At 34.8% G+C, this 121,896-nt stretch overlaps 2 protein-coding genes and 1 long non-coding RNA gene across 4 annotated transcripts; 1 reads left to right on the top strand and 2 right to left on the bottom strand.

Annotated features, from left to right (window-relative positions):
* The first annotated feature begins 1,171 nt into the window (after positions 1–1,171).
* LOX (lysyl oxidase) lies at positions 1,172–15,872 on the top strand. 2 transcript variants are annotated; one of them, XM_074360544.1, is made up of 7 exons: positions 1,172–2,183; positions 2,535–2,643; positions 3,739–3,876; positions 5,101–5,257; positions 8,557–8,652; positions 9,006–9,121; positions 12,267–15,872. In XM_074360544.1, exons 1-7 carry the CDS (start codon positions 1,547–1,549, stop codon positions 12,271–12,273), a joined length of 1,260 nt encoding a protein of 419 aa, XP_074216645.1. In that variant the 5' UTR covers positions 1,172–1,546; the 3' UTR covers positions 12,274–15,872. The 2 variants fall into 2 exon arrangements, with proteins under 2 accessions (XP_074216645.1, XP_074216646.1); XM_074360545.1 differs by lacking the exon at positions 12,267–15,872 and having other exon boundaries at positions 9,006–9,125.
* Positions 15,873–15,973: 101 nt separating this feature from the next.
* Positions 15,974–20,745, bottom strand: LOC123613237 (uncharacterized). Its single transcript, XR_006720592.2, has 3 exons — positions 20,077–20,745; positions 18,916–18,963; positions 15,974–16,495 (listed from the first exon to the last, which is right to left on the bottom strand). It is a non-coding gene; the product is annotated as an uncharacterized LOC123613237 (long non-coding RNA).
* A 10,304-nt stretch (positions 20,746–31,049) lies between these two features.
* On the bottom strand, positions 31,050–87,155 carry SRFBP1 (serum response factor binding protein 1). The gene is made up of 8 exons (XM_010971529.3): positions 86,980–87,155; positions 77,260–77,348; positions 76,094–76,166; positions 54,330–54,401; positions 43,239–43,320; positions 41,772–42,480; positions 40,522–40,550; positions 31,050–37,458 (listed from the first exon to the last, which is right to left on the bottom strand). Exons 1-8 carry the CDS (start codon positions 87,013–87,015, stop codon positions 37,274–37,276), a joined length of 1,275 nt encoding a protein of 424 aa, XP_010969831.1. The 5' UTR covers positions 87,016–87,155; the 3' UTR covers positions 31,050–37,273.
* Positions 87,156–121,896: the final 34,741 nt, after the last annotated feature.

Raw genomic sequence — 121,896 nt, 5'->3', positions numbered from 1 at the left:
AGAGCAACACTGATGAGTGAATATCAAAGTATATCTAGACAATAGCCCAATGATGAGACCAATAAAAAGGTTAATCAAACCTGGTTTTGAGTCATACTTTTAGATCAAGCTGTTAATTTTTTTTCTTTGAAATGTTTCCAGCACTGCCCAAACCCTGAATGGTATGTGATAACTGGCCCATTAAGTATCTCTTTCCAGTCAGCATTACCTGCCTCCTATCCACAGCCTTCTCTTCTGGCCACTCCCACTCCTTTCTCTTTACCAAAATCTGAAACCCAAGGCTTTTTCTTCAGCAACCTCTTTGTTTAGATTGGAAGATCAATCAAACACCATAGGATTCTTTACTGACTTTCCAACATTTAACAAATGGTGACCTAATTTTTTTTAAATCCGGTCAAACCTCTTTATTAATGCATAAAGAGAAAAAAGTCAGATGAAACGCTTACTTGAAGCTGCCTTCTTAGTGCTCTCTTACGCAGACTTGCTCTAGCCCCCTTTACTGAAACCTCCTGATAGACACTGTGGAAATGAAAGATAGGTCTCCACTTCTATCCAAAGTACAAATCAGGCCGGCATTTTGAAGAGAGACAGGTTTATTCATCACTTCAGCATTAGCTGGCTTTGTTTCCTGTAATATTTCACTTTTGGTTATTAAAATATTCATTGTAGGAAATAAATTTGTAACCCATTTCTCATATTACCTACACACAGAAAAAACAAAATTTGATATCCTGGGTCTTACTTGCTGAGGGCGCTTCCCATAAAAGCGAGGAGTGTGCATTGGGAAATTTGTGTGGTTAACTCCTTACAGATAAACGTTAGTCACAATCCTCACTCTGCCCCCCCATCCCCCCGCCCCGACTCTCGCCCCCAGCACCCTCCCCACCTCCCGACTTTCCGCCTCTCCAGGGCTGGTGACCTAATAGCATTTTTCTTCATGCATATTTTGGCGTCGCCCCATGGCCTGGCTGCCTTAGCCTGTCTGAGTCTTTTGAAATTCCTGCATGTTCGCCCCAGATTAAGCAGAGTGTGTCTCAGGATGTGTGTTCCGTTTTGTTCTTTCCCCTTAACGCTCCCTGTGCAACGTGTCTGGGGGGAGGAGGGCAAGACGGGGAGGGGAGGGAGGGGCAGAGGCGAGGAGCTGTCCGCCTTGCACGTTTCCAATCACATTACGTGAACAAATAGCGGAGGGGCGGCCGGGCCAGAACGGCTTGTGTAACTTTGCAAATGTGCCAGAAAGTTTAAAATCTCTCCTCCTTCCTTCACTCCAGACACTGCCCGTTCGCCGGGGCCGCCGCGCCGCTCCCCATCGCCTCCCAGAAAGACTGAGAAAGAGGAGAGAGGCGAGTGCCACGTCCCAGCAGCCGCCTTTACTGGAGAGGGTCTGCAGCCTACCCTTGGCACTGCTTGGTGGGGACTGAGATACCACGCGCTCAGCCTGACTCCCTGGTTGAAGATTTCTCCCTCCTTCACGTGATTTGAACCCGGTTTCTCTTTTCTGCGAGCTACGTCCTTCTGGAGTGGGGACAATCCGGCAAAGGGAGCGATGCGCTTCGCCTGGACCGCACTTCTACTCGGGCCGCTGCAGCTCTGCGCACTCGTGCGCGGCGCCCCGCCGGCCGCCGGCCAGCAGCAGCCCCCTCGTGAGCCGCCGGCACCTCCGGGCGCCTGGCGCCAGAGGATCCAATGGGAGAACAACGGGCAGGTGTTCAGCCTGCTGAGCTTGGGCTCTCAGTACCAGCCGCAGCGCCGACGGGACCCGGGCGCCACCGCCCCGGGCGCCGCCAATGCTACTGCCCCGCAGCTGCGCACGCCAATCCTGCTGCTCCGCAACAACCGCACGGCGGCAGCGCGGGCGCGGACGGCTGGCTCATCTGGAGCCGCCGCCGGCCGCCCGAGGCCCGCTGCCCGCCACTGGTTCCAAGCTGGCTATTCGACGTCTGGGGCCCGCGACGCTGAGGCCTCGCGCGCCGGTAACCAGACGGCGCCGGGAGAGCTCCCAACGCTCAGTAACCTGAGACAGCCCAGCCGCGTGGACGTGGATGGCATGGTGGGCGACGACCCGTACAACCCCTACAAGTACACCGACGACAACCCCTATTACAACTACTACGACACGTACGAAAGGCCCCGTCCTGGGAGCAGGTACCGTCCCGGATACGGCACTGGCTACTTCCAGTATGGTAAGCACCCCCCAAGTCACCGGAAACAACCGCACACCCCTTCCCCAATCCTGTGGCTCCCCGACGTGGCTGCCTGGGCGCGGCAGGCCTTAGTCCATGCACATCCCATCCCTCCCCCTGCGCCTGCAGAGGCAGCCCAGGAATCTGGTGCAAACCGCGTGCCTGACCCCTCCTGCTTCTTTTCCTCATTACTCTTCAGCCCTAGGCGTCCCCATTCTCCTGCTGCCCGCAGCCCAACACTGCAGTCTGGTTGGGTAAAGGCTGAGGGGTGAGGAACATGGAGGGACCCAGAGCCAGGGTGGAGGCCGCTGAGTTGTCTCACTGTTATGCCCATCTCCTGCTGACATTTAGGTCTCCCAGACCTGGTGCCTGATCCCTACTATATCCAGGCGTCCACGTATGTGCAAAAGATGGCCATGTACAACCTGAGATGCGCTGCGGAGGAAAACTGCTTGGCCAGGTACCAGCTGGGATCGCCTCGGCCCAGCTCCCCTGTCTTGGTTCCGGGGGGAGGGGTTGTGGGGGCTGCTTGAGTGCCTGATTCTGACCACTCTTGTTCTGTGCAGACAAATGTTGCAAAGTGGGACAAGAGCTGGGAAGTGGGACGTGATCTGGGCATGCTGACCTAGATGGAGGGTTAAAATTTTGAAGATTTCTGTGGCTTCTGGCTTTGAAACTGGGGCACAAGTCAGGGAAATGAAGCAAATCCCTTCTCCTGGAAAGTGGAGGTCACCTATTCTTTTTCCAGGATCCTTAAACTCTGGAGCCAACTGTTTCCAATAATGTTCTATTAAATTACTGTACAATAATATGGAAAAAATATTGTAATGGAAGGACTTAATACCCTCTTAAAAGACTGGGGCCCATTTTGCCAGTGTGGCACCCAACAAGGTTTTCTTTTTTTGTTTGAAGCCACCATTAGTTGTTTTGGTATTACTTCAGCCAGAATAAGAGCATGAGCAAGAGTTTTGTTTTTGCATTATTCCTAAAATAAAATCTTAGCAATTTAGGGAATGGAATTCTCTGAGTTTGCTGCTGGGAAACCAGCAGAGGGAGCAAAAGATGTTTTGATAGGACACATAAAAATTTTATTTAATGTAAAATAAGGTCATCAATAGGATTTGAATATATATTCACTCAAAATATATTAGAAACAAAAAAGAGTAATGCTTATTTACTTTGTAAATTTCTTCCACTTTGACCCCCTTATAACTGTCTAAAAGAAGAAATCCAAGCTCATCATTTTCATTCTTGAGTCTTGCATCACTCATACCATTGTACTCCCTATATTACAGTAATGCCATTGTTTTAAAGATAGTTACTAAATTATTTCTCTAATCTGGGTATACTTGTTTGGAGTTACTTCCCCACTTTACATGCTAGTTAATTCTTTAAGAAAAAAAAACTTAGGCAAAATGCCCTGGTCCCCTGGCACTGAAAGCCTAGTTGGGGGAAGGGAGTAGCCGCCATTATAAAATGGAAATGTTTTGCCTGTAGTTTTGTCTTTAGTTAACATTCTGTGAAAATAATAATGTTTCTTTTTTCAAAATCACAGCTCAGCATACAGGGCAGATGTCAGAGATTATGATCACAGGGTACTGCTAAGATTTCCCCAAAGAGTGAAAAACCAAGGGACATCAGATTTCTTACCAAGCCGACCAAGATATTCCTGGGAATGGCACAGCTGTCACCAGTAAGTGGATGGCCCTCTTGGGTACTTTGAAGTGGCTTTTTCATTTCACATGTGATTCTTGATATGACAGATTCTAACACAAAGGGAGAAAACTGCAGTTATTTACCTTTAGAATTTTCAATGTAATTTGACATAATCAAGGAAATCTGTCTTTAAGATAACACATCAACTACTGTGTCCTGTTATCTTTTACACTAGGAACTCTAAACCCAGTTTATTAATACTGTTGATAAGATACAGCAATTGGCTTCACTACAATTTTATTCCAAAATACTATGGGTAAGATTTCTAAACAAGCCGATTACTGTCAAGATTATCTATAGTTAGTTAGCACCTAATAAATACCACACATTATGAAAAGGATTCAGATACCATTCTCAAAGAAAGATGTAGATGAGAAGGATCTACCTCTATCTTTTAAAAGGACTGTACCAAGCCCAAGGTAGTTGCTTGTTTTGTCCTAAATTTAAATATTTTCACATAAGGTAATTCTATAGTTTGACTTGGTAACTTGCCTCTGTGTTTATTGCCAGGAGATCCTGTTGTGTGCCCTTAAACTTTCTGAGCCCTTTTGTGTGCCCTTAAACTTTCTGCAGTTTTAGCCATTTCTCCTTGTTCTTTCCTTATGTCAGATGAATAGCTCAGCACCTTCACATTAGTGAAATGAGAAAAGTAGATGTGAGCACCTAATTTCCTGATAAAATAGAATTATTTTATTTCTAATAAAAGTTTATACTAGTTAAATAATAGTGGTGGATAAAACATGCCTTTATTTCTCCTTTGCATAGAAGTAAAGGATTTTAAATATGTGAGAACACAAGTTTTAAAAATTTCCCAGAAACCTCCCAAGAGTCATGTACTCTTCTTTTTTGGAATGAAACATCAGTAGTTGCAGCCAAAGGAGATATACTAGAGGACATATGGCAAGTTTCACTTAAACAAAGATAATTTATTGTCTCTCTCTTCAAGAGACAAAGATAAAACAGGGTATAATAGAAAGCAAAATACTCAAAAAATCTTTTTTTCTTAGTCGCAAAGTTAAAGCTCTACAATATTGAAAGATTTTTGTCCTGGGGAAAAAAGATATCTGGCATGAATCTGGGTCTAAGAAGATCAACCAGAGCTCAATTTTGATGTGAAAACAAATGTGGGAAGCCATCTAGAATCCTCATTGCTTTCTCTGTATGTTACTGACCACTGCTTCTGTGTTGTGTGGGACATTAGACATTACCACAGCATGGATGAATTCAGCCACTATGACCTGCTTGATGCCAGCACCCAGAGGAGAGTGGCTGAAGGCCACAAAGCAAGTTTCTGTCTTGAGGACACCTCCTGTGACTACGGCTACCACAGGAGATTTGCATGTACTGCACACACACAGGTAGGACGGCGGCCTGAAATCAGGAACCCGCAGGCTTCAGAGAAAACCGGCTTCTATCGTCTTTCCTCCTGCCTGTCTTTTTTAAAAACTATTTTATTTACGAGGTCATCTAGTTTAGGTGGTAAATTATTGGGAAAAGGAAAGTGATGGCTTGATGATCCAAATTACTTTGAAAGTATTTCATCATCACAGAAAGTCAATGTGCATACTTGTTATGTTCCACAATGAAAAGCAGTAGTTTATTATCTGAAAAAAATCTGAATGGTTTCCAGTACCTGCACTCATTCTGTATTCTTTACCTCGATTGCTAAGTAGCTGTAGAAAAGGTATCTATTTTGTGCAAAACTACTCCTGCCTCCACCTATTAAGCTAAAAATAGAATAGTGATTGGGATTAGCAAAAGGACAAAGTTTTTTAAAAAGCACTTCAAAAAATGTCTCTTTTAATCATGCAAAGAAGAGTAGAAGGACACAGTTTCTTTCTCTACGCATACATATTTTATTTAAACCTACAGTATAATTGATGTCAGATGTCCTTTGGATGGATTTTTTAAAATAGTGCTGAACTAAGCAGTTCCTGTGTCTTATAATGGGAAAATGTGTGTCAGTTAAAAGCTGTGCCAGTATTTCCATAAGGAACCCTAATTTGTAAAAGGACATTATAATTTTACTCCAGTGGAAATCTTGGCAAGGAGTAGTGAATGTACATAACTCAGGGTACAAAGGGATCAGCAGTTGGCATCTTGTGAAGCAAATTCCAGGGCTGTGGCAGGAAGCTTTCTGGTGATCTAAATGTTACTGTTGCTTCTTTCTCTGAGCTTAGAACATCATAGCAATTTGAAGGGGAAGAGATTCAATTCCTCTTGCCCTGGGACAGCACGTGTTCCTTAAGCAAAAGAAGATGTAATGCACCATTACACGTATGTGTGTATAAAGATTCCCTTTTCACTCAGGGATCCCCAAATCCCTCAGTACCCACCTGGGACCTGGAGTTTATTCTTTTCATTTAGAAAAAGAGGCACTCTGGGCAGATCACTGCTAAAATATTTGAATTTAATATTATAAGTGTTTATAGCATGTGAGTCCTCCAATTCCTAGAGGGTGACCCCACTTCACTTTATATGGTAGCTTTCTTGTTAATTATCCTCCATTTTTATCCCACTTAACCCTTATTGACTAGGTCATACACTACAAGTTATTTATGTAGTTGTGATTTTCACTAGATCTGTGTTTCTTTGAAGATGGGCTTCATTTAAAGGAAAAAAAAAAAACTTACAGAGCCCCAGTGTTGACTTAGATTAACTGTATTATATTCTTTAAATGTATCCAAATATAAAACTAGATGTAACTTCCTTATATTTATACTTTCATGTAAGTTCTTACATAATAAATTTACATATTAAATATACACAAAACTAGAAACAGTTACATCATCCTCATTAATTTATGTAGTAAAGTTACGTTTTGCTAAAACCAAAGAGTTAATTTACACAGCGTTGGCTAAGGTTCTACATTTTTTAAGTTTTTAAAGTTTGAATACGTCAAATGCCTTTCTGCTTACTGCCTTGAAAAGCTCTTGTTTGCTAGTTCAAATAATCAATGCTTATAATTAAATTCTGCAATCTGAATAAGGTAGAGGTCTAATTTCAGAATTCTTTAAAGCTCTTTTGTTCATCTGAAGGTAAGATAAGCTTTGTAGCATTATTTAAACCAGTCTTAGACAGATACCTAATCCAATGAATCCTTTACAGTGCTATGAAGGTGGCAGAGGTAATAGCAGTAGCAACAATAATAACAGCACACACTTATTATTATTTAATAATAATAGATAACACTTACTATGTGCCAGAATTAGAATTATGTGCTGGAGATCAGAAACGGAAAATTCTTCATAATATATTTACTACTCAACATATGGTTAATGACTGATCACAAGTTGTATGGACCAAAATGAGAATATGGTTCTTACTGCTGTGGCACAGGTACTTTTTGAGTTTGGCCCATCTGTAATACTGTGTGCTGTGTGAGAGCACACTTCTCTCTCCTTCCCAAATCAAGCCACAGGCAAACCAGCACTGGTAGAACATGCTTTAGATGATTCTGCTATCTCTCTGGTGACCAAGGTGATCTTAAGCACTGAAGCAATTTGGGGCACTGAAATTAAATGGCAGTATTGAGTTTAAATGATTCTAGCCTGTTCTTTTTTATTTACTTTGATTACTATTAGTAATGAAAATACAACAGTTAAAACTTCTCATGAAGAACTAATGGAACCAAGAGTATACCTACAGACTCCAATTTGAGCAAATTTCTCCAGACTAACTTTCTGGAGACTAAGGACCATACTTTAGTGGTGTTTTTCTCCTCCCAGCCTGTAGAAGGTACTCATTTACTTACTGAAGTGAATATCTTAGCAGGTAGAGTGATGTGGCATTCATTCATTGAAGCATACGTTTATCCCTTTAATACAACAAAATATTTCAGTGACAGTATGAGGAAGACTATGGTGTGGCAGTTAAGAACAGGGACCCTGGACCCCAAATGCCTAAACCCAAAACCAGCTCAGCCCCTTACTAGCTGTATACTCTTGGGTGAGTTATTTGACCTTATAGTGCCAAAGTGTGCTCATTTGTAAAATGGGGATAATAATAGCTCCTGTCTCATATAGTTGTGAGAACTGAATTTATATATGTAACATGTTTAAAGTTGATTCTGGAACATACTACATACTTCATAAATGTTAGCTATTCAAAAATGCAATATAGACTCCCTCCTTAAGGAGCTTACAATCTCTAGTTAGATATATTCTTAAATAGTATGATTTTACTATAGAGCAGAGAAGGATAAATACCATAAAATCTATACACAAACTGAGTATCATGGGCATTCAGAGCATGGGAAGATAATTTCCAAGAAGAGAAATTGGGGAGAGTTGCACTGAGAAAAGGACATTTGAGCCAAGCTGATTATTACATGGCCTTTATTCCTGAACCGGTATTATTCAAGAATTTTGGTGGAGGCCTGTTTTGTCACTTAAGATTGTATTTATCACTAGTGATTTATGACACTTTTAAGAAGTGAGATGTACTACTACTTATATTAGTCCTGTATTTTTTTTAGCTGGAGGTGCTATAAGGCTGAGTAATATATACTTCTCAAAGGAGATGCAATATAAGTATAGTTTTATGTCAAACTCTTGTAAGTACTAACTTAAAATTTAATTTGTAAATAATAAGCATATTCTTTAGCATACTCTAACCATATACCATCTTTTTAATTTTTGAATTTTATGTGTTTTAGGGGTTGAGTCCTGGCTGCTATGATACCTATAATGCAGACATAGACTGCCAATGGATTGATATTACAGATGTAAAACCTGGAAACTACATTTTAAAGGTAGAGACCTTTGAATATATACCTATAATTTATTTCAACTGCAATTCAATGGGCCCCTTCTCTGGAGTCAAATGGTAATTAATCATGGTCCTGCAAGCAATTATACATCTTCCAGATGTATAACTTTTTTTCCTAAATCAACCTAGAAATATAAAACAAATTAGCTGAAAGAACTTCAGGGGAAAATGTATACAGCCTCCTTTGATAATTTCTCCAGAGGTGAACTTACACACTCTCCCTGCTTGATTTAGTTGAAGCACTGCCTCCGTTCTAGCCCTGTGGAAATAGGAAAAAATTAACCAGTAAACACTGCTGATGAAATCGGAAACACAGATGATGTTTTTGTTGCCTAGGTCAGTGTGAATCCCAGCTACCTGGTGCCTGAGTCGGACTATTCCAACAATGTTGTCCGCTGTGAAATTCGCTACACAGGACATCATGCATATGCCTCGGGCTGCACAATTTCACCGTGAGTCCTATTTGCATAGCTAAGTAATTCTCTCCACAACGTGTTTTAGTTCATTAATCAGCATCATACACATTTGTTTTTACTACTCCTGCAGCCTCCCTGTAAAACAGGCCAAAGGTAGAAAATGGTAGAGTCTGAACTGTTATATAATTTGAGCTGATCTTTTTTTTGATAATGCTAGAGAATGGGGGAGGTGTACTCAGGTTTTTATCACCCTAAAACTTGGTTTTTAAGACAAGGCATACACACAGAACACACTGTTTACCCACCAAAGCCTGTGTGGTGGCCAAATCTGTGAAATATGCAACATGCACTGTGGGTGACCTTGTGGGAGCCCAGAGAGTTGGGTTTCCTGCCTCTTCCCCATAGTCCATGAAGGAGCCCTGAAGAATTTCCTAGATTTCTTCAAAGTACAGTTTGAAAATCATTACCTTAAAGTGTGCAACTGATGAGGTCAGATCACTTGTTCTGTAGAAATCAAGATTTCACATATCTGAGTTCTACCACCACAAGTACTAGGGAAATACCTGCAAAAGGAGGGGTATGTGGAGGTGGCTTCATAATTTTCCTAGTCCTAAAATTCGTCTTTGAATGAAATAGTAGAAGGAATCTCAGCACATAAATATTACAGGGTTGATGCTTTGATGAGGATAATTAAAGAAAGTTGGGTAGTTCTGCCTGCTTGTCTCTGTCCCACCCGGATCCCTTAAACACTGCCTGCTCTAGGGCTGCTGGGTTATAGATTCTAACTACGTATGCCACCTGTGAGTGATACTGTCCTAACGATGGGAATGCCACTAGAGTGATAGTGGACACACATCAGCTTTGTTGTGATGTGGGAGAGGCACGCATGCCTCCAGATCATGCAGAAGGGTTTCGTGTACACTAGAAACCTAAAATTAATAGAAACTTCTCCCTGATCCACAAACCAGGACAATGGTTGCTGCATATGAACTTGTAGTTTGCGGGCTTCCCCCAGGCGATATAAACTTACCTGCTTGTGCATGTTGTTTTGCCCACTACTGGAGCTGCCAGCCAGGGGAAAGGTGGAACTTACAGCAGCCCATCCTCCATGCACAGAGCCACGTGGCCTGGGCTGCATTCACCTTGGAGGGGAGCCTTTCCTTACTTCGTAGAGAAGCAAAGCCTGTGCTTTTCGAGTGTCATGACAGCATTAGAGACAGTAGTCTATGATAGCCAAGGTGTGGCACTGAAAGGTTATCAAACATATTCTTCTGAACATGCCTGCAATCCAGAAAACTTGACTGAGTTTATGGCTGATCACAGTAAAACTGAAAATCCCCAGAAGAGCAGTGTAACTTAAGCTAAAATAATTTAAAATACATGGAATAATTAATTTTTCTTAATTTTCATAATTCCTTAATTTATTCATTCATTCTTTGTTCATTTATTTGTTGGCACTCTGTTTTTTGATACAATATGAAAATTCCATGGAGAGGGTATAGTAAAATGCAGTTGAAACAGGAGGACCTCTGCTAAGATAAGCTAGGTGACTCCCAGGTATAACTCCTGCCTCCTATGAGGAAAAGGTCTGGAGAGGTGATTCTATCACTGCATAGAATGTGTCTTGCTTTTCATCAGTAGAATCCATTGAATTGGATATTGCCAGATATGTAGAACAAATAAAAATTGTTATTTTTGTTCCAGTATAGAGTCTCATTTTTTTTAACCAGTTATTACTGACTATAAAAATTCAAGAATGGTTGATATAAAATTTTAATGAGAAATACTGATCAGATGAAAATATGAGAAAGTGAAAGGACCCATAGTTAGTGTTTGTAATAAAATAACAAGCTCACACTTACCTATGAGTGAAAATAATGGGGAGTACAGAAACCTTGACTTATTTAAGAAAGAAACCTTCATCTTTCCAGAGAGTGGTGCCAGCTTCTTATATTTTCACTTTCACTTCCGGCCTCCCTTGCTAGGGATCAGACTTCAAAGGAAGGAGAGATTTCCTCTGGCTGTGATCCAGGAGTGGCTTTAGGACAGCATTTAAGCCTCGAGGGCTGAGGAGGACTGCACTGGGGAGAGTTAAGGAAGGGCTCGTTGGGAGGAGTCAACACACCAGCAACTGCATGGCAAGAAGAAATTGCAGGGCATGTTTCAAAAAGCAAGTCTTCTAGTCTGGCTAAGGCGTAATTTTCATGGAGTTAAGATATGGGCAAAAAGGATGGAAAAGTTATGACCAGATCAAAGAGAACATTGAAGAGCAAGATAAAAAGTTGGAACTTCATCCTGGAGGCCATGGGGAGTCTGTGAAGTTTCTTGAGTAGGGAGTGTATCGTGCCTAAAGCCATGTGGTCAGTCCGTGGCTCTGTAAGCAGCAGGGTGTGTGTGCTTCCCTTGGTAACATTACTGTACTTTTTTTTTTTTTAACTCCTAAAGACAGAGCATCTTTAGTTTACTGACTGTTTTTCATGCTAATCAAGTATCTGATAGCATTCTATTGGTGTGTAAAAACCACCCAGTAAGAAAGTGTGCCTTTGATGTATTCTCTCTCCCTCATTTTCCTCATTGTAAACAAAACATATGAACCAGGTGACTCTGTGGCTCAGTTCAGTTCTAAGATACCATGATTAAGTTTTCTTCTCACAGAAATTAACATTTGGAAACTGATGGTTTATGATTTAGAAATAAGTGATTCTCATTTGATGGGGATCTATAATCACAATATTAATACACTCTTTGATTTATTGGCTTTGACCCAGTCTGCCTATTGATGCAACATTCTACATCCAAAATCATGCTGGGAAAGGACTAGAGCAGGATGGTGCAGAGGCCGTGAACCTGCTACTCGGCAGACATGCCACACTTGCTCCATGGAGTGAACTCAGCTGAACGAGGCCACTGCTCCTGCAGATCCTGCTTTACTTTGGATTATTTCAGAGGGTGTTACTTTTAACTCTAAACATCAAGTCTGTAGGTATCAGGCATACACTTTCTGCAACTGACATAGTGACTTTCTTCAAATCAGTATGAAAATAATGTATTAATAGATAATTTCACAAAGGTGACTATTGCTACATATTTTTTAAAAGGCTGACTTTAAAGTTGTCTGCTGTACTCACTCATGGTATTATCTAAGGTTAATAACTTATCTCATTTTGTTTTCTTAATCTAGGTATTAGAAAGCAAGCCAAAATTCCCAATGGATAAATCAGTGCCTGGTGTTCTGAAGTGGGAAAAATAAATTAACTTCAGTAGGATTTATGTATTTTTAAAGAGAGAACAGAAAACAACAAAGGAATTTTTGTTTGGACTATTTTATAACAAAGTGCATAACTGGATTTTGAACATTTAAATCGGCATTATTTGGGAAATTTTTAATATTTTTATTCACATTACTTTGTGTATTAACACAGTGTTTCAATTCTGTAACTGCGCACTTGGCTCTTTCAAAAAAAATTCAAATTTCTTATGCTCCTTTGAAGTTATAGTGCAAAAGGGAAAAATACTTCAATGAATGAATCAAAATTACTCTAAACGGAGAATTTTCTAAAGTTCTGAAACTTCAGTGAACCATAATAGTAACTGGCTTATATATGTCCTATCATAGATTACTTCAGAAATGAGGCTCCTACTGTTTAAATAGACATGGACGCATTTGGTGCTGAGGAAGGAACAAACATGTTACCATTGGTGTCAAGAAGTATTACTATATAGCAGAGAAACTGCAATATATGTATTCAGATACTTACATCCCTATATAAAATTTATGTTTACATTTTAAAATCAGTAGATAAACTCTTTCTTTCTGTCAAGTGTACAATTTCATCCTGACTTAAGTCAGCTTTTGTTTTGGGATGAATTAAGTAACTGAGCTGCCCAACTCTTGTCTGACGTTTGGTGATGCTCCCCTCTACTCTTTAATTTTCCTATGGGCAGAGACCTTGTAAACGGCATTCTTAAAATTATTATTCTAGGGACTGCTATACGTAGGACAACTGTGTCAATGGGAAAGTCATTCTGATGATAGATGTGATACATCCAGAGATAATATGCATTTAAGTATATTAAACTGTTAGCCGAAAAAATTTCCTTGCTGACATAAAAATCATACAAACAAGTCCCCCAAACCACAACTGTCTCTAAAATACTTAGAAAAGTTAATGAAAAATATCTTTAGGATCTTCAACTTTTTCACAATTTTTAAATGTTCAGCTTTAAAATGAAGTAGTCTAAAACTTTTTAAATTATCTAGAATAGATGACATAATATATATGGATATGGGAACACTATCCTAGGTCATCTAGGAATCAGTCATACATGGTTTTTTCGTGTGTGTCTGAAATGTAATACAAATTAGCAAAGCACATAGCATTACATACTTGAGGTGTTGGTGAATAAGGGAAAAAAAAACTTTCTGTAAAATCAAGGACTGTGTTGCATAATGAGACAGCTGTGATTTTATTTTAAACTGTGAAACCATGTGCCACAACAGAATTTGGAGAATTTCTCTTTTTCCTAGATTTGAAAGGTACAGAAAGAAATCAAGTTACACTTTTAAGTTAGTGATGCTTAAGAAGTTTTCCTCCATTAACTAGTATTAAAATCTCAAGCAAGGTACTTCCAGTGCCAGGACACATTAGATAGAATTGGAAAGTGAGTTGGCATCCCTGTATTATATATCATAGAATTGTAAAGTCAACACCAACAACTAGTAATCATTCTGCACTCACTAGTGCCTAGCACGGGAAGAGGGGCTAGAGATGGACAGTCATCATGGGCAGATACAGCTGGCCAGATGATCCTCATCTACCAGGGCACACACTTACCAAAAGACAATACAGACAGCTTGATAGAAACCCAGAACTTTGACTGAGCTAGTATCTGAGCTATGGAATAGCTTCTCTGATGTACCTCTTTGCCTTAAATTGCTTTTAGTTTTAAGATTGTAGAATGATCCTCTTAAACTGTAATCTTTTCTAATAGAGATATTTTAATATACTTGCTTTTTTAAAAAACAAAACTACTGTCAGTATTAATACTGAGCCAGACTGGCATCTACAGATTTAAGATTATCATTTCATTAAGAGTCCTACCCCTGTACTAAAAACTTGCCAATATCATGGCCTTTGGATACATATGAGAAGATATATTTACTATCATTCCATGGGTCTTCCATCTGTCTGTCCATCTATCATCATTTGAGGGCCTAATATATGCCAGACACTCACATACTAGGCACTGGGATATGAAAAAGACTGTCCCTAACCTCAGTAAGTATTCAAAACATCATTACCACCCATTAGGTTCACCTCATTTCATTCTTCATGTAATAATTACATGTCTAAAAAATATCTATTTTAAGCACTCTTGATTTTCATGATCATATTTTATTAAAAATAAGTTAAAAATGAAGTTATATGCATGTATGTGTTATTAATAATTAAAACTATATTTCCAGTTCCTGAAATGTCTGCCTTTTAAATATAACACATACTGTTTGGCTGATTTTGGAAAAAATTAGTTTCAATTAAGAGGCTAAAGATTCTCACTTATTCTTTATATAAATATTCCTGCCCCACCCTCCAATCACCCAGACACTCTCAAGTAACTTAACAAGTATTGATTTAACACTCAATATTTTTGAACCTCAAGGGATCTCTTCTCTGAATAACCACCAAGACTCACAGATAATGATTAGCTGGTAAAATTTATCCATTAATAAAGTAAAAACATAATCCAGTCTTATCAAACTCTAAATAAAAAATCTCTTAAATAAGAAGTACAAATGATACAAAGAATGTTGAGTACTGAAGAGACTGGTTTTTAAACAAATAGACTGTGAAAAAATGGGCTCAATGGGAAGATAACTTAGTGAGCCTTCCACATGCCATATTAGTTCTTCATTATTCAGACCACAGTCTGTACTAAGATGTCTTGACCTTTGAGGTCAGGATGCAGTCTCCCAAAAGTACCATAACATACACATCCATAACTTGCCTTTTTTCAGGAAATCTTTATATTTTTACATAATAATTTTATTCACAACTGCTACCATCCAATTAGTCACTAGGCATTATTTTTAATAATGAACAACAAATTTTTCTTCTCTTTGAAACCTCATAGGAAATAATCACACTCATAAACATTCCCAATATTCAGATTCTAGAGGAAATGCAGTTCACGAAAATTATCATAGCACTAAGAATCTATCTTACCAAATGGTGTTAAAATATTGAATTTCTGGCCAGAAGAGATTTTGTTTTGAAAATAAGTTGTTTTGATACTAACAGTATAATAATTGATAAGTAAAAATTACCTTTTTCTATATTTTTTGTTTAGAATTCATATTCACAATCAATGTATTCAATCAATAGCTATATTCATTCCCAGCTACCAAAAGCCCTGGGCCACTTTTGAACACTTAAAGCATTTCATTTATCCTTCTAGCCAAAATGGTGCTGAACTATTTCAACTTGAATGTAAAATGTGTTAAGTCTTAGCTCATAGGATATATACATTTAATATATAACTGCTTGCTATGAACTAAGTAACATGTGATTTGGTATTGTAATGTTTTTAATGAAGTGTTAGTTTCTCCCAAATTTTTTCAGGAATTCTAGTTGTAAAACATTTTTAACTTTTTTGAAGAGCTCTTATTTTAAATGCCCAGACACTGGCTTTATATTCTTCTTTATACTCTCACATTCTTTTTATTATATGCCTATAGTATGATTGCAAGATTATGTAAAAATGCCTTGAATAAATGATTTCAAGTGTCTATAGTGGTCATTTGTTGTTACATATAAATAAATGATATGAATTTCATTTTAGGTTAAAATCTTACAGCCATGTGTATGGTTGGTGGTTTTGCTTAATTGCCTTTTGTATTAACAAATTGTTTAGCAAATGCACATGACTTGAAACTTGTCTATGATGGATAAAAATCTAGCTGATGTTTTAAAAAGAAACCATTATACATGAATGGATCCTAACCTTTTGTCATCATTACCAACTACTTCCAAGAATGCAGAGCAGGCATTGTGAGAATAACCACTCTCAGTTTTGATTAGCATTTATAAGAAATATACATGAGCATATATATATCCAGGGGACACAACTCAAACTACAAATTAAATGAAGAGAAACATTGCTATCATAGTAATTCTTATTTAAACATGTGCCAGATTAACCTGCAAGCTGGTAACCTGAAAGGACAAATAGGCCCCAAACTGTGGGCAAGTGTTTTGGGGGGACAATTTGAAAGAGTATAACCCACAAAGACAATTCACCTTTAGGAGCTCTTGCAGGTAAAACAGATGTAGGCTTGTGGCTGGCAGTTTGCAGATGTGAGCTGTAGAGTATCAGTGATACTTGGAACCACCAATTTCCTGCTTTTCTCACCTGTTCAAGGCAAAATATGCTTTTGTTATTGGTGTAAAAGATGATTTCCTTCATCTCATCAGTGTTCAGTGTTATAGGTACTGCTCATTATTATTACCTCATTAACCAAAGACAGAGGAAGGCAGGTCTTTCCTTCTGCTAGAAAGCTTGACTGCCTTAAGTTACTCAGTTATTAATATTTCTAATTCTTGCCACAGATATTAGTAGGGAATTAACACAGAGGTTGAATAAATCACTTAAAGCATATATTAAGGAATTCTAACTTCACAACATACTCTACTCAAAGAGCCCCATACTAAAATACATATGGAAAATGTTATCTCTATGGTGGAGATTCACAATACACATTACCACCTTAAAGATTCAGAGAAGCCCTGCAGTAAAGAAACCACTTTATCCTTGTTAATCAGTGCTTCTCAAATTTGTTTTGCCGCAGAAGTCTTTTTTTAAAATAGCACTTGTTATCCTGTTAAACTTTTTTTTTTCTTGGAAAACTCCTAGATATGACATATTAAGTAATTCTCAATTCATAAACATGAGATCATTTACAAATTAATTATGATCGTGATAGCATTTGAGCTGTAGGACACAGAGATACCTGAAACCCACCAATTTACTGCCTGCTTTGCTCCCTTACTAAAAACTGTGTGGTTAAATAGGATTCTTTCAAAGGAAATGATTATTTCACTTTCTAAACCATGTTGTCTTTCAGAAGGAGATATAGATCTTTTCTGTTTGTCTGATAACTTGAAAGCTTTATATAGTGCTTATTAAAAATCTCTCTTCTCCTAGATATTAGTTGTTTTATAACATTAAGGATGAACCAGTCATTTTCTTCCTGGTTCATTCATTTTGTATAACTGAAATTATTATGTTACATAATAGCATAAATTAAGTAAATTTCAAGTAAATCTTAGTTACTTCTCAGATTGGGCAGGGAAAAACAAGATTTAAAATGAACGACTTGGAAGAATATATGTATGTATTTACAATGTGCTGCCAATAATTTGGCATTTAACTATTGATAAGGCACCAACTTTGGAGACAGAAAAAATAGCCACAAACCAAAAGGTTAGCCATCAACACAAGTCCAAGAATATGCCTTTGCCACTTTTAGAAATATAATATTTTATTTTACATACCAAGTCAAATCAGAGTTCATGACACAACTATATATAACTGGGACTAAGGACAAATGTAATGACAGAACCTGGTTAAGAGATGACTTCTTTTAAAAATGAACCAATAATGTTGGATGTTTATTCACATATCTTTACTGAATTAATGCATACATTTGGACTCTGAAAAATTTGGAGCCAATGTTGCCAACCAGTCATTGGAAAACTAATGAATTATACCATTGTCATATAGCAAACCACTAGAATAAACAATTTTCAATTACTACAATGACTTTTTTTTAGAGAAGATGGTTTTAGGAAAAAAAAATTTCTATAACACTTTCTAGTTGGGTTGCTGTTGGGGCATGGATACATAAACAATCTGGTGGTTGTGATCCCTTCAATTTTGTTTTAGGGCTGTCTGGTTTCTGGTAACAGAAATATATCTTAAGCTTGCTTAGTTCAAAGGGGAATTTATAGGCTTTTGTAGCCAAACAGAGGGAGAGCAAAAAGAGGGTTTGCCACCAGAGCAGATGGAACCAGGAAATCAAATACTATCAAGATCACATTCTTGCTGCCTTTTCTCTGTTTGATTGTTAACTTCATTTTCTTGGTTTAGTTTCTCCAAAAGGATGGAAATCTTGTCTGCAGATCTGGGTAGCCATCAACACAGCTTGTTGATCAGAAAGAAAATGGCATTAGCCTGTAACTCAACTGTGAAAAATCTAAGGGAAGGCATTTCATAGGCTTAGCCTAGGTCATGTGCCAATGCCAATTCCAGTCATTGTAGATACTACAACAGGTCCAGCTGAGTCAAGTGCTCTTCCTTATTAAATCACCAAAGTAAAGGAGATAAAGTCAAGTAAGAGAATGGCTGCTCCCATCCAAATCATGGGACTACATTCTGGCTTCATTAATGGATGTGAGGGGAAGTTGGGGGCATGGACAATGATAACTCCAGAGGAAGGGAGTGAGTTAGGATGGATATTGTCAATGAGAAGATTACTGGGAGCCAGAAAGCAAATTTATGTCCAGCAAAAAGATTAATAAAATCAACATACATGGGATCCAACTCATAACCTTTCTTTCCAAACTGTTCACCCACCTTGTTTTTTATTAAGTGAACCCCATATTCTCAGTATCTAAGGGCTCGCTATTCTCCCAGAAAGAAGTCATGCCACCTTGCTCTCCCTTTGAAGATTATTCACCTCCCCTATTGGTAAGTCTAAATGGCATGCTCACTCTCACCCTGCCTTCTGTTTCATGAAGCCTTGACTAGGGCATTTCAGGAGGGAAGCTCACCTTTACAAGAGTGAGAAGATCCTAGTTCTTTCTTATTCAACCAGTCACCTTGGAGTTGCAAAGGAAAAAAAAAAAAAGTAAATCCAAAGAAAAAAGAATACGAAAAAGAACCATTCTTTTAAGGCTTTGTTCCTCTACTTGCTACCCATAATACTATCCCTCTACCCTGTTATCCTGTTGTCTTTGACCAGCAGTGAGAAACTCCCTCAGGAAGGGGGATCTTAGAGAGAGGGCACTGCATCCTTTATTTCTATTAGCTACATTATACTTCTAACACATTTACAGTTCCTATAGAGTGGATACAATTCAGTCTGAGGGGAAGAAGGGAGAGAAAACCTCAGAGAAAAGCACAGCAAAATACTAGTGTTCTGGGAGAACTGCAGCCATAATGAGAGGCCTGGGTGAGAGTAACAAGCAGTCAGTTATACCCATCTCCCAATATTATCTTAGTATTCTCACCATTCATTGTAATCCACAGAGTGGAAAAATGGTTGATTCTGGGGTGAGGCAGGAGTGGTACACAGGTATGGCAACTCATCCCAGAGGTTTTTGAACCTGAGTCCAAGAGCATCAGTAACTGTATTAAATTTGCTTTGCAGATCTGAGATCTAAGTGGATGAGGTCAGAGGAATGGGATGGAAAACACATACATGGTGCAACTTCTTTACTAATTTAGGCAAACAGCTCTCTGGAAAGTGACAAAGCCAAGATATTCTCCAAGGCCCAGGCTGACCAGAGATGCCTCTTAGTCCACAGGGAGTTATTCTCTTTCAGAGTCTGAGAAGGCTTATCAGGAGCTAGGCACACAGAGCTTTATTTCCTGCCCCCTTCTCCCCAGTTTTCTGAAAGAAATACTTCTGAGTATTAGAGACATGGAAAAAAATGACATATTCTCGTTTTCTCTGGCCTCATGTACAGGATTTCACAATTTAGCAACAGGGGGTCCTCTAAGATTCTTTCTCTCTCAGTGATCAACAAGAGGCCAATATGAGGGCTTTAAACCTCAAACACTGGTCTCATTTGAATTTGCTTAGAAAAAAATCTAAAAGTTACACTTTGAGCTATCAGAATATAGTTCCCTTTTTATCATTTTTTCTCCATCTTGCTATTATGTGTGAAAAAACATTTTCACATACTTTTTTTTTTTAACAGACTACTTACTGTCTCATAGAATTTTCCACATTGTAGAGTTTGCAGATTGTATCCTGGTGGTGCCATTTAATTCATTCTTCTGTTCCTTGTATTTCCTATGGAAAGTCAGACCTAGAGGCTTGACCAGATGTAGGTTAGGTTTGATTTGGGGGAGCAAGAAGACTTGCTAGATGATGGTGTCCTTCATAACTGCGTCATATGAGGAAGCCCAGGATGTCTCTACTGTCTACTTTTTTGTGATGTTAAGAATGATCAGTGGGTTCAGTGTTGTCAGACTGATCCATCTGCTATAAAAGATTTTCACCTACATACTTCACTAGCCATTAATGATCACTGCTAGATCCATTATCACATTTTCAAAATCAGTGATTTTTTTTAAAGAACTGTGAGTATTCCATAACAGTGTATATACTTTTACATTTGAACTGAACTATTTGTTTTTTCCATTAATGTGTTTTATTAAATTAAGTAACATTTAACATGATAACTGATCTTATTTTTTTTTCCTTTTAGTAATTTGAGATAGTTTTGGAACCTTACAAAAGACATTCAAGGTACTGTGCTCTTTCACAAGAAAAGACAAAACGTTGTTTTTGGAGCTGTTTTTGTCATGTGCCTGTATATTTTTCTCCCATTATTGTCAAATGTAATTTTAACCTTACACAAATGATCTGTTGATTTGAAATATCATGGGAAAACTTTGACCTAGAACATTTTCAAAGAGGTTAGTTACTGGAAATACAAGAAAGCTAAGGACATTTGGCAAGGTGGGTTATATTACATGCTTCAAAACTCTACACAAGTACATAGTTTTCTCCTTAGATTTTTCAGTTTTCAATTTGGTCTCTCAATTTCCTGTAAACTAAATTTCAAAAACCCTAAGTGACGTTCAAGGCCTTCCTTTATCTGGCCCTAACCCCCTCCTTTATCAGTTTCATACTGACCACTGCTGTGCAGTCTCTCCTCTGACCAAACTAGACAACTGACTACCCCCTGTGGCTTCTTGTCTCCTCAGGGGTAAAGTACCGCCCTGGGAACACACAGGGACTTTACTTTTCTATCTCTTAAGGTATTTTTTTCTTTTTTATGCATTCACATCTATGAACCCTCTCTTTCTAGACTTGTAGTGGACACTACTCTTTCTTGTGTAATGCCTTGCCTTCCTACTATTTAAAAGAAATTATTACCTTGATTCTTTTTGGGAGAATACTCCCCACATATGGCATTGTTAATCATTGTATCCAATAGCAAGCAGGAGATAGTGCCAGGCCCCAAGCTAGATGAATTAAAGAACACCCTCCCCCTAAAATTTTAAATATTAGTAGTGATTAAAAAATTGATAATGGTTAGAAACAATTAACTCAGATGAATTTCTCCAGAACTAATAGCTAATATTTACTGAGTTCTCTAGTCATCAAACCATAAGAAAAGAGAACAAAAAGAAGAAAGAGAAAAAAAAAAGTCCTACAGAAGATTGCTTTGGCAGTTTGGGGGTCTCTTACAGTTCCATATAAATTTTGGAATTGTTTGTTCTAGTTCTGTGAAAAATGTCGTGAGTATTTTGACAGGGAATGTTTATATGAGTTAAAAAATTCTGGTTTTTGAAGTGAAAAAAAAGGAAAATGAATGAAGGGCCATGAATGGCAAGGTATCCTTTTTTGTGGGTGAGTTGTATTCCATTACATATATATGCTGCATCTTCTTTATTCATCTATTGATGTGCATTTAGGATGTTTCCATATCTTGGCAATTATAAATAATGTTGCTGTTAATAGCAGGGTGTATGTATCTTTTTGAATTAATTCTTATTTTGTGGTTGGCTTTATTCCTTTGATAACTATGTAAGTTTAAAAAGCTAAAGCTCTAAACCTTCTTAGAAACAATGAACAGTACATATATGTAAATTTAAAAAATATGTGCGTATATTTTATATATGTATTTACATGCAATATATTGTACATGTGCAGTCAAACTGTAACAGTTCTACCTAATAAAACCGAAAAATGAAAAAATTAAATAAAATAAGGCAGTGGAAGAACCAATTTTAATTTTATTTCTTCCTTTCCAGTTAGCTATATCTATCATTTTATTTCTAACTTCACTGGCCTCAACTTTCAGAACAATGTTAAGTGAAAATATAATAACAATAATAAAGACAACCATCCTGGTTATGTTTCTAATTTCCAATATTTCTCCATTTAATGCAATACTGGTTATTAAAGATACCCATTTTCACAATGAGAAGTTATCCTTCTATTCCTACATTTTTAACTGTTTTGTTTAGAAATGGGTAGATTAATGAATCTCTTGGTCTTTTATGGGATAAAAAAAATTGTTTTAATTGATCTTACTGGACTGATATATTTAGTCAAATTCGGTTCCTAAAATTTAATTAACCATGGTAATGCTGGACAACATTAAAAAATACAGAGAATTTAGCTTGCAGTATTATTTGACATTTTCCCATTCACGTTTATAAATGATTCAGCTCCTCCCACTCCCCATTATATAATCTTGTTAGGTTTAGCATCAAGATTATCCAAGCTTCAGAAAAATATGGCAGCATGATGTAGTTGTTGACAACACAGGCTATCTAAGCTCACATGCTAGCCTCACCACTTATGGCTGTGTGACCTTCAACAAGTCCCCTGATCAACAAATATTAGGGTGACAGAATAGAATGTAAATTCCATCAATCGTCATAAGGTGGAAATGGTATAAATAACAAACATTGAGAAAGGAAGGAAAAGAAAAGAAAAATTTGCTACTTCTTCATATTTTTATAGCTGAGTCAAAAGCAGATAAATATATCCATCTGCTCATTCCTAGCATATATTAATTTAATCATCACTCAGAATATACTGTCCAAGGCAAGGGTCAACAAATACGGACCACTGACTAAATCAAACACACCTCCTGTTTTTGTAGATAAAGTTTACTAAAATACAGGCACACCCATTTGCTCACATATTATCTATGGCTGATTTTTATGCTATAACACGAGTCAGGTAGCCACCGGAGATCTCATGGGTTGCAAAGCCTAGAGTACTTACTGTCTCACTTGTTAAACAAAGTGTTTGCAGACTCAGGCTCTAAAGCAATAGACTATTAAGTGTGTGTGTGTGTGCAATTATAGTGATAAGGATAGCCTTTATTAAAAAATGCAAATATTTAATATTTATAAAAGTATCATGGACACACCTAAGTTGCCTAGAAAGAATGACAATGTGACTGACAGCTGACTTCTCAATAGAAACAAAATCAGGAAACAATAAAATATTTTCATAGAAATGGAAGAAAATAATATTAACCAAGATTAGTTACACTACTAGAATGTCGTTTAAGAATGAGACTAAAATAAAGACATCATTCTAACAGACAAAAACTAAGAGGGCTTACCACTAACAGATCTTCACTGCACAATGCTGAAAAATATGTACTTAGGAAAGTAGGAAAATGATACCAGAAAGAAGGCTGGAGACAAAGAAAATGAATGAAAAAAGAAATTGGTAAACATGTGAGTAAATCTATATAAATACTAACTGTATAAAGCAGTAATGATAATGTCTAATTTGGAGATAAAAGTAAAAGGCAGAACTAAAATATCTAACACAAATGCATGCAAGATAAAAAAGTGACCAAAGAGTTAGGAAGCTTATGTATTGTTTGGTAGGCTGGTAAGAGTTACTGAGGTTAACTTAAGTTCCAAACTTGTAAAGGTAATTCTAACAATCAAGAGATTACATTGTTTAGCTCTGCAAATAAAATATACCTAATGGATGAAATGATTATTTTTTAACAAAATTTTAAATTAAGTTCAGGTGAAAATCTAAACAGATAAATTAACACAAGAAAAAAAAAGAGAAAGTTGTCAAAATGCACCAGGCAGGCAGAAATTTTTTTTTTCAGGATTATTCCACTAAATCTTTAAAGAGCAAAAGAGGAACACTTTGTAATTTTCATAAATGCTTAAAAAGCATGTGATAAAACTCAACATCCATCCTTGATTTGTAAAAAACACACCTTGGTAAGAGGAATAGATCATAACTTCATAAAATGTATCTATTTAAATCTAAAAGTCAACTTCATGCTTAGGTGGAAGCACTAGAAGCATCCTCACTAATGTCAGGAGCAGACAAGGGTGTCTGCTTTCAGTATTACCATTTTATGTTGTACTGAAGGTACTAGCCATTCTACTCAGGTAGGAGAAACAGAGTTACAAAAATTAGAAGCAAGTAAAATGACCATTATCTTAAGAAGATAGAATTCTGAACCACTGCTACCACCCAGGTCCAAGCCACCTTCTCTCTTACCTGGATTATTCTAATGGCCTCCAAACTGGCAGCTGCAGGTATTTCAACTATATGAGTCATTGATATACGGAAAAAACTTGTATATATCCATGAATATTTATTCAAAATAATATTTATTCAAATATTTATCAAATATGTATTTTAAAAACAAATATTTAACTGAGTATCTACTATGTACTTCTGTGAATGTCACAGAAGAAAAATCAAATAAAGAGGGAGGAATAACCAGTTGATGTATTCTAAGGGAAATCAGAGATGTCTCCCTAATAAGCTGACATTTGAACAGAGACCTGCAAAAGTGAGAGAGGGAGGCCTGCAGATATCGAAGTGGAGAATATAAATTCAAGCACTAAAGTAAGAAAATTCTACACATTGATAATATAATTACCGTGCTTACCAATCTTTAAAAATTTCATAGGGCCTGCAGATCTCTCCTTTATCACAGGTGGTGCCTATGATTAAAAAAAAAAGTTCAGAACTAGTTCACACCTATTTCAGACATAAGCTAAACTGGTTGTTGTTGGTGTATGTGAAGACTATGAACTTCTGTCCATAACAGAGCTAAGCTAAACACTGAATAGTCATACCATGTTTAGTTTAAAAACAAACACAAATAACCCTCCTCCATTCATTGACCCTCTAAGTTTTGGCTGTCTTTACTGAAAAACATCCTTTTAATTATATCCTGAAAACAGCATGGAGAATGACTCCCTTTCAAAACAACTTTTTCCCTGAAGAGAAACACATGTTCCAAGTACAAACAACATTCCAGTATCCAACTTAAGGCTACATAATTTCTGCACAATGATGTCATACTTAGGCTACTGAACTTGCTCCTGTTCGTATCATTTCTTCTACAATTCTATAATGTAGGCCCACTCATGGAAGCAGACTTGCCAAGAAAATTCTGAAAAAAAAAAAAATAAAGACTGAGGAGTAAATCAGGCTACTGGGTGTCTAAATAAAATACAAAGCTATTCTAATTTAAAATATTACATTTTATCAGAGAAACAGATAAGCAGAAAAAAGAGCAAGTCCTAGGAACGTTGCTGTGATTACATGGTGACATTTCAAATCAACAGAGAAAGGATGACCCAACTACTCAAAAAAGCATTAGAACAATATTCATTTTGGAAAAACTAGTTTAGATCCCAACCACACATCATATATGTATTAGAATAATCCTTAGCTGCAGTAACAGATAAACACCCTAAATCTCAATGACTTAACCAAATACTTAGTTATCTCTTGCTCATGTGAAGTTCAATAGGTGGCTGGATAGGGTTGGGGGGATCTGTTCCGTGCAACCATGCAGAGACCCTGGCTGATAGAAACTTCACCATCTTCAAAATCTGTCTTGGAAAGTTGCCCAGGATGTCAACATCTAGCTGGAAAACAAGGAAATAAATGTGAAAGATTGCTTGGAAAGTTTTTTGGGGCAGGGAAAACCATGTAATCACTTTTACCCATATTCTCTTGTTGAGCATGTGCCAACTTCAAGGAGGCTCGGAAGTGTAATTTAGCCAGGTACTCAAGAAAAAGAAGGCAGATTAAGTGAACACTTAGCCAGTTTCCAACACAGTACATCCTTCTGGTTACCAGGAATCCTACCACACAGAGCACACTCCCTCCTTCCCCAAGTGAGACAATCCAAAATTCCATCCAGTTACTGCAACCAGCTCAAAGTCCAAGATCTCTGAATGATGTATGGTTCTTTCCATCAGTTCTAGATATGGCCACTTAAGTTCCAGTGACATTTGCACTAAGAACACAAGTTATGGAAATCTCTCTACTGCCAACAGGCCCAACTTACCATGGTAAAACATGGACAGGAGATTTGTAATAAAAATTGCCATCTGGTAAAGGGAAGATGGGAGACACACAGAAGGCCCTAGTCTACAGTCGCTACGATACCCTTCTGGCAGGCATTTTGAGGTCCCTCTTATCTAGCAATGGGACATTTTCTTGATTTCAATTTTGCTATCTGGAAGGAACTACTTATTCAATGTTCTTCATAGCTGTGGATTTACCCTTTTGGAGGTTTTTTTTGGTCCATTATTGCATTTTAAAAAATGATGAAGATTGTGCCTTTCTTGGGGGCCTTTACAGTTTTGCAACCCATCTCTTCCTTGAGCAAGTTTGGGAGCCCCAAAATATTTTTAATGATAGAACATTCAGAGGCTGCTGAAGGCTTGCAATTTCTTTGGCATTACAGGTAAGCAGAATAGGTTTTTTTTTTTTTTTTCCAGAATAGGTTTTTGATGCTAATAGCATCCCCCTAAGTTCCTTCCTAAATATAATTCTCAAGCTTGCCTTATTTTTTTCCCCTTCTTTGCCAACATGGCTTAAAGCTATCATGTTTAGGAGGAAATGCCACATCTTTCTTTACTCAAGTCTGTGCTGGAGCTAGAAGTCTTAGTGAATATTAATCTCTTATTATTTGGGTCTAGTATCCTGGCTTTTCTGTGCTTTTACTTTTTGGTCTTTTCTTTTTACAAACTAACAAATTATTGCTACATCCCATTTCTTTTTTTCTATCACCTTAGTAAATGCAGACAGTAACAATCAACACTCACTACCAGCATTCCTTTCTCCAGCCTCTTTCCTTAGAGCTGAGGTCATTAAACACGTGGTCCACCTGTAATTGTAAATGACTGTTTAAAAAATTGTTTTGTCACTGCATGTATAAATCTCATTTTCTGGATAGCCCTGGATATTAATTTCCATCTTGACTGTCTGTTGGACCAATGCCAAGTGTTTTGGATTTTTGTTACAGTAGCATCCTTCTTCTAGCAATAATTTCTGCATCAGAATAATGACACCTGTACTGTTCAAAAAAATCCCAAAGTCTCTTTGGTTTAACATAGATATTTGTCTGATTGTAAGTTAAGTCCAATTGGCTTAAATGGAGAGAAGGTGGGTGGATAACTGATTTTTAGTTATTTAGGTTCCCCACGCTGATGGTCATTCCTTCATCTTAAAAAAAGGGCCTTCTAATGTCTCCCTGGGAATTGACATCCAGGTAAGGGACAAAAGAAGGTAGAGGATAAAAGGGGATATCATGGCTCAAATTTGGAAATGGTTTACATGATTTTCATTAATATTTACTATGCAATTCTTAAGTAACATGACCCCAACCTAATTTCAAGAGATGCTAAGAAATGTAGATTTATTGTATACTAGTTGGCATGAGAAAGCAGTTTGCCAATCTCCTTCAGAATACACATGGGTAAATTCCAGAGAGATTAAAGCCTATAGGTAAACATAAACCTATAAAAGTACTACAGGAAAATATAGTAGATTTAGGGATGTCAAGAACTCTAAAGGGTGAGAGTTCCATGGGCCTATACTGGGCACTCAGGAAAAATAAGGGGGACCAAAAAAAGGTAAGATAAAACTTCCCTAGATGGTGCAGGCCTGAAAGAGGAGAGGCTACTGCTACAGGAAGGACACGGATACCAACCAGGATCCTTCCTTCCTATTGAGAAAAAAGCCTTAAGCCACGGTAAGGTCATCAAACACACTGTTAATCAGGGTACAGATAAAAACTCACTGTGGCTTGGGAAGGGCAATAGGAAAGAAAAACCAAAAACCTCTGTATCCTTGGGAAGGGTCAAGAATCTATCCGGTACCCAGACTACCAGATACATCTCCTAACTTGGGAAGGAGTGAGAAGCTACCAAACAAGATTCAGCATGGACACAACGAAGAGTTTAGCTGCTACAAGGAAGAAGGGCAAAATCTCTGAGAAAGTCATAATCCCAAGATCTAGCCATGGTCTTTAACTATGAAAACCACAGAAAAAGTTTTAAAGTATGAAAACCACAGAAAAAATTTTAAACATCAAGAGCTCAAATAATTCATTCCATGAGTCCTTTTTTGAAGAATCTACTAAAAAATGAACTTCATCCAAACAAAAGATGACTGGAAAAACTTTTGCAATTCAGCTTTAATATATGTAATTGCAAGTCTAAGACTAAAACTAAAGTGGGGATAAGGGTAGATGAATATGTTGTATAATAATGCTCTGTGTTATGTGATGTATGGTTGAATGAAGTAAAAATAATGCAACTAAAAATGGGAAGAGAATGCAAGTGGAAGGAGGAAAGAAGAATAAACTCTCTAGCTGTGGTCTAGGCAAGAGTTAAAGTTAAGGAATGTCATTAAAAATGGACAATACAGATGGTGAATTAAAAAATAAGGGACTAAAGGCATTAAAAAGGGTATAAGCACAAAGATAACCACTAGAACAGAAATACTAACCTTCTTAAATATTATATTTAGGAATTTCTTTTTTGAAAAAAAGGAACATAGTAAACACATTTTGAAGAGAAACACAGTAAATCTAACAAACATAGTAATTACAGCATAAGATAATCTGACAGAATTGAAAGGAATCATCGTCATCATATCACCAAATATTAAAGGGTTTAATTCACTGATTAAACGGAAAGATTTTCAACTTGGCTTACAAAGACCCAAATAAATGCTCTTTTCAAAGAGATACATCTATTTGAAAATGAATGATGAATGATTCAGAAAGGTTGAGGGGATGGGTATATATAGCTCAGTGGTAGAGCATATGCTTAGCATGCATGAGGTCCTGGGCTCAATCCCCAGTACTTCCTTAACAACAACAACAACAAACCAAAGAAAAAAAAAAAAAAGAAGAAAAGAAAAGAAACAACTCAAAGACCTATCAAAAAAGGGATGGGGAATTAAACTACAGAACATGTATACAATGGAATAGGGAAAAATATATTATAAAATTAAAAAAAAAACAAAACTAGTAAGGCTAAAACTGAAGGGATAGTCAAAGGTATTCCAGGCAAATGGAAACACAAAGCAGGAACAGCAAAACTGGTACCAGATAGAGTGAGACTTTCTATGATCCCCAATCTATATGCTAAAATGGAAATAAAAAGAGAAACCAGTACATCTGACTATAAGTGGCAAACAACATGAAAGAAACGTAAACAACATAAAGAAAATCAAAAGACAACTGACAAAAAGCTAAAAAGTATTTGCAATACGTATAACAGATAAAGGGCTAATATCCTTAAAATGTAAATAAATCTAAAAAATTAGGGGAAAATGATGAAAACCAATTCCTCATCAATGGAAAAACGGGGAAGACAATAGAAACAAAATCCACAAAAATTGATTTTAAAAAGTCCTTAAAATTTTTTTAAAGTATCCACTATGCCCATAATAAGAGAAATATATAGTAAAACTACACTGAGGTAACATTTCTCACCTACTGGCAAAATTCAAAATATAAAACACTGTATTCTATTGCAGAGGTGGTGGGGAAACAGACCTCTCTCATATGCTGCTAGTGGAAATACAAATTGGTATAACTCTCATGGAAGAAAACCTGGCAATTTTTAACAAAAACACATGTGCATTTACCATGTGACATAACATTGTTACCTCTAGGAACTTACCCCAAAGATGTATCTCCACCAAACTGAAAATACACACGTTGGCTTTTGTTTGTAACATTATTCATAACTGCAAAATATGAAACTAACCTATATGCCTATATGACTGGCTGAATACACTGACAGAGCTACCCGATGAGATGCTATGCCTTTACTTATCTATTTATTTATTTACTTTAGTAGCTTAACAACACAGATTTACTATCTTATAGTTCTGCAGGTTAGAAGTCCCAACCAGTTCTCACTGGGCTGAAATAAGGATGTTGGCAGGGCTGTGTTCTGCTCTGGAGGCTCTATAGGAGGATCCTCTTCATGGTTCATTCAGGTTGCTTCTTGAAGTGGTAAGCCTGAGATCCTCGTTTTCTCACTGAATGTAAACTGAAGGTTTCTGGAGGCCACTTGCATTCCTTGGCTCATGGTCCCTTTATCTTCAAAGCTGGCAACAATGGGGCGCAGCCCCTCTCACACTGCTTTTTTTTTTTAATTGAAGAATAGTCAACTTACAATATTATACCAGTTTCAGGTATACAAGATAGTTACTTGATATTTTTATGGATTATACTCTATATAAAGTTATTATAAAATATTGGCTATATTCCCTGTGCTGTACATTACATCCTTGTAACTTTTTTTATACCTAGTAGTTTGTACCTCTTGATCCCCTTCACCTATTTTGCCCCTCCCCACAACCCTCTTCCCTCTGGTAACCATGAGTTTGTTCTCTGTATGTGTGTCTGTTTCTGTTTTGTTATATTCATTTGTTTTATTTTAAACAAGGAAGATCTCTATGGACAGTTTTGCAGTGATTTCCAGGATATATTTTTAAATTAAAATGAAGTTCACAAAAGCATTCAGGAAATGCCAATTTTTATGTAAGTAAGGAGAGGAAATAAGAAAATATACATATGTTTGTTAATCTGTGCAAATAGAAACACAGGAAGAACATAACAGGGATTAATGAGCCTGATTACATACAGGATATGGGTGGAATTGGATGGAAAGGAAAGAACACCTGGAAGGGAGGATTTCCCACTTCTCTGAGTATACTGTTTTTTGCAGCTCTAACTTATGGAACAATGTTAATGTTTCATGTAATGAAAAAAAATTTTAAATTACCAAGCATGAAGGAAAAATACCCTTAAAATAAAACACCATAAGAAACACATGAACAAAAATGCATTTCAGATGAATACTATGTGGAAGGAAAGAGAGGGGAAAAAAAGTATTAACCCAGGTAACTTTTTATTATTATTAAAAAAATTGAGATACAATTCACATACAATATTCACCCTTATAAAGTACACAATTCAGTGGACTTCTGTATATTCACAAAGTTGTGCAACCAACACTACCATCCAATTCCAGAACACAACTCAATCCAAAAAGAAATGTCACACCCATTAGCAGTCACTCACTATTCCTCCCTCTTCCAGTCCCTACCAGTCACTAATCTACTTCTGCTCTCTATGGATTTACCTATTCTAGACGTTCCATATACATGGAATCCTATTCTGCATTGGCTTCTTTCTTAGCACGATGTTTTCAAAGTTCATCCATGTCACAATATTTCATTCCTTTTAATGGCTGAATAGTATTCCACAGCATGTACACACCACTTTTGTTTACCAGGTCATCAGTTGATGGATATTTGGGTTCTTTCCTCTTTTTAGCTATTATGAACATTCATATTTAAGTATTTTTTAAAATAAGTTTTCAATTCTCTTTGGGTATAAACAGCTGTGACTGCAAATAGGGGTCATGAAACTCCCATTATGCCTATGTTGGTACACTTGATGGTTTCCTACACATTTTTGAGCGTCTGTTAATTTTTCATTGTTTTGTTTCTCTGTTCCTCTAACTGGATAATCTCAATTGACCAATCATTATGTTCACTCAGTCTTTCTTCTGCCAGATAAAATGTGCTGTTGAACCTTCTGTTGAATTTTTTGTTTCAGTAATGTACTTCTCAATTCTTAAACTTTTTGTTTCTTCTTTAATTTGTCTTATTACTGATATTCTCTATTTGGTGAGACACCTCAGATTTTTATCTTATTAAGATATGGTTTCCTTTGGTTCTTTGACTACATTTAAAATAGCTTATTTAATGTCTTTGTCAAAACAATCCAGAGTCTGGGCCTTCTTGGGACAGTTTCTATTGACAGCTTTTTTCCCCATGTATGGGCTATACTTTATTTTGGTGGATGTCTTATAATATTCTGTTGAAAACTGGGTATTTTAAATAATACAATGTCACAACTCCAGAAATCAATTATTCCCTTCTCCCTAGGGCTTCCTGTTGCTATTTTTTGCTGCTGTTTGTTTAGTGACCTTTTTGAACTATTTTTGTGAACTCTGCATTCTTTGCTGTATATGGCACTGAAGTCTCTGCTTCATTAGCTCAGTTTTACACTAATAACTGCATAAGGATTTCCTTAATGCCTAGAGTCAATACTTCTCTAAGTTTGCTGAGTCTAAATGTGTGTTGGTCAGGAAGTTGACAATTCCACCTTACCCTTCACTTCCTGCTTATGCAACTCTCCACAAATTCAGCCAGAAGTGAGGGTTTAGGGCCTTCTCAGCTTTTACCTGAACATGCACACAGCCCCATCATGCATGTAACTTCCTTAATTCCAGGAAACAATTCAAAAGTTATCAAAGTCCTTAGGATACTGAATTTTCCAGGGTTCCTTTTAAGCCATTTGATTAACTTATTTTTCCCAACTGTTACTCCCTGCTTCAGGTAGCTGTAATGTTAAACAATTGCCTCTAAGATCATTTCAAAAACTGATCTCAGGAAAAAGGCTTTTCACATTGCGTAAGCTCTTGTCAAGTTAGATAAAGACAGAATTGCCAGTGCGGTCTTCCAGTGAACTACCAAAATGGTCAAATAATAATTCTCAGGGAATGTGTCTTTGAATAAGCTCCACCCCTGTTCTGGCCCCAACAGTGGCTGCCAGACTGCTGGTTTTCATCATGATTGTGGGCTGTTGATTTTCAAGACACCATAGATCTGGGGTGATAAGATCTGAGTGGGTGATAAGAATAGGGTAAATTAAAGTGTCATAAAGATAACTTCTTATCAAGATTCAAGCATTTAAAATAAATAATACTCCTTGGATTGCTGTAAGCTTGTGGTTAATTCCATAGTTCTGAAAATGCTGATTCTGACAATATGGATAGTTTTCTTACTGCTTTTAATGAAGAAAAATAATTTTTCCATCTCCTTACTCAGCCATTTTTGCTGATATTATCCCAGGTAACTTTCAAACTTGGTTTTGAGATAATACGCTCTTAGGCTAAAGAAAAAAGAACTCTAAATATACATTAAAGTTTGGTTAGTAGGCTTCTGTTTTGCAGAGGTATTCAGTTAACAATTCTGAAGAAAACATCTATGTATTCTGGGGTTGAGAAAACAAGTAAATATATTATGGAAAATGAGAAACCATCTTCCTTACTATTACAGAAAGAACTTACATGCCAAAAGGACACAGGAGACAGCTTGAGGGAGCTCCCATTAATCAAATTAAGGATAATTTGAGCATCAAAATAAATAATGAACTTTTATTTCTCACCATTACGGAATAACAGGCACCAGATCTGCTCTTCTATACTAAACAAAATACTGGACAAAATATATGAAACAAGGTTTCAGACAAGGGACAAAAAGCAGTATAGGATACTAACACCTGAGAGGAAGAACACAAATGAATTGCATGCTACATGTTCACCAGTGCACTGTTTGAAGAGTTTCCAATATAGTGCAGGTGGGAGAAATTCCAAAATAGCCCAACTACCTTACTGAAAAGACATTTCAGAGTTCAGAGAGGTTAATCTGACTAGAATTTGTGAGGCAAGATACCGGAGAGGAAGGAAATCCGCAAAAGAAGATAAAGTGCTCTGGAGATCTACATATCGGTCAATGGTATTAGGCTGACCTGAGAAATGTGTATAAAGAGTCTAACAAAGTCATAAGGGAAGAGTCACCAGGAAGGAGTTGGCAGAGCCATCCTAGGAGCCTGTACAGCTCTAGGTATAGTCTGTGTTCTCACCAGACACAAAAGAAAAATCTTCCAACAGACAAAGCATTAGGCAAACTTCTTAGAAAGGTAATGCCTCAGTAGTGGCACTAAATGAGCCCCAGACCAAGGTTTCTCAGCCTGAGGACTGCTGAAATTCTGGGCTTAATAATTCTTTATTCTATATATTGTAGAATATTTAGCAGCATCTCTGGCCTATATCCACTAGATGCAGCACCCTTCTCCCCAGCTGTGACACCCAAAATATCTCTAGACGTTGCCCAATGTACCCTGTGGGAAAAAACTGTCCCAGGTTGAGAATCACTCCAGATAAGATCATTAAAATAGCTAATAATACTCCATATGTTACAGGAAGTAGAGAAAAACATGGACATGCTACAAAGACAAATGGACTATCACAGCAAAATCAATAACAGTGTATTGTAGGATTATTTGTAGAAGCAAAACGTATGTAAACAATAATACAAAGGCTCAGGGGAAGAAAACTGAAGCATACTGTATTAAGGTACATGAACCACAAGTAAAGTGGTATGAAAACTACTTGAGGTTAGGCTGTGATAAGTCAAAGATGTATATTATAAACCTTATAAGGCAATAACAAATAAAGTAATAAAAAATACCCAATTAATAAAAAATAAACAGAAAAATAGAATAAAGGAGGTACCCATGAGATAATGTGGAAATATATTTAAAAACTCAATAAAGAGGAGAGAATGGAAACTTCCTTATTCTAAAATGTCATCTAATAAATGTAGAAACAAGATGAAATTAAAAAAAAACCTATCAGTTACTATAGCAATAATTGTTTCAGGTAAGAATCATGAATTAATGTTAAAACTAGTGCATGAAAGTTTCAGGACACAATTACACACAGTATCAAAGATACCACTTGAAACAAGTAAGCCAAGTTAATATTACCAGTAATGGGCCATATCAATATCATTACCTACTTCCTGATATGATATACTAGGACAAATACAACATCCCTTCTGTAACATTACTGCCAGAAGTGCATAACTTGAATTTAATAGTGGGAATATTAGACAAAACCAAATAAAGAAACAATGTAAAATAAATTGATTTGTACTTCTGAAAAATGTCACTGTCACAAAATCCTAAGACTGAGAAACTGTTCCCAACCAAAGAAACATGACAGGTGAATTTAAGGTGACAAATGGATATAAGGCATGATGCTTCATCTTCTGTGGCTTTAAAAAGGCACTGGGGCAACTGGCAAAAATTGAGTATTTGGTAACTGGATTGTGGTAATACAAGAGACTAGAGAATGACTGCATTTTTAAAGAAAGAATATAAAGGTGGGAGAGAAGAAGAAAGAAATGAGAAAAGCGGGAGAGGAAGAGAGCAGATGAAGGGGGAGAGAAGGAGAGACTGAATGAGGGAGAATGAGAAAAAGAAGGAAGAGAAAGGGGAAAAGGAAGAGAAGAAGGAATAGAGGAGGAGAGGGAAGATGAGACCCAAGGATAATGTAAATGCAGTAAAACATTAGTATCTGGGGAATTTGGGTGAAGGATATTGTGCAGTAAAGAACTTGGTCTTGCCCAAAGAGAGAAACTGCCTTTGCCTTCAGCTTCATGGAGGCACTCTTCTGACAGGAGTGTCTCTGTTTAGGGCAGGAGGTGGCTGCACTAAAAAAGGCCAACCATGTCATTTAGGATGGGGGCTTCAGGTCATATGGTATCAGTCCATTTCCAACAATCATGTGGGCAATCAACTGATCGTGCCTACACACAGATGCCACAATAAAATTCTGGACACCAAAACCTGAGCAAGCTTCTAAGAATGACAATACTTTGTGCATACTGATGCCAGGACGGCAATGCAATCTGAGGACAACAGAAACTTTGCATTCAGAATGCTCAGACTTTGCCCTTATGCATCTCTTCCTTTGGCTGATTAAAATTTATAACCTTTCTCTGTAATAAACTAAAACTGGGAATATTTATAATAGGCTTCAGTGAGTTCTGGGGGGTTTTTCAAGCAAATTTTTGAACCTGAGGGTATGTGGGGAACCCTCCCCCCACAACCTCCGAACCTGCAGTTGGTGTCAGAAGTAAGAGCAGAGTCTTGTGTGGGCTCTTTCCTCTAACTTTGTAGCTGACACCTAACTCCTTGAAGTTGGGTTAAGAAGTCTTGGGCAGACTTGGCAGTCTGGAGGACAGTGTTCTCAACCTTGCAGTTTGGCTAAACCTGGGTAGGGACAAAGACATTATTTTTTAGCTTTTCCTGGAATATTTTTCATAATTAAAATTTCAACTGAAATCATTTTCAATTTGACATACTTGGAATTACATAAAATAAAAATTTAAAGGAAAAATTTTGCATTCAATACAACAAAAATTATTTTCTCTCTGCAAAACCTCTTGGAATCTATTGCTCTAGTTATCTAAATTCCTAAGCTGTGGAAAAAGATAAAAATGACTTTTCAGAGTTTCTGAATTCCTGCTAACCAGAATGCTTTTCCTGCCATTAACAGTATCAATGCACAGAAAACCTAGAATTTAGTTAGCATTACCTAGTTAACTAAGAAACTTTAATTTCTCCCAGAGTAGCAAAAAGTAAAACATTTGAAGGAATTTAAAAAATCCTGTTTTAAAATAACAGTACTATGAAGAATAAGGTAGTCCCTTCCTCAGTAAGTCATCTCATAACCTCTGCTCAACTATAAGGGGAAATGCTCTTTCAATCATATTTCCTTCAGAATTAGTTCTTATAAATTTCAACTATGATTCCTCAAAAAATGTTTCTATAAGAACAAATGGCCAAATAACTAACTACATGTTGTGTTACTACACTGGAATGTGAATGTTGCCCAAATAACTGAAACTTAATTCAGAAATCTAAAAATTTCCTGGGAAACTATTTTAGAACAGTCAAAAAGCACAAAATCACAAATAATTAAAACTATAGTAAAAATTAATATCTACTTGTATAATTTATTATCTGTATACATAATAAAAGTTACTATCTTAGTTTTGCTAACAAGAATAACTTTTAGCAAAAATGATCTATTTTAAATAGCTACAATTTTTTCATATTGTTCTATTATTTTAAATATACCTCAACATTTATTTTCAGGGTAAAGAAACAAAGAGCTAAACCAGTGAAACACATCATGATAAAACACAAATAAGAAAATCTGAAATAGCTATTATCTCAAAATTCTTTTACAGACGGAACAGTCTGGACATATTAAAAATTAATTTAAGTATGTACTTGATTTGTGACAGTTTAAATATAACCTGAATATACTTAGAAAAGAAAAATAAAGACAAAACCAAATTTATTTCTGTAAGCTGTTCAAAGAGACTTATTCCAATACAAATTTAAACAATGGGCTGGCTTAAAAAAGAAAAACAATTTTTATATAAAAAAGTTCACACAAAGGTACTAATCAATCATCAAAGGTAATTTTCTTCCCCTGAAACACAGCAATTTTAGATTGCTGTTCTTTTCGCCTCCGGCTTGCTTCCCATGAAGGATGAAGAGGCAGTTGTGATTTCTGTTTTGTATTTTCAAATCCTCTTTGTGTACTCTTATTAAATTGATTCTTGAACTGAGGTTCAATTTGCTGAAAACCTGGAGAAAGTAAAATTAATGAAAACTAAGTTTTTACCTAAATAGCATACAAGAGAAATACATTTTATCTTATCAAATCAGTATCCAAGGAAGAAATTTAGTTTTACTTAAATGGAATACCTCACAATATAAAATCTAAGTCCAATAGGGAACAGTTTGAGGTTGAAATACACTTATAAGCAGTAAATTTGGGGGTACATGCTTTCAAATCTTATAAATAATGTTTATTGAGTGCCTCCTAGTATATGCTGTACTGTCTTATTTACACTGATATTAAGAAAGGAAACATAGTCCAGACAACATGTAAGGAAAAAAAAAAAAGAGGGGGCATCTTGTATTTCTAAAGAAATATGATTCATTAGCTTATGATACCTGTGTGCAGAGCAATGTAGCCAGAAAACTCACGTTTTAACTAAAATATTGAATCCAACAATGCTGATGGGCGAGATTTTTAAAGGGCTGTTAATTGATTCCACTCCCTTCGGTTATTAAATAGAAAGTTGTGATTATAAGGTAAATTGCCGTATCTACTCATATTTAAGACCAACTTTTTTTTAACCATAGTTATCCACCAGATACGAGGGTGGCAAGTTGTATTCTATTCATTACAACCTCTTATATTACGAGAAACTCTTATATTATTTTGAACAAAGTACTAGGAGACATACTGGAGACAAAAGATTGAATCGATGCATATTTATAGAATTAGAAAGAAAAAGAGAGGCAAAAATTTTAATAAAGATTAATTAATCAGTCCTAGTGGTGTGTCATTTCTCCACTGTAAGTTAATCATCATTATCAGAAGTCTTTTAAGGATACTAAAAAGCAAATGTCCAATGTTATACAATCAAGTAAACAGTTTGGAATAACACTTCCAAAACAATCCTGTACACAGATTCAAAATGTTTCATATCTAGTACAAATCACATGTGCTCTAGAAATCTTATAATACAGAGTGGCTTTTGTGATTAAGAGTGAAGAATATAAATGTTAAATGAAACTGTTTCATGTATAGTGAGATTCAAATAAGGTAATATTTCTAAACTGATACGTATTTTACATAATTATGTAAAGTATATTTGCATGTGCAAATGAATGGATAAGTTAAATATTATAAATATATAAGCTAAGTAAAAACAAAAACTCGTTTCACTTGGGTTTCCTCACTGGGAAATTGTGGGAGTGTCTTAAGTTTACAATTGTCCTATGTTTGTAAATATAAGGCTATATATTTGCCAAAGCTAGTATTTTAATACAGTCATTAAAATAACATAAAAATTTGGCATGGGCTGTGTAGTTCAGCAGTAGGTAGTAAGGAAATGGATATCTGAGGTTGAAAAGGGAGCACCCTATGTGTTAAAGAAAAGGTAAAACTGCTGCCAGTGGAAACTTTGGAAGTAGGTTACAGGCTCAGGGAGTCGCAGCACCAGGGCAGATGGCTGTAAAGAATAAAAAGATTAGTGTACTGATGGCTCTTTGGCAATGTATTACAAAAAGAGTGCTCAGGAAAGAACTGGCCAGCTCACAGGCAGAAATGAAAGAGAAGAGAGGGTCCAGATATTTGGGAACTTAAGTTTTAGAAAAGCCTTTGGACTCCAAACAGTAAGTGATAAGACTGAGAAAGATTTTAAGCCCATACAAATTTAGCCCTGGAGTAGAGATAAAAGTATGGCCTTCTCAACAAAACCTGAAAGTCTCAATGCAACAGACACCGAATGATGGGGGGAGATGGGGGGGTGGGCAAGTGAAAAAAACCCCAAAACAACAACAACAAAAACAAACCACAAACATAAATAAGGCAAGACTGAAAACTAGCTCTAGGAAAGAATTTTTGGTGTGGTGACTAGCTCACTGATGGACTGATTAGAAACAAAGAAGTCAGAAATCCAGTATGTTTTTGAGGGCATTGTATTGTGAAAAGAAGCACAAGCTTGGGCCAGAAAAAAATCTGACTTAAGACTTAAAAATCATCTTCAGGATCAGTATTTTTACTAATCATGTGGGGCAATTCCCAGATTATACTAAATGTCCACTTCATGTGTGTCATGGAACAAAGACCCTCCCAAGAACACAGACAGAGACTATGGAGGACAGAGGATAGGAAAGTTCCTCACAGATCCTTCATAATTTTTGCTCAGGTAAGAGATGTGTTGCACACTTCCCATGTTTCCCTGCACAGATTCAGAGTCTTTATTGTAGTTACCTGGTCCCTGCTCTGCTGCTAAATATTTGGTCTGAGTTGGGGGCAGGCAGTTTGTCGTTTTAGTGCACAGGTCACAAAATTTTGAGCACTCACGTCCATAAGATTTGACGGAAAATACTGCATTACCCCTCAGTGATTCTCAGCTTTTAACTGGATATAGTGACTGGATGGGACTTTGGGTTGACCTCCACAGGAAGGAAGTATACTCTATGTGTGGAGGAAAAGTGAAATTAGCATCTGGTGATCAAAAGGATGGTCAGTGACGGACAGTTATGTCTTCAAGAAATTCCACTTCCTTCTTCCACCCAGCCACGTAGTTAGACCGCATTTCTTAGCTCCCTTGTGGCTAGATGGGGTCATGTAACTGAATTCTAACTAATGAAATGTGAGCAGAACTGATTCCTGACACTTTTAGGCCTGGCCCATGAAAACCTCGTATTCTCCATGTACTCTATTCCCTTCTGTTAGCCGAAAGGAGAATACTAGGGAATAGATAAAGAAGGAGCCAAAAGATGGAAGGAGTCTGATCCTTGAATGACTATGAGAAACACAGTCCCTCTGCTGATTTATAGCAGACTATAATGTGAGAAATAAATTTTTATTATTTTAAATCAGTGGGAGTTTAGGATTACGTACAGAAGTCAGCCTAGCCAAATATATTAAACTTGATTTGTTAAGAATTAATCTGAAAATACTTTAGTTTTACTCTTAACCTTGCAAGTAACATATTTGCGCTCTATTTCCCTTTCTGTGGATAGTTAATTCATTCAGGCTATTAAGCAACAATAATTTTTCATCTTGCCACTTTGGTAAAGCATTGCTCAAATGCATATGGAAATCAGGCAGCCATTAATACATACCTGGAGTTTTGCTTTTTGGAACCTGTTCTCTGTAATTTGTAAAAGATGAAAAACACGATTAGGACATTTAAAAGATAAACAACTCATCTGACTTTAAGAAGATAACATAATAAAAATGTTGATAAAACTCATTCAAAAAAACTACCATACTCCTTTATCCGCCCAGACACCAACAAAAAAAATAAAGAAAACCCTGAGTTTTAGCGACATCAAAAGTTTGTTAGACCCCAATATTACCAAAGAAACATGTAGCAATTTTCCTCTGACCACCCTCAAAGAGACTTGTGGCTATAAAATATCCTATCTTGGTTACCTTGTACTCTTGAGGTCTATCCAGACAAAGAATTTCAGCGGGAATGAGTCACATGTAACAAAAATTATGATTTACACTTGTGGGAGAGGGCAGGGATAGTGGTGCATAATTCTCAGGTGAGGAAAAAATGTAGCTTTCTGAGGTAGAGCTGGGAGATATAGCGAATAATTTAGTAATTTTCAAGGCTTCAAAAATGGTTTGTGTGTATTTTCCATACCCTTACTTCTTTGGAAAATTTCAAAATCACATTTTCCTATTTTTAAAAATTATTCCTGACCCATAAATAATAGAAAAACAGTTTACTGAAGAAAATTGCTAACCATGATTTTTATTCTAAAATGTAAAGATATCCCCTACCAGATTAGAATTACAAATGAAATTAAACTTATTGATTTATAACAAAACAGCTGTGAAAAGTGGTGGTTAACAGCAGGGATGACGACAACATCACTAAACATAAAGCAGTCTGGAGGAACTCGGTGTTAGGGCAAGTAGCCTTATATACTGAAACAGGAATACATAATAAAATAATTGAGGTTTACAATAATGCCCTGGGTCATCAAGAGAAAAACAAAAATCCCACCATATTCTTTTCAGAAAGCTCTGTTTAAAAAGAGATATTATGTGAGACATTTTCAAAAGTTTTCATTAAACTGAACTCAAAGTTTCAAAACTCTGACATTGAAGGAAGAAACTTAAATTAGCTAGACAAATTATTTCGCTCTATCATCTCATTTTCTGATGAGGTCGGAAAAATGTAGCATTATCATACGTGTATTTGTACCTTGGAGAAGGCCAAGTCCAAACACAAGATGTATTGTATAAACCAGAATTATGTATGAGAGACAGTATCTCAAGTCCAGGGATGTGTAGATATTTCATATCTTTCAAAAAATTAAGAACTAATAATTATTTCAGGATGAAAACATATTCTTACCTTCCAGAGCTTTTAGATCCAGATAAAGAATGGAAAAACACTGACTCAAACTTCCTTGCTTCTGTATGTGGCTTGTTTTTGTCATTTCTTATATCCTGATGGGTTTTAAGTACATCTTCTTCAGGTAAATATTTTGGGGGGACTCTTTGTTCCTTAACTGAAAAATGACAACTACTTTCCTTCTTCCGTGTCCGTTTGACCTTCCCAATGAAGAAGTCATCACCACTATCACTATCCTCAGACATGGAAGATTGTCTATAAAACCTTTCTTCTGTGCTATCATCAAAATACTCCTTCTCTTCTTCATGTAATTCTTCTCCATCACTGTTACTACTAAGTGAGCTATTGGACTCTTTCTTTTTTTTTATTTGACTTAATGTTTTTATTTTGGGGTCAGCAGGTATCTTCTGGGGTTCAGAGGGAACTGCAGAATCCTTTTCAGAAGGCTTTGATGGAGAATTTGGAATGTCCACTGCTTTGGGTCCATGTTCCATCTTGGCTATTTTTCCTTTTGAATTATTTATTGGTTTCTTTGCCAATATTTTGGCTTCTTTCTCTTCTTGCTCACTGATAATAGTTCCTTCATGCTGTAACTTACTGGCATCATTTGAACACAAAGTGTCCTTGGAATGATTTTCTTCTGAAGCATTCTTTGATGACTTAACTTCAACAACATTTTGTCTTGCATCTTTAAAGGCTTTGACAGCAGCTACAAGAGAAACAGCACATGACTTGCTTCAGCATTGAAACAAATAATATAAAACACCACTATTTCAATACAGTATTTTTTAAATTATTTGGCAACACTTAAGAGAATAACTGGAATTTATATTAACTTAATATAATGGGTATGAATTCACAAACAAATCTACTGACTTTTTAAAAACCAAACTTACAAAAAATGCTCAGAGGTATCCATTTTAAATTTCTAAAATTAAAAGAAAATTCATCCCCTCACATACTGGTATTGTGAAGACCAGTAAAAACCTCATTGAATATAAATGAATAAAATGGCAACTTTAATTTTTGTAGTAATAATGTATTAATACAATTGTAGTGTGTTATAAATTGTGCTTTCAGACATAAAAATAAAAATCTACTCTGACAAAAGCACTTAAATTTTTTCAATACACTTTATAATGCACACATAAATGAAAATTATGTGACTAAGTGGCAAAATCAAAAGTAATAATATGAACTACACTAATCTTTAGAAAATAAACTCTGTTCAATATTATCATGAATATATATATTTTAGAAATTTAGAAAAAATAGAGATTTAGATTTTTACTCAGATGTCAGATATTGTCCATATTTTCAGGCACTTCCCACATTTGGAAATATTTAAAAGAGACATTTATAATATAAAAAATCTTCAAAAGGAAGAAGAATCATAAAAATAAATAAATGAATGGCCATGTATTCAGATCATATACAGTACATGGCTTAAAGTCATTTAATTCATACCTTTTAGCACATCTACTTTTTTCTTCAGAAGAGGGTGCACTGCTAGTCTGGCAATTGCTCTTTCAGTTGCAGTAGAATCAGGCTGCAAATTGAAATAATAAACACATGGGAATAAAAACTACGTAGCACTACTAAGAAGTGAACAAAATACAATCCATTATAATTTTTAAAAGTTAAGAGTTAGGAACAGGAATTTGTTAATATTCTAATTTGATAACTCACCTGTATAATCTATGCTAAAGAAAACACACTGACAAAAATACTACTGCTCTCAAACAATTAAAATTATCATGCAATCAATTAATAAATATTCTTTGAGTACTTAATATCTTTCCAGAACTGTGGTAGGCATCATGTGTGATATTGGAAAAAAATGTAATATAGCTCCTGCATTCAAAGAGTTTTAAAAGATCTAGTTAAGAAGATTAAATTAATATGAAAAAAAGTAACATATTAGTACTAAGCTGCATGATACAATTTATGACTACTGTAATGCTTGAAGTTCCATTTATTAGAGACCTAGAAATTATCAAATGCTACATATTTTTATTCTGAATGACTAGTACCACTACTGTATTCTCAGAACCTTCCACCAGTGCCTGGTTTACAGCCAACAGTTTATAGATAACTGACAATGAATGAATGGAACCATATGTACATATACAAATACACAGTATTTAGAAACTCAGAAAATTCTTTATTCAGACTAATTGCTTTAAGTATCATCTGTAGGCTGAAAACTTCCAAATTTCTACCTCTAGCTCTAACTTGAATTCTGGACTTACATACCCAACTTGACATGTTAAAAGAGAATTTTTTGATTTTCTTCTCAAATCTACTGCTATAGTCTTTCCCATCTTACTGTATGTAACTTTACTTTTTCTGGTTGCTCAGGCCTAAACCTTGATCACGTTTCTCCTTCCTTAACATGTCATGATAAATATTTCAGCAAATTCTGTGGTTTCATCTGCAAAATATATTCAGAACCAGTCACATCACCACTTCTACTTACTATCTTTGACCAAATCACTAATACTTACCTGGACCAGGTAATAATAAGAATAAGCTCACATCTGGTCATTCTCCATGGCATCTTGCTCCCCAACAGCCTATTTTCCATATATTAGTCACAGTGAGCTTTTGGAACGTAACCAGATCATGCTATGTCCCCATCTATTCTGTTTGGAGGATTTATCTAGGTAATGTCATTAAGAGAACAATTCCTTAAATTATACCTGGTGCAAATCCTGTGCCAGGATCGCCTGCTGTCTAATTACCTTCTGTATGGGTCAAATAGTATCCTCTCAAAATTCTATATCCAACTGGAAATTGAGAATGTGACTCTATTTGGAAACAAGTCTCTGCTGCTATAACTAATTAAGAGGAACATAGTTTAGAGTGGGCCCTAAAATCTAATGTGACTGGTGTCCTTATAAAGGAAGACATTTAGATACACAGGCACAGGGAGACAGAAAGGGAACAAAGCTGAGGCAAAGGTTGGAGTTGTCCTTCCACAAGCCAAGGAAGGCCTAGGGCTAACAGAAATTGGAAAAAGTAAAGAAGGGTTTTTCCCTAGAAGGTTCCAAGGAAGTGTAGCCCTACTGATGCCTTGATTTCAGATTTCTTATGTTTCAGGAGAAACATAAGAAAACAAATTTCTGTGGTTATATACCATCTAGTTTGTGGTACTATGTTACAGTAGTCTTAGGGAAACTAAAAAAACAGCTCGATTCTGATTCCTAGACATTGTCTCTGTTTAACCTTCTCCAAGAAATATAGTCCATTTGGAGACTATTCATTAAGTATAGTGTTAAGCCATTCCTCTGCTTCTTTAACTCCTTGCTGGATTTCCTGAAGCAATACAGGACTTCTTACTCACAACTTTTATTCAATGTGGTACTATAAGTCCTAGCCAGAACAATTAGCCAAGAAAAAGAAATAAAACGCATCCAAATTGGAAAGGAAGACGTTACAATGGTCTCTGAATACAGATGACAGATCTTATACACAGAAAACCTTAAGTACTCCACCGGAAAATTGTTAGAAATAATAAAAAACAAATTCAGTAAAGCTACAGGATACAAAACCAACATACACAAATCAGCTGCATTTCTACACAATAACAACAATATATCTGAAAGAGGAATAAAGAAAACAATCCTATTTACTTAGGAATAAATTTAAACAAGGAGGTGAATGATCTGTACACTGAAAACTGTAAGACTTTGATTAAAGAAATTGAGGAAGACAAAAATAAATGTAAAGATATCCCATGTTCAGGGACTGGAAGAATTAATATTGTTAAAATGTCTCTACTACCGAAAGCCATCTATCAAAATTCCTCTAAAGTGCCTGTTGAGGGATGAATGAATAAAGAAGGAAATCCTTCCATTTGTGACAACATCAATGAATATGGAAGGCACTATGCTAAGTGAAGTAAGTCAGACAGAGAAGACAAATATTGCATAGTATCACTTATATGTGCAATATACAAAAAGCCAAACTCATAGAAGCAGAGAGCAGAATTGTGGTTGACAGTGACTAGGAGATGCTGGTCAAAGACAGAACTGTTAGTTATGTAAGTAAGTGCTGGGGATCTAATACTCAGCATGGTGACTATAGATAACAATATTTTTTATATACCTGAAAGTTGCTAAGAGAGTCAATCTTAAATGTCCTCATCACACGCAAAAAACAAAACAAAACAAAACTAAACCCTGTAATTATGTAAGGTGACAGATGTATTAACTAACTATTATGGTAATCATTTCACATTATATATGTATATATGTATATCAAACTTATACATTTTAAACTTATACAAGTTATGTGTCAATTATACCTTATTAAAGCTAGAAACAAAAACATTTTTACCAGAATATTTAAATTTAATATATCAGCATCTTTAGAATAAAAGAAACAAAAAGAAAAAGAAATGACTTCTCAAGTTCTTACTCATTTAGCTGAAATCTATTTAACAAAAATGTTGTCTTATAGGTATGTGCTGTACCTACTTTGTACCATAACGGTATTGATGTATGAACATCATGAACAGATGGTGTCTGAACATCTCAATTTGTCTTTGCTACTTCTAATTTTTATAAACTGGAATTCTGATAAAGTTGGCTATACAACACCACTGCGAAACATTTTAGGGAACAAACTAACCTTGTTATAATGAAATACAAGAAGTGTCAGAGTTGCTTAAGAATATTTTTTAAAAATCAAAAAATAATACAATGCAGAAATACCATAAAAATCTTGCTGGTTGTGTGACAGTGTTCAAAATAATTTTTTTTTCCCTCTGGTAAAACAAAACTAAACACTGAGAGGACAGCCCTGTCATTTTCATATCTGATGCAATAAAAATTTTAAAGGGAGACTAAAATGCACTACCAGAATGTTTGACCTGGAAAAGCTCCTTCTTAGAGGAATGAGAAAAGACAAACACCAGAGATGGCAAGTGACATGCCTGAAGTCACGCAGCAAGAGGCAGGCAGTGATGTGCAGAATGCAGAAATGCCTAAAAATTTAAGCCTCTTTACTTTGTAAACAGGAATCTTTGCAAATAGTATGGTAGACAAATTATAAATTATATATATCTTCTTTGGGTTACTTCTAGCCCTTCAAAATTTCTTCTATTTGGTGCTAGATGTTTTTAAATTAATTCATATCTATTCTTGATAGTCTGTTACTGATCTGCAAGTCTGAGTAGCTTATGATTTGGGGAGTAGAAAAAATATTCTAATGGGGAAAAAACTGCGCAAATGGAAAAACTGTTAATTACATACCCATTAGTTATATGCCTTATAAATAAAAAGGATTTAAATTTTCATTCTTAGAAAAACCGATAAAAAATGTTATACAGGTACGGGCATATTTTGTTTTACTGCACTGTGCTTTATTGCACTTCACAGATATGTTTTTAACAAACTGAAGGTTTGTGGCAACCCCGTGTCTATCAAGCCTGTTGGCACCATTTTTCCAACAGCATTTGCTCACTTTGTGTCTCTGTATCACATTTTGGTAATTCTGGCAATATTTCAACTTTTTCATTATTATTATATTTCTTACGGCTATCTGCGACCAGCGATCTTCGATGATACTACTGTAATTGTTTTGGGATGTCACAAATGTGCTCATATAAGAAAACAAACTTAACTGATGTTCTGACTGCCTCACTGAACACTGACATGTTTACCACCTCTCTCTCTCCTTGGGCCTTTCTAGTCCCTGAGACACAATACTGAAAATAGGTTAATTAATAACTCTTCAATGGCCTCTAAGTATTCAAGTAAGTGGAAGAGTTGCACGTCTCTCACTTTCAATCAAAAGCTAGAAAGGATTAATCTTAGTGAGAAAGGCATGTTGAAAGTTGAGACAGGCTGAAAGCTAGGCATCTTGTCCCAAACAGCCAAGTTGTAAATGCAAAGAAAAAATTCTTGAAGGAAAATAAAAGTGCTACTCCAGTGAACACAAAAATGATTAGAAAGCAAAAGTCTTACTGCTGATAATGGAGAAAGCTTTGTTGGTCTAGATGGAAGATCAAACCAGCCACAACATTCCCTTAAACAAAAGCCTAATCCAGGGAAAGGCCCTAACTCTCTTCAACCCTCTCTGAGGGTTGAGAGAGGTGAGGAAACAAGTCTGAAGCTAGCAGAGTTTGGTTCATGAAGTTTAAGGAAAGAAGCTGTCTCCACAACATCCAAGTGCAAGATGTGGCAGCAAGTGCTGATGTAGAAGCTGCAGCACAGTATCCAGAAGGTAAGGCTAAGACAGACAACGCAGATGGCTACACTGAACAACAGATTTTCAATGTAGATGAAACAACCTTTTGTTGGAAGAAGATGCCTTCTACGACTTTCATAGCTAGAAAGGAGAAAATGCCTGGCTTCAAAGCTTCAAAGGACAGGCTGACTCTTGTCAGGGGCTAATGCAGCTGGTGACTGAAGCTCAAGCCAGTGCTCATTTACCATTCTGAAATCCTAGTGCCCTTAAGAATTATACTAAAGCAACTGGGCCTGTGTTCTCTAAATGAAACAAAGCCTGGATGGAAACAGCATATCTGTTTATAACACGGCTTAATGAACCGAATATGTTAAGCCCACTGTTGAGACTTACTGCTCCGAGAAAAAGATTCTTTTCAAAATATTCCTGCTCACTGACAATGCACCTGGCCACCCAAGGGATCTGATGGGGAAGTACAATGAGACTCATGTTGTTTTCATGCCTCCTAACTCAACATCCATTCTGCAGCCCATGGATCAAAGAGTCTTTTCAACTTTCAAGTCTTCATCTTTAAGAAATACATTTCATAAAGTTGCCATAGCTAGTGATTCTTTCTATGAATCTGGGCAAAGTGAACTGAAAACCTTCTGGAAAGGATTCATCATTCTACATGCCATTAAGAACATTCATGATTCATGGTAAATCAAAAGAGCAGCATTAACAGAAGTTTGGCAGAAGTTGATTCTAACTCTCATGGATGACTTTGAGAGGCTGAAGACTTCAGTGAAGGAAGAAACTACAGACACGGTGGAAACAGCAAGAGAACTAGAATTAGAAGTGGAGCCTTAAGATACCACTGAATTGTTGCAATTTTACGATAAAACTTCAATAGATGGGGAATTGCTTCTTCTGGATGAGCAAAGAAAGTGGTTTCTTTAGATTGAATCTACTCCTGACAAAGACACTGTGAAGACTGTTGAAATGACAACAAAGGACTTAGAATATTATATAAACTTAGTTGATAAAGCAGCAGGAGGGTTTGAGAGGACTGACTACAGTTTTGAAAGAAATTTTATTGGGGGTAAAATGCTATAAACAGCACTGCATGTTAGGGAGAAATCATTTTTGAAAGGAAGAGTCAACAGATGCAGCAAATTTCATTGCTGTCATAAAAAAAAATCGCCAAAGCCACCACCCTGATCAGTCAGCAGCCATCAACTTCAAGGCAAGACCTTCCACCAGCAAAATTAGTATGACTTGCTAAAGACTCAGATGATGGTTAGCAATTTTTAGCAAGGAAGTATTTTAAAATTAAGTTATGTACATTGTTTTAAATTATAATGCTACTGTACACTTAACAGTCTATGGTATAGTATAAACATAACTTTTATATGCACTGCGAAACTAAAAATTTGTGATTTGCTTCATTGCTGTTATTTGCTTTATTGAAGTAGTTTGGAATTGAACCCTCAATATCTCAGAGGTATGCCTGTAGTCCTTAAAATATGTGATTCTGAAAAAGTCTTAATTAAAAATACCAAATTTTTATAAATTACAGCAATCATTTAAATAAATTTAAAAATTTCTCCTAAGTAAAAAATTGTCAAATTTAACACTTTATACCTTTTCTTTATTCTTAAAACAGCAATTAGAAATAATTCATTTAACTTTTTTAAGTTCAAATTTTAATAAGAGGTAAAGGAAATAAAGATCAAAAATTTTATCAAACAATTAGACTAACAGTCTTGATTTTAAGACCACCGAGCCAGTTAGGAACAACCTAGAAGTCAAAGTCAGGTTTCTGAATTCAGTTTAGTATTCTCAACAAGTTTACTTCTAAACTATTTGAGATAACTTTCTCTCATTTTATGACCCAACTCCAAGCCCCCTTCAAATCTTTTTGTAAAGAAATTAAATATAAACATTAAAAAAAGGCTTGTTAATCAAGGGGGCTGAGGGTCATACCTTTGGCAGTGTTCTGGGTCTCTGCTGCAGTTTGGGATGTCTGATTTTTGCTTAAGGCGCTGAGCTTAAGTGTAGGAACTCACGAAAAAGTAGAACAGCCCCTGCCATGAAAGACTTCAAATCCTTTATCCCTCCTTATTTCTTTCCTGTCCATCTTCCTTCCTCACTTACTTTCTCCCTCTTTATATTTACATAAACACACCTTATTATGTACAGGCATGGTCTTACACATAAGAATACAAACATCATTTTTTGAGGCTCACAATCTAGCACTAATTTAAAAGGTTAAAACAAACGTACAAATAACTAATCCAAGGCAGATTGAGATAAACTTTATAGGAGAGACTGAAAATGTTGTGGAGGTTTATAGGAGAATTTAAATACAGCCATACATCTTAAATTTAAATAAAATTATTTTGAAGCTTAAAAGGCTAAGTAGTCTCTATTAACAAATAGTTTTTACACCTGTGTGAACCAGTCCTCACAATATTAGGGGATATGAAGGAAACCACAGCTTTCCTTATTTAAAGTTGACACAGTGTTTGCCTTGGAAAATTCTCAGGAAACTGTGGTTTTCACACACCTCCAGTTTCTTCCATTTCAAATAAATTAAATAAAAAAGGGAAAACACCTCATCGTTTAGTGGAAAAGTTTTATTTTGGCATAGGGTATTTATCGTGAACACAAGGCATTTGGTGTTCAATTTTGAAAAGAATCTTGAGAATGTACATGTGAGTATAAACAAGAGTCTAAAAATGAAATAGCTCTCTTACATGAAACATTCATTCCTTTGAAATGTTGCTTTAAAACAAACTGACTCTAAATCAACTGGTAGAGGTAGAATGCTAGCAGCAGTACTTTTAATATTAACTGGACTTCAATTCTAGGTTTTACCTAAAAATATAAACCAATACATTCATATTTGTATTTATTAAAAACATTCAGGGACATAATAAAAAACAGTCCCTTCACCTGGATCAGAATTGTGGCAAACAAAGCAAAATAAGGCTTAGAGTCCATATTTAAGGGAAAAGGAGACTTTTCTGTATTCACTAAACTCAAAATCTCTACGACCCCATGATTCCAAAATGTAGTCTTACATATATGGGACTTACTCCATCCTTTCATCCTAAATGTTTGTTTTATAGGCAGAGATCTGGTTTTACACCTTGGATCTGACATCTCCTACTGTCTAACCATAAGTGTATTTTGACCTTTCTGGGCCTGTTGTCTCATCTGTTAACAGTGGTACCATCATCTTCCCTGAGAAAGCTAATATATATATTAGGATCTAATGAGTCAGACAACTGGTAGATGTTAACAAAATTTGCTTCCTCTTATCCTGTAGTTGTTTAATATAACTTTTTTATTTTCTACTAGATTACATATTCTCCTAGAAAATATTCTGTGTCTTCTATTCCCTTCCTATCTTCCATAGTGCCTAGTGATCACTCTGCACACAACAGATGTTTTAAATTGAGAAGCCCTTGAAATTCTGGCAATAGCTGTCTGGAAATGTCACAGTTCTAGCCCCCAGACTCTCTAGCTTTAAAACTCTCATATAAATATTAACTGGCTACTTAACCTTTCTAATCCCTTTCTATGTTTGAAAAATGAAGACACTATTACTATTGCTACACACACACATGTGCACACATGGATGTTTTCTTTATGAGATCATTGTTTTAAGATCAATTGAGATAAGAATGTATATGAAAGAACTGTGCAAGCTGTAAAATGTTACACAAATTAGTCTGTTCTGCTCTATTCTGATGATCAGACAGCTTCAAATGTACAGAGCTCTAGACTTATTTCCTATTTGGTCATCCTCCACTAACCTTCCCTCCTATGGCAAATAATCAGTCTCCCTCCATGACACTCCAAGCCTGCCTCATTTTTAATTTAGAGATTTAATTTATTAATATATTTTGACACAGAAAAACATGAATCCAATGAAAGGATATAACAAATGAAATAAAACAGTAACAAAGTAGCTGAAATCAAATGGCTTGGGAGGAATCTGGAATTATTCTTAAGCAGGGCAATTTCCCTTGGCTCTAAATCCTCAAGGGTTCTATCAAGAACTTTGATGAAACAGAACTGTTTTCCTTTCGTCCTTGTCCACCTCCCCTTCCTTCCTTCTGTTTGGAGGAAGGTACAAAAAGGGCAAAAACATAATCAGGTTTCACTTGACAGTATTTCAGTTAGATCTTAAACTTTCTATCTGAATTACTATCATAAATCTTATGACTAGAAATCTAGTAATATGCAAATGAATTTACTATTGCAAAATAAAAATGTTTAAGCAAATGTAGGCACATTTCCCCACTTTTAGGATGACATTTCATACACTGGAAGGTTGAACAAAGGGTTGTAAATGAAAGAAGGTATCCTAAAAATCTGATTTTACAAATATTACACATACATTAACTAATAGTAACCTTCCAAAGTGAAAACTATCTGGCTGAAAAGTTAAAAAAAAACAAAACAAAAAAACAGACAAATGATATTTTATTATAGATATTTTCAAGTTCAAGTTAAATGATAAATATTGTGAAGTTTTATTGCTAAAATTTAAATAGAAACATAACATTAGGGAACTAAAAATAAATTTTTTTATTCTCATCACAAATTAAGTCTTAATAAGATAATTTTAGAATTCAGCAAACAGAAAGTTCAAAAAATTTATCCTGGTAAAAATCTTAAAATTATGATTTCTTTAAACTCTCAAGAGAAAACAAATATATTCTGCCTTATTTTTATACAATTACCACTATTCTATTTAACATGTCATTATTTTGTCAGAAATACAGACCAAGCCACAAGTTTAAAACTATAATAGTACTAAAATTTTTTCCTCTCTATGAATGAATGCTATGAAATAAAATATTTACTATAAAATCACGTTAGTATAAAATAAGTTAGCTGTTTGTAAAATCATGCTCATGACTTCTTTTGTGTCACTTTTCTGATAAGGACGAGGAAGATGACAACAACAAATCCTCCCTCCCCTTAAACATACAAAAACCTTTTATGTTCTGGCCTTCTTACAATAAAATGCTTTAAAATATTAACATAACTAATAACAATTAATTATAGAGAAGTGAGTGCTAGTCTACATGAACATAGAATCAGAGTATTACTTTCCTTAAGGCTGGAAAAGGAAAACTGACATTTATAGTTGGAAATTCCAACCTATCTTTCTTAATAATCACTGAAATAGGCAGGCAAAAAATGAGTAAAGATATAAATCACCTGAACAACACCATCAATCAGTTTGACCTAAATGACATTTATAGGACACTAACCCCAATATAACAATTCAAGTGCACATGAAATATTCACCAAGATAAGCCATGCTCTGGACATATAACACAAATAATAAAGTTAAAAGAATAAAAATGATAAAAAGCATGCTCGTGGATCATAAAGGAAACAGTAACAAAAAAATACCTGGAAAACCCCCTAACTGTTCAGAAATTAAACAATATACTTCTAATTAAACATGAGTCAAAGATGAAGTTTCAAGGTTAAATTAAAACATTTTGAACTCAAAGAAAATAAAGCACAACACATCATATTTATAAAATGTAGCTAAAGTGGTGCTTAGAGGGAAATTTACAGCATTAAATTCTTATATTGGAAAAAAAGAAAAGTTTAAATCAGCAATTTGAGCTGCTACATTAGGAAACTTGAGAAAGAGCAAAGTAAACACAAATGCAAGAAGAAACAGTATAGATTAGAGCAAATGTGAATGACAGTGAAAACAGAAAAGTACTAACAGAGTTTAAAAATCAATTAATCCAAAATCTGTTTTTAGGTGGAACTGTCTTATGTAGAATTTAGCAAAGTAGGTAGAAACAAAAAGGAAATACTAAGGATGAAACAGGAGTGACAAATCCAAGGAGCAGAAGATATGCCTGAAAGTCCCAACTGTGCACGTAACAGTGGTTAGCCGTAATTAGCTCACCTCATTCTTTCTGAGCTTCAGTTTCCTCACTTATAAAAAAGGGGTAAAAATAATTTTCTTAGGGCAAATTCAGGGATTAAATAAAATATTCATGAAAACTATTTGAAAAGAACAAAGAGTCTTTGTTCTAATTAGTAAGATTAACAGACTAACTGTTATCTAACACATAAAAGCCATATCCAGTTCAACATATCTTTAAGATCCTTGAGGGTATGATATCACAGCAAAGGAAAATTCATACATGACCATAAAAATTCTGGGGGTGCTTAATTTTGGGGGAGCTAAAGTGGGGAAAGATCATTATAGATACTAATAGTAAACGGCTTCTTGATCAGTTTTCTCTTCAAGGAAAAAAGTGACAAGAAAAAAGTAGGTCAACAATATAAATAATGAACTTTTAAAAGAAATACAACCCACTGCAGAAATACCTTTTTGCAGATTTTTTCGAAGTTGATATCATCACCAAGAGCAGATTTAGTTACTGTATCAGGTTTTAACTCCTGTAAAAGAATAAAACAAATTAATTTTTGTAATGAGCCTAATTTTAAACTATCATTATTTTTATGAGTTAAATTCTTTCCCATGTTTTGCTTTTAAGAAATTTGTTATTTAATGAAATTATTACTGATTTAACTGACATTTCAGGACATTGGCAATCTTCTCAATCCATAAAGAAATGCAGACATTTATAGAGAAACACTTAATGTTAATTCTTGATTTAAAACTATCTAAGCCACAAAATACTTTTCTATTATGGAAGGAGTTAATCCATATTTATTTTAGAAAATACAGAAAACACAGAAAAGCAAAGAAAAACAAGCAAAATTACTGGCAAGGTTTACGTGATTATAATTGTATTATACACCCTCTACAAGCTTCTTTAAGAGAATTTAAGTTTGATATGCATTCCACTAAGAGAATGAGGGATGACCTTAGATCACATGAAAATGCAATTTTTCTATATTAATAGTCATCAAGTTATTCTAATATGCATGAAAAAAATTAACATTTGAATGTTTTTTTCTAATATTGTTTAGAAGAAGGCTGAGTAGAAAAATCAGATAGTTGACTTTAAAACAACACCAAGTAACAGTTAGGTGGATATGTGATATGACAAACACTGTGCAAATATTAAGTGAAAATGATATTTAAATTATAGTTAGATAAAAACAGGACCATAGCATTTTGTAAACTAGCTTTATTTAATAACAGGGCAAATGTCCATTATTTTCTTTCTTTAACATCACTGCCCTTATTTATTTAACCAACCTCTTATTATTGGACATTACTATATTTTCTGACCTTTTGATCTTTTTACATAAATTAAGAATGTAATGACTATTCTTGTACATACTGGTTTATGTAACTCCTTCTGAAAAATTACCACATATTTGATATGAAAGAGCTCTACTGGGTTTTTGGAAAGAGAGTAGAATAGAAAAAAAATCAGTATTAATAATGATGATCCAATGTGAAAAAGATCAGAAAGCACTGTTTCTGAGAGTAAAAACTCAATTTCATTTCAGGTACATTAACATAAATTCAAAAATATGTATGTAAAACAAATCCATATGAACAGTACATAAATAATGGACTCATTTTTTTAAATTGTACGTGTGTATACATATAAAAAATTCATTATGTGACATATTTGGTCTGAAAATGTCTTAAGTTTAATGAGCTAATTTAAGAAATTGCTTTCTTTAAGCAGTTTCAAGTTAATAAAACTATTTAAATTATAGTTAAAAATCCAAATTTTAAGACTTGCCCTGCCTTTGTCAATGGCTGGCTACAAGTATCTTTTTTGACTCTGCAAGAAAATAAAAAGAAAACAGACTAAAGAGTGAATTGCTTACATTTCATTGCTAAAATGAACTTAAATAACTGAAGAAGATAATGGTATTACCTAAATCTCAACCCATTCATATATTCCCTCCAAAACAATAAATTCAACAAGGAGCACCAATAAAACTATGCTCATAGCATTATTAGGGGATCAAGGATACCATAAATTTCAAAATACCTATCAGCAGAGAAACCGACACCAAATTTAGCAGAGCTCCCACTGCTGCTACAAATTTGTGAATATACAGAGCAAGAGAATGGAAGATTAAGATACAGGGAGAAAAAGAAGAAAGTGAAGGATATACATTCAAGACAAACAAAAGGCACCACAAGAAAGCAAAAACTACTACAAAGCATCAAAATGCTGAACACTGAGACTTGGTAATTCACAGCATTGTCTACAGAGAAGGGAGGGTTTCAAAGTAAGTGATTCTGAAGGAGGAAGCCTCAAGAAGCACTGCTCCGAGAATTATATAAAAAGGGGTTGTGCACTTCCCTTCAGGTATAACAGTGTAGGCAGAGGAAAGAAAGATAAATTAAAGACCCTACAGAAACAAAAGAAAATACATGTAAACCAATTCCTCCTTTCATCATCCATTAAAAAATATATATATAAAACTTTGCCACACTGACGTTAAGTGGCCCCAAGAAATGACTAGGATTAAGAGAAGAAAAAAGTCAGATTCTTATAAAATTAATGCAAGAAGAAAAAAAAATGTAAATCAAAACATTTTATCCGATTCTCTCCTAGAACTAATCATGAAAAACACAACTGTAACATAAACCTGCAAAAATTAGGGAGCCTCAAACAAACATTTGGGACTTACACAAAACATATGAAAAATGAGAAATTAAAACACTAAGAACAGAAATAGGTAAAACACAGAAATGCATCAACAGTTGATAAAGCTTAGGAAATAAAAGAAAAACCATCTCAGAAAGGGAGAACGGATCTAAAGAAAAATTCAACAAGGAATAATGAAGAAAGTCAAGAAAACTACTAAGAAAATGAAAATGAGATAAAGAAAAAGGGACAGAAAGAAAGTGGCAAAGGATGATCCCACATACATGTAACTGCAATCTATGAAAAAGAAAAATAAGAAAAAACAATACTTAAAACCCTATAGTTCTAGAAACCTTCATGAGGAAAAAAAAAAAAAAAAAAAACCAAAAGGCTTACGATGTACCTAGCTTAAAGAGTCCTGGAACAATCAACAATGCAACCTATTCAGGTTAAAAAAAATTATTAGACTCTAAAGATAAAGGAAAAAAATCTTCAGAGTTCATGGCCAAAAAGATCAACTTAGTTACAAGAGTGAAAAAATTAAGCTGGTATCAGACATCAGGAACAATATACAAAGCAAGCATGCAGCAGTATTTCCTATATAAGCAAGTGTAAGCCAAGGATTTTATACTCAGTCAAGCAGCTCTACAACAATCAAGTCCAGAGAAAATAGTTTGAACCTAAAGGAATTCAGGGAATACTGTACACATCTGTCTGTCCAGAAGAATCTTCTAGAAGAGTTCAGCCAGAAAGAGATAATTTTGGTAAAAGGATTGATGATGCATATATATTTGTAAAGCTAGAATTAAAAGAAATGTGGGGGCACAAGAGAAAGAGTAATACATAAATTTTGTCGTAATCCTCAGAGCCTGTGAATATGTTATTTTACATGACCAAAGGGACTTAGCTAATGTAAGTACGTTAAGAATTCTAAAATGGGGATCCTGGATTATCTAGAGTGGGCCTAACATAACCACAAACGTCCTCATAAGAGTAAGCAGAAGAGTGTGAGTTATAGAAGATGAGAGAAAAAGAGAGAGATATCAAGGTATTGAGATCTGAAGATGCTCTGCTGCTGGCCTTGATGAATACGGAGGAAAGGGCCATGAGTCAAGGAAGGCAAGTGACCTCTAAAACATGAAAAGGATTCTCTCCTAGAGTCTCTACAAGGGATACAATCCTGGCAACATCCTAGTTTAAAACTTCCAACTTTCAGAACTGTAAGATAATAAATCTGTACTGCTTTAAGCTGCTAAATTTGTTGCAATAGCACTAGAAAATTAATTATACTTTTATCCCCTACCAATCTTCATATTATAAAGTAATTCATTACATCATATTATTTGAACAAGTGCCATGTACTATAAATAATTCCCCAAATTAAATACGTAGCTTAAAACTATAAAAGCAAAATCTAGATGCATTTGGATAGCTCAAACTTTCCTTATCACACCACTCATATCTCAGTATTTTGGGTCAATTCATTTTTACCTTAATTTAAAACACAACCCTATGTGTAGTTAAAAGAAAATGCTACCTCCTATGACATAGTTCATATAAAATTCTAAAATGGTTTAAACAGCAAAAGTGTATGAATAGGAATGCTGTGCCACAACTAGAATTTTGTTTCACAACTATCGTTAAGTAGACACTGAGGAATTTAATAAATCAAAGTGGTTTATTAGACAATGCAGTAAGTGCAACAAAATATATATTATGAAGTTATCCTTCCCCCTATACTTTTATTCAGAAGAGACCAGGAATTGTCTTTCAGAATAACTCTTTTTTTATACGTTATCACAAACAGATAGACAGCACCTCAAACGTTAGTACACCCTTCAGAAGATAAGACGAAATTAAACCCACGGACTTTCTGAATCCTTCTAAGAGTCTGCTGTGCAGTCTACTTGGGAAGTTCATGGTAAAGTGCCTGGATTTACAAGCTGTTTCTTAATTGCTCTAAACTCTAAATTTATACACATTCTGACTGATAATATTTAATATACTTTTAAAGGAAGAAGTTTTAAACAATCATTTTTATTATTCTTGGATTGATTTAATAGTTCTAACGTTAGGTCATTATTTGACCACAAAATTTAATTTACTCATATTCTGCTTCAAGCGCATGGAAGAAGCAGGCTTGAACATGGTTAGGCAGAAAGCCATCTGGTCAAGAGGTCTGAGGAACTACATAAAATAGGGAACAAAGCTTGAGCTAATTAAATGCTAACTGAATTTAGCTTCTGAAATGGGGCTTAAGTAGTTTCTTTTCCTTAGATTTCCTTAAAATAACTCAAGTCTGAAAAATCTTCATCTTCCCACTTTCAAGCTTACTCATCAGTGAACAGGATTCTGTGTTGACTTGTGTTAAGACATACATTCTTTTATTTTTAGATATTCAATCCAGCTTTATTTTCTAGCATCAGTACAATTTGTTTCTTTTATTTAAACTTTCAAATAGTTAGAATTATCCAATCAATTTTAAGATGAAATAAAATATTAACTTCTTTATAATATCTATGATGGGAGTTACTAATCTATTCATAAAACATTAGAATTATAAGGGGCTTCAGCTATCATATAATTTTACATCTGTGTAGGAAAGGGTTAACTCAGCAGGCGTGGGCTGCTCAAATTTTGCACATTCCTGAGAAAGGCCTATCTTTAGGACTGGCCTTTGGCCAGCTTCTAGCAGATAAGTTCTGAGCCCTTGGGCCACAGGCTACCAATTTGATCAGAAAGTTTACACTAACAATGTGATTTATGGTGACTATGTCTTTGTGGTGGGGAGCTGGAGTCTGAGTAGCTGAGGTGAGTCATGCAGGTGATTCATGCCTATGTGACCGGCTCCCAATAAAACCCCAGACCCCAGCACTTCCATATAAATAAATATCAAATTACCCCACCCCCCGCAAAAACAAACAAACAAACAAAACCCCTGATACCAAGGCTCAAGTGAGCTTCCCTGGCTGGCAGCACTTTGCAAGGAGTGGCAGCACTACATCACTGCTAGGAATGCGTCCATGTGATTATACTGGGAGAGGGCATCTGCAAGCTTATGCCTGAATTTTCCTGGACAATCCCCCCCATGTACCTACTCCTTTTGTTGATTTTAATCTGTATCCTTAAATAAAAATAAACTGTAACTCTGAGTATAAAATTTTTTTTATGAGTCCTGTGAATCCTGCTAGTGAATCCTTCAACCTTGGGGAACCTCAGCCACTCAATTTTATAGAAGAGGAAAATGATAATTCAAGAAAATTTAAGATACTCATTCAAGGTTTTACCACAGGGCTAGGACTAGAATTTCCACATTTTGCTTTTTGCCATATCCTGTTGTCAGTGGTGATAAATTACAAATTGTTGTAATTCCTTCCTAATCACATTAAACTAACATTTTTCAAGTTCCCTACATTAAAGATAGTTATCCCCAATAACTAGACCCCATCAGAATGCTTCAGTTCCCTTATTCCACACTTTGCCTGATGCTACTGCTTTACTTACATTCAAAAGAGAAAATTTAATTGAAATTAGGTAATCCCAATTTTGCTTATTTGGCTGTCTCCTTGCCTTCTTCTTTCCAGAGGATTCTGTTTGAACAAATGAATATACTGACACATAACTATAAAACCAATGTGGTGTTGTCTCTGGCTGAGTGGGGGAAGTATGTTTGCAACCAAACTATTCTATATCAGGCTATGGGGAGGGACACTGAGTAAAGACAAAAAATAACTTGGATGCAGTAATCAACCAGATACTTCTAATTCCAAGAGGCTCTCATTAAGGTTGGGCTTTTAACTTCGTAAAATATAAAACATATCTGTACTTTGCAAAATGTGATTAAAATTGGAATATGATATTTAGAGTATGAGGGGTTACTTCCCAATAACAGGAATTACAAGGTGTCAAGAAAAGTCAGATTCTTGGGTTTTTGTTTTTTTTTTGTCTTTTTGAAAATGAGGCAAGAAATGCCTCCGAAAAAAAGAACCTGAAATAACTCATGAGAGAGCTACTGATATCCAAATTCATGCTTTTCCACAGATGGCAATCTCATTCTAGTTACCCTTCAGTGACAACAAAAACTTTATTTCCTAAATATTGTTCTACTGTTTCCTAAATACAGTACCAGATGGAACTTCAATAAGGTTATACTCTGTCATCATATTGCCAAGGGATTTTTCCAAATAAAATATCTGTCTTCCTCCTTCACTTAGTCCTGTGTTACCAATGGCAATTAAAGGAATCTCCAGCCTCTGCTACCCAGGTTAGCAGCTCAGAGTCATCTGACTCTGTGGGCCTCTTTGTCATGCTCCCATCTCCCTTTCTGCCTTCTCTGCTGTAGTGGCTGTTGAATTTAATTCCCTCCTTTGGATTACCATTATCCTACCTATAGGTCAGAACTTCATTATGGATTGTGTGGATTATAATAGAGTTACTGGCTTTCCTGCCTCCAGGACCAGTAACTCTAAGGCCTGTTATGTCACTGTCTTGAATACAGAGTGAAGCCAAAAACCTCCAGTCTGATGTCAAAATCCTTTCATTACCTGGATTCAATGCATCTTTCTATTGTAATACACTTTTCCTAGGAGTCTCATATGCCATCCATTCAGTTTTACACAGAAACCCCTGAATAAATTTCGTATTCTCCCACCTCAGTATCTTTGGTAAATTGTCTGCTTTTAAAAATTTTATTGTGAAATGTCTCTAACTGGTCACCTATCTTTGTCACTCCCTTTCTCCCCACTCAAAATCTATTCATGTTTCAACCCTTGGTTACTAAGTATCACTAAAATGAAGCAAGGCTTCTTGGAGAAATGGCTGATACATATCTGAGGCAGGAAAGTATAATCCCTGAAACATCTTGTTATGCCAGAAAAGGAAAAACTAATTGGTTCTCTCAAATAGTCACAAAAGCTAGCTTAGAAAAGATACTACTCATCTGTCACATTTGGGTGTCAAACAAAATAATGACAGCAATGAATCATAACCACACTGACCGTATAATTTGTTGTTCAAACCAGGACCCATCTGAGAGTGAAATAAGGTTCCTCTATTAAAAATTATGCTGGGACAAGTGGTAATTACCAGGAGAACACCAGGGAAATCTCGTCATTTGGTCATTCTAATTATAGTATTTGTCAATTCTTGCCATTTCCAAATGCTCTTTTATTTTCTCTTAAACCCACTTCAAGCAGGTTTTTGCCCCAATTACTCCACCAATCCCGTTCTTGGAAAAGTCATTAATCTCCATGTTGCTAAATCTAATGAACAGGTCTCAGTGCAGCAACCCTCTTACTTGACACATCCACAGCATCTGACTCTTACCTTCCCTGGCCTATCACCAACTTTCAATAAGTCAATTCCTCCTTTCTCTTTGATATACTTTCTTCACTTGACTTACAGGACCCATGTTCTTGGCTGTTTTTTCTTAGCCTCCTTTCCTAGTTCCTCCTCTAACTACCTTAAGAATAGACCAAGATTCTGTCCTTGGTACTCTTCACTATCACCTAATATTTAGTGATTTCATCCAGTTTCCCCGATCTTAAAGATGACATACATGTCAACAACTCCCAAAAGCCTATCTCCAGCACAAACCTCCCTTCTGCACTCCAGACTTACATATCAAACCCACTACTTCACATCATCTTTCCTACTCCCTCTACTCTGCTCTATTTTTCCCACAGAACATCATCTCAAAATATATATAATACATAATTAACTTATTTATTATGTCATCTTCCTCAACCCCCCAGAAAAATAAATCACAAAAGATCAGGAAATTATTTTTCCCCCCTGAGGTACAAGGAAAAGTATAAGTCATTTGGTAAATGCCCAAAATACTTCTTATCAAAATAGATACTGAAGTTATGTTTCTTATTAGGTATTATAAACTGTTAAACTGAGTATCTCAGTTTTACCTTTAGTATTTGGTAGAGCATAAAGCCGACCTGCCAGTAAATACTGCTCCTGTTCAGGCACTGAATGAACTACAAAAGAGTACATTTAATAACTATGTCTTTCATTCAAGTTTATTATTTTTTTAAATTTTCTACATTAAAAACAAACAAAAAAAACCCTGTTAAATCTTTATTCTTGTCCATGCTGAGATGTGAATCTAAATCACTATCACACGTAATACAGAACTTCATGTAGGTAAACTAGTAAAATAATCTAAAAACTTTGTATCACTTTATTCTATAAGTGGTTTCGTTACAAATTTTCAAAACAAAGAGTACTGAAGATAATGGCTATCTTAAGTAATATTTCACCTATGTTATTTATGTGGAGCAAGACTACAGAGATTCAAAATCTTAAAAAAAATTATTAAAAGAGTACTATGCTAGGAACATTGATACTGCATATTTTATTTAACTCCCACAGCAAAGAAGTCAAAAGGAATTATTTCCACTTTCAAGTTGAAGAAACACTCAAGGACACACAATTAGTTAACGGTACAAAGAGTATCAATGCAATTTGTTAAAAATTTTAGGAAATGACACAAGTGGCTTTATTCTTCTTTGCTTTTATAATAATACCCTTTCACATCTTAAAAGTTATTAACACATTGTTGATTTTAGTTCAAAAAAACTCACTATATGAAATTCAAATTATTAAACCTAAAATGAAAAATAAACTAATAACAAAGTCTCAAGCACTATGATTAGATGGAGGATAAAAAAAAAAACTAAAAAATTACCAAACAACTTTGATAATCTTCTTTTTGATTAGAAAAATTTAATGTACTTTGTTATAATCTCTTAGAGCCTTCTATTGTGCAGAAGACTAGGCACTGTTTAAAAATACAAATTACCAGAAAGAGCAGCATTTCATTTTCAAAATAGCATGCAAATGACCTGACAAAACACAGAGGAAGACACAATACAAAAGACTGTTAAAAACTGATCACTTAAGTACTGTAAGTATGAAAATGAAGTAAGCAGGGCAATTTCTCAGTGCTGTAGCCCTCAGTGGTGGGAATAATAAAAGGATACCAAAATTCCTGGGGGGGGGGGGCGGAGGTCTTTCTCAAATTGCACAAACCTCCCATCCATGATGATATACGCCCCCAGGCATGAATCTTCATGCATTTATCCTGTCTCTCCCAACAAAACCACTGGTTTAGAGGATGGTGAAGCCTGTGAAAATGACTCACTCTGGTTTTGTTAATAGTGTGTTGACATGGTGGTGAATTCTGCTTTGTTATCAGATAAGCTAGAGAAACTTAAGAACAGTATATGGAGGTGATATAATGTTGACTGCAGTATGCAGACAGACATGGGGATGAGAGATAAAATTGGTCAAGAAGAGAGAGGCCAACTGATGAAAAAACCTTTAATACTCAGGAGGAATCTGACCTGGTCTGGTGGACAACTGGAGAAGATAATTTAGGTTGTTGACTTGGAGAGTGATACAATAAAACAAAATAGGTTTACCATTAGGAAATTTTTACCAGTGTCAGGTTTTTGCTGGCAGCCAGTTAAAAGAATTACTAAATATCTACAAATAGTACAATAGTCTTCCCTTATCTGTGGTTTTGCTTTCCATGGTTTCAGTTACTCATGGTCAATTCCAGTTCAAAAGTATTAAATAAAAAATTCCAGAAATAAACAATTCGAAAGTTTTAAATTGTGTGTCACCATTCTGAGTAGCATGACGAAATCTTGTACCATTCCCATCTGTCCTGCCTGGGACATCAATCATCCTTTTGTCCAGGTATCTCACCCATTTAGTTATTTAGAAGCCATCTCCTATCAGGTTGACTACTGAGGTATCACAGAGCCTGACAGTAGGCAATTTAGATACACCAAAGAGAAGCTGTAAATTTTTTCTTTAAATGAAAATGAGAAAAAAATAAAAAAGCTTATGCTGAGGTTGCTAAGACCTATAGTAGGAACAAATCTTCAATCCATGAAATTAAAAGGAAGGAAAAAATAAATTCTAGCTAGTTTTGCTGCTGCACTTTAAAGTGTAGAAATAATGGCCAAAGAGCGTGATAATGCTTAGTTAAGATGAAAAGCCATTAAATTTGTGGAAGACATGAACACGAAACATATTCCAACTGACGTCAATGTGTTGCACCAGAAAGCACTAAGCCTATGGGAAGACTTCAGCAAAGGATCCCCTGAAACAAGTAATATCAGCCTCACTGCAAGTAAGGGATGGTTACATAGATTCAGCAATACTTTTGGACTAAAGAATATAAAAATGACTGGAGAAGCTGCATTTGCCAATGAAGAAGCCACTGCCACATTTCTGGCAGAGTTGAAGTTAAGGAGAGAGACCCCATTCACGTAACTTTTATTATAGAATATTGTTATAATTGCTCCATTTTATTATTAGTTATTATTGTTAATTTCCTACTGTGCCTGATTTATAAATTAAACTTTATCACAGGTATTTATGAAAAAACATAATATATATAGGATTGGGTACTATCTGCCATTTTAGGCATCCACGGAGGATCCTGGGATGCATGCAGGTAAGGGACTACTGTACTGTCTTACTTTATTTCCAAGCCAACTTTTGTGTTTAAAGTTGACTCTTCAAATTCTAAAAACTAAACAGAATTCATCTTTCAAATATAAATTATTTTCATCAAGATATGAAAATAATTACTGACATGAAAATAATTAAAATTTCAGTGAGCTAAAATCAGCTTGCATAATTCAAAAGTCCAAAAATTTGCATTTCACTTAAAAGGAGATATTAACTAAGCAAAAATATCATCAAATAATTTAGTCAAATGAAGCTCAAAAATCACCTTGTCACGATATAGTCCTATCTCTCAAACAGAAATATCTTTCAGAAAAAAAGAACAAAAATATGTGTTTATCAATCAAAGTAATTAAACATGATCACATTTTTATAACCTCCCATCCTGAATCTAAACTGTTCTTGGCACATAAAATGACCCATTTCTGTCATGTTCAAAGAGGCAGGCAGAGAAATGAGATAGGGCAACCCAAAGATTTTACATAGAACATTTCTGCATTCTAAGGAGTAAGTGGAGTCCAAACATTCATTTGTTTAAAGGGGCATTATTTTGTGGCAAATTTATGAGAAGTAAAATATTTAAAATCACTTATTTTTGTCTTCTTAGATTAACATGCTAAGAATAAGAATTATTAGGGGTGGTGAGACGTACATAGATATTATTTTTTATTATTTAGTATATCAAATAAAAAAGGACAAAACAACAGCTTGGTATGAATCTATTATATTCACTGTTTTACTCCTAATACGTTTTAATCTACATATACTTGCAAGTTTAGGTTTCCTTACCGAACCCCAAAGAGTTAAGGAAACAAAGAAAGAAAGAAACAAATACCTCAACCTTAATATAAGATCATAGCACATTTTTCCCCCACAGTGGAGAACCTAGGAAACTCATCGAAAGGTCTTAGGGAAATTATATTAGGTGACAGAGGCAATCTTTCTCTATAATTTTAGGATTATGACTAAGATGTAGGGATATGCTAAAAGGAGTATAGGGATGTGTTAAGAGAGCAGTCTTTCACTGAAAGAATTAGGAACACTTTTTCAGTCTCAAGAAAGTCAAACTATTTGTTATTACAAGTTCTAATTCCTTCGAAGTATCTTCTCAAGAAACTTTAAGTTTCCAGTAGTCTTTTTCAAGGGTACATATAATTATAAAATACATACTCATTTCTTAATTATATTTCCATGTGTCAATAGTTTAAAGAGCCTATATCAAGTAATACTAGAATAAGGTTATATTCAAATTTGTTTTAAAAATACAGTGCCAAACTGGGTAAGGAACAAACATATTTTGAAACCTAATCATTGTTACCAATTCATAGTCCCAAGGGAATTAATATTTTGGTATTTAGCTCCTGGATGTTATTTCTAAATGTTAAATGGACACACAAATTCCTTTATGGATAACAAGACACTCTACATCTTTAGGAAGGCTCAACTATTCTAATTACATAAAATTAAAAATAAATTCTATTTTTTCCCAAAGGAGCCATGATGATATATTATTTCACTAGTACTTTCATTTTTGAATTAATAGTGATGATTAAAATTACAATGCAAAAGTGCATTTATCACAACTAATTATAATGTTAATAGAGTCTTATAAACATGGGTTACTGATTTAGATAAATTTGAACTGAATCCTGGCTTTGCCTTGCTCTAGTACTGTAACTCTGGGCAAAGCAATTAACCCTTAAATCCCCAGTTTCCACATCAGTAAAATGAAACTAAAAAGGAATCTTGAAAAGCTACTATGAAGATTAGAGATAATATATGTAGGCTATAGCAAAGAGTATGGCAGAGTAGGTACTCGATAATTAATAACTCAAAGTATTATTAAGTTGTTTATGAGCGATGTTCTTATATCTGAAATGGAGCTTCCTAGTGCTATAAATAATATGTAAGTCTGGAATGTGAAGTTGTTGCATGAAACAGTATCCTTGCTATCTAATTAGGATTCAATTAAAGACTACCAAGGAAATCATATCAATTTGATAAATCAGTAACATTAATCTTTTTTATTAAGCTTTTCCAGGAAACCTTCCCTGATTACTAGCTAGAAGCAATCTCTTGCTCTTTTACAATTTTCAAAGACCCTATAACTTGTCCTGTTTTTAAAATTGTGTATACCAGCTCCTTTCTGTGACAGTGCAAGATTTTTGCAGAGCAGGAACAATTAATCACATGGTTTATCACCTTCCATAAGGATAGGCTTAATAAATGCCTCCTTAATACACGAAAAAAATCAGTCAGTAACTGCTTTCTAATTAGTTATCTCACCTCCAGTCTCATTTCCTTTTAATCAATCCTCCACTGTCCTTCAAATTTCTCTTTCTAGAAAACACATATGATAACTCAAAACCTTTTGATTACCTACATTTCCTAAAAGGTTTTCAACTATAATCTTATCTACCACCTAGCCACCATCTTCAATTATTGTTCCTCCTCTCATTCTATATTCCAGCCACAACATTAATTCATTGAAGAAACACTTGCTAAACATCTGCTTTATGCCAATTAGTGCACTAAGCACTGGAAATAGAAAGATAACATTCTATTCTCAAAAAAGGAGACATACAAATAAATAATTACAGTGCAATGTGCTAAATACTATAAAAGAAAAAGAGTACTGAGCAGCCTTTCCAAATCAAACCATGTACTTGCAGACTTCTGTGCTTTGTTCTTGGTGTGCTCTACTTACCTAGACTACCATTTCCAAAATAGAATCATATTTATTGTTGAAGTTCTGCCTCAGTGCCACCAATTCTAGAGTCTTCCCTAAATCCTATAAGTAATTAAATAAATTGATTCCTTCTCTAGGTTCCTACAACTCTTTGATTATAACACTGGTATGGTATATATATCAGAGAGACTCATATGCTTGTTTCCCACAGAACAGTATGCTCCCTGACAACAAATCTATTCATCTACCTACATAACAGGTTCTAATTTAAAAAGTATTTAACTAACCTGAGCACATAATATGGAAATCACAATCTGGAAATTCCTAATCTTTTTTTCATTTGTACATTTTTCTTTTCTGGTTGCAAATTTTATGGATCATAGAAGACCTATGATTGTTAACAAACTGGGATGCTATCTTAGATTGTGATGAAGAGAATAATTGTTATTAACTACAACCCAAACTCTTAAATTTTATTTTAATAATTGAGTTTCAACAAAAATCAAGGATTAAAAAAATGGGAATTTCTCTCCCTACTTCACCCATATATATTATTAATATGCCTTATAAAGGGTATAGTTAGTTTTTACAGAAGAAATGGGAGAATGAAAGAGAAATATACATTTTCACTGTAAATTGATAAAAAACCATTTTTATTTAGAGCAATCACTACCCTTGAGATTACTTTTATTTACTAGAAGACTACAGTTTACATAATTTAGTGGTAGGTAGAGAAAAAATAAAATTCTTTATAGTCAAGGGAAAAACAGAACATTACTGAGCTTCTTGCCATAACAAAATATTAATTCTTTGAGTAGCAAAACACTAACATTAGTTATTCTAACATATAGGAAAAAACATAAAGAATACAGAGTTTTCATTATAATAGAAATCTAACAACGTAAAATATTGATAAGGAGTATAAATGTTTGAAAATAATTTGTCTCCGTTTAACCCAAAATTCAGGTGAAATCCCAGCTGAATAAAAAGAAAATCCCATTTTTCAAAAAGTTATTTACTGTTCTTATTGTTACTTTTCTGTAGGGCCTTTTATCTCCCACTGTGTGTTTCCAACAAAATATGTTGTAGTATTCGCCTCTTTTCTCAATCACCACATTATTCCCTACTGGAACTGTGATAGTAGCATTGGTTGTCCAAATTTTTTTTAAATTAATAGTTGGAAAAGGGCTCTGGATACTTTCACAGTTAGTAGAAATGTTCTGCCCAGGTTGTAAGTTCAAATTTCCAAAATTAAAAAACTTAAAAAATCAAATCAAAACAAAACAGAAAGAAATAAAAAAAACCTCTTTTTGGAAAAAAAGCTCATGTGATACTCCTTCCTTCCTACCCCTATCCTGTTTACACATCCAGTAGCCTTTGAACTAGGCTTATCCGGATGGAAGCAATTCCAAAGCCAGTTTTTTATTTTAAGTATATATAATGACTCAGTAAATGGTAACAGGAGTTCATCATTTTTACAAACTAGGACCTGTAACTTTTTGTTTGTTTTCAAATAGAAGCAAGAAGGTTCAAAAGCAGAGAACGCATACCACTTTTATTTGCTACAGCTGCTCTAATTTAAAAGACAAAAATATTTTAAGGTCACCATAGACTTGATACAAGATCTTTATATCAACATAGCTTACAACGAAAATCATGACCCCTACATATTAAGGATTTCAGGAATATGAACTATTCAAAACACTGGCTTAAAGCTGTAGAAACCACATGCCAGGAAAGCAAACTAGAATTCCAATGTGATGATCTGTTGCATGAGTGTGAGGAAAGTGGTATATACTGATTTTTTTAAATAACACTATGACTTCCTGTTTATCATTTCAAATGTCACAAGCTAAGTACAGAAGGATATTAAATCAGGGCATCTTGCTCTGCCTTCAGAAGCAATGAAAGTTCTCCCTTTTAAAAAATTAAATTAGAAGTTAAGTGGCATTAGAGCACTGGCTAAGTTGACCATAAAAATGAAGAACCTATTCATTCTTCTGTTTCTGATAATTAACATTAAACCAACAAACAAAAACATACTATCTGAAGTCGAAAGTTTTTATCAAGGATCTTTAAAGTTACCTAAAGATTTCAAGAAATTACGATAATGTATTAGAGGAAAAAAGCTCAATAGGAAGTACAGATTTAATAAAAGAGACATAAATCAGACTTACAGTGTTCATCCTGTAGCTATAAAAGACCATGATGTGGGTATGCTAAGGAGTATGGGGAAGTAAACAAGAAAGAGAAACATTATGCCTCTCCCATACTTGGACCACTGTTTGCAGCTACTAGGTTTCAGATGTAAAGGAAGAAAATATGAATGTGGAAATGATTTCAGAGTTTTGAGATTTAAGCATCTTTTTATAGAAAGAAACAGGATGGGGAAAAGGAAGTAGGAGAGAAGGCACGCTTTGGATCACATAAGCAAGAACAAAACCCATTCTGGTTCTTCCAGCACAGTTCTGTAAAGTACTCTAGACCACAGAGAAACTACAAGTTGAAAAATTCATCAATAATCACAACTGAATAAATGAGTTTACATTTTAAAACTAATATTGCTAATTTTGAAAACAAGAACTACAACAGCGACATCAACACCTAGTTCATTGTTCCACTCTCTTGAAATAGTCTTTTTCACTTGTTTCCTAGAAACCATACTATCTTGGTTCTCTTTTCCTTCATTGGTTACACTTTCTTGGTCTCTTCTACTGATTCTATCCCTTTAAGACTCACATTTATAGGTCCTGGGATGCTTAGGTCACCACCTCCCTGTTTTTAAGCTATTTACAGTTACTTCTAACTTCAACTACTTCCATTTCTGTGTATGACAGGCTAAGGTACTAACAGATAATATGATTAAACCTTCCCTCAAAAACCAAAGCAAAACATAAAATCTGGACATACTACAAAAAGCCCTACCTGAAGGTAAAGTAGAGTAAATGGAAGAAGACAAGCTCTGACGGGAAGAGTCTAAGCACACTGGGAGTAAAGATGGGAAGCTACACAAGTCACCATCTCTTCAGAGTGTAATCCAGACCTAACAGCAGTCGGCACAGTTCAGGAGCAGCGGTCACAGAACATATGGAAGAGTGAAGCCTGAGTACCTTATTCACTGAGAGAGCAGGGGAAACCCAGAAGGGAAGGGACCACACAATGGATCCCTAAACCTGAACAGCTCATGCGAGGAACAGATTTCAAGTAGCTCGCTAAAAGGCAAAAGATCTGAAACTGAAGCTACATGTGCTGTCCCAGAAACATTGTTAAAGCCTATTTCAAAAGTTAAGTGATAAAACAACCACTCAACTTTTCACTGGAGAACAATGACCAAACTCAGAATCTCTTCTACTTGATCTTCATAATGTCCAGGGTACAATCCAAAATACCCAGCAAATGAAGGACCAAAAAAAAAAAAAAAAAAAAAAATTTTCCTTCTCTACAGGCAAAGATGGCTATTACCACTATCCTTGATGTTACAAAAAAATTCTTTTCAGTATATTAAAATCTTACCAGAGATATAAAAAAATTCCCAGCAGAGAAACAGAAACAATAAAAGTGTTAACTTATTCAGCCACAGATCATCAGTCACTGGGTAAAAAGACCCCAAGATATTCACAATGTCTCAAAGTTATCATCTCACAGATTACTTAAATTCAAACAAACACAAATAAAAGATGAAACTATCAAAATCTGGCAGACAACATCTAAATCAAGTGACTAGAATGCACCATTATCAGTATAGGGACAAACATGGATGTGATACAATGTATTATTATATTGTAGCATTATAAGTTTTCTATAGGTTTGAAATATTTTCCACAAAGTTGGAGGGAAATACAAACAAAAGAAATAAAAAGCCAAAAAGCATACTATCACAAATCAGAGGCAAGAATTAAAACAGCTGTCCTGGGATCCACTCACTTCCTTTACCAAGAGGAAATTCAGGGAAAAGTAGGTGCTGCAGTTTAATCTACTTGTTAATATACTGATAACTGGTAAATAGGCTAAAGGTTTTTTTGTTAGGAGGACAACGCCTAACCTGAAGAATGCTCTTAGCAGGATGGCCCCTGTTAAGGACGCTTATAGTAAACAAACTCAGAATCTATGGCTTTATGAGGCATGGAATGTTGAAGAATATCATGTAAGCTACATAACCCTGGGGTACAGAATGGATAAGTTTCAAAATCTAAATTTTGAAACTGCTATTAGGTAATAACTAAACTTCTTCATGTAAAGAGCTCATCTACTCTGCACTAGCAAGCACATATCTGCTGCAGAAAGGAAGGACCTATGGAATCATGCAGAGTCCTAGACATCTAGCTTCATCTGTGCCTTCTGATTGCATCTATCTTTGAAATTATTAGTAAAGCTAGATTTCTAGTTAAGATTTCTAATTGAGTCTGATTTGATAATATGATTCTTTGGATGGGCTTATAAATAAAAGATGAAACTATCAAAAATAATTATAATCTTAGGTTAACAATCCTATTCATACTATTACCTTAGTAGAGTAAGGGAATTAAATGTTAATTTGATACAAATAATCAACACTGTATACATTCAGGATAAAAAAGGCATCTTTTACCCTATGGAGAATTTCTTTTTAAGCATTTATAAGGGAAAAAAACCTTAAAACATAGTATGTGAAATTAGAGAAAAATCTCAATAACTTTTTAAAAAGCATCTATAACCTGAAAGACCTCAAAATTCTAATTAATATATGGATATATATGACAATAAACCTGCAACCAAGGCGTGAGTGCAGCTTAGAACACTTCTAAATATGTCCTCTGAAATAAGATTCTGCACACTTTACAGTTGCGGTGAAGTTCAAATGATATGATATACAGTTGACCCTTACTAACATGGGTTTGAACTGTCTACTTACAGAAAGATTTTTTTTCAATAGTAAATTGAAATTCAACCAAGGTTGGTTGAATCTGGCGATGGGAAACTGCAGATGTAGAGGGCCCATGGTAAGTTATACCCTACTTATACCCAGATTTTTGTCTGCACAGAGGGTCAGCACTCCAACCTCCACGTTGTTTAAGGGTCAACTGTAGCTATTTATATTATTTTGATGATAGACTATTTTACATGATTTTACACAGTACCTCTAAAGATCATAATCTACACCATTTTCCTATTTTGTGATCCACTGATGACAACCACTTAAAAACAGGCCATGATGGAGGATGAGACAAGGCAATCCTAACAGATGATAAAGCTCAAAGGAAGCTCTTAATAAGAGCTGAACATGTAAAAATAGAAGAATGAAACAAAAAGTGAAAGAGTTTTAAAAGAGAGAAGTAAAGGCAGCAGGCAGAGCAAGATCTCACAGAAGATATATAAATTCTCACTGCATGGGAATATTCAGCATAAGGAAAAGTAATGGACTCAGAGGAGAAAGGAAAAAAAAGAGGTACTGGTATATTTAGCTATGAGGAATTAAAGAATCTGAAAACTTGTTACATATCTCTGGGCCCTTCTTTCCTAGAGGGCAAGTATCAGGTTTATTAAATTATCTAATTCAATCTCTAGGAGAGTAAGAGTCTAGATATATTTGAGAAGTTAAAGTTTCATCTTAATGAAGTAGTACAGTGACATGGCTAACATCATCAGCTTTACAATTAGTTATTAAGCTCTAACTTAATATATGAGTTAACGCCTAACAACTATCTGACTTTGAACAAGCTGCTGAATGAACTTCTCTAAGCCTCAGTTTCCTATTCTTTAAGATAGGGATAATAATGATATCTACCTCACGAGATAGTGAATATAAAACACAAAACATAGTGCCTGGTGCATAGTAAATATCCAGTAAAAGCTAGTTATATTTCCTTTACTGTTAAGAAAAAGATTTCTTGTACATTTTGATTAATTTCACTGTATGCCTTAATTTTACTATCTCCTTCTCTAAATAATCTAGAGATCTGTAAAAGTCAATAAGCTACTTTAATTTCCAAAGAAAAAAGGAACTGTTTCAGAAACCAGTGTATATACTAGTATCAAAATTAAAAGTACGAATTTTATTAGAAAAGGCAGCAAAGATTTCATATTTATACATCTCAGTCTATAAAACAGGAACCTCTCATTTTATAGTGTCATAAAGATCAGGCCATTTTTTTTTTCCTTGGCCAGGAAAAAAAACAAACTCCCATTTCTAAAAATGTCCCAAGTTTTTTTCTTAAAAAAGTCATCTTGCAACAAAATACCCTATTATCATAGAAAGCAAGTATAGGACAGTACGTCATGAACAAGACTATAAAAATGTAGTGGTATATGAACCAAGAAAAAAATTCATCTGGAAAAATGAGTGTAAGAAGAGGTTTTTCTCCGAATTTAATTAAGACTGTGAGTTTTCTGTTCTGTGATTTTTTTCTTTGATACTCCCATGAACATGATAAACAGTCAAAATTAAAAATGACCTTTCAATTTTAAAAAATGCTTTAGGTATTTGCTTCTTTTAGAAAAGCATACTAATTTTGTAAAAGAAACATGAATGATGAAATCTGATATATAAAAAAAGCAAACATATAGATTTGCCCCTTTTTTTTCTGGTTTTTATATTTAGATTTAATCCACTTTCTCAACAGCATTACAAAAGGAGTTGAAGGCAGAATATCCAATCTAAACCAATTAAACACTGACATGAATTCAAGGAATATACATACTATTAATTTTATGAATTCAAGGACTATCCGGGTTATAAATTTTAGCTTTCTGTGAGGCAACAATTCCATAGTGGTCTTATATAAACACAAGGAAAAATTAAAAAAAAAAAAAAAAAAAAACCAAACCAAACCAACAAACTAAAACTATGGTTATGATACAGCAATCTCGTAAACCAATGAACTTTAATTACCACTGAGTCTGATTTCCAATTGCTGATGAGTTCTAAAGAATAACAGAAAGCACGTTTCACATACAGATCAAATAGGACAACTTTTCTTACTAATTAACTAAATTAAATTCATTATTGAGAGTCAGAGAAGGGAAGTAGTCTAAAGAGTAACACCTTTTGTTCTGAAACTCTTGATACACTATACATAGGTTTATTATATATAATGCATCCTTTCCACAGTAAAGTAAAATCAGCAATTATATAGTAGCCCAAAGCCTCTGAATAATTTAGGACTACAAAAATGACTATTCAGAAGAAATTACAGGGAAAATTTAGGTAAGGAATGTAATTTGGTAAGGACCTTGGTTAAAAGAAGGTGAAAGACACAAAGGAATAAATCATAACTTCCTACCTTAGTGTTATCCAAAAAAAAAAAAAACTCTAAAGATTTTATTTCTCACAGGAATTTCATGGGAAAAAGAAGGTATATGAAAAAGTCTAAATGGATGTGCAAGATAAAGTGATAAAAATGATAATTCGGAGTCAGAGTATTTTGAGTGAAAGACTAGACAATAAGGGGATTAAAACTTTGATGTGTCAAATGGATTCCATGAAGTTTGCTGTCCCGTGAAAATAAAACAAGTAAAAACACCCCAAAAAACTGTCTCACACCAAAGAATCATGCCCTACGTGTGTTTCTATTCAAATCAATTGTGAAAACTTTGTCTTGTAAGATATTTTATAATTCCCTCAAAACGAAAAAGTGGTGAGAAGCTTTGATAATCTCAATCAACTAAAATATTGTTAGAGATTCTCTTGCTCTTTCATCTATCTCAAAACTTAGAAGTTCTACCGTAATGTAATAGTCAAACATACATGCAAAATGACCCTGCAATTAAGGTAATTGCTGGTACCAAATGTTGTTTTTAAGTTCTGCAATAAAACAGTCTCCCAGACATTTAATAGTATGTCATTTGGTAAATGAAAGTTTCCACAAAGTAAGAACAGTGAGAAGACCTAAAAATTATGCTAGTGAAGAGTCTGGCTGAAAGAAACAAAAATACGGATCATTTTGGTCCAATACTAATTTTATTTCAAGTTACTACAGAGCTGAATAAAATGCTGACACCACCACACAAAAATTTATTGAGTTGGCAATAGGCAAAGCATGATGTCAGCCACCAATATGACCATCCACATTACCAAAGAGCATGAACTTAACTTAGATTTAAAGTTACAGTAAAAATAAAAATCTTAGGTATGAAGTATTATTAAACATAGATGAGTTTAGTTTAGCATAGTTTTGACTCAAATTAGTCTAATACTTTAACAAATTCAGTAAAAAACATAGATAAATGCAAGCTTAAACATATTACAACTTCCTAAATGCGCTACATGCTTTACCCAACAGACCTACACAAATAGCCTTAGTCAATTCACACTAATTTTCAAATACGTAACACCACACACGTATAAAAGGTAGGCTGACATGAGAGATGGAACACACACACATACAGTCCATACAAGTCCTTACCTTCATGGCATGAATTTCTTCAAGCAGTCGTTGTGCTCGTCTTTGGTTTTTTAATACTGCATCTTCGGTACCCCTGCAAAATACACATTACAATATGCAGTCAGAAAAAGCACTTATCTTAGATTCATATAATGAAATCTCTCTATTTCTTTTAGAAAAACTGAATAAAGCTCTAAATAACACTGCTGCTCTGTCATCCTACACTGCTTTCTCCTGCCCTACCCAACACATACCCCAAATCCATCAACAAATCCAAGTTTTTGGTAATAATAAGCACTGTCCAGGCATTATATTAATGACTATTATCACTGATAGACACTTTGCCTTCTAATTCCTTAATGGGAAGGTCAAATAATACATTCCAATCAACTGATAAATAGCACATTGTATTTCATATAATGTACGTTTCATAAGCTACAATTATGTTTCATAAGCTACAATTATGTTTCATAAGCTACAAGGCTGGATATAATTTTATTAAATAAAAATTTGTCCTCTGGAATGAAAGGAATACATAAAGATGTTAAACATATGACTGTATCAGAGAGGAGGGCTATCTTCTGAAACATTTACAAAAGAAAGAGCAAGAAATTAATCAGAAACAAAATAAATTTCAAGACTAAGTATTCATGCTTGAAGCATAAGAACTATAACATACTTTTTCTCTAATACCAGTGACATCAAAAATACAAAATATTATTTTTTCAAAAAATTAATGCAACATAATATTCTGACAAACATTTCCATAAGGTATTAAAGATTTCCAATTAATTAGCAATTCAAGGAATAAGATGATATAAAATCTTTACAACTGATTCAAGGTATCACTAGATTTGTTAAACTACATCAACATCTTAAAAAAAAAATTTCTAATAACATAAAACATGTAAATAATCCCAAAGGACTTTCATTTTGAAAAAGCCAAAAGGAGAGTTTTGAAAAAAAGCAGAATTCATCATATATTTTAAGTGAATACAGGCCAAACTATGCAAGGACATGCTGACACAGCACACTTTACGTCACTCAGATCCTGTCCACATATAAAACAAAGTGCTGTATGAATAATATATTTAATTATTTCTCTAGGTCTCCAATTTTGTAAATACTGAATAAAAACAACTTTTGACATTTTATTAGTCATAGGACCATTATTTTAAATGACTAACTTTTTTGACTTCAGTCTGTCAACACTCCTGACAAGTTTTCGGATAACCAAAACTCGGATTCTCTTCACTTCTTTTCTCATCTTCACAACCTTCGAGGAATAAAGCCAAAATTAGAAAGACTATTAATTCAAGAAGAAACATACCTTATTTTGAGTATTATTATAGAATAAGTCAATCACTTTAACCAAAGTTTTGTTTAACTATATTCATAGTTTGATAAAATTAAACTTCTTTCATAAATAGTGAATAAGGAATAAATCAATATTATAGACATATCTGAAGACTTATGAGAAACAACTTATGATTAAAAAAAAAAATCATAGCATTTCCAGTGGTTAGTATTTTAAATTACATTTATACCTTATTGGGCTTGGAACTTAATGAACTGGACTCACTGAGTACAGAGACCATCATATTCATCTTTGAATCTTTGTGGTTTAAAACAAAGCTTCACCCATAATGGCAGGAATTTAATTTACTCAGTGAGGTATTAACAAAAGAAAATGTATAAAAGTGATTATATTTTACTTATTTATAGAAAACCTTTTTCATTTATATTTAGTAATAAATTATTTCAACCAACCATAACTTGAAAACACAAGGGGGCCCACGTGCGTGCACACACACACACACAAACACACACACACACACACTTTAATTCATCCCATTAGAGAACTATGCTGAATTCTAAGGACAAAAAAAAAAAAAAAAAGAATTATTGGCCAAGAGATGGAAATATTCTAACAATAAAGAACTACATGTTACAATAGTACTTAGTACAATGGGATGCTATCATTCTGAGTTTATGTTTTTTCTATCATTGTTAGGAATCGTACATCTCGTAATTCCTTCTGTAATGTCCTTCATCCCTTTCTCCACTTTAGGAGGTACATAAAATTCAGTTCAGATATAATCTTTCCTGTGAAACCTTCAATGACTTCTTCAGTTAGATAACAATGCTATCCTTGGTGTTCCCACTACATTTGCAGTTAGCACCCATCTCACTGTACTGTCACTAACTGCTCCTGCGGCTATCTTTTTCTATAGTTTATGAGCTCCTGAAGGACAGGGGCCTTACAATATTTACATAGCATTTTCTGTGCCTTGCAAGAGTGCCTGGCACACACAACTCTTAAATTCTTCCTGCCAAAATAACAATGTCAACATCATTCTGTTTTTCCAAGGCTCTTACAGTTAGCTGTTACTTTTCACCCTTCATCAGTATCATTCACCCTCTTTATTCATTGAAGGTACAGGCAGCTAACTTACAATTTCTCTGCACCCTAAGTTTTGCCATCATTCTGGAAAATGTAGATGTCCACTTGAATAATCCACCCAATATTATATCCTCAGTTCTTGACTTCTGGTTTTCTAATGACCTAATCTATTCCATCACAGCCACCCACTTCCATGGTCACACTGTATTCCTTGTCATTGCTCAAACCATCAATTCAAATACTACGCACTGAGATCACAGCTTCTTTCAGTTTGCTTGTTCAATTCCACCCATCACAACTGTCTTTGACTTCACTGGAACTACCAGTTCACTGACCTCTACACTTTCTCTCAAATGATTTGTCCTTTCTTTTTAATTTTCCTGCTTTTATCCAGTTTAAGTACCTGAGCAACACTTGTCAATACCTTAAACTCCCCTACCCTCTGGTTAGCAATCCTTCTATTTACTCCTGGATAAAAAGAACATTCTGAGTTCGTTATCACAGTACCCCAACAGTCTGGAAATACTTGAGACATTCTATCTACTAAATGTTCAAATGGGCCCTTACACTTCCTAGCAATCCTATCGTGCGTGTGTGTGAGTGTGCGTGTGTGTATGCTTTTTTTTGTCAATTCACTTTACAATGACTATTATAAATTTGTGCCTGCTTTCCTAAAACATCTAACCTTTCTCTTTCTCTTTTTCAATTTCATGGAGAAAATAAACATTAGATGGGAACCATCATTTTAGAAAAGTGAAAGTAAATTTACTTGCATCATCCATCCTCTTCTATTAATAAAGTTACAATTAAGAAATATCCCTAAACTTTTCTGAGGTTAATCTTTTAACTGTGTTTTGGATCTCATCTTTTTCTGCCTTCCTAGAACCATTACTATATAGACTATCCCTTTACCCAGCATTGTCAATCTCTTAAACGGATGTTTCCCATTGACTTTTAACCATGCTTAAGTCATTTTCATTACAGACAAGACAAACAAAACATCCTTACTACAAAGATCACCAGAACCCTCTCTTCATCTCCCTCAGAGCCAGGCTTTTAGAGATGTTCAAACTCACTATCTCCATTTCTGCATGCCACATAATTCCATTTAATTTCTGATCCCATCAGTCCACTAAAAGCTGTCACAAAGGACACCAATGACTTCTAAAAGTCCCTAAATCCAATAGGAATTTTTTAGGCTTCGTTTTACTTTAAATCTCAGCAGCATGTCATACTGTTGACCACTTCCTCCTTCTTGAAATACTTTTCCCTTCGTTTCTATCACAGAATACTACTTTGGTTTTCCTCCTTCCTCTTTAGCCAATCTATCTTATTCTTCTTTGAAGGCTCATCCACCTCTAATAGTCTTGAACTTTCAGAGTTCAAGGGGCAGTCCTAGGCCAGCTCTTCTTTTCAAGATATACTTTTTAGCCCTAAGTAATACAATTTGAGTGATAATTAGGAGATAAAACTGTCAGGACTCGGTAATAGATTCATTGTGAGGGATTTAGAAAAGAGAGCTACCTATAATGAGCCCTAGGTTTATACTTGAAAGGACTGTTCCCTTCCTTTAAATATGAAACACCAAAAAGAGAGCCAGTTGAGAGTGAAGAACATGAGTTCAAGTGTGAGTTGGAGGTGATTTTAGGCATATTTGAAATGTCAAGTAGGTAGTTACACATTTAGGTTTGGAGCTAGAGATCTCAGCTGAAGGTAAAATTTTTTGAGTCATCTTTGTTTAGGTGGCTCATTATAGGTAGCTCTCTTTTCTAAATCCCTCACAATGAATCTATTACCAAGTCCTGACAGTTTTATCTCCTAATTATCACTCAAATTGTATTACTTTTTTTCTATCTTGACTTCCTAGCCCCCTTGGCTAAGTTATTGGTAACTGGTTTCTCAGCATCCATTCTTGTCTCTCTCCAACAGTTATCTTACAACTCTGTCAATACACTCAGATCTGATGTAACACCATTACTTAACTCTCTTCAGTGGTTTCCAACTGCTCTGAGGATGGCCTCATGGGCCATCTTTTAGGCCATCCTCACCATGCTTACAACTACCACCAAATCTTCATGTCTGCTGTTTTCTGATAGGCGTACTCCTTCTCCTCGTTAGCTTGTTAACATCTCATCTTTGATTTTGGATCAAATATCATTTCTCAGTAAAGTGTCTTTTGGCCTCTATGAGAAGGTCGAAAAGTGCTTCTAGAACTTATTAGCTTCTAGACCCTTATTTTATGTTTAATATTTTACTTTTAACCTGACTATGCTTAATGCGTCTTTCTCTGAGTAGGTTATAAATTCCATGAAGGTCAAATATCTGGTTTTACTCAACACTGAATCTTACCACCTAACACAGTAGATAGCATACAGTAAGTGTTAGATAATAATACTCATTTGTTCATTCACTGTTTCAAGAGAGTAATACATTAACAGAATGTAGAGTAATCAGATTTCCACTAGATATGTTAACCTCTTTGGAATTTGTTTCAAAGTTAGGCCTATTTAGGAAAAAAATCATACTTACATAAACAAAAAGCCACTCAGACTAGGTTTAGGTGAAAAAAAGAAATGCTACATTTCATAAGCAGCATAAAAAGGGGTTATGATACATTTTTTGAAAGTTAAGTCTTTCATAAAATAAATTAATAGCAAGTGATAAATTATGCATTAAATATATTAGCATATGTTTCTAACTGCTATACACTGCACGTGCACAAGATGATTATATACCATTTGCTAACCGCTGTTAACCAATCTTAACTAATAAATTGCAGTGGGCAGAGTTGGTCCTCAGTTACATTCCAATCATGGAAAAGCTAGACTCCAATTTTAAAATTCCAATTTAAGAAGTACTATGTTTGTCATTACTGCATAAGGGAATTCTAAAAGGAAAGAGAATGCTTCATGTACTTAGTCTCATGCCAATGCCAAAAAATGCTTTTCTGGCTTATTAACTCTCTCAGTATTTGATAAGTTTAGTATATTTTTTAAAAAGTATATTCATTTATGTAAAAATGGAATTATTCTTTTATTTTTCTCACACTGTCCACTCCAAGCACCTAGCTTACTCCAAGGATTTAAATTTATTTTTGCAAAACTGATGAACAGCTACCAACAGCCTTTTAGTTAGGACTTAAAAGGCTGCCAATTCATTTGTCACCCAGGTATTATGAAGTTGGTTCACAGATAACCTGTAAATCAACAAACAGGCCTGAAATACCCAATACTGTCAGAAGGCCAAGGTACTACTTAAGGGCAATATGCCTTGGTGAATTCTCCAACCACAAGCAAATAGAACTGTCACTGTTAGAAATGTGAAAAGGTGTAATATTGTTTGGGAGGAAAAGAAGGAAAGAGAAATAAAATGAGCAAGGAGGAAACAGGTATAATGATGAAAATGAAATGTGCTGACATAGAAGAAACAAAATGAAAGAGAAGTGAAAGGGAAGAATTTAAAGTCAGAAATTGAAGGACAAAAATCTGTAGGTCATTAATCACCAAGACTGGTAAGTCAAGCAGCAAAAGAATGCATTTAATAATCTATAAGAACACAAGAAAAAGAGTTAAGACATATACACCCACATCCACACACAATACATGCACTGAAAGTGAGGTGTCACCTAGAGCCTAGGCACTGATAAGCCTTCAGATAACCTGATTGAAACTGAACACAATAATGTAACCAGGCTCAACTCTTGGGTAGATGGCACAAAAATGCAGTCATAAATAAATTAAGCGAAAAACTAATAAACCTGCTTGGGAAAAGACCATGAGCATACAGGTAAGAGTCAGCATAAACACAGGAAAGGGAACTGCAACAAGCAAAAGATGGCAATGTCCAACTCAAGAAGATTCTAAGAATCTTCTTGAAAGAAAGGTTTCACAGCTCAGAGACTTGGGAAATTCAGTTTGTACTAGAATAACTCAATTATGGAGATGGATGTATCATAGCACAACATTCAATCATGCAACTAAAACCCTTCCTGTGGTTCTACATTTCAAGCAGCTGACGGAGACCACAGGGAAAGAATTTGTCTTACAACGTGGGCATTAGTAACTACATTAGATATATTCCTTAATAAACTGGCTTTCTCATTTATATAGTCTGTTATAAGTCTGTGGTTGATGTGATTTTGCTTTTGAGAGAGTACTTTTTTTGAGAATATTTTTGGAGTGACAATGATAGCAAGTTTCAGATCTACAAAGCTAAGAGCAAACTTTGGTCCGGAGACAAAAGTAAATGTTACTTTGAAATAAGTCGTAGTTGGCTATCTGCTAGCCAGTCAACCAGCCAATCTTTTTTGGTAATGTACTAACATTGCTATGCATTTGAATTAACCTGTAACAAAAATTCATAGTTATTAGAAAACAATTATTCTAAGAGCTAGTTGATATCGGGAAGCTCGCAGTACTAAGAGTTTTCTGAATATATCTCTGTTTCTTAGAATACATTAAAGTTTCTGCTTATTCATTACCCACCTATCAGGTTGATAAATAAAAAAAATATGACAACACATTCTGCTCGTGAGGCGGTGAGGAAACTGGCACTCTCATACAGTGCTGATAAGAATGCAAACTGGTATATTCCTTCTAGAGGAAACTCTGGCAATACCTAACAAAAATCCTACTTCTAGGAATCTGTTCAGAAGACATACTTCCATCTATAGCAAAAGGCTATGCACACCACTATTCAATGAGGCATTTTTATAAAATGGTGCATAAGAGATAAAATGCCATATGTAAATAAACCATGAACAATGTATATTTTAAATCAATACAGGAGAGCTGCATGTATTATGGATAAACCCTGAAAATAATGTTTGGTGAGAAAAGTAACTTTTAGAATGATACGTATAGTGTGATACTACATTTATACAGTACGACATCACACATGCAAAGTTTAAAAATATACAACACAATACGCTGGGTACAAATATGGGTATATATGTTACTAAAATTACAAAAAAAATACCTATGAGAAAACCCTGAATGAGTAATGATTACTTCTGAGGTGGAAAAGAAGGTGGGTGCAATTAAGGATTATGATATGCAAAATACTGACATTTGCTAAATACAGCAAATAGATGATAAGGACATTTGTGGTATCGTTTTCCATATGTTTGAAGTATTTATTATAGTTAACAATATTAATTATGGTTTTATTCAGAGGACTTCTAATTTGGCCTTTTGGATAACTTATAGTTGAATTATATATTTTATTCCTGATGAGCAACAATTTTAAAATGCTAGAGTGCTTTGTGATAATCTACAACTTAATCTTTATTGAGCATATGCTGCCACCTAGCAAAACTTCCCAGGATAGTTTAACAACCAAACAAAATGGTTCTCTTCCTATGGCTGGACTCTGACTTACTATTTCAGTAAGGGATTATTGAATACTTTATTAAAAAAATAGTAAAGGTAGAAACTTACATTACTTTCAAAAGAGTACATTTATTTTAAGGACTTAAGATTCTGGAAGTGTTCTAAATGTCAGCCTTTATCCTTGGAAAATAACTGAAAAAAATTTGAATTAGGGCTGAAGACTGAAAGTTAGCAAAATGTAATAGTTGTGTCTGCAGGAAAGCTTTTATTTTCACAAAAGACATTTTGGGAAATTAAATGTACTGTAAATTAGGTGGCCACATAGCTTTTAAAAGGAAAAGGCTATAATTAAAAACTACAGAAAAAGAAGTCCATTCAAATAGATCACAGATATGAATATCAATATCCCAAAGACATTATCAGAGATTTACAAATTTTTGCAAATGTGATAAAACCTACAGAATCTTTCCCCCTCTCCACAGAGACAGACATAAATACAACAAATTACACATAATTTTAGGCACTTACACGATCCCTTAAATACATTACTGAATCTCAGTTAAGGAGAGCTAATTTAAGTTATCAGGGATTATAAAAATGATGCCTCAAGTTACTTATTTAATAGGTAAGTACTGTGTATATGATGGTAAGCAAAAATTTACAGTCAGGTTGAGGGCCTCTCACATTCACATGCAAATACATTAAGCAAATCTTACAAATGCTAAAAAGTATTAGTAAATTAGTGCAACAGGAGCTTACAAAAGGAGTAAATGAAAGTTAAGAATAGTTTCCCTGAAAAACTGACAAAGTAGAAGTATGACATGAACTAATGAGAGGAAAAGAAGCTGTGGGTAAAAGGAACAGCACATGGAAAAGACCTGTTGACTGCTATGCAAGGTAGTGAAGGAAAGCAAATGCAGCTGAAGTACAGAGCCTGAGCAGGGGATGTGGGGAGTGGTAAAATAGAAAATGGAGAGATTGGCCTTGCTTAGATTGGTCTTTACCAAAAGCAACAAGAAGTCACCAAATAGGTTCTAAGCAAGGGAATCACATGATTAGATTTGTTTTAAAGAGAGCATTCCAGCAGTATTATGGAGATGAGATCAGAGGAAGAGAGTCAAAGTAGTTGGGAGGCTAGGATGGTAGTTCTGCTGGCAGATAGAAACTGGACTAGGACAGAGGTGATGATGGAAACGTAATGGGAAGATATGAAAGATAACAGTGAATTTGAACTCCTTTTCAGATGTATTTCTTCTTTAAAGAAGCTGTTAATTCATTTCTTTTACTGGTTGTCCCTTTGTTTTTCCCTTTTTATGTAGACAAATGTTTTTTCCCTTTGTAGTGTTTCTTCCGTTAATTTTAAATTATAACACCTTTCTTCTACCATCTCCACTTTTTTTGTCCTATTTTCCCTACTTTCACAGTAGAACATGTAAGATTTACTTCAATGTGGGATGTATAAACTTTCAAATTTGGTAAGTTCATTCAATTATCCAGCAAACATTTATTGAGCACATATGTTTCAGGTGTTAGACATACACACAAAAAGAGAGAAACAGGTAAACAAGTTTTTCCAGAGCAGAAAGGACCCAGGTTGCATAAAGAACAGACACCTAGCCCAGCCTGAGGGGAATTAGTGAAGACTTTCTAAAGGTCAAATTTTAACTGTTATGAAGAGGTCTGCATACTAGCTAAATGGAAAAACAAAGAGCCTTAAATGAAGAGTGGGTAGATGACTGTCACCAATCCTCTCAGAGTAATTTCAGAATTGAACAGGAAGCTCAATAGCAGATCCAGTGAATTCCAAGGACATCACTCTGATTAAAATCTTTTATACCTCATAGATAATCCAACTGAAAAATGACCACCAAATGTTTTCTGGAACTAGCATGAGCTCAAGGTAATTTTATCAATATAAACTAAACACTTTCAGAATTTCCCTCTCAATATATACCCTGTTCTCCAATGCTAAGTGAAATCCAGACTTATTAACCTGGTAGTAATATATTTTAGCTTTATTTCTACTTCATCCCACAAGTTCTCATCAGTGGAGTTATATACTCCTGTGACACCCAGGGGATTTCCCACTCCCATCCTTACCCCACTTATACTGGTCCCTCTGGCTAGAATGCCTTCTTTCCCCTTTATTGAATCACTGAATGCAACTCTGTGTAAGATTCTTAAACACCGAGAACAAATAGCACTCACTTCATTTTGCCTTCTTTGGATAGTTTTCTGCACTACGTAACTTTTTTGGGGGGCATTATTCTGTATCACTGGTGGATGTTGCTCATCCTTTCCTGAGTATAGGTTGCTTAAAAACAGAAAGTATGGCTTACACAACTGCAATATGAACAGTGACTTGCACATAGCAGATACGTATATCCACTGAATAAAAGGACGAAGAATTTCCCTTGCTGTAGCTGACCCTTGCTTTTCCAGGCGACTTTAAGTCTTCGATGTCTTACGACTTCCTTGAATAGAAGCAGAAACTGGAAAGTGGATAACGACATAAATGGTAATATGGTGACATTTAACATATTATGGTGGAGGTGACGCTAGCAAATGTCTGATAAGACTGGATTTAAGAGAGAAGGAAAGAACAATTTGGGCACAGCAAGTATTAAAATTATGCTGTAAATGGAAGCAGAGAAATGGGGCAGTAGCTGGAAGAAATGAGATACTGGGCGAGTGTACATCGTTACAAACGATACGGTCTCATTCAAGATCAGCAATTCTTAGGAAAAGCTACAGGTCTCAATCTCTCCTTTGTAATTTCTGCAGTCAACAAAAGGCAAACAATATGTACTGAGAGTTTATATTGTCAGGCACTGTACAAACACTTTACATATTCCAGTTAATTTTTCACCAGAGCCTTGCGAAAAAGGTACTATCGTAAAATTCGTTTTACTGGCAGACACTGACTATAGAGATTAAACGCTCTTTCCAAAGCATCACAGATAAAAATTCATAAGGACTGAGAGCCAGAGACGCTTCAGTCGCCTAGAAACCGTTAAGGGGACTTACAGTCGTACAGCTCTGACTTCTGGAAAACTCGCCTGGGCGTTTAGGCGCACTCCCTGACTCGCCACAGGCCCTTCAGAATGACGTAGAAGAGCCATTCCGAGAGCCCTAAAAGTCGACCCCACAGGTTCCCAGACCTCGGTGCTCACCTCGTTATTGAGGTTCAGAGTTCCCGGCTCCGCCATGGTAGCTATAGAAAGAGGATCCGGGACTGCCGGCACGTGAACGGTAGCTACTCGAACACGGCTGCGTCGCTACGCCTCTCAATGGTGGCCTCGCTGGCCCAAAATTCATCCGCCGTCCGATCGCGCCGGTGCATGGGTAAAAGGTAGAGGGCCTCGGCGGGGGAGGGGAGAACGGAAGTGACAGAGAACAACTTCCGGCACAAAGCGCTCCGCGCCAGATTTGAGCGTTCCTGTGGAAAGCAGGCTCGGGCTGGAGCTTCGGAAGGCGCTCCGGAAGCTGTCGGCTTGTTGAGAAGTTTTTCAAGATGCTGATTTTATTGCATTCGATTGTAGACTGAGTCTAGCTTTGTAAGGACCTTGTATTTTTGTGTCCCAGTGAGTGAGAGCTTTTATGAAAGGCTCACTTGAACGACAGATTTTACTCCTATTTTTTTTTCTAGCGTTTCTGAAGATTTCTGCGCTGCTAACAAACGCACCTCTTAGCTTCAGCTTTGTTCTTCCTTACTCAGGGATGGGCATATTTTTCTGCACACTGTAAGAAGGTTTAAATTTAGATAATGAACGTTTAAAGCAAAACTAGGTTGCACATTTGCTGCTGCCTGTGAGAATGGCTGTTTTGAAGTATTAGCCTGCATGCAGAGGAGACATGAGGGAGTGAGTCTGAATTAAATAATACATTAATAGTTAACACCTAGTAGTATTGAGCGTTAAAATGTGTCAAGTGCTGGGGCAAACCCTTTGCACGAATTTATCTCCAAAAAAGTCACAGAAATCCAGTGAGATAGGAAATATTATTCTATTTTACAGATGGGGAAACTGACTTTCGAGGAGCCATGTGTCTTGCCCAGAGTTGCCCAGCTAGAGCCGACCACTGCTACAGGACTCCAGGGCTGGTTGCATATATTGTGGAGTCCCCTGCAAAATGAAAATTCAGGACCCCCCCATTCAAAAAGTAGGAATTTTCTTTTTATCTTCCGTGATGTCTTTTGACCTGTATGCGCCTTTTATTTGGTATTTAATGTGGTGCTCCCTCAAGCACAGGGGTGCCATGAGTGGCACTCACAGGTGCCTGGAGCCCCTGCTTCAGGACTCAGGGAGGGGCGGCTGTACTGGACCAAAGTGACAGCAGTTGCTGGACAGAGACAGGGAAGTAGGAAGCCAGAGAACCCGAATGGGATTATGTGGCAGGGAAGTACACACTTGACCTGAGACTAAGCCCTTGATACATTTTCCATTATCCCACTGGATTTCACTTACAAAACTCAATTTCACAGATAAGCTTATTAAGAATTTCGAGTCTGTGATGAAAAAACATTTAAGCCAGGCCCACTTATGAGCCTCTCTCCAAGAAGACGGACCTATGCCGACCCTATGCCCTTAGCTTGTGATTCTGAATTCACTCTGCAGTAACTCAGTAGCAGTAACTCAGACTTGGGTTTGGATTGGTATTCTTTTAATTTAATGTGTGATTTGGGCACAAGTGAATTAATGCCTGACTTCCTGTTTGACTAGTGTCGCATAAAGGTAGTTTTTGCCATTAATGAGTTGTATACCGAATTGTAATTGTCTCCTTACTCATCTACTGCTCCTCCTGGAGTGTAGGGGCTTTTAAACCAGGCTGGGGCGCTCCATACGTAAGTACACAGGAAGTAATGTTTTAAAGATAAATGTAGAGCTTGATGGAAAGTGTTTCTTCTATTTGGGGAGAAAGGTTTAAGTATGATTCCATAATGCTTCAAAAAATGGATTCTTAGTCTGAAGTTTGTCTATAGTTCTTAAAGGCCCTGCTGTGTTTTTCCTTGACCACTCTTGTTCTCCAACATTATTTCTCTGGCCACCACAGTCTCTTCAGGCTCAGAATTTTTTTTTTATGTTTTCTTAGCTCAAGCACTCTCATTTGCTTTTGATATTCCCTCTGCCACATCTGCTTTCTCAAGTGCTACTTTTCAAGACTGGTGCACATTCTATCCATCCTTTTTAAGAATTATTTTCATAGCCTTCGACAGAAGTTAATTTTTTCCATCAGCATTTCATTCCTATATAACTTAAAATAGTTTGCTCTAATTTGAAATTTCTTGTGTACTGTCTATTCTTTTACATTATAACCTCTCAGCAACCTTATGTTCATTTTTAAAGTGACTAGTAGTTTTTCATTGTCACTGACATATCACTTCCATGTCAATCCATCTTTGTCTTTTGATTCCACAATCTCAAAAATCGTTTTGATTCTTTACAGAGGTGATTCTACTCTCCAACCTATTCTCATCAAACTATACACATTTCCTCTAGTAATAATAATGCATTTGTATTAATCAAGCTGTAAGTTTCTCCTGCTTCTTTTATTCCTGAAGGGCTGACCTGGGTTGGTTAAATGCTGTCAGATATATGAAGCAACAAAACTATTATCATTAAGAGCAACTGGTGTGAGACCTTGTCCCTCTTTATTACACTGTTACAATTATTGGAAGTAAGGATTCACAAGCATGTACAATGGTGACCCAGGTTTTCCAAATTCAGGTTTCTTAAGAATTTCTCAAATCCCACTGTATTTGTCTACTCATGCTACAACAAAATACCACAGACTGAGTGGCTTAAACAAAATAATTTATTTTCTTGCAGTTCTGGAGGCTAGAAGTCCAAGATCAAGGTGCTATCATGCTTGTTTCTCCTGAGAGTTTTTTTCCTGGCTTGCAGAGGCAATCTTTTTGCTGTGTCCTCACATGGCCTTTGCAGTGTGCACACCTGGAGAGAGACTTCTCTGATGTTTCTTTCTCTTCTTATAAGGATGCCAATCCTATGGTATTAGGGCTCCACCCTTATGACCTCATTTCACCTAATTGCCTCCCTAAGAGCTCTGTCTCCAAACACTGTTACATTGGGGATTAGAGCTTCAATATATGGATTTCAGGGGGACACAATTCAGTCTCCAACACCCTCTTTCTTTGAGAAAAGAAAATTACCTTTAAAGTAATCTTATCAAACTTGCTTGATGACTGCTATTTCAATCATTTTGTACTTTTAAAAATTGTAGTCATACATTTCTAGATGACAGCTAAGCTCATGGATGTTTAGCAGTCAGAACAGAATTGAGAAATAGACCTGTGCGTATATGGACAACTGATTTTCAACAAAGTTGCAAAGATAATTCAGTGGAGGGAAGGTAGCCTTTTCAAAAATTGTGCCAGAACAATTGGATATTCATATAAAAAAATTAACTTTGACCCACATTTCACACCAAATACAAAAACAACTTAAAATGATTTATAGTCCTAAATGTAAAGCATAAAACTATGAAACTCCTGAAATAAAAGATAGGACAAAGACCTTGTGACCTAGAGTTAGGCAAAGATTTCTTGGATATCAAAACAAATGCAGAATCCATATAAAAATGCATTGATAAACTGGACTGAATCGACATAAAAACTTCTCTTCAAAATACAGTTAAGAGAATAAAAAGGTAAGCTATATGTGGAGAAGAAAATTTTGCAACTAAAATAATTTACAAAGGTTTTATATCTAGAATATATAAAGAACTCTCCAGACTCAACAAATACACAGAGAACCCAATAAAAAAAAGTTGGCAAAAGATCTGAACAGATACTTCACCTACAAAGATATGTGGATAGCAAATAAACATATGAAAATAATGTTCAACATCATCAGGGAAATGCAAATTAAAACCACAATATGATTAAAACCACTTATTAGAATAGTTAAAAAGTGATCATACCAAGTACCAGTGAGGATGTGGAACAACTTGAACTCCTAAGTATCATTTGTGGAAATGTCAAATGGGACGATCACTTTAAAAAGGATTTCGTAATTTCTTAAATTATACATCCACTAGCCGTATGATCTAGGATTTCCTCTCTTGGATCAGTAACGACATTAAAGCACATGGCCTTTATATAAAGACTTGTACATAAATGTTCAGATAAGCTTTATTTGTAGTAGCCAAAATACAGAAATAACTCAGATTTCCATTTAACAGACAAAGGAATAAATTATGGTGTACTTACACATAGAAACACACAAACACACACACACAATGGACCATCACTCAGAAATTTTTTTAAATGATACACACTACAATATGGATGAATTTTGAAATAATTATGCTGAGAGAATCCAAACAAAAGGACTACATAGTGTATTATTCCATTTATGTAAAATCATATCTATATTCCCCAATCCAGGGAACAAAGGTGTTACACAATCAAGTAAATGTGATGTGTGAAAAACAATCTCATGTATAGTGACAAAAAGTAGATCAGTGTTTCTAGGGACTTCAGGGTGGAAGGATGGAATGATGGAGGGGAGAAATTAGAAAAGGTCATGAGGAAACTTTTGGAGATGATTGATATATATTCATTGTCATGATTTTGGTCATGGTATCAATTATACATAAGTCAAAACATATCAAACTGTATACTTTAATTATTGCAGTTTAATATGTGTCAATTACACCTCAGTAAAACTTAAATACACTTACCATAGAACTAGCAATTAAACCTCTAGAAAAATACTCTATAGTTATATTGGTACAAATTAATGATGCATGTACAAGGATATTCATTACACAAGTGTTTGTAATAACAAAAGATTTGAGACAACCTGTTCACCAGCACATAATTGTTTAATGGATCCATTAAGAAGAATAATCATCTCTTTATTTGCTGGAGGAAGGCTCTTCATAATATATTATTAATGAATAAATCAAGTGGCATTACATTATAATGTGCCACTGTGTATGTTTGCAGGAAGGGTACGTACGTATACACGTCATATTTACTTGATTGTATAACATCCTTGTTTCCTGGCCTGGGGAGCAGAGGTAGAGTTTTTCTACCATGTACCCTTTGGTATCTTTTAAGTTTTGTACCATGTGCTAGTATAAATTTTTAAAACAAATACAATTTAAAATACATTCTCATGGTTTTTGTTGCAATTGTGAATGGTATATAGTCTCTCATTACTGCCTATATTAGCTGGTAGTGGTGGTATTGATACAAGCTATAAATTTGTTTTTGGTGTATTTGTCATGCAATCACTTATCCAAGGGTTGGTTGGTTGGTTTTTTTGAGGGAGGAGAATTGTCTAGGTATGCAATCACATGATCAAAAAGAAAATTACATCTATTTTCAGTATTCAGACCAGTTATTTTATTTTGTTGTATTATTACATTTGCTAGAACTTCTGGAGAATATCCCTGGCTTGTTCCTGATTTTAATGGGGATGGCTTTAATGTTTTACCATTTGAAATTACATTTGGTGTTTATTATGGTGAATAGTTTAATAAAATTCAGGTAGTTTTCTGGTATTTTCTCTAGCTTTTCTTTTTTAATAAGTAGAAATGGTTGATGAAGTTTATCATTTGACTTTTCAATTTCTGTTGCTTTAATCATATTGTTTTTTTCCTTTAAAGCATTTCCCCCACATGTTCTAATTTTATTTTGGATGTTAGAAAGATATGGGTGTGGACCTTAGCATCAGGGCTAAGTACTGGCAGACCCCAGCAGTGGGCCTGTTCATCTGTGGACCCTGCCAGCTGACCCACCCACAAATCTGACTAGCCATCCTGCCTGTGGACCCTGCCAGTCGGTCCACCCAAGATCTCCATTAAATATTAAATTAAATATTAAATATTTTAATAAATATATATATATGTATAACTGCTGTACACCAGAAGTTAACACAACATTGTAAACCGACTACATACTTTAATTAAAAAAAAATGAAGGGGGCAGGAGAAAACTTTTGGAGGTGATGGATATACTAATGCATAGATTGTGGTGATGGTTTCGTGGTGTATACTTATCTCCAAAGTCATCAAGTTGTATATATTAATTATTTACAGCTTTTTGTATGTCAATTATACCTCGTTAAAGTGGCTTAAAAAAAAGAAAGCTATGGGGTTTTAAAAAAGAGAAATGCCACTCCTTTCTCTTATTTACTTGAGTAAGTGGATAAAGAGAACTTTCTATTGGCAAACTTGTCATTTTTTTAAGCATGTCATTTATAACTTTTAGTACTTGAACTATTATTAGTAATTCACTTCAGAACAGATTGCAACACACCTGAGTGCTTCAATCCCAGCTAAGAACCACTGCATTAAGTTTCTCAGTTATTCTGGCTCTGTACTTTCAATCCTCTGTCCCCTGGATGGCAGTGTTGTTCCCCAAATTTCACATTACAATTAGAACTTGGCATCTTAAAGAAAGCAATCTAAATGAATGGCTTATGATAGCATTTTTGAATTAGAAGGAAAAGAGATGGATCTATCAGATTTTGAATTTTTTAATGCCTAAGATTAACCCCTCAGATTTCAGTTTTTGGCTTGAAATGAATTATTAAACAATAATAAACCCTCTAATTGAACCACTAATGGATTTATTTAAGATTCAATGTTTTATATATATAACATACTGCAAAGTGTAACTAGTTACTGTATAGGAAACAGGTAGTTGGTAAATCACTAGGCAATATGTTTACTAAATCAATCCTCTAACATTACTTTTTGCCTTAATTTCATGTCACTGTTTATGGAGTGTTTTGATTAGATTTGTTACTTTGTATGTCTAGGAAATCTGAAGGAAAGTTTCTCTTCAAGGAATTTTAGATCTTAAAAATTTGAAATAGCTAGTTACTATTACATAGTCAAGTTTTACAAAATCTAAAGGGATGGAGCTGACACTTAGCAATTCAGCATTTTGTCTAAGAGCTTTGGCTCTGGAATCAGACCGATATCAAATTTTAACTCTCTCTCTTAATAGCTTTATGCCCTTGGGCAAATTATATTAGCTCTCTGTGACAAGATTCCTTTATTTATAAAAATGGGAATGAAAATGAACCTCTCAGAATTGTTGTGATGGTTCAATGAAAACACGGTAGAGTTCTTGAATATTTACCTCTCAATAATTTAAGCTGTTATTATTTTCCATTACCTCATTTGATCTTGACAGTAACTTGGTGAGATAGGCACGATACATATGAAGGATTCATGTCTTACGAATAACAAAAATCCTTAGGTCATAGGGGTAATAAAGGGTAATTCAAGTAAGTGTCTTGACATAAAATCACTGGTGGCAGTTTTACAACAACTCTGTGATATGGATGTATAAATTACATTAATAATTTATGACCATCATTCTTTCCCATTTACCTAATTATTTATTGATTGTTCAGTAATTAATAAGGCACTTTTTTTTTCTATTTTGAAAGAGGGCTGCCACTTCATTAGGCAGCTATGGAATAGGGATAAAATTCCCAGCAGAGGTAAATAAAAGCAAGGTAATAAAAGACACTCTATTTCATAAATAGAGTAAAGCATCTAAAAGATTTTTCACATACTCTTCAAGTTTCCCAAAATGTTGTTAGGCAGGTATAGAAATTAACAACTTTAAAATTTCTTAAATATATTTTCCCCACACATACCTCTTAAAAATATAGCTCTCTTAAGTTATTGAAATTTTTTTAAACTTTTTTTTATTGAGTTATAGTCATTTTACAATGTTGTGTCAAATTCCAGTGTAGAGCACATTTTTTCAGTTATACATGAACATACATATATTCATTGTCACTTTTTTTTTCGCTGTGAGCTACCACAAGATCTTGTATATATTTCCCTGTGCTATACAATATAATCTTGTTTATCTGTTCTACATATGCCTGTCAGTATCTACAAATTGTGAAATCCCATTCTGTCCCTTCCCACCCCTTGCCCCCGGAAATTTTTTAAGTGAAGCAAAATCTTTTGAAGCAAAAACCAAACTTCATGAATCATAATAGACTGGGAGAAGTGGGTTTTAAAATACTTGGGAATTTATGGATTTGTAAATGAGTAATATTTAAAGGCAATTTTGCTGCAGTTATGTTTAAACATAAAGATAGAAATTCAAGATAGAATGAAGTGAATGGTATAGAAGCCTGTTCAGAGAAAACATTTTTAATTTGAAAATAACATCAAGAAGCAAGGAATTTGTAGCAGGTCTTTGGGTCACATGTCTATCAAGAATAAGAGAGATAAAATATACAGCTTGGGGAGTTAAATTTAGCAGTTCATTTAGTCTCTCCTTGAAGGAATTCAGTGCCTTTTCTCTGGTAAGGATTAAAATTAGAGAAAAAAGCTCTGTTATTTTCCCCAACTCATAGTCCAGGTTCTGGAAAGTGGTATGTATCTCTGCTTCACTTTTTAGCTGTTCCAAAATTTTGGAATCCCCTGCTAAAACTCCACTGAACCTCTGCTTGTCAAAGTCCTGGGTACTTTGAACTACTGGGTACTTAACTACACCTTAGGGTGCTCTAGATACAAGGTATCATCACCCCTTTCCTTTGCCAGTTTGACTCACCTGAACGTGTTGGCTGAGCCAGTGACTCCTTTCCTCTTTTGTCTCCCCACATGTATCACTGTCTGCACTAGAAGCCTTGCCAGATGGATTTACTGTATGTAGTGGCCCTTCATACCGGACTTTTTATGCCTGACACTAGCCACATGGGCACTATTGATTTAACAAAGAATTATCCAGCCCAAATGTCACTAGTGCTGAGGTTGAGAGCTGCTAATCTATGTTCATGTCTGTAAGCACCCACTTTATAGCACAGTGCAGTACCAAGGGCCAGGCTGTGGAGAGGTCAGGTCCGGATATTAGAAATGAGGGAGGGGGCTGGGATGTGTCTGTATAGGATTTTAAGTCACTTATAATCCTGACTAAAAGTCACTCTGGTTTTATTATCATCATGCATTAGAAATTCTAAAGAAAAGTCAGTGATAAAAATTCTCCTTCCTGAACAAATATTTTATCAGTTGAAATGTAAATAACTAGATCAGCTTTACTGTTAAGTTTTAAAACTGTAAATGTAAGCTTCAAAATTAGCCAAGTTTTATTAACTTTAATAAGCATTGTATTCCACATGAAAGTCAGTTTGGGGGACTCTCAGCTATGCAGTAGGCCCCTGACTCAAGTGGACTCAGCAACACCTGTTCAGCAGTAAGTTTGTAATTGCTTGGAATCAACTGAGATCACTTTTTGACACAGTTCATTGACAATCTCTGTGATAGAACAAATTGCTGCATTTAACAGTGATTCAAAACAAACAATCATAGCTATGTGTAATTTTTATAGTTATCTTTCTTTTTCTAGTGTGAGGTTTTATATGAGGTTAATCAGACCAAAAAAAAAATGCAAACGGATAGAATTATTCATGAGCACAGTACAGTCAATACCAAGCTTTAAAATCATTTCTTGAAGAGAGGCATACAGAAAATGTGGGAAAGGATATTAATATATTCCTTCACATAGAGTGAAGAACATTCTTTTATATTCTAACATTTAATTAATTTTTTTCAGTTTTTAATTTTTTTCCTGCGTGATTTTTATATACAAAATTTCAGTAAAAAATAACTTCACTGTGTGCTTTCTCTCCTGGCCATTATTTGTTGTTTCTTTTTAGAACAACTTTTTGTGAAAATAACTTTTTTGTTTAGAGGACAGTAGTATTAGGAATGATTTGTGCTGGATGTATAGTAGGTTTTGCCACTGATATACTAATCCCCGAGAGGTACTTAAAATTGATTTGTCTCAGACTAAATTCATTATCTACCATTCATGCAGTAATGTTAAAAAAGCAAACAAACAAGGACTCCTGATTCCAGTGAAGGACATCATCATTCACACCATCATCCTTGACTTCTTCCTGCATTCAATCTTCACCCTCACCTAAACAGTCGATAATAAAGTTACTTAGATTTTCCTTCTTTCATCTCTCTCCTGAATCTCCTTGTTTCTGTCTATACAGCTGCCAATTTCAGTTAGGCCCTTCTCTTTTCTCTTGTGGATTTTATGGTAGTTTCCCTAGTTGTCTTCCTGCCTTTACATTTACCACTGTGTCTCCTTTCTTCCATTGCCAGAGATGTTTTCTAGAGAACGAATCATGTCGTTACCTCCATAAAACTTTCGCTGTTTTTTCATTGCTTTCAGGATAAAAACCAAACTTCTTGGTATGGTATATCAGACTCTTTTTGATCTGGTCCCTGCTGACATCTTCAGGTGTACTCCCTGCTAAAACTTTGTAGTTATAAAATATACCCCAAATTTTGCATTTCTTTTGAAATTTTCTGTTGGCTATGTCATAGATATGGATTCTTGGCCTGAAATACTTTAACTCTCTACTCCTAACACTTACCCAGGGGTCCATTTATTGACTTCCATATTTATCCTTAGTCTGGATTAATGAACTCTGATGCTGTTCTACCCCCCAAGAAGTTGAGGTAATCTCAGTTTTGAGTTAATCATACTCCTCAGTTTATACACATTTTCATCATTGGTCAGAACAAGTTTCGTTTCTTATTTTAGTTATGTATTTCCTCTACTCATTCCAATTTCCCACTCTCCACCCTGGTAGGTAACCTTTCTATAGTATTTAATATGTATGTTTTTTGAGGGAGCAGGTATTTTTACAAAATGTTTATTACCTGAATCTGTTTTAAAATCTTCACTATTATGTTTTAAGGATTATTTTACTATGTGATTGTAATCTCGTGCTTCTAATTTTTTTTTTTTTTGCTTCTAATTGTTACATGGGGGTAAAGAGTTTCCATTTTAGCTACTTTCTCTCCTAATGATTGATGTCTTTCCCTGTCATCTTAAATAATATAAGACTGAACAGCCTCCTACATGTTCACTTATGGGTTTTTGTGAGAGAATTTTTTTATGGGATTATGTATCAGTTTATGGTGGTAAATGTTCATCAACTTGCTCTCTGTAAAAAAAAGTGAGCATATGTGTATATGTATGTGTGTGTGTATATATACATTTACTTGTATGTATGTTTATTATAAATTTTATTGCTATAGAAGAGATATAGCACAAAATTTTCAAATGGTACTAAAATCCACATTTTAGTCAAATTGTATTTTGATAGAGCCAACTGATTCTCACAGAATGCTTTCACTGATTTTTTTTTGTTGAACTATTGTATCCCTGGCCAAACTATGATTTCAATTGATGAATGAGTACAGTTCTGACATGAATATTAGTTGGTATTTTCATTTACGTTAATGGATAGATGAAAGTGAAAATCACAAAAAAAAGTTGAAACTTCATTTCTTCATAAATGACAAGCAACTTCTTTGCTGAATTGGATACTGGTTTTTAAATACTGGAGGAGCAGTGTGCTATTCACAATAAATGACCATAGGCACAGCAAACTTTTGAATTTAATCTACATTATTAACATTTTCTCCTTCACTGTCTAAAGTCCAAAGTCAATCAATAAAACAAACTAAGCCTTGACCTGTGTTATTTGCTGCTATTCATGGAATAAATACTCCCACCATTACCTATATGAAGCTACCAAAGCAATGTCACTGTGCAGGAAGATGAGATGTGCAATTGCACACTATTCTATAGAATCCATCATGTAGATCAAACAGCCATAAGCTTGAGAACATAGATAATTGTATGAAGAAGTAAAAAAGAAATAGGAAAGGATGATTTTTAAGTATCTATTGCCTTTGTTCCTAATATAGTTATTTTTAACTTTACATAAATTAACTTTTAATAATGGCTATGTTTTGCAACAGATTATCTTCTTGGTTATTTCCTCTCAATGTATGTTTACTCTTTAAGGGATGTCATTTACCCCTAGTGTTTCATCTTTCTTTTGAATCATTTCCCAAATTACGCTCTGTGCAATATTTCACAGCATTAGGTCTGGCTAGAAAAATCATTCTATAATCAAATACGTTTAGAATTTTCTGAATGATTCATAATGTAATGTAACATGCATAATGTAAACTAAATTCTGTGATAGTTCTGAAGTAATGAACCCTCTCAGTCATGTTAAACTAATCCTTTCCAATCTCCCTGGAGCACGGATCACATCATGGTGCATTTATTAAGTCTACTGAAACTTTGTATACTAGTTTGGGAAATACTGGCATAAAAATTGATATCTCCCCAATGTATATATCCAGTCCTTCCTTTTATCTGAACTCCAAGACTGGATTTCCAACTGTCTCTTATACATATAGAGGTACTTCAAGATTATATTGTGCAATATTAGACCCGTTACTATATTATTGACCTGAAGCTAAAGATCACCAAATCACACTTACAGTTAAACAAGTTGGGCTTATTACTGGTTGCAGTGAGGGGGAATGCACAACATACTGAAATGTAGGGTGTCCCACTAAGAGGTTGTTAGAAAGAACTTATTGTAAGATTTTGGTCTGTTTTGAATAATTTTGGAGAAGATCTAAGAAAGCAGGGGCTAGCTCTAGACTAGGTGCTATCAGAAAGCAGTGAACAAATCTATAATTGAATATCTCAATAAATTTTATGTCTAGGAGGGCTGATAAGGTGAGACTAAGCAGTAATTCATAGAGAAGTAGCAGTCCATTATTTTAGCTGAGGGAGGGGATGTGGTATTTTGTAAATTTCCCAAATCATCTTTTTGTCTTATTTAATCATGGTGTCAGAGTTACTGTACTTGATATTCATGTTTCGTGAGATTATTTATGTCCAAGAGCAAAACAATATGGCTTAAGTGTCAGCATCAAAAGAATTTATAATGACACTGAGGCCTGCTTGTGTGTATCAGACCAGGTCTCCAATATCAGGAGCTGTTTTTTTCTCTTCCCTAGATCCTTTACAGTACTTTTCTTTGTTGTGTATTCTTTACTGGTATAATCTTAGTCATCCAAACAAGAAACATTTGGTTAACTTTCATCTCTCATTTCTCTTCTCCCTGACATTTTAGAGGATTTTTAATCACCAGTTTCAATCTTAAGTATCCACGAAATATCTTTCACAGTCATTCCTGCACCTCTTATCTCACTGCCTAAATTCAGGTCCTCATTATCTCTTATCTGAACAGTTGCAATTGCTAGCAAATGGATCTTCCTGATTATAGTTTTAGAGCCAACCAAACATATATAAGATCATGTTGTTCCTCTGTTTTATAACCTCATTGGCTCATTTTACCTATACATTTTATTATGTAAGATATAAGTACCTATTCTGCCATTTAAGTTCCTTGGCAGTTTGGTACATCTTAACTTTATAATCTTACTTCATACCCAGTCCTAACAGTCATCATATATGATCTATGCTGTAAAATTCATTCAATAAATATTTGTCTAAAGTCTTTATTATGTGCTTTCTTTGAGCCATGTTATTTATCTTAAATAAGTTTTAAAATTAAATAGCTATTAATATGTTTATTTAATATTTGTCTCCATACTAAACTCTAAGTTTAGTGTCAGCAAGTACCATGTCTAGTTTTTCTCACTATTTTATTCTCCAGCATTGAGCAAACTATTCAGGCTATTAACACAGACTAACATAGTTAAACTCTGGGTGCAAAATGCACATAAGTTATGTTACAGGCATGGGATGGAATTGAGTACCTGTTTAAATTCAGAATATTTTGAATAGGAAATAGTAAAGTCAGACTTTCTTAATATCCAAGACTATTGTTAATAGTAGAAAACAAAAAGCTCTATCAATGAGAGCATCAAGGCAGATTGAGCAGTGGATTAAATGAATCCTCCTAAAATTGCAGAATTTAGCTAATATAAAATGACAATAGTTAGACTGACTTTCTGAGTCAGTGTTACATAGATCTGAAAATAAGAATTCTAAATTGATGTGCTGAGACCTTTCCAAGGTTGAGGAAGCTAAAATTTGATGACTAACTAGATGCTGCGAAGAGAATATTTGACTAGATTTAAGATCCATGGAATAGGAATCAGAATACTTCTATATGTGGTACTAATATTAAAACTTATTAGCTCTGTGGCCTGAGTAAGTCCATTCATCTTCCTGAACCCCAGAATCCTCACCTATAAAACTAGGTGAACAGATACTCTATGTAGATTATCTTAATTCTATAAAATAAAGATACAGCAGATTCTCCCCTACCTCAAACACTTTAGAACTCTATCAGAGTTCTTGCATGAAGAAGTGTCAGATTTCTACTTACCATTATGTTCTATTTAATCTAAAAGATATATTGATCAAGGATAATTTAAGGTGTTCCCTACTTTACATTTCTGCTTCTCCTATTTAAAAGACCAAATCTGGTCCAATAAAACATCACAGTAGATCCTTGAGAGGTTCAGCATACATTGAGATAGCTCTTGGGCCACCAACCACTTTTTACTATATATTGCCTTCTTCCATACCTTATCTGTAATTTGTCTCCCTTTTTTCTTTATCCTTTAAAATACTGACTGCTGAACTTTCTAGTTGTAGTCTCCCTCTTTTAGTGTACATTATCCTATATTGTTAATTCTATAACAACTATGACAGAAATTGAGCGTTTCTTCTATTATCTGTTTTCCTCATTTGATATTGTAAAAGAATCAGTGATTTTTTTAAGCTGAAACAACTAAAAGTATATTCAGTCACCCAGAATATAAATTCTATTTTAGGTAGATTGGCTGTCTTATCAATTTCTGACCAAAGAGGTATAAATGAAAGTGGTAGGTCCAAGCTTATAGTGAAGTGAATGTGCCTCTTGTTCTTGCTCCTTTTATTGGCTGGAATGTTGACATAATGGCAGGAGCTCCAGCAATATTTAAGAACATACAGATGAAGGCCACATAAAATAATGATGAAGTCAAAATTTGGAAGGAGCATGGGTCCCTGATTACTTCATTGAACTGTCATACCAAGACTGGGCTTTTCTTTAAGTGAAAAGAAATATGAAACAAAACTTGTGTGTTTAAGCCATTGTGAATTTGAATTTTCTGTAACATTAGGTGAATTTAACTTTCTCTGATATGATAGTAAGGGTAACCATATTTTTAAAATTTCATTTTATTTAGCTACCCATTTATCACTTCCTTCTGATACAATTACATATCTATCCAAAAGAACTCAGTGCAGTGTGGTAAAATAATATTATAAAGCAGCAACATTACATAGTATAAAAGTAAGAGTATCTACTTAATACTTTTACCTGAACCCTGGGAACGTCTTCCCTCCCCAGCCAGAAGGCCAAGAACTACTCAGAGCAGAGCATAAAGGCTACACAAAGTATTAGAAAAAAAAAGCAAACAAAAAGAAAAAAAATTTTTAAATAGCCACTGGCCAAAGCAGAATTCAGAAATTTTAGGTTATACACATGCACTGATAATTTTCTTGCTTGAATATACTGAATAGAGTGCATGGGCAGAGGAGAGAAAGAGTTGAGAGAACCATGGGGTAAAAAAGAACGTGCTGGGGAAATTATGAGCCTCTGCAAAAGTTTCAGAAAACTATGTTTCTTGATTACCAAAAGCCAGTTTTTGCCTAAGGAGTGGTAGGTTTCAATTAAAACGTGACTGTGCTAGTCTCACTTCTCCATCCAATACAACCTTTTAAAGGCAACCCTTTCTCTGATAGTCCAGGACAATTGACAGCTTCTACAAATGGATAGTGAGAAAGTTGGATGCCGAGGTTTGACTTTTAACATGAAAGGAAACCTTGCATCTATTCAAGGTAAGAAAACAGTTTGAAATTATGCATGAAATGAAACTGTTTTGAAGTTTACAAATATACAAATAATTTGTTGTAGGATAAAATTATAAAATATATGAGGCAAAGGGAAAAGAAAGGCAGGAAAATAAGATGGAAGCAGAACAAAGATTAACATACAAAGGGGATGCCACAGTCATATATATATTTTAGGGATGAGTCATGATTGAAAATCTAAGACTATAGTGCTAAAAAACAAGGAGAAATACAATAATTTTGATACTCAAAATGTCCATGATATAAAATATGTCTTGTTGTTTAGAAATATAATTAGTAATAGTACTAAGAGCACAGAGAAGCAATCAGTCTCAGTTGGGTCCTCCTCCCTGGAACCATGTCAATGAAGACATTCTCAACATTTTTATAGTAAATACAGTCATTTTACTTTCTGTTTACTATTTATCTGTCCTTAAAAGAATGCTTTCATTTTGTGTTCTACAGCTGTAGAGCATCCTAAGCATCCTTTGATTTACCAAAGTGTTTTTTCAAAAAATTAAAGATCAAGTTAAAAAAAGGCAGGGGTGTTCATCTCCCAGCCTTGAGAGACTAACAGGGCCTGGAATTACTTTCTGCTGTAAACAACTAGAAAATCGGATGAAATATATGGAATTATATAATTCATATATAATTTTCAAGCATTGAACAATAAGCAGCATAGGTCTATAAGAAAGCAAACAAATTAAGTATAAACTCATTTAAAGTGTTCTTCTATGCTCTGTGTCAGTATTGATTATATTTCTTCTAAATAACAAGGTATATTTATGTTATAAATATTTTGAGCTTTAAAATTATTTTATTGTGTTTTTTTAAATACTAGAATCACCCAAAAATACCATGGTGTCATTTAATCTGTCCCCTAATCCCTACATTTCCTGTGATTTGGTACTTAAATCTGGAAGCTAAATAGTATTCTAATTTTTAAAAAAATAAAAACACTTCATTTGTAATATTGTGTACTTTCATGAGAAGGCATGGATATTTAACTCCTGTGACATCATGTACTTATTATTATTGTTGTCTAGCTCAATTTCTTAATGGCTCCAAAATGGTGTTATTTTAATTGTATAATTTGTTCATTTAGTTTTCTTACTTCTATAAAGAAAAACTTTTCCTTTTCAACTATTTGATTATCATAGGGTACAGTCATATAGGAGAGACAAGATAAATACTTGATAGCTTTTTTCAGTTTTAAAAATGAATTAGTTGACTAGCATATTTGAAAAACGGACTAAAGATTTTTCTGGAGGTTTGCTTGGTTCATTTTTAGGGCTTGTTTTAGAAAATAAGTAGCCACTTTGGGGAGAAAAATCTGCCTCACTGGAGTCAATCCTATTCAGTTGACCAGCTGGTCAGGGAATAAGCAAAGGTAGATCATATTATTTCCTATAGCAATCAGAAGTTTCATATAGGCTGCTCAATTGCTTCTTCTCTTCTACTAGACTCATTTCAGGCAAATTGTAATGTTACTGTTCCTTAATAATGTTCTGTTTTCTAGGAGAAAAACAAAGTGACAGGAACAAGGATCCTGAGATAAGAATAGAGTAGGTAGGAAGAGAGATATGGATTATCTTAAGGTGGGGATTCACACACCAGTCAGGTTGTAGGGGCAGGCTGTGATTAGGCTGCAGCTTGATCAGGCATATTGATTTTCTAGAGGGAATCAGTATAGAAAGACCCAAAGAGGGAGAACAGACTGTTTTAGAACACAGAATATGTAAAAAAGAGGGAAACCAAGCTCTGTTACTAAGTTTAAGAAGTGACTGATGAGCTGAAAAACTGGAGGTAAAGAAAGAATGCAGAGGCTGCACAGGCCCTAGGACTGAGGGAAGATCAAGATCAATGGTAAAGTCGGAGTCTAATATTACTGCTTTTACAAAGTTGGAGAATTCAAGGGTTATTTTCATCAAGCCATTTATACAAGACTTGAACAGAAATGTATGAAAGGAAGAAATTCTTAAAGTGCTCAAGTGCTCAGTCCTTAATTTATTCGGAGATGGCTTAATTTGTTTCAGATTTTAGAGCAATGGTTGATTATATGCTGTTTTAAATGCTGTATATATCTTTATCAGAATAGAACTCAGTTTTAAATAGAGTTGCTCCAATTTTTGCTATTTGGATGATAAAAAGACTGTTAATTTTAATGGTGCTTAAATTAAGCAATCATGAATAATAGCCTCTTGTCAGAAATCCTGGATGGAAGGATAACAATTGCTTGACAACATCATCAACCTACCATTTACAAACTACCTTCTTTATTTTTAACATTGAGATTCAGCAGCACTAATGTAGGGCTAAAAATGAGAAAAGCTGCTGGAATTCTTAAAGTTGCTTCTGTTTTGTTATATTTATTCTACTAAAAGAGGGTTATATCTTACTTAGTGTATGTCCACTCATTAATACATAAGAAACACTAGTAATTCAATAAAAAAATAAAACCTCAATCCCTACAAATCACAAATTCAATGGAGGCCAAAAGACCAATAGTATAAATAGTGTTCTTTCAGTGGAGACACATCAGGAAGGTTGAACAGGTAGAACAAAACTGGATAATTAAGAATCATGGAAACTGACTATACTTCAATAAACATATATATACAAAAAAGGAATCATGGAAATGTTTTAAAGAAATTGTATTTTATGTGAGAATGCTAAATGTGTCTACTGCTGATAGTACGTCAAATCCAAGTACTGACTAAAGTAGTTTAAGAAATGTCAGTTTTTATTAGAATTTTGACAATGTCCTAGCATTAAATGATTTTATGTCCATTCAGTCTAGAATACTGTATCTAAACATAAGTGGAAAAAATGGACTTATGAACTTGACAGAATGGGGAATCATCTATAATAATTTTATATCAAAAAAGAAGCCGAAAACTATAGTTTCAGATTTTTATTTTATCTTATAACTAAGATTTTTGCAAGCTATCTTTCATAGAAAAGTAAAGAAATGGTATTTGCCTTTAGGATAAATGTGACTTCTTTCAGTTTTCAAGAACTGAGTTTTGAATTTTCATATTTGACATTTAACACAAAAAAACTCATTATACTAATATTTTTAATGTAGGAATCAATTGCAGTATTGTGTGATTGTATATTCTTAATGAAAAGTGATCTCTACATATATCCACTGATCAGAGAAATTTTATACACTAAGTGGAACATGATACCAAAAATAAAGATGTATTTATGAAATGGTTCTTAATTTTTAATTTAAGCAATAGAGTTTCCTATGGTCATGCATATTTAATATATTTACTAGGGTTTAAGGCCATTCTTCATTGGCTTTGCACTGAGGTTTCAGAATAGCACCACTCTGCTGCCATAGCCAAAAAAAATTAGGTCATCACTGTTTGTAGAATAAAGGAACCACATGAGTTCCTATGTTAATGCAAGCAAAGGTATTGGAATAACATTAAGCTTTGTTTGATCCAACTCTGCAGTTATTCTAAGAAAGCAAAGATTATGCTTCCAATTTTGTTGACGCCATAATATATCAGGGTACATAATAGTACTAGGCTTATAATTATAATGTTAAGGCTCTCAAAAGTATTCCTAAATCAAAAATACAGAGATAATATATCAGAACTACTCTTTTCTAGGTATTTGCATATTTTAACTTATTATTGAATACTACATTTTTTCAACTGAAAATATTTTATAATGTGTTAATCTTATAAATCTCTCTTGATTTCCATGCTTCCCTCCTGGTAATTTGCATTCTTTGATCATGATGTTTGGGCTAGCAGTAGACAGGCAGGGAATGATCAGATTTTAGTTCAATATTTAAAAGCTACTTAGCAATCCATACTCATTCCCTGATTCTAAAACCCAAATTATCACCATACAGGTTCACATTTGTATTCAATCTCATGTTACAAAAACAATTCATTGTATTTCCCCTAATCACAGCCCTTTCAACTTCCATTAAATCCTCAGTTTTCATTTACTTCCTGAGTAGTAACTGGCTCCACACTCATCCCAGAAACCTGAGAATGTCATGAATTTTTCCCTTTATCTTGTTTTTCGTATCAGTTAATCTAGCCTGTTGGTTCTTTTTCCCAAACACATCTCATTTCTCTCCATACTTCTCCATTGCCATTGCCACATTTCTAGCTCAGGCATTAATCATCTGTCACCTGCCCTTGGAACAATCCTCTTAGCTGTCCTTTATACTTCTAGAATGTTGCTCTATCCTGCATCCAAAGTAATCTTTGTAATGAGGGTATATGATCATATCACTTTCTTCCATGTAATTCTTCAGTGGTTCCCCACTGCTTTCAGGATAAATTTTAAACCCTTTCCACATAGCATATAAAACCTTGACTTTCTCTGCAGCTTTAATATTTAGAACTCCCATCTTTGCACTCTATATACCACAAATGGTCAACTACTTGTGATTGCTGGAACAGCCTATTATCACAAACCTCTGAGAGTTTGCTCAGGCTGTTCCCACTGCTTGGAAATCCCTTCATTATCTGTCTGTATAATAAATACTCTTTCTGCATGCTTTTGGCAAGATTTTTTCCCCTCCCATCACTCAGAACTTCATCACTCCAGTTAGCCTTTGAGACTACCAGGATTATTCCCACCCTACCTTTGATTTTGGTGTATTTTATTCCCACTGGAAACCTCAGACTCTCATCCCCATAGGATTTGTGTTAAACTTTATCTGACTCTACTTTTTACCCCTTTTCCCAATTTCATTCCCTAAACTCTGCTAGCTCATTCTATGGAACTTATGATTTGCCATTATCAAAATATCCTTTATCATCAACCTCTTACTTGAACATTCCCTTTACCTTCGTTCTCTAACCAAGACTTGGTTGTAGCCTTACCACACTAATTTTCTTGCCGGTTTCTCAGGTGGTGGCTATTTTTGTTCTCCTATGGCTCTTATGACTCTGAGCCTCAAATTGAAATAAACACCCTTTCTCTCTGTTGATTCAAAACATTTTCTTTCCCTCTTTCCAAAAAGGCTCCAGCATTGAAGTTTCTGCTATCAGACTATGTCACTCACTATTATTTCTGTTAGCTACATACAGGCCAATCTCTCCCATTTCTTGAATACTTAAGAATTAGTGCACTATCACATTCTCCAGTACAACAAATATAAAAAGCTGATGATTTCAGTATTCACATAGATTCAAAGAGATGGACCTTCTTCTTCCTTGCCTTGTTTCTCAATTCTCCGACTTTCCTTTATTAACCCTATTGTTACCTTAAAACAACCACTCTCATGTTCTTACTCTAAGCTAGCCATAACCAACAACTGCACTTCTTCCTCCAAAATTTCATTTTTAAGCATACTGCTTTCTCTTCCTTTCCAGCATTTTATTATAAAAAGTTTTCAAACATACAGAAAGGTTGAACGAATTTTTACAGTGAACACCTGTATACTCACCAGTTGGATTCTATTAATATTTTACAGTATTTGCTTTAAGACATACCTACCTAATTATTTGTTTGCCGTTATAGTAATACACACACATAATTATTTGCATCTTGCTCCTGCTTTACTACTGGACTGTGATCTTGAGGGCATGCACAATGATCCACTTATATTTGTATCCTTATGGGCTAGCACAGGAGCATTTAGCAGGTGGTAAATAAATGCCAGTTGAATGAATGAATGTCTCTTCTCTCAGTAATACTAATATAGAAAGTTAAGATATAAGGATAAATCCCACTGGATCACTCAAATCAGGGTTAGGTTATCTTAACAAATCAGGCAGGGAACATTGCCAGTAAATGAGGACACTTAAGACTGAATTCATAGACAAGTCAGGCTTTTTGTTGAAATGCTTCTATTACTTCTTTACATCTCAAAGAAGTGAAAGAATTGAAATTTATTTCATGAGCAAAAGGCATTAGAGCTTAATTGCTTTCTTCAGAAAGCCATGCTTATCACTATAGTCACATTTATTTTCTATTATGGCTAAGCAGTGGCTAATATTTTTAGTTAGTTTAGTATGCCTAGAATAATTATAGCTATAGTCTATTAATACAGAATTACTTCCAGAGTGTGTTTTACCTTTGAGCTTGGTTAAGTAAAACTATATCGTGCATAAAGACACTATTAAGGAATAAAGTGTTCACATCAAATCTTGTTAGGTTATATGGATCAAGCATTTAATACAATGGACGCAATCTTACTTGGCTTTTAAACATCTTGTTGATTTTCCATGCTTGCCTGTAGTATAAGTTATAATGATGTTATCATGTTAATAAGAAAATTAAGACTATGTAATATACCATACTCTCAACAATGTAATTGGATAATTTATCCCTACTGCTACAAGAATCAGTAAGCATACTTACTGAACAGATGCAAAGAAAGAGAAATGTGTGCGGTGCTCTGACAGAATGACACCAGCCACAATACTAAACAAGGAGCATGTGTCATAAACGCCAACCTTATATAATAGAATAACACGTTTTAAAACACAAGTGTGATCATAAAACCATCTGCTTCATAATCAGCTTGCATAGTACATCTGGTATTGCTACACTGCTTACCAAATTGTTCCTAAATGCATTTTAAAAACATAAAGTGAATACAGATAGTCTATGGATTGAGAGACTAAATGTCCAGATGGCTTCCTTTAGTATCTTAACTAATTTTATCATTGTATTTCTTAATTAAGCTCTAAGTAAGCATGTAAGTGTTACCATTAAAGACACATATTGATTAAATGAGTGTTTGAAGGACTCAGTTAAGTGGTGGTTTCAATTTAGTTCTATAAGTTGAGTATAATTTTATTTCTACTTAATCACTTCTTTCTATTAAAACAAAAGAAAGTAAAACATCACAAGAGTCCTTATTTCAATCATAATGTCATATATAGTATGAAGATATTTTTAGAAGAAAGAGCAAAGCTCAAAATGATAAATTAATGTAGAGCACAAAATAGTTTCTGGCTTTAAACTTTTTTAAAAAGACAGTTAAAAATGTAGCCTAAACTCAGAATACACCCTTAGCTTTTATTATCATTGACATCAGACAATCTGTTACTATACCTTTTGTAAGAGTAACACTTGAGTTGGAGATAATTATTTCCTGGTTGATCAATATTTCACAGGCAAAGTTCTGTATACTACTAGAAGAAAAACTGCAAAGAATCTATGCAGGTTAGAAGTTTATGTTAATAATCATGCGGGTTACTCTTTTCATTGTATCTTTTCTGTAAGAGTTTGAACTGTTTTCTTGGTTAGGATTTTAGGATTTACATGTGCTTGTGTGTCCCTCTTCTATCAATATTGCTATTTTCAGTACAATCCTATTTTTTTTCTCTCCTGGGGGGAAAGGAAAGAGTGTTTCTATTAGAATATTTTAACAACTTTTAAAATAAACATTTAAAAATATTTAATTTCTTATCTGCTGTCCAAGATGGTAGTATAGGAAGGCCCTAAACTCACGTCTTCCCATGGACATACCTACTTTACACCTACATAGAGACCAATTCCTCACGAAGAAGACATGAGGACTGATTGAACAGCTTCTATGAAACAGATGATAGAGGGACCACAGAGAGACAGATAGGAGAGATGGAGACATGGTATTGATGGGAACTCCACTCTGATGCAGTGACCTGGAGTAAGAAGAGAGAAGGCACCCAGACACAGACTTGCCTGCCCTGCGGGACAGTGAAAAAACAGCACTTTAAAGGGCACCAGACTACCTGAAGGAAACCCACTTACTAACGCTAGAGAGTCTGCCACATAGGCCAGGAACTACTGGAACTCTCTCCAGGGTCTGAGGTGCCATGATTGCATTTTTTGCATTCCCCATCCACCGTGATAATGCAGACAGAACATGGTCCCTGCACTCTAGCCAGCCTGCTAAAACTGCCACAGCATATCGCAGGCCCCCTGCTCACACCAGCTCCAGCCACATCTTCACCCCCTAGATCAACCGTGGCCCATAGTTGCTCCAACTCCAGTCATGCTGCCAGATGGGACTCCTCCAGCCTATGTCTGTTCCAGCTCCAACCACCTACCAGTGTGGGCCTGGAGTATAAGACTTTGGTACCTCTCTGGCAGACATCTGCTACAGCTTAAGCTGTCCCACTGGATTGGCTCTAGGGCAGCACACTCTAGGACACCACCAACCCACATTCGCTCCAGCCTCAGCTGGTCTGCCAAAATCTCCCAGTACATGCAGTCTACACATGGGATGGCTCTTACACAGACTATACTACAAAGCTACAGTAATCAAAAAAGCATGGTATTGGCACAAGAACAGACACATAGATCAGTGGAATAGAATAGAGAGTCCAGAAATAAACCTGCACACTTAATGGTCAGTTAATCTATGACAAAAGAAGCAAGTATATACAATGGAAAAAAGAATTTTTTCAATAAGTAGTTCTGGGAAAACTGGACAACTACACATAAATGGATGAGTTTAGAACATATTCTTGCACCTTATAGAAAATAAACTTCAAATGGATTGAAGACCTAAATGTAAGACCTGAAACCATAAAACTCCTAGAAGAGAACACAGGCAGAACAGCAATAGTTTTCTGCATCTGTTTCCTGAGGCAAAAGAAACAAAAGCAAAAATAAACAAATGGGACCTAATTAAACTTAAAATCTTTTGCACAGCGAAGGAAATCATTGAGAAAAATGAAAAATAACCTACTGTATGGGAAAACATTTGCCAATGATATGACCAATAAGAGGTTAATATTGAAAATATATAAATAGCTCATACAACTCAATATAAAAAACCCAGATAACCGAATTAAAAATGACTTGAATAGAAATTTTTTCCAAAGAAGATATACAAATGGCCAACAGGCACATTAAAAGCTGCTCAACATCATTAATCATCAGAGAAATGCAAATCAAAGCCACAATGAGATATCACCTCAGACCTGTCAGAATGGCTATCATACAAAAGACCACAAATAACAAATATTGGTGAGAATGTAGAGAAAAAGTAACCCTTGTACACTGTTGGTAGGAATGTAAATTTGTGCAGCCACTGTGGAAAATATTATGGCGGTTCCTCAAAAATCTAAAAATAGAACTACCATATAATCCAGCAATTCCACTCCTGTGTATGTATCCAAATTAAATGAAAACACTAATTTGAAAAGATACAAATATGCTTATGTTCATGGCGGCATTATTTACAATTGCCAAGATACGGAAGCAATCTAAGTGTCCATCAAGAGATGAATGGATAATGGAATATTATTTAGCCACAAAAAGAATGCAGTTCTGCCATTTGCAACAACACTGATGGACATAAAGGGTATTATGCTTAGTGAAAGTGAAGTCAGGCAGAGAAAGACAAATATTGTGTGTTATCACTTATAAGTGGAATGTAAAGAATAAAACTAAATGAATATAACAAAACAGAAACAGTCTTGTAGATTAAAGAGAATAAACTAGCAGTTACCAGTGGGGAGAAGGAGGAGGGAGGGGCTTGATATAGGGGTAGGGGTTTAAGGCACAAACTACTGTGTATAAAATAAATAAGGTACAAAGCTACAATGGTATACCGAATAGCACAGGTAATATAGCCAGTATTTTATAATAAATTTAAATGGAGTGTAAGCGATAAAAATTTTGAATCACTGTATTGTACACCTGAAACTAATATAATATTATAAGTCAACTATACTTCTTTAACAATAAATAAATGGAAGCAGACCAAACTTTTGTCTTCAGTCCCTCCCACTGGCTTCTCCTCTGGGAATAGCAAGAGGGAGATCAAGATGATGGATTTCTGATGATGCCTGTTGTGTGCACATGTTGTGTTTCTCTAACAATCAGCCTTAGTGACTTTGCCAATGCGTTTGGCTGTATTGAAGCTGTATACATTTGAGTCTCACTGGACATATATTTGATTAATCTTACAAGCAGACTAGAGAGCCTGAGGCTCAGCTCTCTGATTTGCCTATCAGCCACTGTCTGTCACAGTTTTTATAACAAAGCCTTTTAAAGTATAATTTGTTAATTTTGGATTATTCCATGAAATAGTTTTTAGTCAGCACTCACCATTACCAGGAGTAGGGTAATTCCGTGATTCTCCTATCAGTGTTACTACATATCTTCTTACAATTTTTCTCACTGAGTTTTGTTTATTGAAGTATCATTACATACAGTATGCTGTACAAATTTTACGTGTAGAATCATGCATATGTTATTTGCTTCTGAAGTACAATACTCTTGACTTTTGGCACTTGTAGCTTGAATGATTTACTGCAGTCTGTATTTAATTTATATTCATAGTATTTGTAATTTGGCATTTTTCCCTGAAAAGAATGGTTCAAAGTAGAAGATTATATCCAAAACAAAAATAAAAGAAATAATTCACATTTTAATCATTTTATTTTTAAAAAGTAATTTTTAAAATTCCCCTGAGTAAATAACAAAGCTACAAATTCACATAGTTTGAGGGAGCTAAGAGTAGACAAAATTCAAAACTTGACTTAATCTGGCTTACAGAAATTCTACCGCATTCTCTTTTGCACCTGTTAAATAGAATCTTTTCCCCACATTCTTATTACAATGTAGCATCAGAAATGGAATCTTATTTTATTCTCATTTTGCTTTATTTTACATGATCCCTAGTATTTCTGCCTCAAATAAATTTCTAGAATGTCTTTTAAGAAGCACTTATAAGTCTTTTCAGGCCCTTGGTATTTATTGTCTTTACAGAGTAAAGTACATATTTGAGTGGGAGAAAAAATCTGTAAATAGTATACATTATTTAAAAAGCTGCACATTTCATTTCTTGGCTTGGTTTGTAAAAGTTAATGTGTATAATGTCATATTGAATAAAACATTAGCTTTGAGATATGCCTGAAGATACTATCTTCTAATATGGAACCAAATTATTCTTTTTTTAACTTGTATAACGACTATGAATTAGTTATAGTAATTTAGGTTGGCCTAATTTTGATGCTTTTTTGAGACCATAGTCAGCTTCTAATTATTTTAAAATTATATTAAAGTTTTCAAAGTTAGGTAATTCTTATAGAGCTTTCATAAGTTTTGACTTGTCTGTTTATCACCCCTCCTATTACTTACTGAATATTTTCTGTTAAAATGACTCTTTTGAAAAGAAAACAAAGCCTAAAATAATGTTTTAACCTTTTTCTTACAATAGTGTAACAGTTTTCATGTATATTTAGTAAACACATTACCATTTAAATAAGAAATGTTTACCTGTATACTAAGTAACCATATCAAGTACTCAGTATTAAATGCAGTATATCTTGAGAATGACTCTATTATATTGTGCATAATTATGTTATGAGGGAATGAGTTGGTTTGATCATATCTCTAGTCTCTGAGTATGTTGCTATACAAGTCTACACTCTAGGTGTCCACCAATCATTGGGCTACCAAATTCTGGTAAAAGGACCAACCAGTTGGAATCATAGTTTCACTTTGGAAGTCTTAGACAAATATAGGTAAACTACTTTAAATTTCTGTTTTAAAAATATTGTGTTACATTAAAATATAAATTAAGGTACTGTGGTCTGGACAAATGGAGAATGGTCCCACAAAAATGTACATTATCTCTGTGGAAATTCTGACTGCAAAATCTTGTCTGCTAACAGTAGTGGCATATTTAACTATTTGTGGGCAAAAATAAGAGACAAAAAGGAGATGAAGCTTCTCAAAATGGGAAGAATGGCTATCTATGATATTGATAAAGGAAACAATGGACCATTGCGGGGCTTTCGTAAAAGCCGGATGTTCATGGTGCTTCTTAATTTCCCATTTTTGTGGATGTGGGAAGAGTTAGGTTAAGTGTACAAATAACTGAGGTTGTATTACTTGATAAGTTCTAAATATATACTTAGAATCCAAAAGTCCTCAGAGTAAAACTAAAAATGCTTTTGATGTAAAGCAACCTAAAATGTTTTTGTGAATTAGAGAATCAAAGGAAGCCTATGGGAAATATTATGTATAATTTAAGAGATTAAGGATGTATTGGACATTATCAGATTTAGAGAATAGTATGCTGAACCGCATATAATGTTTAAACTGTGTTTTTGCTGTGATTTGATGTTCTGAGATTGTGATTCTCTCTTTTTTTTAAACTGAAGCACAGTAGGTTATAATGTGTAGTTTCTGGTGTACAGCACAACGTCCTAGTCATGCATATACATACATACATTCATTTTCATATTCTTTTTCATTAAAGGTTATTACAAGATATTGAATATAGTTCACTGTGCTGTCCAGAAGAAACTTGTTTTTTAAAATATATTTTAATATATAGTAGCTAGTATTTGCAAATCTCAAACTCCCAAATTTATCCCAGTAACCATAAGATTGCTTACTATGTCTGCAAGTCTATTCCTGTTTTGTAGATGAGTTCATTGTGTCCTTTTTTTCCCCTTTTTGTTTTTAGATTCCACATATGAGTGATATCATACAGTATTTTTCTTCCTCTTTCTGGCTTACTTAGAATGACGATCTCTAGGTCCATCCATGTTGTTGCAAATGGCATTATTTTATTCTTCTTTATGCCTGAGTAATATTCCATTGTATAAATGTACCATAACTTCTTTATCCAGTCATCTGTCGATGGACGTTTAGGTTACTTCCATGTTGGCTATTGTTTATAGTGCTGCCATGAAAATTGAGGTGCATGTATCTTTTTGAATTATAGTTCCCTCCAGATATATACCCAGGAGTGGGATTGCTAGATCATATGGTAGGTCTATTTTTAGTTTTTTGGGGAATCTCCATACTCTTTTCCATAATGGCTGCACCAAACTACATTCCCACCAGCAGTGTAGGAGGATTCACTTTTCTCCGCACCCTCTCCAGCATTTATCATTTGGGGACTTTTGAATTATGGCCATTCTGACTGTTGTGAGGTGATACCTCATTGTAGTTTTGATTGACATTTCTCTGATAATTAGATAATGAGCATCTTTTCATGTGCCTATTGGCTATTTGTATGTCTTCATTGGAAAATAGCTTGTTTAGGCATTCTCCCCATTTTTTGATTGGGTTGTTTGTTTTTTTGTTACTAAGTTGTATGAGGTGTTTATATATTCTGGAAATTAAGCCTTTGTCAGTTGTATCATTTGCAAATATTTTCTCCCCTTCTGTAGTTTGTCATTTTGTTTTGCTTATGGTTTCCTTTGCTGTGCAAAAGCTTGTAAGTTTAATTAGATCCCATTTGTTAATTTTTGCTTTTATTTTTATTGCCTGGGTAGACTACCCTAGGGAAACATTGCTAAGATTTATGTCAGAGAATATTTTTCCTATGTTTTCTTCTAGGAGGTTTATCATATCTTATCTTATATTTAAGTCTTTAATCCATTTTGAGTTTGTTTTTCTGTATGGCGTGAGACAGTGTTCTAACTTCATTGATTTACATGCTGTTATCCAGTTTTCCCAACAGCACTTGCTGAAGAGGCTGTCTTTTCTCCATTGTATATTCTTGACTCCTTTGTCAAAGATTAACTGACCGTAGGTCTGTGGATTTATTTCTGGGCTCTCTATTCTGTTCCATTCACATGTCTGTTTTTATGCCAATACCATGCTGTTTTGTTACTGTAGCTTGTAGTATTGTCTGAAGTCTGGGAAGGTTATTCCTCCAGCTTAATTCTTTTTTTTTAATATTGCTTTAGTAGTCTAGGTCTTTTGTGATTCTATATATATTTTAGGATTATTTGTTCTTATTCTGTGAAAAATGTCCTGGGTAATTTGATAGGGATCGTATTAAATCTGTAGATTGCCTTGGGCAGTATGGCCATTTTAACAATATTGATGCTTCCAATTCAAGAGCATGAAATATCTTTCCATTTCTTTAAGTCATCTTTATTTCCTTAATCAGTGTTTTGTAGTTCTCCATGTGTAAGTTGTTCACCTCCTTGGTCAGATTTATTCCTAAGTATTTTATTGTTTTGGATGCGATTTTAAAAGGGATTGTTTCTTTACTTTCTTTTCCTGCTAAAGAAATGCAACTCATTTTTTATGTCAATCTTGTCTTCTGCTAAGATTCTCTTCTCTGCTCTAAATAATATATTAGTGTCTATAATTTAGGAGTTAATGTTTAGTAATTATTATGCGTGTGTGTTTTTATAAAGCATCTATTTATAGAATAAGCTGGGTTGACTAGAAAACTTGTTTTGATCTTTGGTACAGGATGTTTGTGAATTTAATAAAATTGCTAATTGTAATATTTTGAAAAGATCAAGATTTAACAGCAGGTTTGCTCAATCAAGTGATGGTCTTCTTTCTGCATTTCAGCAGTTTAATTTTCCTGATAGATAGTCTAACTTACAATAAAATAAATTGAATTCTCTATTTCAGGAGTTTCATTTTTCTGAACTTATAGTATATCTTACAATAAAATAAATTGAATATTTTATGAATAACAATAGTCATTAAAATGAGATTTTGAATGGTATGATCATGTTCTGTATTCAAGCAGTGTAAGTTTGTGACTAAGAGCATAAGTTAGAAATCAGACAGATTTGGGAAGGGCTCAGTTTCTGCCACTAATCAGATGAAGAAGTGCTTTATAAGCCTCAGTTTTCTCATCTTTAAAATGAAGACAGTAAGAGTACCTATTTGATTTTTTTGTATGGATTAAATGAGATAATTTGCATAAACTTCTTGGCATAGTCCTAGGGACAGAATAAGCACTCTGCAAAAAGCTATTATTTTAAATAATAATATAAAAATAAATAGAGAAACTAAAGTAAACTAAAACTGATGACATGATTGAAGAAAACAAAATTTGTATGTAATTAAAGAGAGATTTCTGGTTAAGATTACCATTACCATATTGAAGAAAAATTTATTAGCAGATGGTTTAAAACATTCAGTTATCTTGTAAAGAAACTCTTTGTGGGAGCCAAGAGGATAACTATCAGAGCTGTGAAAGTAAAGTGGTGACAATGTAATTTTTGTAACTTATCAATATCCTTTGATGATTATTGAGAAAGGTAAAAATTAACTTTTTATTTTTAAATTGATGGTCATGAATTTCTTTAGGTAGGGACCCAGTGATATTTAGACCTGCAACAGTCAGTTAAATTCTGCTATGAAGTGATGACCCAATGTACCCTTACTTGTTCATTCATGACCTTTTCTTTTTGCATAATCTGTACAATCAGATTTGCTGCCTTCACACCTCTCCTCAAATTTACAGTTGCCCTGAGCTGTCCCAGATGTTAGAGAAAAATATATTTAATCCCTAAATCAACTCATTTGCTGATACATTTTAAGAAACAAATATGAAAAATAAAAATAACCACAAATATGGACAATGTACAAGGCCTAGGAATAGATGGTAATTGAAAACATTTTTACATTAAGTGCCATTTAGAGGTTTTCCAGATGCACCTATATTATGATTCAGCTTTTCCAGAAAAACTTAATGATTGTAAGAAATAAGCTTTTGATTGTGTATGTCCTCCCTTGTTTTCTTCTTATGCATTGCTCTTTTGGGAATTTATATAATATACTGAACTTTTAGAACAGTGGTCATCATAATGTATTTGCCTTGATAAAGAAGAAAAATTTTGATTCTCAAATTTTCAACTATTCTTTTTTTCTCAATTTATAATCATTGTCAAACATAAAATAGCATCTTGTCAACACACTCTTAGTTTCCAGAAACATATATTTTTGAGAAATTAGAAACAGTGCAATGTAGGCTTAAACTATGAAGCATATTATCTTCCAATAGTAAAATATAGAGGAATAATAAAAACAAACAAAAATCAGTGTGAATGATATGCCTTGTTATGGTAAAATTCCAAGCAATAACAAATATTTGAAACTTTAGTAAGTGATTTCTTTTTAGGCTTCAAATAAGATATACTTGATTTTACTATCAATTTATAGTAAAGAAAACTTGAAATGGAATTCTACTAAAATAATGTTTTTAAAATAAAAGTTTAGTGATATCATTAACATTAACATTTCTCTATTATATAACATTAAACATAATTTTTAGCAATAAAACAATGAAAAATTTTGAAACAGTATGCCTCCTAAATGCTTTTAAATTTTACTCTTGTACACTTAATTTTTTATTCGAAATTCGTTGTATAAACTGCTGTGATGATGATGTTTATTTTTTCTAACGTCTGCATTCATCAAAAGAAAATATAGCGAATTGACTGCAAATAGCATAATCGTGTTTATATAAATATCTGCCTTATAATTAAGCTGATTGACAGACCACAAAAACAGTAGATCCTGCATGTAATTCTCTTTTAGTAGGAAGAGATGCAGCTACATTTCTTTCCTTCACTTACATTTTGTATTTTAATGAGTGTAAACATTACTCCAGATGTTTTTGTGTCTGTAGAATAATATTTATCAAATATACCATTTGGTCATGAAAAAACCATCATTATGAGAATGGTCTGATTTTTTATTCATTCACTCATCCATCCATCCATCCATCCATCCATCATTCATTCATTAATTCACTTATTGAGCTCCTAATAGGCACAGCCACTGTTAATTAATGAGAATAACATTACGAATAAGACTCACAGTCCAGATACACAGAGAGTCCTTAGTCCAAAAGAAGAGAGATAGATCAACAAGCGCAGTGATGATGTATTATGATAAGAGTTAAGAGAGAGACACATCCAGGATGCTATGGGAACACGGAGAAGGGATACTGGAGCAGTCTGGGAGGCTTCTAGGATGAAGTGTTGATTGAATGTGGGCTGACTAAATGAAAAGTTAGCTAGGCAATAAACAGGGGGCAAGAACATTTTCAGTATGTACAAAAGTATGAAGGCAGGAAAGAGCATGATATGGCCAAAGAAAATTTCTTCTTTTTTAAGTGTAGAGTTGAATAGGTAGATAGGCATTGTGGAAGAGATTCAGAGAGATTAAATACTTTAATCAAGGTCGTAAATTTAGTTAATGGCAAAGAAAAAACCTGAACAATGGACTTTTGTTTGGTTGGTTTTTGTTTTGAAAATCAAATACCTTATGACAAGGAGTCTGTAATTCAACTTCTACTCTGGATTTCAAATTGCACAGCTCAAAGGAGTGTAGTGACTTCACTGTGTTCAGAAGTGCAGTATGATTGCCATATCTTTGTTCAGTTTTTGAGACCATTTCCTTTAGACTCTTGTCACCAGCATCCATTTTTAAGTGAAACATAATATATATAAGACCAAGCCTCAACTCTGCTGAGTATCTCATGAAAGTGACCCGTTTGGATCAGGATAGGGAGATAGGGATGGAGTAAATGTAAGAATAAGACTAGCTGGTTCTTAAAGCTCTGTGAAAGAACAAGCTAAGACACAGAGGTTTTGCATATGTTACAGTGATTTCTGTATCATGTGCTTCAGCAAAAAAGACTCAGAATATCTTAAGAAAGATGTTGATAAAAGCAGTACTTCTAACAGAAATCAGTGATACTAATTAATTTAATATCCAGTGCTCCGTGATTCTCAGCTTAGACCTTAACAGATACAGTTTATTGTTAGAAAATTGGAAGAACTGGTATTATTGTGTGACATGCTTGATAACCTTAGGGAGAAAATTTGTAAGTAACACAGTTTGGGCAGAACATTGGGTGTGAACTAGAGTGGGATACGAAATTGTCTACAAAATCAAATCACATTAATTTATATCATAAAAGTTCTTGATAGTTCTAATTTCAATATACATTAATTTACTAAACAAATAGTTATTGAATGACAGCTATATACCAGGCACTTTTAGAGTTTTGAAAATAGAAAGATGAAAACTGTTTTCTGACTTAAAGGAACTTACTATAGAGTAAAGGATGTTCATGATAGTAATAATTACCTTTCTAAAGTTCATTCTCCAATAACTGGAAAACTCACCTGTGTCTCTCTTTACAATAAACTCAATGAATTTAAAAAGCTCTTGTTTCTTGATATATTGTTATATCTGTGAACCTTTTGTCAGTTCAGAACATATTTATTGACCAACCTACGATGTGTGCCAAGCATTTATTGAGAGGCTAAAGATAAGAATAGGATTTAGTTCTTGCTTTCAAGAAAGTTTTAGTCATGTGTGATCATAGAGATAAATACATCCTAATTTTAGCATATATTAATAAGTGAATCCAAAGTCAAAGGGAAAATGTTATGCACAGTCTTGCTTTCCTCTTCTCTATCCTCTTCTCAACTCTTGAGTGCTTTTTGTTCTTCTCCTTTGATGTTTGTGTGAGTTTGGATTAGTTTTGTTTAGATTAGTTTATCGGTTAGGATTCTTGTTGATGACCAATAGAAACTGATTGATTAACTTAAACAAAAAAAAAAAAAAAAGAAAGAAAGAAAGAAAAGGAATTTGTAGGCGGTATAAGCATTAATCATAGTAGAAAATGATAGATTCAACAACAGGATTCAGGAAAGAACAGAAACTCACTGTAGCTCCAGGGATCTCAGTAGCGAGGACTCATAACCATTTTCCCTAGAAATAAGTCATTTCTGTCTGTCTTCTACCTTTATATGTCTCCTCTCAGTATTCATATTCCTAGGAGACAGAATTTTGATTGTTCTTATGTGAGTAATGTATCCATACCTTGGATAGGGGAAAAAGTACGGCACAATTTATATTTCTACTAGAATCACATGGAATAAAGGAATAGTTTTCCAGGGGAAGAGTGGGATTCTATTACTAAAAGTAGGACAAAAGATGCTGGGGAGGTAGGAACAGTTTTTCTCAAGTTTGAAGACATTCATGGCCTCTTTTAAATGAAATAGAAATGATCACACCCTTCCTCAATGTAGTTTAAAATTACTTTTATTCATCACTTTCAATATTTTAAAATGTTCAAGCATTTTGTGCTTATTAAGAAATATACTACCCCCTTTTATAAGTTTGTTGAATGGGGAAGAGTAGAAAAACGATCACTATTTTTTGTTTCTTGGTTTAAAACAGCATGAAAAATTACATGTAATAATACAGTAATACTGTGTTTTTGTTTTTCTGCCCAGTGGTGCTGTCGACTGGTTGTTGAGGGTGGAGAGTAGCTCCCAATAATCTCCATACAACCCTCCCCCATAATCTTCAAAACAATCATCAATCAAATGCAAACATAACTAAAAGAGAACATAAATTTTTATTTAAAAACATTGCTTTACTGTGACAGATGATGTTGTTTGAAGAAACTGAATCATTGCTCAAAATATTAACATGAAACCAGCTGCTACAAGGCAGGTTCTTTTAAGTTTGGCATGCCTATATCACCATATGCTCAGGGATACCTCAAAATTTCCTTCACTTTTCTTCAGTGAAAGAACTTCATAACCATTGTTTTGAGAGTGTTCAGTGATATCCATTTAACATACATTTGGCATGAAAATGTTATTTGTATATTAAGTCCACATTTGTGCCTTTGTAATTAGCCTCAACAAATAAA

The sequence above is a fragment of the Camelus bactrianus genome, chromosome 3, assembly GCF_048773025.1.
Source record: "Camelus bactrianus isolate YW-2024 breed Bactrian camel chromosome 3, ASM4877302v1, whole genome shotgun sequence".
Classification (NCBI taxonomy): Eukaryota; Metazoa; Chordata; class Mammalia; order Artiodactyla; family Camelidae; genus Camelus; species Camelus bactrianus.
Note: the sequence above shows the minus strand (reverse complement) of the source record. Positions and strands in the feature narration are given on the sequence as shown.

Coding starts and splice junctions, on each gene's coding strand:
- LOX (XM_074360544.1), top strand. CDS start 1,547: ATGCGCTTCGCCTGGACCGCACTTCTACTCGGGCCGCTGCAGCTCTGC. Junction 2,184..2,534: donor CACTGGCTACTTCCAGTATG/GTAAGCACCCCC, acceptor GCTGACATTTAG/GTCTCCCAGACCTGGTGCCT. Junction 3,877..5,100: donor GAATGGCACAGCTGTCACCA/GTAAGTGGATGG, acceptor GTGGGACATTAG/ACATTACCACAGCATGGATG.
- SRFBP1 (XM_010971529.3), bottom strand. CDS start 87,015: ATGGCGGAGCCGGGAACTCTGAACCTCAATAACGAG. Junction 77,349..86,979: donor CTCTGAACCTCAATAACGAG/GTGAGCACCGAG, acceptor TATTCCTCGAAG/GTTGTGAAGATGAGAAAAGA. Junction 42,481..43,238: donor AAAAGTAGATGTGCTAAAAG/GTATGAATTAAA, acceptor TTTCTCTTGTAG/CTGCTGTCAAAGCCTTTAAA.